Source organism: Polyodon spathula, chromosome 17 (genome assembly GCF_017654505.1).
Source record: "Polyodon spathula isolate WHYD16114869_AA chromosome 17, ASM1765450v1, whole genome shotgun sequence".
In the NCBI taxonomy this organism is placed as follows: domain Eukaryota; kingdom Metazoa; phylum Chordata; class Actinopteri; order Acipenseriformes; family Polyodontidae; genus Polyodon; species Polyodon spathula.
Window position 1 is genome coordinate 6,820,799 of NC_054550.1, and position 124,957 is coordinate 6,945,755.

The window sequence follows — 124,957 nt, forward strand, 5'->3', positions numbered from 1 at the left end:
GGTATATCTGGATCTATTTGCTGAAGGCGAAAGCCTCAACACCATAGCCATTAACAAACATATCTTTTCAACCATCTACTGTGCATGGTCTGTTTTCTTCACCTTTTTGGCAAAAGCTAAAACATTGAATACTTGAATATTGCATTAAATATCTCTGCTCTACCCATTAGCTCTGCTTATCCATCTTGTAACATTCTTACCCTGTAATTCTACTGGATAGCGGTGATTACTATGTCAGAACTACACTACACCATTCACCCTTGATATCTGCCACTGCCTAAAAGTAGATTTTGAAACCAGAGAGGTTACTTCTACAATTGAAGGTGAGTAACCTCATCTAATTTGTCCACTGGCAACATTTCCTTGAAAGAGACACATATGACTTGAGAGGAGGCTGGTTAAGTTTACATTCAGAATGTTAATGGAAGACTTTATTACTTACAAAAAAAAAACAGTGTTCCATGTGGTCCCATGCAGAACTGTAAATCTTGGTCGTATTTCACTTCCTCAGCAGCCAGTATTTTCCACTGTAAACTACTTAAAAAAAAAGCAGAATTGTATTTGTCCAAACATACAACATGTGTAGGCTAAGAAAACTTATTTTCATTTCAAGCACATACAGGTAACATATATTAACTCCAGTAAATCTCATACATATTCCATAAGATTTTTTGTGCACAAACAGATGTTGAGACAGATAAACTGTCTGTTACTGTGTTCTGTAAGTAGACAGCCTTACAATGGTAGTAATTAGGAGTCTAGCATTTCCAATTCATTAGGAATGAGAGTGGGACCCCTGAGACCATTCATCAGCCATTTGTAGAGCTCCTAGACCAAGTGGTTTGTATTCCCTTTGGTCAGGGTAAGACAACAAACCTGACCCAATGCACTAATACAAGATTACTTAATTTAAGCTAAAATCTAGAAGAAACTTGAGACATTTAGCTATATGCATTTTAAACACTTCCATTTATACAGTAGACAATCTTGCAGAAGCTGATTCTAAATCTGGAAAGCTCTTTTTTTTTAAGGTGGTGTAACGATCAATAGCTCTAAAGTCTAATAGCCTTCATTCAGCCACAGAGCAGATACAGCACTTTTGATAACCTCATGCCTATCCAAACCTTGGCCAAAATTGACAACCAAAATCTCCCTTCCACTATTAAAGCAGCATATTCTATGTTACCAGCCACGTGTTTTCAAAACTACGTAACTACAGGGCTAAATCATATAGCTCTACATAAATCTATCCCATTAATATGGCATGACAGGTGGTACTAAAAGGCAGAATGTTTACTTAACATTTAATTAAGAATCACAACACAATAACAAAGTTAATTTGCATGATATTCTTTTTTCATCTTTCCTAACCCTTTTGACTCCTATTATTTTGTCAAAGAAGGAAGGAAATACAAAGGTAAAATCATATACTGTACTGTCATATGAACAATGTAATTTCCCTTCTGTTTTGTTTTTAAATCTTGTTATCTGACTTTGTTTCACTTAGTTCTCAGGGGTGTGTTCTCCTAAAGTGCTGTCATATTCTTTTTAGCAAGTTACAAGCAGATAACAACCTACTGGTTGCTGGCCAAAGACAGGTTCAACAGGTTCCTCTTCACTGTGGACTCCTTGGTGGTTAAAGAGCTCTCTTCCGGACAGTAGCCTCTGATTGTAACTAGGGCAAGATTCTCCCACCACCAGAAATCATCAACCCTTGCCAAGAACCTCCCAGGCTTACCCTAACATGATGGCTCATTACCTCCAACACAATATAGTTTGTATGACAGTGAAACAGCAATCCAATCCTGATCTACTTCACAGAGCTTCAGCGTTTCATTGTAAATCCATTATATTCCTCTGGTTAAGAAATGATAAATGACAAGTAGTCCCAAGATATAAAAGAAAGTATTATCTTCTGAGTAAAAGAGAGGGTTAAATCACATTCTATCAAGAGTGTCCTTGTGGTGATGACATATTCAATGTATTATTTAGCTTAAGTGCATGATTAAGAAAGAACTGAGGGCACTGAGGGGAGCTTTTTCACAAAACAACAGCTGTCCCTCACTGTGCGGTTTGATAGAAGCACAACATCTCCCATTATGTACCTATGCTTTCTGAATCGGACTGAAAATGTATTTAAGTGGGTGGTTTGAAAATGATGTGGGAGATTTTGGGTCATATGTGTCCAAAGTCTTTTTTTATGCTTTTCTGTCTGAGTCGTATAAAGTAAAACCTATGTGACTTTGTTAAAAATTAATCTGCTGTCAATAATTAAGTCCTCATTATTTTAACTCAAATGGAGCCGTGATTTCAAAATGAATGCAGTACTAATGCATGAAGTGAAATCCTCTTTCAGTAATCATGCTCTTAATGGAATAAGTTCAGTTATCTTTTCTTTGTCTACAAAAGAAAAGGTTTGTTTTACATGAAAGATTAAAAGCAGAGAAATGTCTTTACTTTTGAAATTACATTAATGCTTTTGTCTTCTTGACACAGGTTTGAAAGGCAAACAACAAAAAAGCACCTAATTAATTTGATAGCACAAATAATTAATACCTCCTGCTGGGCCTGAATGGATTTTAATTGCATCAATTTTTGTGTATTTGCCACATCCTTGGCATATGAAATATAATAAGGCTACAAACCAACACATTCGGACACCTTTATATAAATAAAACAAAAAAGCATCAAACTCTATCAACATTTGCTCCTTGCTGTATCACATACAGGGACCCAGGTGGCTTAACTTACTGGATGATACTGTGTGAAACCTGTTAGTTGGTTTCAGTTTAAAAATATTATCTATTTTTTCTGTGGTCCTCATAAACAGATACCAACTACATAAAGAAAACAATTCAGTATTCCCATTTTTCAGTTCCTTGGGGTATTTTTGTGATTTCTAGGTTTTTAGTTTTTAGTTTTTTTGTAGTCCGTGTATTTTAGCTTTTGATTGGCAGCCTTCAGATCTTCATTTTTTTTTTAAAGTATTTTATACGAGGTATAGTATATGTATATAGTGTGTGTCTTTCTGATTGTGAAATTGTCACAGTTCCATGCTTTTAGTAATGGCAGTGACAGTGTTCACTTTTGGTAATTGTTAATTGTTAATTTCATATATATATATTATATATATATATATATATATATATATATATATATATTATATATATATATATATTATATACACACACGCACACACACATATATATATATATATATAGATATATATATATATATGGGGGGGGTATTTCTAATACAGGTGTTGTTGTTGTTCTTCACTTTAATACACAAACTAGTCTTGTTGAGAATGTCGGTATCCACACAATAAGCAGCACCATGAAGAAAAAGCAACAGTGGCTCTAGCATGGGGTCTGGTGAAGGTTAGTGAGTGCTCCTCTGAGCTTTACTTTTTTGTACAAGCCCTCAAAAAGTCAAATAAATCATTTCAACCCACTATTTATAAAGATTTTGCCTGAAAAGCATCATAAATCTACTGTGTTTAAATTATGCAGTTTAGCTTCTGGTCTCAAACATTAACGTGGTTTAACAGACATTTTGGAAGGCTTCAAGTAACGCTTAGCCAATAGAAAAGCAGACAAGCAGAAGAAACACAGAGCTTCTAACTTCTAAGCTTCTGTGCTTGTCATTGGAGTTTGCTGCACCATGCCATGTTCTATCCTGTTTTGTTAATAATGTGTTCAATTCAATCAATGTCTTTTCATACATTATTCCCAGCTGAAACTCACAAAGACGTGCAGAATTAAATTAGGCATTTACGGTATTTAAAATAAAACCGAAGGAGGGACTTTGAGAGTTATTGGAAATGGTTTATTTGTAGAACCCACCTCCCATCAAATAATGTACAGTACTTTTTGTACACCTAAATTTAATAAAAACTTTCACATTGTTTTTTTGTTAAATATTAAACATATTTGTAATTAGTTATTTAATCTCATAATGCTAGTTCTAAATCTTTTAAAGTAATTACAGCTGACGGCTTGTTTTAAATCTCTAAAGGCCACGATGGCGACAGTACACAGTAGTGTTCTAAGCTGAAAAGTACCCTCTTTCTATCACTATTTTAAGTAAAGTCGTAGTACCTCTAAAAATGCTGATTCAGCTCATGATGAAATGTGAAAAACATGGTTTAGTAACAATGATCCTCCAACACTAAGTGATGCAAAAAAAGAAAATGTCAAGGAAGGTTTGCAAGAATGTAACTGACAAAACTAAAGATGTTCCTGCTGTCATTTTAATGGCAATTATTATTTAATGTATACTACTTAAAAGCATATGTGATCAGTCACAAAAAATAAATTGTATGTGGTATTTAAAGAATGATATTTATAATATATTGTCTATTAATATTTATAACCCTGGAACTTGAAATAATTCTTGTCCCAGGCTACACTGCTACTGAAAGCTTTGACTTTCAAGAGCTCAATTAAGAACTGAGAAACTTAACTCAAAAGTAGAGACTTCTTAAATGTCAAAAGAGGTTCTGTTCAATGAAGACTTTACCTGTAAGTATTATGAACAAACTGTGCATGGTTTGTGTCCTGTTTAGCAGCTGAAGCAGTGAGAATGTTAGGTTACTTACTGTAACCCTGGTTCCCTGAAAGGGAAGACAATCACCAAAACATTACGTATTGGATACGCCTGCCTGTTGGTAGGTATTTATTTTTATATCAGAGCTGCCAATAGGCTCCTTCCTGGGGTAACATCCTCGGTCCCGCCTACCGTGCTAAAACATTACTTATGGGAAAGTATACCAGAGCCGTCACGAGGGAGAAGGAATGGCAGCATAAGAAGGATGTATCAGAACCGCATAACCCAAGGACAGCTGTGTGAGCATGCAACCTCAAGGACCCCCGTGCCTAATGAAGGCAAGGATGGATCTATCACATTAAGGCAATAAAACCTGGAGAAAGTATGCGGTGCACTAAGAACTGCGTCTGAGAACCCTAAGGCGGACAGACAGCCCCGTTCAGGGGTCACACCCACAGTTTGCCTGGTTCTGGGTGCCAGAGAGTGCCTTGTGCCTGACTGCGCAGCAGGATCTTCCAGGGCTGGCCCTGCAGCAGCTGGCAGAGGTTTGAAAACCAGCATCTCCAGTTAGGTAGCCGATGAAGCTGCGGCCATCAGACCCAATAGTTTTTAACACAACACCAATTATACAGTGAACCGTTGTTGAACAGGGCCAGGCAGTTGCAAATGGCGGAGCTGGGTCCCGATGGAGGAATCACGCTCATTATATATATATATATATATATATATATATATATATATATATATATATATATATATATATATATATATATATATATATATATATATATATTTTAAACTGCAAGGCAGTAAAAGACTAAACACATATAGAAACACACAACAGCAAAGCTGTGAGGGTAAAACAGTAGTTACCATGGCAACACGGGTAACTGTTTTTTTGTTTTTTTTTACCAGCGTGCTGAGTAGGCGGGCTGAAACAAACTGGCGGATTCAATTCAACAGCGGTGCACAGCAGAGCTGGATCCCGATGGAGGAATCGCACTTTTATTTTTTTCTCTTTTTTTTTTAACTGCAAGGCAGTGAAAGAAAACAACACATACACGCACAAAACAGCAAAGCTGTGAGGGTAAATAGAACATGCACCATGGCAATGCAGGTGAACTGAATTTTTAAGCGCACCGAGAGGATGGGCCAAGACAATCCAGCAGAATCAACTCCACAGCAGGCATGGCAGAGGCTTGGTCCAGTGAAGCATCACCTGTCTCTTTTTCTTTTTTTTTTTTTAACGTGCAATAGCAGAAGAAAACACAAGTTAGAAAAGCAGACTACAATCGCAAAGCGATGTAGGCTGCTGAAAAGAAAAAGAGTAAACCCAGCACAGTTTTGCAACATTTATAGATGAGTTCGCAGAAGCAGAGTTTCTGATTCCAGGGGAAATGGCAAGCCAGCTTCCAGCAATGAAATTGCAGGGGGACTCCAGAAAACTCAAGAGAGAGCTGTTTCACACAGGCTCGCTCCCAGCAACTGGACAAGGGTGTCTAGCTGGACTACGTGCAATCACAGGTAGTCCAGGTTGTGCAGAGGGGTCAACACCCAAGTGGACACGCAACAACAACAGTTACAATAAATAATTATTTATTTATATTTCACCCAACTGCCGGCACAGCAGCTGGCGGAATTGCTCAACGGCAGGGGTACAGCCTAACTGCCTAACTGCGTTCTCCACAAGAGTGCTTAGGCTTGAAAAGACACACACAAGCACTCCTTTAAATCAATACTGCACAGGCAGTTGCTCACACACGACAGACAGTAAAGAAAAGGCAAACTGCAATGCAAGCGATGCAGACTGCTGAAGAAAGGTGAATAAGAGGCTTTATTTGAGAGCCACTGATTCCATGTAAGTGGCAAACCAGCTATCAGCACGAATGCAGGGGAACTGTAGGCAACTCAGAAAAGCTCTTAATTTTACGTTCAGTTGCTAAACACAGAGGTCTTACCTTACTGTCTTGAGAAGCAAAAAAAGAAATGGCTTTCATGGGCTGACGGGTTTAACCCCTCGGTAGGCGGGACCGAGGATGTCACCCCAGGAAGGGGCCTATTGGCAGCTTTGACATAAAGAGCTCAGTAAATACCTACCAATAGTGATGCTTTCCACCAAATAACTATTACCTATCCCTTTGTAAGCATTCTGGTGTGGCTGATGGTGGCAAATTGAGCCTGCAATTAATGAGCATTATTTGACTTATTTGAATTCAATGGAATACATTGCTATGTAGAACACATTAAGCATATTGCCAACCAGAAGAACAGTGAGAGTTTGAAACTTGAATTAGGAAAGAGAAATCAGCTTACCCCCTATGTAAGGCTGGCTTATTTTATTGTATTTATTTATTCAAATTGCAGTTTTGTCAAAGCTTAAGGCCTTGTTTTTTTATGATTGAACATCGGATGGATTACATTTTAGTCCCTTCTTTTTCAAGCTAATGTATTTCAAATTAGAAAATCAATGAAAATGTGAATCGAAGCCCGATGGCTAGATTATAAAGGTTAGACTTGACTCCGGTGAAAAGATTTAGCCAAGATTCTGATCAAGATCTAGTCACAATGTAATGGTGTGCTAAATGAGTTCTGGTATAGATTTAAATTTAGTTTAATGTCATATTTCCATTTTCACATAGGGTTTCATTTTATGGAAGACACATTAATAAAAGAACAGGATATATTACCTACTGTCCAGGTGTTCCAAACAGGTGTGAAACATGGTTTTGAAAGATGCAACATTAGTTTATTATAGCTACAAGATGCCCTCTAGGAGGGCAGAGCCCATGAACTGTCAGGCCCCATTAATAATGTAATTGTTTGCTATAAACTTTGTGCACATGAAGCCTGTGTATCACGTTATGAAAAAGATGAGCATTGCTCTGAAAAAAAATGAAATAAAAAATACTGCTTCAATTCTAACCAGCCAACAGGAAGATAGTTTGCTTGAGGCATATTTGTCAGTTTCAAAGGGTGTTTTTATTAATTTTGTATTTTGCATTTTATTAGTGGAAAAAGCTTATTCTGCTGGGACCGCCACAAGCTATAGCCTTCAGAGCCTATAGCAGTGAAGGGAGAGCTGCAAAGCATGCCAAGTAGACTTCTCACACTTAGTGCTACAAATGATCAATGTTCATCTTATTCCTCCTGCACAGCTGTCAATTGCAAACATTCTCTGCTTTTTAAGTAATTCACATTTTAGATGCTAGTTTGCTTTTCAATTTTGTTTACAGTACCATATTGTTGTAAGAAGAGCAAACACAAAGCAAATTACAGAAAATACTTGCAATTTTCATTTACATATAAATTGATTGATTTTAATAGGATTAAAAACAAAAACAAAAAAAATTCTAATTCTATTATTGATTTCTTAAAGGATCAACTCATTTCAGGATACTTTAAAATTACAGCTAGAAGCAACACACACAGAAAAAAAGACAATTTTCTTGTCGACCAACTTGTAATATTCATACTATAATATAACTATCAATGTCATGATCTAAATATCAACATATTAGGTACAAACCATAACAGCCCTCATACAATGCAATACAGTATTGTCACTGTAAAAAAAAAAAAGAAAAAGAAAAAGAAAAAAAACATTTCTACAACAAATTAATTCAACCATAAACATCTACATTTTAGGTCACATATCAGACTCAATAACAGTCAATGAAATACTTTCAAACCTAGATGTTAAAAAAAGGAACAGATACATTGGTATAAAGTGTACTTACACAGCACACAATATCAGTTACCTGTAGACAAAATATATCACCAGTATTATACTGTAGTAACCAGGACCCAAACATGTACTATAAGGACTCCCTTGCCTGTGTTGACACACTGCAATCATCAGTGTCAATTCTAACAGTCTTGTCACAATATATTTGTCATATTTGTGCTTTCAAAATGCAGATAGTATCAAGGAGTTAATGGGGGGAAAAAACAAACCCTTCCTGCGATACTGGGAATTTTTTTATAAATTCCAGTCAGGCAACTTCAAACGCATTGAACATAAATCAGAAAAAAGTATACCCCTAGGCCATAATTTGCAGAAGCTTTACCTGCAGCTGGTTGTGACTAGATTTAAGCCTGAAGACAAAAGCAAACAATCTCCACCTGCGTGTTTTTTTTAGTCACTGTTGTAAAGGCTGCCGGAAGTACTTTGATGCTGTCACCTCTTGTTAGAACTGATGCCCTCTGGTGGTGCTGTGTCGCTCAGAGGTCATTTTAAATGACCGTTCTGCCAGTTGTCAAGAATTAAGCTGTAGTTACTCGTTTTTTCCTACAGGGGTCCCCAAAGGAAAAAAAAAAAAAAAAAAACACAACAACATACTAATCTAATATCACTTCTGCAATGTAATTAATAGTAAATTTGAATATATTAAGTTGAAATTACCAACTGCCTTTTTAGTATTAATGCAAGTATTCCATCCTAGTTTTCTTTCTTCTTTATGGAAATGCTGGTGTTTTATTTTCATTATTACATTGAAGCTTAATTCAGCAACAAGGAGAACAATAAGTTTGATATGGGATCAATAGATTAAATGCAGGAACACCGCTCAGAGATCTACTTCTGGTATATTTGTGTAATTTTAGTTTAAATAAAGCCCAAAGGTTTTAGGGATTAAACTGAAATTATTGAAAACAGAATGTTTTTAATCTTGAGTCATAGATGTGAGCAAATAAGCATGGTTTTAGAATTAGAGGTATATCCTGTACATCAATTATTCTGTTGTTTTTTTTTTTTTTTAGATCAAAAGGTAAAATACAGAGTTGCTTTGAAATTGGAAGTTAATAACATATTACATTACTGTACCTTCAAAATCAATTTTGATTATAAGTGTTTTCATGACATGTCAGTGGCATTATACCATGGATGGAACAGGTACTTTGTTACATTATATAGAAAAAGTTAATTAGATAATTTTCTGTTGGTTCTTATGTTATGCATATATTCAGAAGATATAAGCCCACCACTATGATAATCAGATTTTTGCAACACTATGCTTTTGAAGTCAAATCTGTCAGACCCAGATGTGACATGTATTTGGTTTATTGAAATGCACAGCGAAAGTATGCTTGGTTTATTATGCTTAATTCTGAATAATTATCATATGAAACACTGAATTACATTTAAGTGATGTTTTCAAAGTAAGATATTTAAAGGAGTGTTGTACTGTTTTTTCTTCTTTTAAACTATCCTATCTTTATAAAACAGATGGGTAACCACATGGAGTCATTTAAATGATGGATACAATTTGTACAAATAGGATTCAGAGATGTAGATTGAGCTGAGACAAATTATTGCGCATCACTCACAAGAAAGGCTATTCAATTTCTCTCATCAGTGAGTAAAACATGACTTGCATACTGTTTGAATAAGATAAATAACATAATGACTTTACAGGGTTTAGTTACAGTCTTTACTGTACTTTTAACTAGCATGATTTAGTTAGTTTGACATGAAAAAAAGATTAATTGTGTCTACATAAAGATTGAAAGTATTATAGGGGTTAGTCTAAATTTGCTTAAAAAAACGGTGTGTACACAAAATAAACAAAAAAAAGTCAGCACGCTGAAAATGTCTGATAGGGCAGTCACAACAAATGTTCAAAATGGCTACCTTCCATTTCAGCTGTTGACAGCTTGTGTGGATATAACCCAAGCTGCTTTATGGCATTCACAGCGTTTAGCAATTTCAATTTTATTCTCACGAGAAAAAAAAAATAAATAAAAAATGAATTGGCCCTTTCATTTTGTATATTCATGCCATCTTTTCTGTATTTTTGTATTAAGGGTGGTGAAACTCAGAATAACACCTGGGTTCTTATAATGTAGTACATCACCTTTCATGAAGAAACATCTCAAGGTGTGAAAAAAACAAGTCAAACAGGCAGGTTTGGTATGGGTGGGAGCGTGTCTGTCAGACTTGCGCATATCTGTAAGGCTTCTTAACTTTTTCTCTCCGTCAAGGACAACATTAATTATTTCCATATTCAATTGAGTGTTGTAGTGGCAAGTCTGACACTAAAACCATATCTTTTGAATTACATGTATGTTTTTTTTTTTTATCCTAGGACAGTACAACCAGTAAGTACCCTGGTCATTATGATTCACAGCTCATATTCCAGCCTTATTGTCACCCGCTGATGGACGAGATGTTTATGATTGCATTCATTCTGGGATTCTCTCATGTCTTATTTATTCTAATGTCTGGTTAAGTGTTAATATCTAAGCTATCCTATGGGTACATTATGTGATCTCTGAAGGTAATCTAGGTTAAGGTAACAGTGCCAAGTGATCCTGATCAGATAAAAAAACAAATTCAGGAAGACCATAAACCGTGAACAAAGATCAGGCCTTTCATTTTTGCAAAATTCCATTTATTGTCTATATTGCAATTTGTATAAGTCTAATCGTTCATGAAAATAGTTATATTAAAAGGCTCAGAAGGTTGGTAATTGATTCAGTTGCAACTTAGGCAAACAGTATGGTTGTTGTAATGGAAGCTACTGAAGCACTGTTGAAAAGTTTATTCAAAAGTCTTTACTGTAGATATGTCTCCTTTTGAATGAGAAATCACCTGTAGTGTTCTTATACAGTGATGTCATAACACAACATTGTAGTACATGTAACATTTCTCATTTAAATTAATTAATTTTTTAAAATAAATAGCAAACTGCTGTTGTCAACACCCCCCTGGTCTTTAGACTTAGAATAAAAGAAAACGGGTTGAGAGTTAAAACTAATAATAATAATGAGGTCTCTTTACTAATGTGACACATTTTAATACATTTGGGTCAACATTATGGGGGAGACAAAAACACAGGGTTTGGAAAGAGCAGATATGGAATAATACTGTAACAGCTAACAAGCACAAAGAAATGGCAGAATAAATCAATCTGTAAAGTATTACTATTGGATCAGATTCAGAAGGGGGAGGGGGAAGTTGAAAGTGGCCAAGGGTGTAACAGAAGATTATAATAATGTTGAACCCCGGTCTCAATAAAATAAAATAAAAAAAAATAAAACACAATAATACAAACATGCGTCTAGTGTAGCAGAATCCGCGAGAACAGGGCTAACTGGACAGATTACACCATTAAAAGCAGGAAACTGTTCTCTTAGGAATAGTGTAGAAAAAGGCTGACCCAAGAACTTAATGCGTTGATGCCCGAGCCCTGCTAAACACTAGGAGCTCCCAAGAGGCACCTGCCATGAAACCTACATTACACGTGGTGTCATATACATGTACTGAGTGCAAGAATATACAGTATTATTAACTAGCTATGTACATAGACTAATAAAAATACACCTGGCACCGTGGACACTGTAATTGTTAATTCCAAGCAAAGTGCTGATGCAGGATCTAAAACAATGAATTTCAATTTGTATGTATGCATCTTCAATTTGTTACAGATCACATTTTTTTTCTATTATAAAGCAGTGTGTGTAGATGTCCTTCAATATGAAAACTAAATGTCCTTCCACATGTTCTTTTTTTTTTAGTAGATGTTTGTTCTCAACTTTATGCAAAGCAAACTTTTTTAAAATTATGCCAGAAATTATAATTGAATAGATGACAGAATGTGGAGACATATTCACTGTGCTGCTTGCATTAAAATGGATACAATTTACTGAACCAGTTGTGATTGAGGGTAAGCAACCTCAACAAAATGATATAGATATTATCTTCCCTGACACATCCTGAAGATTAAAACAGGACTACACTATGTGTGTCCAGCACAATGCATGGGCTAGTTTATTTATTTATTATCCATCACATCAGTAGTTCATTGTTTTTAATTTAAAGATGATTTCTTCTTGTATTCCCAAGAAAGGTTTAAAACAACAATCATTAAATTAAAATATTAATACAAAATTAAAATAAAAAGTTCCACTTTGTGTCATTATTTAAAAAAAAAAAAAAAAAAAAAAAAAAGCAGTAAATGCATTCTCCGATAAACACAATATAACTTTTTTTGTCTTTTAGTCTTTTAACAACACTATTTTGCTTGGAAAAGCATCCTCTGAGTTAATCACCATTGAAAGAGTACCACAGCTTGGATTCCATTTGCTGCCTCGTGCATGTTGCACTGTCCCCCCTGAAAACACACAATGCTTTGGACATTCAATGTAAGAACGCAAGGTCAGAATTCATTTTCTTCAAAAGAAAAGGCTCCCTAGTCAACTACAGTACTTAAAGAACTACACAGTACATCTGTGCTTTATACTTACACCCTTCTGTGCCCTCTTAAAGGTGAGCCAATATTAGCTTCAATAGATCCACCCTTGCTGAACTCACTTGTTCAGTTGAGTGGAATCCATTCTTTCACCCAAAGATTTATGATTAAACTGTATTAACTGCCCCTCCCCCCCAAAAAAAAAAACACCATGGAAACAAGGAATTTATATTGTGTCATACTGTAGTTTAAATAACAAATGTTGAAACAGTACTTAGCACAAATAGGGTAAAGACTTATAGGTGCGCCTGAGTTATTCTTAGCTAGTATTGTAATATAAGTTTTCCTTTCACGTATGCATTACTGTAATGAATATAGAATATAACTTATCAATTTGATATATTTTATTGAAACCCCCAAACATCACTAAAGCTAAATCTATGACCATAATAATTTGGTGTGATCTGTCGTATTCTCAATTAGCCAAAGATTACATTTAATTATAATTTTCCTTTATGATCACATGAGCTCCGTTCACTTTCATGCCTTGAACTTCTGCCCCAGTGACTCTGAAAGGTCAAAGAAAATGTAATTCTAGTGTTCTAGGATATAGGCAAGCAAACATCAATAACGTAGTAGGTGTCAGGGCTCTGAACAAACACCATAGTGATAGCAATCCTTTACATAGAAAGGGAAGCAGAGAAAATTGGTTGTATCTCTGGTCTGGTAACCCAGTGTTTCAGATGCTTTCCATGGACACAGCTACTGCACAACACAATGTTAGTAAGTGAAGCACAATTTGTGTTGTCTAAATAGATAAACCGGAATAGTGTAGTACTACACATACTACTTGGTGGAAGAGGAGATGAATTAAAAGAAAGAGCAAAACACTGGTAATATAATGACAATAGCTAAACTAATGGAAACGACAAGTGTCCTTGGAAACAACAGGCCCTTTACATTCAATGTGCTCTGTTATTATTACTTAATTATACAAATTATTTATTTATTATAATTGTATATATATATATATATATTATATATTTACAAAAGGCCCTTATATATATATATTATATATTAATATATATATATAATATCTATATTATAATATATTAAAAAACTGCAAAAGCCTCTCCTTAGCATTGCTGATCAAGTTCAGATATCCTACTTGTTTGGTACCTTCAAGGTGGCAACCCTAATGGTATATGGTAAGTGTTCAATACTGCACTTTCCTAAGGGAGGCTGGGTACTTTTTCAAAGCAGTGGGAGCTTGCTTTGTGATGTTTATCTATTCAGGGCAGTTGCCAAGGTTTTGTTGCAACTTAAAAGGGAACATTCTGGTGGAGGCTGGCTGCCTCTGCAGTAGCTGTGCAGTAGGAGAAGTTTTCTTCTACATCAATAGGATAACAAAAGCACATTGGGGACTTCAGTTAACAGTGCAGTCCCAATGCACTCTGGTTAAAGACAAGATGGGCCGCATCAGCAGTACAAGTTTCTTGTACCTTAATGCATATTTGCTACAGAGCCCGCGTACAATTCAGCTGCATGAAAGAAAAACATGCCTCTGGGGAATACAACAAAGATAACTCATGAATTTTTGGAAGCTAAAAATAGGCACATTTCAAGAAGGATACAATAAAATCCCTACTCATATTAAAATAAACATTTGCCAGAACTATGTATTTTTTTATGATTTTAAAAAGCATCCATTAAGATTTAATATATTACTAACAAGATATAAAAAAATCATATCGCATCAAACAAAACACAGTACAGTTGAACTACTAGTCAAATAAAAGGAGTACTGTATGTGCAGCTTTTTTAATGTTTACTTGGTGTCAGTATATTCTATATAAATGCAGCAAACTCAGGAACAGCACACTAAAGGCTGATCCAGCATTTGCAATGAGGTTGAACCTCTTTCCAAACACTGACTTATCTTTCTCAATATAGAAGGTTGAAGAGAAACAAATTGAATTTTTAGATAGTTTTTACATGTTTTATTTTGCCATTTATTTCCGACCCAATGCTTATTTAAACGCTGGTGTTTTGCTGTTGTAAACTGGGGAATTCTTTACTTAATTCCATTAACTTTCTATCGTATCTCAATCTCTTCTGCCATGAGCATCAATACTGCAGTACTGCTGTCTCTAAGCAGTTCTGCATCAGTGCTTTTAGATGGAACATGACAGTTACATTAATGTCTCCATGTAAATTGCTCCATATACATAGGCAACAAGCAAAATAACATGGAACATTCATTGCCTTGTGACAGCAAAAATTGCAACAGCATTCATTGTACTCTGGTCCAAATGCCCAAGTCAGTTGTAGCATATAGTGGTTTTACTGTATTATAAGCCCACCAAGAAGGACAGAAGTAAAGCTGAAAAGTAAAAACTCTGGTAGAATTCAAGCTATCAGCTGTGTTTCAACAATACATTGGAATGATGTTTTAACTCTCTATATGGAACTATCTTTTTTTACCATATAGGCACTTTCTGCCATTCTCTATTGAGCCTAGATAGATCCTAGGGTTTCATCTGTTTTAAAAACCACCTACTAAAACCCACAAAGGGCTGATAAACATAAATAAATGAATGAATGCCTATTATTAAAGATAATTCTGCAAGATGGCCAATATACAGATTTGACCTACCTTACCAAGTATTGCAGCTGTATTTATTTCACATATAAAGGTATTTCTTAATTCTGATCAGAGGAAAACTCTCTGGGGCCATTATTAGGCAAATCATCAGAGAAAGCATATATGATTGCATTTGCATACTCAAAAGGGCGTATATGCTACATGTGATCAAAAATAAACTTTTTTTTTAATCTCATGTACGTAATTCAAAATAAAGAGATCGACAATTGAACAAATTATGTTAATCTTAATAGCAGACTAAAGGAATGAGATGATTTCCAATCTTAATTGCAACCTATCCCTGAATCAGCTATGTTAATCACTAATAGCCCTAATAGCTCTATTAGGCTTTACTAATATATTCAAATAAAATGTAAAAAATAATTAAAGATATAAATATTGATTTAAAGCACCTAATGATTCAGGAAGCAATCGCATTTTGCTCACCACTTTAAGTAAAAACCAAATTAGCATTTTAACTGAACATTAGTAAATTTTAGTTAAATGTTGCTTCAAAACCTACACAATTTGCACTACAGGAACAGTTCATGCAAATAATAATGAGTAGAAACATTGGAGAAAGAAAAAACGTGAGGCTATGCTCGATGCCCTCTGTGCTACAACTTAGAAGCAGCTATGCATTAAATGTCGTGCATATACCTGAACACCCTCTGTAGTTAGGTACCAATTCATTGAACTTATATTGGGAAAATGATGTAAGAAATACAAATTAATGTATGCAATAAACACAACATATATCATTGATGTCTTATTAAGGTAACGCATGTGGGTAGACAAACATTTTGTTTTGTGCTTGCATCAGTGTAGTCTTGAAATAATACATTATTTTTAATTAAACTGCAATCTTTCTTTAACCACTGAAAACTGCCATCTCCAGTTGGACACAGATAGAACCCCCTGCCCCCCACAAAAAAGAAAAAAAAAGTACACAAACAACTGTACTGGGCTATCAAAAATAGCTCTTATGATCCAAGGAGCAGTAATCAAAAATATGTATAATTTGGATAGCAGCAAAAAAACCACCAAAAAACAAAAAAACAGTATTAGTATTCCAGGAACCATCCCACCCCACGTTCCCTTCGCACAGCTCTGTCAGGCACTGCAGGCCCTGTGACATGCAGTTTAATTATGACGCATGTCTAATTGAAGGAGCCCTGGAAAAGGCGGGAAGTTTCGCCTCCTGTGTCAGGGCCAAGGAACTGTTAATTAATCAGGAAGTACTTCCCCTCCTTTTTTTATTTTGTGTTAATATCAAATTCTCTGCCCTGCCTCAGTGAGCAGATGAGATCTTCAGACAGCTTTCGTCTTTCAGAAAAATGAATAGCGTAGAAAGAACTTTGTCAAATGAGCTGTTGAAGCAGTCAGTGAATATGTCATTGAGTGTGACTGCTCCTAGAATGAATTCCGATTTATCTCTATCTCTCTCCTGACTCGCTCTCGTCATGCTAACTGTCTGCTCTCAGTGCACATGTCAGGCCTGGCAGATCATATCAGATTGCGAGGGCCAGTCAAGCTTATTGTAGTGACTGATGGGCCCAATTGCGATACTTACAAGTAACTTTAATTTGTTAACTCAGGAACTGACTAATTTTTAGCTAATGTACACAATATGTTTGTATTATTATTATTGGCATGAAACCCTATTTCCTTCCTTAAGCATCATCATTCTAATGAAGGCATTGTAGAAGTTGTTCGTCTTCTTTGCAAAATGGATACATTTAACAACATTTTTGTTTTAAGAAAGTCATTTTCTTCCTATACTCCCCCACATTGTCATTATATGGTGTTCCTAATGAGTTAAAAATGTTTAAAACAGTTACAAAGAAACACGGTCAATTTAGAAATGTCAAATCCTAAGTAACATGAAAAGCAAAGTAGGAAAGGTGTTAAAAAGAGAAATACTGTAAAAACTACATATCTCTCAGAAAATCGTTGTTATAAGAGCCTATCCTGCCATTTCAAATAAAATAAAAGTGCATCACCAAAACCAATATTTCTGATACAGACATATTGCTATCTAGTTTAAGGACAGAGGTATTTGGGCAGTGTGCAGTTTAATTGATACAGTATTCCCTTTTCAGAAGTGATTAATACATTCCTAACCCCGTAGAATAGTATTTGAATGCTGTCAAAAAGAATCAGCTCAGTGAGTTCTGCATCACTTACTGCAACACAAAATCAAAAGAAATCAATTTATTAACAAATAAATACAAGGTAGAAAAAGTCTGTCTCATCATGCTTGATGTGGTAAACCTAAACATAACCCTAAAATTGGGATGAATAAAGTATGAATGTTCAAACATGTTGGTCTGGGTACAGCACAGAACTACCAGAAACTGTCTAATAAAAATCAGAAAGTAATGTTTAGAATATTCCCCAAATATGTGTGCTGTTAAATGCTTATTCATTTTATTATTATTATTATTATTATTATTATTATTATTATTATTATTATTAATAATAATAATAACAAATGTTTTTTTCTTCATGCAACACAATACCTTTCATTCACATTCCATTCCGTTTATTATTATATTATTGTTTAAGTGCTGTATTTACAAGCCCATTTTACTGTATATCCAATGGCAAAAGAAACAAAGAATGCATTTGTGAATCACAGCCCTCTTCAGCTAAATGAAGTTTGATGTCAATGTTTTATGTGTGTCACTCCTGCTCAGCATAAGTACTTGAGTGATTTACTTAGAGTGACATGCTGGTGTCACACAGGCTAGTGCATTCAGACATTAGATTAATAACTTTACCTGCATTACCATGCTAATCTATGCAATAAGCTGGCAGCTGAATTTCTGTGCTACTGTCATCCAACATTTGTGAGGGATGGGAACGGATAATAACTCAAAGCCAAAGAGTTTGGCATTCAAGTTTTTTTTTTTTTTTTTTTAAAGATTCTTAATGCTTCTATTGGTGAGCAGAATGCTGCATAACTTAATTTTTTATCCTTAATAATTACTAAATATAATCAGTACAGGTTCATCTGTTAAAACTATAGCATTAGAACGGTAAAACTTCACAAGGATCCCATGTGGCTCACTTAGTAAAGGCAGGTTCATTCATGTGGCCTGTAGATTGCTGATCTTGGCTGTGGTCCCACATGGATAAAGCACTGCTTTGGTCTTGGAGGTCCCACAGGCTTGCTTTGCCTCACTGAGCCATGGTGACCCCTACTGGTCAGACAACAGATGAGGCCAAGCAGAGACCTCCTGACTGGGTCCTCCTGCTGCTTAGGTTTATAGGGTGAAGAGTATACAGAGAGAACAGAGGATTGACATTGATCTATAGTCTTCCTGGGCTAATATTTAGGCTACAGCAGTGATGTGACATTAAAATTGGGGAGATATATAACTAGTTGGGCACTATAAAATGTATTTCAAAAAAGAAAAGAATGGCTAAAAAAAGTTTTCATCTTAAAATAAACCTTACAGCTGTGACCAGTTAATACGGTAGAAACCGCAACAGCATGTTTGAGGCTTTGCTTAGGGAAATCTATTTTTGGGTAGGGCCATAGAGAGTGGCTGTTAAGTATGTCAGACCAGAGGATGTAAGCAAAGCACAAATGCTGGAGAACCAAGGAGACTGCAGGGAGGTTACTGAATGTAAAGGACACAGATTTAAGTTAGCTGCATTAGGAATGCATTGATTACTTATCAAAACCCATGCAACTGGAGATGCCATCGATTTTCAAAATGTTTGAATTGCAGAATCAGAAGCATTTATATTCACATGCAATTTATACATATGACTTGCCTTTTTGTTAACTGTGGGAGGCAACTATTAACATCATTACATACAGTGGTGACATCTTATGTCACAACATGAAGGGAAATCAGAGTTATACAAGAATGGACACTGGAAGACCAGTTAAAGATACAAGTCCCAAAGGGAATTCTGAATGCCATTATGAAATAAGTAGATGAGGCAGTGTAAACATTTTTGGTGCAAGACCAATAGATAAAGGTTACCTCATCTTCATTAGCTCTTATTCTGTGAGGCTGCAGTCAACGATTTAGCATGTACTGTATAATAATATGATTCTCCACAAGCCAATTAGGAACTGGTAGCATAGGAAATTGTAATTCATGCTGAAGCTTTCTAAGCCACTTTAAAAATACAATGGGGGAAACAAACATACTGTACAGTAAATATCGCCGCCTATACTGTAAATATACATTTTCAGTAGAAAACAAGAAAGCATTTAATAGATTCAATGACTTAAAAAGATAAAAGTGAATATGCAATTAACACACCCCATGTAATTGCTTGCAGACATTATTTTTATTTGAAGATGAAATAGCTGAAAGTTCTCATCAAAACTAAGGTCACTACCTACATATTAAATACAATAAAATACAAATACAAAATGATTGGGCTTTATTACATCCTGACTACTAAAAATGTGCCTCAATCAATCTGCTGTAAATGCATTCTTCTGAACAACTAATTTCCTCAGTCATAACAGTAACAATGACATAATGAAATTATCTTGATCAAGTTGATACAGTACTTGAATTTGCTCAACAGCAGAAATTGAACAAGTGCAGAGAAAAAAAAGGAAAGATGACACGCATACAAATGCATTTCATTAAAATTAAAAGAAATAATCTTAAAACAACCACTCTTTGAAGTATGCAGAGCTCTGTATTAGCAACCTCAACCCCAAAGAATGTCATATGGAAAGACAGGTCATTTACATTTATGATAAAATGATCTTGCATTTTTTATTTGTCTTGGAAATTAAAGATTTACTTAATCACTTTGGATCGAAAGGGATTAGCTGATGTAGTCATGTGTTTCTGATTGCATTAAGACTGATGTGGAGGGATGTAATGGATATTTAATAGTCCTCCTGTCCCTGTATATCACATCAAGGGCTTGATATGCACAGATGCTGCAGAGTACTCTAGAGCCCAGAATTGCTTTCATTATTCGGACCATCATGCTTAGTTTAACTTAAAGAGAAAGAAGAAAGGGGTTCCTTTAAGACATTTTTTCCACAGGTGAGAAGTTAAATCAGGACAGCTCTAAAAGAATCAGTCACTTGTGATGAGGATCTTTGTGTCAATGACTCGCACCATCCAAGGCCCCATTCTCCTGACATCTGAAAAATTCAAATTAATGACTGTTAAACACTCTCCTTGGGCCTTTAATCCATGCCTTAGGCTGTACCAGGTTGAAATGTGCTCCTTCAGAATGCTTTTGTTTATTTCCCATAAAAAAGTATATATAATTAGCTGATAATATGCACAAAGCAAATATAGCCAAAATATATCATCTAATTATTAATCTAAAGGGAATCCTGTTTTTATTTTATATAGAGTTACATCTTTCTTTTTGGGTGAAAAAAAGACATAAAACCAGTGCAATTTACCCCTGCACATGGGGAGTACCTATAGTGATAAGATGGCAGTTAGGGGCAATCACATCGAACATCTGTTAAAATTCTGCACAGCCCACCCTACATGCTGCCAGGTTTTTACCAGTCCCCTTTGGGCCCCACTGTTTCATGAATCACAAGTCCAAAAGTGAAGCCCATTGTGACAAAAACTGAACCACAACAGCAAATGTAGCTTTTACATGTCAGGGATATATTCTTCAAAAATGCAAGACAGACCATTTATGCAAACATGTGAGCTGCATATTGTAGGTTAAACCACCAATGCTTGTAACATTTTAAGGTAAATTAACTTCATCCAGTTGCCCTGACATTTTACTGTTGGCTTCTAAACAAATGATTTCAACAACCATTACAGACCCAGTTTCAAATATAGCTTCCAAAAACATGCTGCTTTTTCTGTGTCCAGCATTAACATTTACATCAAAAGGAAATTACTGTTTGAAATCTTTATTCTTTGAAACGTTGAAAGTTATATATTTTTACGAGCAAATAAAAGAATGCACCAATTCTGAGCTGTTCACTCACAGCAGAAAACTAATGTAACCCTAGAGTCATAAATATTTCCGGCTGGAGTTTGGATATTGTCATTTTCACTAGTGTCATAAGTATATCTAGAAGGGTGCAGCTGTCTGGCAGAATAGTAATTTCAATCCCAAACTTGGTATACTCTTTTAACTCTGAGTTATAATTAAACTGCCAAACCCACTAGAGGTGATCTCATATGGTGTGGTTTGGTGTGTATTTACAATGCTGAACAATATACAATGCCACCGCTAAAAATTATAGGGAGTGGGACCATGCACATGTCAGTCAAAGTGTCTTGTAATTTTAAACTTGTTAAAAAAGAATGTCGATGGATCTAATCCTAGTGCTTTACCCAATTCTTAATCCCCTCTGTTTCTATTTTCAGTCTTGTTTCTTTTTTAATATTCAACGGCAAGTGTGGTTTCTCCTCCAACATGCACATGATCCTAATCACAAAAAGTGGTTTTTGGACACGGTAATGCTCTGCAGGAGTATGTAATGCCACATGAGTCACTGCAGCCCCACATAACTGAACAGCACATGGAAACAATGTTACTGCAATAATTCGTTGCCAAAATGTGTTGGGCCTTTTTTTATATACAGAGAGCATAGCCTCCTCTTTTAACTCACTGAAGAATGAACTACACAGTTATACCACTTGGAAATTATATACGCCAACACTGTTTTGGATTAATTCAGACAATTTTATACAAAGCATTGAGGAAAGGTTTCCTGTTTGGCAATACAATGTGACATTTAAGAACTCGTTTTTAGAACTTCAAAACAGCAGACATGCCAGGTGCTGTGTTATCAGTGTGTCTTGTTTGAGCTGAGTGTAGGATAGCCATGTGAAATATGGGTAAAATAAATTCCAATTCAAATTGTTGTAGAGACACACTTTTTTTTTTTTTTTTTTTTTACAGCAGTCCTACGCACTCTTTAGATGGACTCTGCGTTAACTGTGAGAAGGCTGATCCAGTGTCCTTATAGCCTCTTGAACCTTCTTAGCACAAATTCAGGAGCATTAATACAGTACATTTCTTGCACTATGAAGTGAAAAGAGCACAAGACTTTCAGAAAAGGTATTCTCTAAAAGTTTAATGGGCGACAGTCTCACATAGAATGTATTTCATTTTAACATTACACACAGGGGAGACTTTGTTGGAAAAAAAGCAAAGACACAACAGCATTAATGTCAGTTTCTGTCTGCTCTTTAAAAAACAAAACAAAAAAAAACAGCCAAACTTAGAGCGAAGATGACACTGAACAGAGCCGCAGTGACAAAAGGAGACAGAGCTGTGATTTAAATTTAAAAAGAATGGACTTTGTAAAGTAGTTTTATACATTTTGACCAAGTTAATTTTGCTAGCCATTAATCCTTTATTCTTAGATATATAGTTGACCCAGGCTATAATCATCTACTACAAAGGCTATTACCTGTCACTGAAATGTATTTAAAAATGAAAATGCTGTCAGGTGCTATGCTGTTCACATTTTACAAGCAGCAGAACTCATACTGTTGCAACAGAGAACCTAGTCTCTGGGGTTTTAGCAAAATAGATATGAAGTATACATACTTATATTCTATGATGATAAAGATGTCTTCTAGAAGAGGATCAAATTGTTCTATTTTGAAGCAACAACTGGAGTAGTACCTTCACAGTACAGAAAGACAGTTAAGTCTGTAAGTGTACAACATAGATAAACGCAGTATATATATATAATATATATATATATATATATATATATATATATATATATATATATATTATATATATGTGTGTGTGTGTGTGTGTGTGTACAGAATTTTAGATATTTTATTTAACCTCATGTGATCAAATAAACCACAAAATTATATTGCAAACATCTACCAGAAGCCATAATAGTAGTATAGCATTTCATGTTAGATTTTAGATTTCAAATTTTTGTCAGTTTTTCGTTAACTACGAAGCGGTATGTAATTCAAAATGTTAATATAACATTATTCAGCAGGTTTCATTTGACTTTATGAAACAAAATTTGTTAAATCTATAGGATGATGCAAAATGATTGGCCATAGCTGTATGCATGGGCACATCTAAATGTACTTCTTGTGGTTAGTTTTTGCTAATAGGATGCTCAAATCAAGTTAATATATTTTTATGTCATTAATAAAAAATTCACAGAAACATTTACATAGATATGTACAAAGTGCTACTAGAATGAAACTTAACTACTGCTTTGGAACTATATATCTTATGACAGTGTGTTAAAAGTTAGATAGATATGTACAGAATGCCTCAGGGCAAGTTATTTATACAGCGTGAGAAAGAAAAGGATGTAACAACAATAGGTTTCCTGCAAACTAGAAGGCAGCACTACAATAATAGGCACATTTTATTTCAAATGCCTATAATAGTATGGCATTGTGGCTTTCCTTCACACCGCCTAATCTCACTTAATATAACTACCTCAGAAGAGCAGTGTGACATTTACCATGAAACAGAAATAAAACTAAAGGGCCAATATAACTATTTTACTTAAAAGCAATGGTTTTACTGTTGAGTGGTTGTGGCTTGATACCCAAGTAAGGTACCTACAACTATGAATGGTCCCCCTCGCCTTTTCCACAGACAAAAGGTATATTGTGAAAGCCTGAAAATATGTAGCAGGTTTGTCATCATAATGTCTAGATTATTTCAATCCCTTTCCTTGCTGTCTGATGCTGGCATGTGAACTGTTGAAAGAGTATGTACAGCTGTTTCTTAATTTAGCTCATGGCAGACGGACAAAGGCCCCTTGGACCAAAATGTTCTGATGATTTCATATGCACTCTTATTGCACATGTAGCCATTTTTTGGCATGATAAATACCTGATACTTATAAGTAATTAATATGCATCTTGGTTTCTTTTTTTCTGATTAAAAATCCAACTGAATTTAAAATGCTGATCTGTTGAAGCTGAGTTTTACTGAGTACAAGACTTGGAACAAGTAGTGTTCCACTCATACTGTATAGAACAGGAATAATACAAGCAGTGGCAATTTGTCCACCAAATGCTTAAGTCAGACCCTCAACTCATGTGTGACCTAAATTGGAGTCAATCCAGTGGATTAGCCCACTCAGCCACCAAGGACAGTTATGAAACACAAGTCCAATATCAAACTTAACCTTGATGTTTGCTCAGACATTTATGAATAGCAGAAAAATTATATATTTTTTTTATGAGTCAGCCCTCAGAATTATGTTACTGTCCATCATCTATTGGATTTGGTGAAGGTGAATGCTAAAATGTAAGGTTGATATGGTTATTTGTTAGATACAATTCTTAAAACAAATGTTTACTTTATCACACCGTTAACACGTTAATGGGAACATATTTGAGAAATGGAGTCTGTATTTAGATCCACTCATGGTAGACCCAGTAGATTATAATGTCATATAATATTGTATAATATCATATATTTTATGTTTACACAATCATTGGAATAATTACATATCTTTAGAAATCAATTGAAATCAAAATTAAAATCAAACTACACCTTGAAAATAGATCTAAATATCTTAATTCATGAAATTGCATGGCCCAGGGTACTGTCAATCCACATCAGTATAAACTGTTACCCAAGCAATACGATTTTCTCTGTATCAATCAAGACTAGCTTAAGCAAAAACAGTTTGCCTCACACAAACTCAATATGTCCAGTTTTCAACACTGACAACGCTGCTCAGAAAACTTATTAGTCAACAAGAAAATGTAAACACAGCAAAGAAAAGCAAATTTGACTTGGCTCTGGTAAAATCAAATTGAGATCAGAGAGCACATAAATCCAAAAGAAATACCAGTGTTCGAGCTTGACGCACATCTGGCAACTTTCATTTTCTGCGTAACGAAAGAAGACGGCAGTGAGTATAAACATGGCACTCTGTGTCATGGGGCTTTGCTCTGTCAGCCTGCTGCTGTGGAAGCCTACACTCTCTCCTTGCATTACTGTTTCTTGTTAGGAACATTACTTTGAAGGGACAGGGCCTTCCCCAGAGGCTCTGGTCAGACTGTGTAAGTCTGGGAATTGCTACCTAATAATAAAGAGCTACATTTCCTTCAGCCATATGCCTGGGCTTTTCTTTATAGACCCAGTAAGTGGAGTCTTTTTAAAGACGGCTACAATACTGTTCTGAATTCAATTTGTTGTTGTCATTTATGCATTAAGTTCTATTCTGAGTAGTATTAATATATATCTTAAACAACAACATTTTATAAACTCGAGCTGTGCTCTTGCAGTTTATGATATAATATGTATTTACTATATTCTCTCATAATGCACTGCAGCCCATATATTATTCAATTATTTTTATATAGTGTAAATACAGTATGTGTAAATGTATTAGAACACCAAGATTTGCCATTTATATCCTTTATACACCTAACTGCATGAAAATACCTCTGTGTGTGAGATTTTTTTTTTAATTTGTGGTCAGTAATAAGTGATATAGAAACAATAGGCACTCATATATAAAATGACTGACAGTCTCACGTATTTTACCATTTGTGGCTGTGTGATCCTTATCTCTATTTTAAATGAACTGCATGTGTGGCCTATCAAAGTCATCAATTAAATTAGTCAATCACTAATTTGTCTGTTTTGATGATTTTATTTTAGTGGTTTAATTGCATATGCACAATAAATCAAAACAACAGAAGCCATGGGGCTTTCTAATACATTTCTCTCTCTCTCTCTCTCTCTCTCTCTCTCTCTCTCTCTCTCTCTCTCTCTCTCTCTCTCTCTCTCAGGCACACATTCAATAAAACCAAAACAGCAATGACATTTTAACCAAAACCCTTGATTCAGCATTCCTATATTAACAGCAGCACTGTCTCCTCAGAGGAGGCAAGCACCTGTTATAAACTCCTATCTGCTATTAACTACAGTACTAGCGGTAACAGATCACATGATCTAAACACAGGTTTTAATTGGAGGAGCCCAGAGACTTTTTTTTCATTAGAGGAAGCAAGCCTCCTCTTTAGACTGCACTTTTAGATCTTGATCTTTACCAATGCACTGGACTTACCTGACCTAAGCATTACGTAACTGGATCCTTAGCTGATGCATTATCCTTGCACTATTGTACTGCTAATATGTCATTGCAGATATAACTTGTAATTCTAACTTGCATTCTAGCTCGTGTTATATTTGAGTAGTATTATTTGCAACCACTGTAAACTATACTGTATTTAAATATTAACATTGCATTGTAACCCTGTACAGTACTGCCATGTAACACCTGTAAGTCACCTTGGATAAAGGCACATGCTAAATAAAAACATTAATAAGAACACTAATAATATGAAAAGTGTCAATCAGAATACAATAATAAGATTCTAGTGCTGCTGGGGTGTTAAAGGGATCCAAGCCCTCTGCCTTTTTTTCCCCTCCACATTTTGTTCCTCACTGATTTTATATATATATATATATATACACACACACACACACACACACACACACACACACACACACACACACACACACACACACCCTGTTACAAGACTGCTATATATTATTACAAGATTCATGTACTTAACATACTTCATGTAGATTAACATAATACACTGTCAGTATACAAGAACATAATTAGAAGAAGCTGCTGGTATTTGTATTGCAAACAAATTCCTTTAAAAAAATAGTTGGATACCTAAGATATCCAATGTTACAAACGTGCTTATTTGAAATATTAATCTGTGCTTTAGTGCTTTATACAAGCTGTAAAAATCACTGCCAGTGCTCATTGGTTGAAGCCTAGTTGAAACTGTGAATATGCAATGAATATTTAATGAGGGGTGCTGTGCGTGTGATGTAATATCAACAAAGAAAGACATTCACTATTTTGGTAGAGCCCTATTTTAATCATAAAACAAAACTTCAACCTACAATTTCAACAAAACTACAATGTACTGTTAGCACAGCTACACAATGGTCACAATTTGAACATGTAGAAAAATGAGAAAATATGGAAAAAAGTGTGGATGGGCTGAGAGATAGAAAAACTACTTAGCTATCGATAATATTTGTCAAGAGAAGTACATGCAGCTGCACTATACTGTAGCTTCAGGAAACAATTGGAACAAATGAAAAAATATCAGCTACTCCAGCAATTTATTTGAACAGTGGCCAATAGCTTTAAGAATCAAATAATTAGTTTGTTGCAGTGCCTGCTTGTTATGCACACCATTATTTTAAAATACATTTGTAAGCTGTAATTAATCAGCATTGTCATTTAAAAGAAGAAATAAAACCCACCACCATAAGCTTACAAAAAATAAAGTTCTGTTAAAATGGATAATGTATTAAATAAACTTTAAATAACAGTCTCCATTAAACAGTATATGCATTATTGGCATAAAACTGACATTTTGCTGACACAAATTAGAAACAAACCTATGTGACAAAGCAGTTAGGGTAGAACAAATGTGAGATATGGTAAATTGTTTGACATACTTTCATAAAAGCAAGTGAAAGCATATCCATCCTTTAGACTCTGGTAATGGTCTCTCATTGGTAAATTCAATGGAAAAAGCTATTCATATTGTTGCATGATTGAAAAGAAAATTGAATCCTTTTGATGTTATAAATGTGTCTATTACTGCATTTGCACACAAAATGTCTGTGGAAATGATAGTGAAAGCAGTGACTCTCCAAGGAAAATGCTTAGGGATGACACATTGAATTATATTTGGGGCTGAATTTAAATAAACTGTAGGATCGCTAAAATAACTCCTGTATGGTCCTCACACTAGTGTCTAAACTTAAGGCTGTTCAGACTTATTTTATAGGAGGTGAAAAAGGCAATAGAAAATGTTAAAATTTATAAAATAAATATGGAGAGAGAGAGAGAGAGAGAGAGAGAGAGAGAGAGAGAGAGAGAGAGAGAGAGAGAGAGAGAGAGAGAGAGAGAGAGAGAGAGAGAGCGTCACCATCCTCAGTGATACTTTCCAAAACATTAGCAGGGACTTTCCATAAAGAGTTCCAGGATAGTTAGATTTACCTGTTCTGCTCCTCTACATAACAGATATGCCAGGTGAAAACTGAACATCTGTCAGGACTTCTGCAAATATAAAGGGGTCTTTTATTAGGAAGTTAAAGAAATAAGAAGGCACTATGTCAAATACATAATCACTGAGTGATATATTTTTCCAAAACAGCACTACAGGAGGTACATGGTCCACGATCCAAACTATAACATTACCCTCAGTAGACCAAACAATGTATTCAGTTATTGAAGCACAGGGCCCGCTCACCTGACTGCTGCCAATAAAGTCATTTCAGCATGACATTTTTTTTTTTCAGATATTAAAGGCTAGCAAGCACAGACTAAACTTTGTTCAAAGCAAACCCCCATTATATCATCCCTTTTAAAAATCGACCACATTTCTAATGTGTTACTGCTCGGAATATTATATAGGGACAAGAGAAAATTAATTTGCATCCTATTAGCAGGCCTGTACAATAATTCACAGAGGATCCAAGTCATGTCAGGCACAGTTTTGTCACCACACTTCTGCCATGAGTTCATAGGTCTGCAGGTGTTAGTATAGTCTGGTTGTGTAAAATTATTTATTTTTCTTTGCACTCCTGTACAGATTTTATTTGCATTTCCTATTGCAGGCTGGGTTGCTGTATGTTACTGCACTGCTATCAGTTATATGATGTGTTCTAATACAAGCTTCATATTAAAGCATGCTTAGGCTTGTATTACTGACATAATGTGGAGTTTTAGTCATTGGGACAAATGCAGACCTCAAGACAACAGCAGAAAGTCCAGTTCAAGTACACAATGGAAAGAAAGAAAGCCTTGGCATTTCAGAAAGTTTTTCTAATCCTAATCACAGATCAGTAATAAGTTAAGTGTGCAGAAAGCAAAAAGTCACACATACATAGTTGTTTGATTTTCATTTTGAACATTGAACATGAGTTGGGAATAATTCACAGTACAAATATCCTGGTCAGTGTATCCAAGTCGTCTTAAATACAGATGAAACTTGCATAGCTCTGTGGCTTACATAACGTAACCCCATTTATACACACTTCTCTGAATGTTCTAGAAGGATAAAAACCGGTACTACTGAATTGTGCAACCTTGTTTTAGCAAACTTTCTGTTTGTTTTCCAAATTTATGTGCAGTATAAGCAGAATTTCAAACTGTAACTGTTAATGACAGTTGTTACTGTTGACACAACAATCAAAAATAAGAGCTCTAGACAGTAATTCAGTAAATACTGTGGATATGATATAAACCATTGTTAACTTTAACCTAGCAGGGGGCACTATATCATCTATCATTAGCATACATCATTTTCATGCCCTAGAACCAAAAGAAAAATGTAATAATGGTTTAATTCCATTAATACTGTAATATTCCATTATTCTTTTAATATATGGCAATAAGTTTTACATATTACTCTATTCTACTTCTAATTAAAAGTCAGACACACTTAATTCAATTAGTGTAATTATACATCACAACTAAAACATAAACTAACAACACCTAACAAATGTTTATATTATGATATATATATATATATCTATATATATATAAATATATATATATATATATATATATATATATATATATATAATATATATACAGTACATGTAATTCACATCGTTGTCATTACGTGTGTCTGCGACTCTATATATATGTATTCATCAACTCGAATATCTCAAGTTCTTTGGTCTCACATAACTAAATTATTAAAACCAAATTAGGTCACATGTTAGTTTTTAATTATTAATAGTGGTACTCCCTTACATGCTATACAGTAACAAGGTCTAATTGTCTTTTGTGATGTTAACAAGGCGATAATTTCAATATCTTTGGCGCAAGATACCCATAGGATAAAAAAAAAGCAACATTCTTGAAGATTATGAAACTTTTTAATTGTATTTTTAATGTATACAGTCTTTAAATAACTCCTGTGTTAAGCCTTTGTGAATAGGGCAAAGTTGCATATATCCCCGCCTCCAAGATCAATGTATTTCAAGTCAGGTAGAACACAAATGGTAATGAGATGTACTGTTTGTTCATTATGTTGGGCTGATTGACACCAATGGCTTGGCATCTCGTTAAGAGAGAAGATTGTCGATGCTGGAGGTGATCGTGTACATGCAGGTGTAATATCCTGCTGTATACATTATGTGGATAAAATTAAGTGTTTTCTATACTGTGATTCCCCGGATACAATCATACATCAGATTAGTATGAGAGCACAAGCATCACATAGGTCATTACTTCAGAGATACCTTCATTCAATTAACTGTTATTACAGTTGGATTAAAAGCCCCCACACAACATTTAAGTTTACATTAGTTTTATTTGTTTTAACAGGATTAAAAACTAAAATCACAGGGATATTTAATTCATGTAGAGAATCATGGAACAGCAGATTTGAAAACGATTAATAAATTATATTAGTCAATGTAATAATGGTAATCCATCAGTTGTGGTAACAGCTGTGTTGAAATTATATATTGCACATCACTATACTGTACTGTAATTACATATGTTACCTGAACATGCAACTGCATAAGCAAAGATTCTTGTCAGTATCAATAAAGCATTTGCAGAACACATGTTTACTTGCTTCACTCCATGTGCCTTTATATTCTGATTAAAGAAATAATGCAAATGTATGTAATTGTGGAAAAAGCAGCCATGCCATTCATAGCATATCAAACACTTCAATTTTAAGGAAAGATCCACTCTGAATTACACAATGTGCAAATAACTGCATGAGAAGTTCATTAGGGATTAATAAGCAACTAAAAACTGTCTCAGCCAGATTCTCTGGACATTATTGCCCAACTGATAGGTGCCAGGTAAACTTGGAACTTTCTCACATTCAAGAAGTTTAAGACTCAAAAATACACATAGCCTTGACAGTTTATTAACTGACCCTGGCTCACAGGACGCTTAAATTATTCAATCAATTATCTGGCCACAATGCCAGATTTATTAAGTCTAATTACATACAAGCCTAGAAGTGGCCTGGGCCAGGTAACAGCATTCTGGTTTAACGTGAAAAGTTGTCTGTTTGTGTCCTGATGCAGAATACCCATATCATGACCATAGACAACTACAGTAATATAACATTGATGATGTCCAAGTTGGTCAGTTTGTACTGTAGCACCACTGTGTGTTTCATAATCTTGCATTGGTTTGGGAAAAGACTTCAGATGTTAAGAAAAGAATGGACTGGCACCCTCCCACCATTCATGGCACGTAATGTTTCTTTTAATGGTACTTATCAGTACAAACGCCTGTACATAATTAAATTAAGTTAAGGTTTCTGGGTATCAATAAAGAGTTGAAAACAGTACGAACATGTGAAGTCAAAATCAATCACGTTTTTCCTTTTTAAAGAAAAGCAGCCAGTAATAGCATGTGTTTTAAGGAATATCGCCGACTTGATCTGTTCACAACACGTCAGCGTGGTTCACACCAGAAACCAAAAAACAATCGGCACCCTGTCAACCCTGCCACTCCAAGAGTCATGGCAGGTCTTGAACCCTGGGTAATTACTCACCTGGGTCTTCACACTGCTTTCATTTTCATTCTGAATGTTGACATCTTGCGGCACTGCATCTGCACAAAAAAGGTGGCGAAAAATGAACAAGGTCTATCAGGCCTGGTAATTACACATTCATCACCTCGAAGTAACAGCTATTGGACGCCCTCAGCAAAATGATGGTTGTCAGTCTAATATTAACTGTTTCATTAGAAGGCAGTGATCATGTTAAATGAGTCAACGCTTAGGATCAACACCTTCTTGGGAACTGTGGAAACATTAAGAATTCAGTTATGTGCAAAGTGAGATGAGGTGAAAAAAAATGTAAGGTTGGACGCACAAAGAAACTGATGATCAAAATTTGAATCCAATTAATTTATCTGTGCAACAGAATGAAATAAATTTCTCATCTACCGTCTCAGATCACTGGATATAAATCTGCACAGTGAGTGTGTTCTGATTAAGTTAAATTGAGACACAAAATAATAATTATAAGTTGACTCTGGGGAGGAGACGTTTCATTTCTCACACTGGTATTCTTCTGAGAAACAGGTTTTTTTATGATATAAAAAGTGGGTATAAATCATTATTAAAAATAAATTACTTTAAAATAGTGCATGGCATTAATGTTCCCAAGAAGCTGCTTTACAGGGCTCAAACCAAGAGCAAGGGACATGCTAAAACCTGTCCCAGTGCTAAAACCTGTCCCACATTCTCTGTATGAAAGTACAACACGCTCACAGTGACCCATTGCCAAGCAGAAACACAAGGTAGAAGGAGAAGGCATTATTTGGCAGCCACAGTTCAGGTTGGCTCTCTTAATGCCCAATATGCATTTTTGATTTTTTTAATGGTGGCAATAAACATCAGAAAATGTTATTGTAATTTGATATGCTTTTGTAGTCGCTTGTAATATACATAGGCATAATTTGTATACTGTTATTACTACACAATAGGAGAAGTCTTGGAAAAACAATAAGAGTGGATTGTCATATGGTTCAAACAGTTAATAGAGCAGTGTCTTCTGTAATCCCATACACATTTTTTTCTAAATAAATCATGGAACAGCAGGTCAGATATAAGTTCAAGCCCAGTGTATCAATAACACACCCAGTGTATATAATTATATAATACTATATATATATATATATATATCTATATATATATATATAATATATATATATATATATAAAAATCTATAATATATATATTCTATAACAGTAATTATTAAAAAAAAACGATTGAGCAGCCTTTAATGTTTAGCAGAACTGATCCATTAAAACTCATGTAGGATCGTCATTAAAAAATAAAAAAGCATAGAGGTCGATCTAATTATATCTTTTTAGAGAAAAACATGCCTGACCCTGTCCAACCCCTACAATTACACAGTGATTTTCTATAGAGAAAGGGAGTTTAATAAACTGAACTACAGTAACAAGACCAGGTGGTCAATCATTGTTCAGTTTTCAAAGCTCTTAATGAGGACTATGTAATACGGGATTGAGAAATAGTGCATTGTTCTATTTAATTGCAGCATGTCAAAGAAAAGAACATATTTGCATTTTAAACAAGCACTTAAATCTGATTGTAGAACAATTGTTATAAATTTCATTAAATATGTACCATGCGCTACAAACTCTGCAAATCTGTTTTCTCACAATTAATTAGGGCGGTTGTTGGGGGGGGAGGGCCAACCCCCCCCCCAACCAAAAAAAAAAAAAAAAAAAAAAAAAACCTTTTGCTCTTATTCTGTCATGTTTTTCTTGGATGATCTATACTTTGTTGATCTTTTTATGAATCATTAATTGTATTTATTTTGCAGTCTTCTCTAAGGTCTTTAATAGTTAAAACAGTGTACGATTTTCAGAAGTCAGTTTGGAACAAACAGTGTAGCCTCTTGCATAACTAAAAATAAACTTGGTGACTTTATATTGAATTCCATTAATTTACAGAAAAATGTTCCCATAGACTTGTTTTAATCTGAGCAGTAATGTTTCTGGAATATGCCCTGCATTTTTAATGCAGCTCTTCTTTAAAACAGAAACTGTGACAGGGTGTTGGCTTTGATTACGAGCACATTTTATGTATACATGATAGCCTAGGAACTTTTATTTTTATAATTTGCATTAAAAAATGTGAAACATAACATTACCAGTAAAGTTCCAGGTTAATGGCATTTGCAAAACAAAACAAAACAAAAAAACTATAGCCACTCTATCATTCGTTCTGTATTATGCAAGGATGTTATGGCACAAATAAATGTTGAACGGTGACCTGTACTGTCTTCCCATAGTTTACAGCTACATTTCTGTATTCGTAACAAATAATGTAGGCCTAATATAAGAATATCTTAAAGTCACAAAGACAACTTTTTTACAAGAAGCTACTAATAAAAAAGCAACACTATAACTATTAGCTTTTTGTGCACTTACTACACTGCACTTTTTACCCATTTAGTGAGGATTTTACACTATATTTGGCAGGTTCAAGAAATCTTGAAAATGTCAAATACAATATGGTCTATCACAGTGATACAAAGTAGGGTGTTAACATGGTAGGAGTTAGTAAAACACATTTAAATTCTCCACTTCAGCCGTACAAATAGTAATAATAAAGTGTGCTTGATTAAAATAAAATGAGCTTGATTAGCAATAAACTGGATATTAGAACAAATGTCCTATTCCTACCACTATGAAAAAGGTGGATTTCTGGAATTTGGTTTAGAAATGACCACTAGGGGGGTGCAAATGTGAGTTAGTACAACATCTTGGAGAAAAAAGAAAACAAATGGATTATTTAAGTTTTTTAAGAAAAAGTATTCTTTTGCAGAAATCCAGTCGTAAAACACAATAGATAACGAAAGCAGAAACAACAATAGAGAATGATAGAATAATGGAGGATTGTTATAAAAGACGTAATATTAAAATGCAAAAATATCCCTTTAACTCTCTTCGACCTCAAACAAAATATAAAGAAAACTGAGAGAGTAGTGGGTTCAATCCATTGGAATGGTACCCAGTCATGGAAATGGCCTGGTCCAGTTACCAGGCTCTCTACAACAGCTGGGTCCTTTCTGGAGTTGCTTGGTAGTTCAGCCCAACATTTTTTGAAAGAAAACAGAATAACAGCACCTGCTGAACAAAAGAGCCTCTTTCTAAATGAGCACTTGCGTACAATTACCCTGAAGAGGCTGGCCACCATTGTTATACCAACCCATTCTTTCTTTCAATCAAAAGACGGAAAACAAGTTTTGCATGCACCTGCGTCTGCTTATTTGGTGCAAGTAGGGCTGGCCTCCAGCCAATTCTCAAAACCCCAAGTGCCTGCCAAATAAGGTACTTATTGATTTGCAATACAGTATAATAGGCCATCAGTGTAATTACTGAATAGACATTGTTCTGGATGTCTCATATATCTATCTATCTATCTATCTATCTATCTATCTATCTATCTATCTATCTATCTATATATATATATATATATATATATATATATATATATATTCAGTTGCATAACTTCAGGACAATGTAGTTCTGCTACTGTCTTTACCGCCTTTGAAATAACACATGCACACACGCACACAAAACATGCAATCCAGAAAGGGAGGGTTAAGAAAGCAGTCATTTTTAAAACAGTAGTCTTGACATACCTACTGCATTTGTCTACTGAAATTGACAGTCCTACAAGAAGAATAGATCATTCATATTGTACACCTTTATCATTGTGTGGGTTCTCTTAAGGTGGCCATCGGGTCAAAAAAAAAAATGAATGCCAGCCGTCAGCTACTCCTTGAAATTTAGAAAGGTTAGCTGATGTTTTCTGTTTCTCCTACCTTTATCTGATGGATTTTATACTATGCTGAAATAAATTTAAAGTCCCCGTGGGTTAAATATGTGTTTGCTGAGACAGAAACAAACAGAAGTTCCCCCTAGTGTAGCATTTTGTGTTGATAATATAACACTCTTCCAATATAAACTCCTGCTGTTTTAATGTGTAACGCTAGACATTCTCCCAGTTAGTACAAGAGTTAATTAAATCTAGCCCCCAGGCAAACACACAGGAAGATGAAACACATTTGTTGAAATAATTGAAAGACAAAATGAACTGGATGTATAAATACTGTTTTCTATACAATAGGTCTGCTCTGATGATAACAAAGTGGAGTGGAATGATTCATACAGGTAAACAAATAAACCCAAATCAAGCGGCATGTGGCAAAGAAGTCAAGTTAAAACTGGCTAATATTGAATTCTCAACCGAGCCTAAATAGGCATTTAGACTGTATGTTTATGCTAGGACTTTAAAAGCCTATGTGTTATCCTGAAGGTAATGTTAAGCCGAAGTGCATCCTTTTTTTAATGTGTGTTTAACCAATAAAGTATTTTGTTATATGCAAGTTGCTGGGTTTCTTTCTCTTTATTTTTATATTGCTGTGGCAGGATGGAAAGTGGCTGACATCAGACCAGGAAGAAACAGACTCTCGTACTGCAGGATGAAGCGTTGCTCTGTGTATTTAATGTAAAACAAAAGGTTTGAACACAAAACAAAACTCTTTACAAAAACAAAAGAGCATGTTGGCCAAAACAAACAGACAAACAAAAAAGTGAACTAAACATTGTATCGTGCTGAGATAATTCAGCACAAGTAGCAATTGTTTCATCTATCTTTTCATTCATTCTCTCATTCTTACTCCTTGAACACCCAACTCTGATGAGTGGCTGATCCATTCTTTATACAGACATAACCATCTCCAGATTGATAATCAATTAATCTGGACATGGCCACATTATGCACGTGTTTAGCTGGATGGGGCATATTAACCCCATCCATGCTGTATAACAATAATAAACAAATATTCTGTTTTTAAACACTAAACAATACATTGAAATCATAATAATACAACAAAATTACAAAATAAACACAGTGGCGGGGTTCACCCAGATATTATGCTGTATACTGTACACAAAAACTATTGGCAGACCAATATATAACAGTTAATAGTTAAATATAATAAATAACAGTATAAAGCCCTGTCTAGCAAGACCGACAAATAATTCTCCAGAGGGAAACAAATATGTAATAATTTTAACGAGAATGTCTGCACTTTCCAGACCTGTCAGCTCCATCTCATCTGCAGCTTCTGCGGAGACTGACATAGCTAAAGTGCTTGCCTTCGGCACAACGCCCGTACTAGTTCAAAATTTGAATCAAATAAAAAATGCCTAAGCATGATACTGTCCACTCCCATTAATCCAGTAGCCCTGGGGGCTTCACTAATTCACCACCCACACCCAGGTGTGGAAACCCCCCCCCCCCGCTCCTCTGTGTCTTTTTCTTCCAGTAATTTAAAATCTGCTGTAAACTACCCCAAAGCAGTAGACATGATGCTGCAAAAAGAACTAACTAAAGGGTTCATGACCGGCCCATTCTCCGATCCTGCCTTTCCCTTTGTACAGCATTAGCCCTTTAGGGGTCGCAATTCGCAGATATTCCGGTAAGAAAAGACTACCATCAATCTATCAGCTCCACACCCCAGTTCCATATCCAGCATCAACAATTTAATTTCGTCTGATCAATTTTTCTTACATTATGCCAGAATTGACAATGCTAGTCGCTTAATAAAAACGGCAGGCCATGGTGTATGGCTCTCTAAGGCTGATATAGCTGATGCGTTTAAAGTAATGCAGAGTCAGCTGTCCCAGTGGCACCTTTTCAGGGTTCTAATAGAGAAAACTATTTTATTTTGCAGCACACCTCACCTTTGGATGCAGAAGTATATTTAATTCTTTGTCAGAAGCCTTATGCTGGATTCTCTTAAATGAACACAGTCTCCCATCCATGCCTCATTTACTAGATGAATTTCTATTAATAGACTTCAAAGACCAGTCCCCTAGTCGTTCCTTAAGAGCTTTGAAATCTTTATTATTTATTCCTATATTTCTTCGGAAGAGAAAACCTTAGGACCAACTACTAGCCAGGAATTTCTCAGGATCGAATTGGATTCCAAAAAAGCTAGACTCCCTCAAGACAAATTACAGCGCATCACAAGGTTTTTAAAAAATGTCAGCTCTCGGAAGTCTTGCACCAAACATGAATTTGGTCACCTTAATTTTGCCATAAGGATTTTTCCCCAAGGGTGATCATTTATCGGATTCCTTCTGAGATTAGCCCATTCAGTATCTGAGCTACATTACCACATCAATCTGAATACATTTCCCACTTGAGGCCATCAGTGGTCAAGGAAAGTGACCACATTGTATTGTGTCAATTTATCTATGGTGGCAATCATCAACAGAAGGCAGATCCTCTTCCCCTGTCATGAAATTCATTTGGAAACTAACCTTGGTTTTTGTGCGGGATAATTGTAAAATTAAAGCCATTCACGTTCCAGGCTCAGAAAACTCAATAGCTGATTCTTTATCTCATTTTAAATTCCAGGAATTCCACACACTGTTTCCGGAAAGTGACCGTCTACCTACTCCGTGCCCAACTTTCAAAAATCTCACCCTCTCCTAGACAAGGGGCATTTCCCATATTCCATCCTTTCTGACTCAGCTCTCAAACTAATGGCTAACTCCGTTTTCCCCAAATAGTAACGGACCATATCTATATATATATATGTGTGTGTGTGTGTGTGTGTGCATGCGTGATTTGGCAAGATGGCTTTCTATCAATTATGTTATGTAGAAATATTTTGACATGTGTGATTAGCATCACTGCTGTATAGAATTGCATGTACAAACATGAAAATAACAGTGGCATGTATTCTCACAATCCATCCTTGTATTCCTTATTGGATACAACCAATATAGAGTCACATATTTTAAAAGTTAATTCCTGGCTTGGTACTAGTACAGTCCTGTACTCATCACAGACTGACCTTGACATCTTTAAAACTTGCTGTCCTTCAGCAAAAAAAAAAAAAGTTGGGAGCATTTTCATAAAACATTCTGTTCATCAGAGATAATGATCACATTATGTACAATGTGTTCAGTTGTTAACCTTTGCTTTGCATCCCTTTTCTGAGAGATAGCAGTTAATATGTATATCATATATATATATATATATATATATATATATATATATATATATATATATATATATATATATATATATATATATATATATATATATATATTTGGATTTAATCAGTGTCCAGTAATATTTGTAACTTGTCTTTTAAAACAGCAGAGACCATGGTACGTGAAGGTTGAGACATGCAATACCAGTAGGCAGCAGTCCCCAGACAAATTTGTAGTCCTGAGGAGGTGACTATTTCATTCATGTCAGCAAACAGTGGCGCGATCTCCCAGTGAAATAGGCTTTGTGTTCCAAAGTCCCAGCAGAGCAGTCTGGAGAGCTTTCAATCTTACACATAGTTAGAATGGAAAACCTTGCAGAACAAGCAGGGCAGACCAATTCCCAGACTAGGTGCCCATGGCTGCTTGTCGGTTCAAGCAGTGTTTTCTTTGGCCCAGAAGCACGTCAATGAGAGTGGAAGCAATGAACTTGTTAGTGAGACATATAAAAAAACCCAAAACAGTTTTCTTAAACCAGACAGGTAAAACTATGCAAAGACAGGCAGACAAGAGGCTGCTCTATTGAAATCTATAGCTAATACAGAAAGAAAGAACTGTGAGTTTAGACTTTCAGTAAAATAATCTAACTTGCATTCAACATCTTATATTCAAGCAAAAATAAACGTTTACTTCCAGAAAATGCTGAACCAAATACTGATGTTGCAAATGTGCAGCTCTTTATTTTAAAAAATATGTGGAGTATTAAGTATTTCAACTTTGTTAATTAGTTAATTAAATAAAAGCCAACATCACACCATTTGTACAGTTGAGTAGTTCATAGCTAAATGAACTACATATAGAAGCGTTTTCTTTGGTCAGTAAAGAACTGCCAGATGTACTGAAATATGAAATATTTTCAGTTATGTGTCTTCAGTACTGGCTATCCAAAAGTGGAAATCTGAACCATACACATGGTCCTTAATCTATATGTGTATCCCTACTATTACTGTCTTGGCTAGCTTTATGTTTGGCTAAAAATACAAGCATAAAATCAGCTTATAAAATATATGGGTCTACCTGCTAATTATTGAGGTTGTGGGTCTTTGTTTTTTTAGAAAAAATGGACAATTACTTTTCTCCAATGCTTTGAGGGGAATTGGATACAAATGTATTTCTTAAAATACTAGGACTAGATTACAAACATGTCATAACAAAGAATATTTACAGCTAAATATACAATTAGTATCTTTATTAGTCAACCACAGGCTATTGATTACCTGCCAAAAATGGCAAATTCATCCTTTATTTTTTATGTTGTACCATCAAGGAAAGTTGTATTTGTGGAAGTTAATCACCGCAATGTGTGTGAGATATACTGTTGTTCTGCAAGCATCTGCAGTATACTTTGTCCTTCCATTTGCTTTAAAGCGCAACTCCCTGATTGAACAGGCATTGGATGATTTGACAAGCAAGCACTTGATCCCTGTCCAGCTGGAAAGGAATTGTCTTCATCAGCAGCATTCAGCTAAGGATGTCTTTTTAATTTTACTCTTTGTTTGAGTCTCTCCAGATCCTCCCTTCATTTTAAGTACAGAGCTGTGCAGTAGGTATGCCAAGTGGTTTTGAAATATAAATCATAGTCTCTTTTTTCAGATGTTATTGGAAAGAATGTGTAATTTATAACAACATGTTACAGTACAGGATGTTCATGGGTGTCTGCCAACCCTTCCTTTGTAAATTTAATACAATCAAAGTAAGAAAGTGCTAAACTTCACTCAGCAGGTACAACTGGTGTTTTAATACGCAATAGATTTTAAAATTTACATTCCTCACTCAGTTGGAAATGGCTATGCAATTTTTACATAAAAAAAAAAAAAAATCTAACAATACTTGCTACATTTTTTTGTATGTGAAAACATCATAGTGAGAGGTTGCATTTAAAGTAAAGATATGAAAGATATGCAACATGCAGTTCCACACCCAAATGGTACTCTTTAGAGGTTTGTATAGTTATGCAACTGGCTTTAGAAATCACGGCCAATGTCTGAGAACTCTAGATATCTAAAAGCCAAAAAGATCACATGCATGAAACTTTTATTTTGTTATTTTTTTTAGAATTATGACTTCACGGGATCCAGTTTTCAAGTTTATTGACGTATTTAAAATATACTAATTGGACCCATGGGGTATATATGTGGTTTCTCCGATTATTGATTGTTATTTGTTAGATGTGAAGGATTTGCCTCACCTGAAAGGTTCCTTCCGTGTCCCTCATTTGAAATTTGAGGCTCTCATCTACTGTAATTTGTGTTGCTTTTGGTGTGGCTGTTCCACCCTCCTCACAGTATTATGATTGTCCTGTGCATGGCCACACAAAATCGATTTCACAGATCTCTTACAGGGGATTTAGAGGAATGTGCTTATGTGCATGTAAAATCTATGGAACATTACAGTAAATTACCCGTATGTGTTTTGCATTCTAGACAGTTTTAACTCATTATAGAAAGTGTACTGTGATCTAGTAGTTGTAGTTAATAATCAGAGGGTAAACCACGTATTTTAGTCTACTACAGAGGTTCTCAGTACAGTTGGATTTCTTGTTTTTTGTTTTTAAGAAGGGTGAATAGCAATGACAGACCAAAACATCCTGGATAAACGTTAGCCTTAATGTATTTCAAAATCTCTTTTTTCAGTTATATTTTCAAAAATTCAACCCCCAAAAAATGTGTCATTCAAATCTCAAATGTCAATACAGTATATGTGAAGTCTACAACATTTTTCATTTGAGTTACTTGACTTCTCTTCTTATACACCCACACACACACACACACACACACACACACACACACACACACACACACACACATTATAATAATAATATTAGTTTTTTATGAACATGTGTTATAGTTTGATAAACAATAAAACATCACTGATACAAATGAAATGAAACCAGTGTATATCAAATAAACACCAGAAAAGCCCTGGTAATGGTTACTCAATTCATGTTGACTTGACCCCTTTCCCTGTGAAAAGAATAAATAAATAAAATAATCTTCCTACATTTCTGTTGGAGGATTATAACATTCTTGCAAGATTTAAAACAAGATTATAATTAAAAACTGAGAACTGTTCTTGCTTTCCAGATTTAAAGCTATTTAAAGCCATTCCCATGGCTTTCACCTTGCCACACACCTCCCCCTTATGTGCACAGTACACATGCCCGCCATCGGCCACCTCCTCTCTAAAACATATTCCCTTCCCCTCATATTCATCTTTCCTGATGTGGATTGAGGGTGGGTTGGTGATCGGGGCTGCGGTGGAATACTCCTCTCCTCCTCATCCTTGTGCCGGGCTGTGAGGGGCACTCCAGCAGCGGAAATGCTGCTTCCTCCAGACCTGCGGCCAGCAGTGGCAACACTGGCAGTGGAAAGGCTGATAACGGTGTGGCACACTGCAGCCCTGGCAACGCTGGCAGCCGCAATGCTGACAGCAGAAAGGCTGGCTCCTCAGGACCTGTAGCCAGCAGAGACAATGCTGGCAACAGCAATACAGACAGCGGAAATGTTGACTCCTCCGGACACCTTCCCAGGCATTTATAACCTCTGTATAAAAAGGACTTCCAAACTTATGTCCTAAACTTACTTTTACTTAGCTTCCATTTCACCCACAGTGTGTCCACAACACCCTAAACTCACATGGATTATCAAATACCTAGCCAGGCATACATAATAGGTAAAATACAGACAATAGATATCATTTTTGCCAGACTTGTCCAGCTCTGCTTGTCGCGCTGTTGTTCTGTAGAATTGAGCAGCTTTAAGATAAAACATTTTAATTTGGTCATAATTTACAGTAATTAGATTTCTTGTTTAGTTTATATAATTATTAATTAATCTAGTACGGTAAGTAACTGACTGCATGTAGCGTTAGAGGACGAGATTCACAAGATGCAAAACACTGTGTACAATTACAGCTGTTAACATATTAGAGAATAATTCAGTTTGGAAGCAGGCCCATATTTGGGGTAGGGATCTTTTCCATTAAAACACGATTAAATAATCATAAATTGGTGAATATTTACTGTTACATTGCAGTAGATGGAACTCATGACCCAGTTTAGGCTTTCACATCCAATACAGATAAATCCTTTGATAGTTATTTGAACCTAGAAAATATCTGACAGTCACTTTTGGGTATTAAAATATGCCTCCTCAAAGAGGCTCCCGAAAACCCAAAGGATGTGTAAATCTGGTTTAAGGTAAATTAGTCAGAGGAGGTGATTCAGTCTGACTAACATTCTGTGTTATCACATTTTAAAATTGGCCAGAAATACAACTTTTAAGGTAAAGTAATATGTTTGCATTCAACCTACAGTTGAATGCATGTTAATGTGAGTCTCAGATTTGTCCTAGTGCAGGGATGTTCTGGGGGTGTGTCCTATGATAATCTACAATCAAACCCATGCTTGACTCATGCGGAAAAAAGAAAATAAATGACATGCTTTTTTTATTTGGAGCAACATTTTTACTTATTTTAAACCTAAATTCATTTAATATGACATACTTTAAATAATTATCTTTTACATTTGATGGTGTCTATTTTAAAGACTACATTAATACCATGTGCATATTCCCTTTAGGGGAGTTGACACCCTTATTATTGAGATCAGTGATAGTGTAAGGCAGGATTATTAAGATCTGCCACTGCTTAGAACATTCAAAAACACCCAAATTAGTGGTTAAAATAATGGCAGTGTTTATAATGAATTCCAATAGATTAAGAAACTGTACGTATAACAGATATTATGTTGGAAGTCATTGAGTCATCTGATTTATATATTACTCCTTTCTCTCAATTCAATTTTTGTCAAACTACTGAGAAATCAACTACAGTAATAAACAATTGTCTAATGCTGGTATGCTTTTCCCCTTAATTACTTGAAGTGTTTCACTGAAGACATCACAAACATGCTCATAGGTTGCTACACAGATAAATCAATGGAAGAAGTTATCTTGGTCCGGGTGTACGGCAAAAAAACTGAACTCTTTGTAGATCGAGAAAATGAAGTGAGAAGTTTCCAAATTCTGTGGGCCTGAACTCTACTGTACTTTTCAGAATGGCATTTGCTATGAATTTGTAAAGGGCACTGTGCTGGACAAATGGCTGGTGAGACAACCAACCATATACAGGTACAGTATTTGTTTATTTAGTACTGCACTATGTTTCCACCCTTATCTATCTGCAGCAGTAAAGCATGGTATAGATACCTTAAAATGTACAACTGCTTTTCTGTTATACAGATAGTGCATATTCAATACAGAAAACAGACAATGTACTATAGCACTGCCTAATTGCAACGTGCATTTAATAAGTAAACCAATAGTGGCTAATTAATCTTATAATAAAAATATACAGTTACAGCCTCCAACTAGACAACATACAGTACATATCTGCAGTATGTTTTCTTTTAAAATGGTCTGGTTATTTTTACAATTTTTATGGTTGGCGTTGTTACCAGCGGATCTAGTCATTGAACTCCAAAATATGATGGCCTGGTTCAAAGCTGTTTCTATTCTTAGTTGATAAGCTTAATAAATTAAAGAACCCATACTGCTTAATGTGCACAGCCTTTGACTTGATCACAACTCCACCTATATGGCAATTATCCAATCTCACTGACAAATTAAGAAAAGATCAGAGATAGAAAGGGACTGACATTTTCTTTCCCATATGTTTGTTTGTTTACTATGTAGCTTCAGGTCAGCATAAGCTTAATAGGATTTCTGAAGTGAAGTTGGCAACGTGTGCACATATAGTAAGGAGCCATCCAGAGACAGGACAACAGAAAAGACATTTCCTAATAGTTTACAGTACTTTGCTTCCTGACCTTATTTGCTCCTCATCTGCCAGTGTGGTTACATAGGGCAAAACACTGATTTGATTACCTCAGTGGGGCCAAGATACTTATGATAATGAAGTAAACTGTGACCAAAGATCATGGGAATAAAATTTAACTTGATATCTGGGGTTACGAAAGTATTTCATTATCTTTTTCTATTTCTGCATTGTGTGTGGATTTGTAGTATGATACAGAACAGAACTCTGTGAAAGCATTGAGTAAAGAATGTTCTCAAGAAGAGGTGACATTATTCAGACAGGGTCATGGTTGTTTCTGGTCATTATCCTTTAGCCATGCACAGGGATAAATTCACATGCAATTACTCTTAAGGATGTAAAACCAATTACAGACTGTGTAGGGCAACCTGCAAGAGGTCCATTCCAGATTGCTTCCCTGTTGCCTCAGGTGAATGCCTTTGACTAAGACAGTAACCATTATGCAGCATTTTATTTAAACAGAACATACTGTGTCCTTGAAGATTTGCACTTTTGAATTATTAGATATAAAAGCTCTATTAGGCTTACCATGAATATACAAGGCTGCTATAAAGCCTCTTGACCACATTCAGATGTGTTGAGTCCCTGAGGCAACACAACCTATATTTCTAATAATATTTGTATTGTAAGATCTCATCACTGGAATAAAATGATAGTTCTAGTCCCTGGCACTGAAAAGGTTTTGCAATTATTATTTTAGACACCATTATGTGATGATTGTCAACGATTGACTTTCTCTGGTCATTAATCAAATCCTATTAGAACAAAAAGTATTACTTTCTGAGCTTCAGTGTATGAAGTCTGTGAAGACAGAATTGAAATTACAATATAAGTGATACAGCATTTAGAACCTTTATTATCATTTAAACAGACCATGTAACATACTGTCTACAGAGCACGGTATAGCTTTTATTATAGCATCTCAGTGGACAGGAAATGTATACAGCCTGTCATGTTTCAGGCACTAGTTAATAGCTAAAGCTCAAAAGGGAATAAGAATGGATAAATACAATACAACTTGGATGTGTTATATCATCAATAAAACGTTGAACATAATACCACCATTCTCCATTAAAATTAAGCTTAGAAATATATATTTAAACTAAAAAAGACCTGGCAGTGCTTTTATATTTGAGATGAAACAACATTATATTATTTTCAAGCAAAATCTGGAAGTGTCTTCAAGCTCTGAGCATAAAAACAGTGCATCAGGGAGCTTGTCAAGCATTCTCAACACATCCTGACCTACAGCAGCTGATGTTTTTTTTTTGTTTGATTTGTTTTTTTTAGCTATGTAATTTCTCAATTTTTGTTTCAATGCAATGTGTGTGAGTAGGATGCAATGATACGCAAATGTGGCTTAACACAATATAAAACAATGAACAGCTATATCTGTCTACAGTACTCGAAATAAGGTATGTGAGAGGTGTGTTTACACCTGATAAGTACGTCATGGGTGCAGTCCATTTATAAACCAATAAAACATTCAAGAAAAAAAAAAACCTTATGTCCATCTCATTGAAAGGTTGTACACAAATATTTTTTTTATTGTTCCTTGTAGATTAGTTGCAATGGAAAAGGCAAGAATTCATTCTATTAAGCCTGAAAATGGATATCACGTCAAAGCAGTTCTATGGAAGAAGCTCTCCACATACTTGAGTTTAATTAATGCCAGTATGATTGATTCAAGAGTAAGTGAGTGGTAAGTTATTATAAACTAAATCTACACAGCTCAATTTTGAATATGTACTATAATGAAAAGAAGTGTTGAGTTTAAATATTAATTATGCCTTTTACACAAAACGCTAACCAGTGTCATTTATGCTTTGTTTTAACGTTGCACGCTGGGGGATTGGTAGCAACATGTCTTCATGATTGAGGTGGTCTTTGGGGGATTTCATTTGGTTGTGACATACCACTATAACACACACGACAAGTTTCCCAAAGAAGAAATACTATATAGTTCCAGAATCCTTATCAAATCTACTCAGTTACAAAAAAAAAAAAAGCTACTGGAAGGAACAAGCAAACGCTTTTTATTTGATAGCAACGGTAATTAAGTGTTAAAGGACACTGCTGTTATGACAAGTCTGTGACATGGACGGTTTAGCAACAACTTATGTTGTTTGATGATGTAACTGTGAGAAAGTGATATAAGCAGAAAAAATAAAAAGCCCCCAATGACAGAAGTGTAATGGTTGGCTACACAGATTGACACATTATCTCCATGACGTAGTGTCATCTTTTCTGCTACCCTTGTTTAAATTACTCTGTGTTAAGTGGCACACTGCAGGGAATCTATGCCGATGTATATGGGCAGGCAATTTATTTATGACATCATCTAGCCAGCTGGTCTGGGCTGCATTCACATGTACAGTAAACGATTTCATCAAAGATTGTCTCCTGTTTGAAACACATTGTTCATTGGACCAGTAGAAATTTTGTTCTGGACCTCTGTCACAGCAATAATGCAAAGCAATTAGGATACCAATTGGCACTAGCAGAAATGCCAGGACGATCATCAAGTAATTGTAAACTATTTAGTTTTTCTCTTTTGGGGTATTTTTGATTTTGGGGTATTTCTAACTATTATTCTTGATCACTCAAAACAACGATTAGATAGTCATCCATTCCATTAACAATGAGAGGATGAAACTAAGAAAATGGGCAGGAAGGGTAAATAACAAAAATAAATAAATACAGGAGATAGACAATAATGGGGGACTTTTCCCTATCCATGCAGTATGAAAGAAACACCTGCTTAGGAACAATACAAGAATGATGGGCGGAATTGATAGGTCATTACTGGGAGACCTGCCTTGCATGCAATATAAAAACTTCAAGTGGCTAACTAAATCTATTATACAGTAGGTCAAAAATAAGTTCTGGGTAACCATGATCAACCAAATACATACAAAAAGGTTAATTATTAGTTTCTTTAATTTATTTATCACATGCAGACTCTGTTTAGTTCAGGAGTCTTCAATTCTCCTACAGAATTCTACATCACCACATTGCTTTACAGAAAGACAGATTATATATTTGTCTGCTCATTTTTTAACTATACTTGGGTGATATAATGGATTCAATAATATTTAGTTTAGTTACTGAAAGTATCTAGTTTATATAAGAAATGCCAAAGACACTTATTTAACACCAGGCAATAAAAAAAAAATGGTTCAGATGTATCCTCCTGAATTTGCTTGATGTAAAACAAAAAGACCATAAACAGAAATGAATAGTTTAAAAATGAAATCCAGAAGCCAGTGTTTAGGCTCCACACTTGTATGTTTTAGTTTGCTGACCCTCTTCATTAAAAGGTCACGTCAGTCCTGTCAGGCAGGGATTTATGTTTACCAGTCATGCAGCCTGTTTCCGGATTTTGATCTTCAATAGCGGTTTGGGGGGGGGGGGGGGGGGTTGTCTGTACTCAACTGCAATGGCAGGATATTTAATCCGACTGTGTATTCTTTCCATTTACGATACCTACAACCATGGTCATTGTTCCACTCCCCTTAAATAAAGCTTTCTTTGCTGTATTTGTGGTCCACCCTACCTGACTGGTTTAAAAAGCTCCGGTCTGAGCTTAAGGTCCTGCAATAAATAATGAAACTCTATGACCAAAGACAGCGTGTGTGTTACTCAATGGGCCAGATTTTCCAAAATGTCATTGCAAAGGAAAAGCACATCAAATAAACATGCCTAAACAAAAAAGAAAATCATACATTTAATTTCGAGACTTAGGGGGGAGGGGTAGACGAATGAACAGACTGAAAGTCGTTTATTATTTACACTGACGGTTTTGTTCAATGAAAATACATAAAACAGTCAAAACCTCCCAACATTTTATGTCCTGTAGAAGCTAATTTATGCCTAAACTTTTAACATGTTGTATAAAACAAGAATGCTGTACAGTACACCTCCTGGCCTTTCTTGCACATAACAACATTATGTTCCATTGTGCTTCTAGTGCCATACGCTCCTAATGCAGGGTCTACTGTCTTCTATCTCAACTAGAAAGTGCAGTCAAAATGAAGTCTGTTTTCTGATTTTGAAAAGATTGCCATTGACTCTATACAGGATGACAGGTAACACAAATATGATATACAGTAGGCTGCAGGTCTAAAACATGCATCTGGAAACATATTATGCTCTGCAACCAATTTAGTTAGCTGAAGGAACTGTCAAAAAACAATATACAGCGAGTGGGTAGAAGTTAGTTTGCCTTTCCATAAGCTCTACATGTAAAGTAATGGTGCCGTAGCTTATAGCAAAAATCTAATCAAGATAGTCGAGTCCACAAAATGTAATGTATTTCTGTATGTTGAGATTCTGGTAAGTCTGAACTCCTGCACGCAATTCTAGGGTTTCCAGCTACACTTGCAAACAAAGGTTAGTTTTCCCTCTGATGTACTACCTGTTTTTGTCTTTTTTGACAAAACCTGGCATGGATCTTTCACCTGGGGCTTAATGGACAGAGCATCCTGTAAATTAACTCACTCTACTGCATAACCTTTCAATGTATGCAACAGTGGAATGTACCAGCTAGAGTTTGAAAAGTAAAGACTGAATTAATTAATGAAATAGAAGTTCTGCACACTCTGAGGGGACTAGAATTGATTCATTTTTACAGGTTGACATTGAGGTCCAAGAAATCCTTTATAATTTCATAAACATAGTCAGTACAAAATAATAATATTTCTCCTGGTCAGTGTAATAATAATAATAATAATAATAATAATAATAATAATGATAATAATAATAAACTATTAAACATAATTGATACTGTAATATTTGTTGAAAGTTTCTCACATTTTAAAAACAGAATTTTTAGCATTTTGAATAATATATGCTGAAACTTTATGGAAAATCAAAAGCACACTGAATATTATAATGGATTCTCATCTGATTATATAATTCACAAATATGCATAATTTCTTATTTTAAAGAATATTAAATAAAATACTTTATTCTTTAAAATAAGATGCATAAAAGGCACCATTTCAGAAGTGAAGTGCTTGCATATTTTTTGAACAAATACTACAAGCAGCTGCTCAAAGGATATTCTGGGACCAGAACTTAGAAGAAAGCTGGATTCAAGTCAACATACATTTTGAAATCCGATGACATGTTCAAAAAACAGAAAACAAATATGAAAATTAACAGTGGGCATCTTGATGAAATAAAGTGTAATTACAGCTTGCTTTCTGTGCAAGGGTCACAAGTTAAAGGAGTCTTCTAGGCAGTACAAAGTAAAAAAATTCAAAGCTTGCTGAGATGATTGCCTTATCAGTCAAACGTTCACTTTTATTTACTTTAGCTGCGGCTCTGAAATATTAATGCCTGCATCTGAAGTCAAGCCGTACCAGAAGAAAGTATCTGTTTTAGCTCATTAGCTAACAGAGACATAAAACTATTTCATATTTTCTTTGTGTTCTAAAAATCTTCTGCAATTAACTAACAGAGTGCCATCAATTACCTGAAAACCAGACCAGGTAGGTTTTCAAGTCTTGAGCATTATTAAACATTGGGATACAGTGGTAGTTATAGGACTTTTCTCTTTCAAAAGACTACTAATTCTAACCAAAAAAAAACTTCTTTACAAAACTTTAGTATGTATAAATGGCAACGGACTACATAGAACTGTGATCCAGTAGTCCCTGTTATATCTTCATCCAAAACAACATTCAGAAAGATGGTCTATCGGGTAAGATTTTAGGTTGTGGTCCAGGGTGCTTCCCTGCGGTTCTTTGAATTTTAGCCCAAAGGCAGGTGCTTAGTAAGTGTCCCCCTAGCTGTGATGAGTTTGCATTGTATGATCCAGGGAACATAAGGTGGTTAGTGCCTGGTAAAGACCACCCACACAAGAAAGTGAGTCCGAATTCAATAAAAAGTAAAGCACTGATACAGCTGCACTGCTATTAAAATAACATGGCTTTGTGTTATCAGAATGGTTACAGCTGTAAAATTCAGAAAAGCTTAAGATACATACTGTAATTGTATGGGCTCCTATAAGGACTTCTGTATTTTAGATATTATCTTTAATTATGTTTAACATTGTAATATGGTGACTTTAGCCATTACCATTACATCTACCCAATCTGTCATGTTTGCATGAAGGCAGACTGACAGACCCCACTGTCACTGGAAAATCAATGACCAAGGATCAATCCTTTAAAGCCATACCAAACCCTAACTGGACTTCCACACAAATAAGCCTGTTATCTAATGTAATTGTAATGAACTACAGCAGTTGACTGAGTTGAGTAATATATTGCACGAAACAAAATGCATTCATTAAGCTCCTGAGTTGTAAGAGGAGATTCATCACTGGCTTCGATCCTACATTATGTCTAAGATGCAGCCAGTGCAGTTGTCTTTATGGCTTGAGACTCTGTTTCGATCCTCATTCACAATATACATGGTCTCCCTTAAAATTGCTAAAACAGATTTTTACACAGTATATTACCGATAACTGTATGTAATAATGTTAATAACTTGATCTTAGCTGTTCTAAATATTTAGTCCCTCTAGTGACTGGTTAATTCAGATTCCATTGGGCAGAAATCAGTGGTTTAGCTTTTCACCTTGTACAGTAAATGTAAATAGTTTAAATGTAAATGTCTCAATACAAAAAAATGAATAATGGTGAAATAATTCTTTGAACCAACTGTAAGATGTTTCAGTCAGGACAATCTCACGTTAAATAACCACCTTTAATATAATAGAAAATCTTACACAGTTCCAAAAACATTAAACCCTAACTAACAATGGGTGTATAAAAATATAAATAAAAAAGTATTTGGAGCACAGCCTCATCCCTTGAAGCATGCCAGTACCGCCTGCTAAAAAACAACATTAAAATAATAAATCTATGAGACGTGTTCATCCCGGTGAACAAAACTGATTAGGCATAGGAGCATCCTATACTCCCTGTCTCACAGAGGAAGAGGCTGTGAGTTAGGTGGTGGTGGTTGAGGAGGAGGTGTTAATTCCATAACACTGCAAGGGTTTGTGAAATAGATATATATATATATATATACCCCTTAGTTTAATTAGAACTGCTGATAATAGGCTTGTAGATTAACCAATGAACATAGTAGGCATTTATACTGTAGCTGTCCTGCCTGCAACCTCGCAAGCTTTCTAATAACAACTAACTTGTAATGAGTATGTAACAAAGTTAAAAACGAGGTTTCAAGGCTGATCAATATCAGCCTTGGGGTTTATGTACCTTTATAAGGCCACAAGAGGAGTATAGGTACTGTGTAAATACTGCACGTGCTTCTTCTTAAAACATGTTTCTGAAGCATTTTTTCTTGCATCGAAGCTCATAAATATTATCAAAACAGCCTTTGGGCAGCAAGAATGCAGAGTAGCCCTTTATAACAGTCCCTGGGCCCCGATCGCATCAAGACATCAGGAACACAATGGTCAGATTTCTTTTTTTGTTTTTAAATACAAGGTTTTATGTCTAGTAATGAACTGCACACGATATCCTAAAAAAAACAACAACTGCAATTAAAATGTGCAGTAAACATGGGTTTTGGGTGTAGCAAGGAAATTGGAGTCTTTACTGAATAACACTAAAATAACCGCTGTAATTCAAGTTTTCTGTTGAGTGAGATTCTGTAGCAAAGAGTCTTTCCTGCTTTCATTGTACCACTGATTTCACAATGCTTTAACCATTTCAGGATGGAAACCAGTTTTAACATTTACTTATGTGCAATAGTTTAATAGTATGTAAATAATATGAAACTATTTTTTTTTGTTGCTTTTTTTTTGCTTTACTGCAATTAATAAGCATATGTATATATATATATATATATATATATATATATATATATATATATATATATATATATATATATATATATATATGTATTAATTATTAATGTGTTTGTTTGATTTAAAACTATATTTATTTTAACAGGGTACAGTAGTCCCTTCCCGACCGGATATTTTAATTTGGGGCTATGACGTACTCAAAAATTGAGTAAAAACTTTAGTCCCAAAAATTTTGTTCCAATCAAAATCATATCATAACATTTCTACTTTTGGAATGCAGGGTGAGTTGTTTTTTTTTAACTGGAATACAGAGATGTACCGTCTCATTTACAAAGTTGCCCTGGGAAAAAAAAAAAAAGTATTTTATATTTAAAGGCTGCACTTGACTTTTTCTTTGTCAAAATTATTTTCCAGTTCAGAGATGAGAATCTGACTCAACTCAAGATCTGACTACAAAATGCCAGTGGCGCCTCAGATCAAATAGACCATCCTGGGATATTCAGGACACACAGCAGAATCTTTGGTCTTGCTTATTTATCTAGATCAAAGAAATCACCCCACAAATTCAAACATAGTATTGTTTTGATTTTTCACTGGGAAAATGTTTTATTTACACGGGCTGCTATGGATAGATCCTTTGGTGCCTCCTGTAAGGTAACCTGTGGGTTTAGAGAACACAGTACAGTATCACAACTTTGAATTGATGTAACAGTTTATAGTTTTAGATTTCTTTGACAATGCACTGATGCTTTATCAAATTATACCTTGTACATCACTTATAAAATCATACCTTGTACATAACACTATAATAAACTATAATACTAACTAGACCAATGTTTCAACTAGTGCTAGTGCCTTCATCTGTGTAAGACGCCAGCTGTGTTTTTATACTAGTCTCCTATATAAAGCTGGCTCCTTATAATCTTTTACATGAAAATACTCAATGATATAGTTCTACAGGCAAACCAAATGCCTTAAAATCAAATTCATGTACCATAAAAAAAAAAAAAAAGTTTTGACATGAATATGTAAATATGATGCAGCAGTACAGTAAAACCACTCAAATAAAGGACAGTGTTTGATATGCATCACTTTACAGTTTATATTCACATAGAAACCTGGCAGCAGAGCAGTCGAAGGGCTACTTTCTGAAATTGTACTTCATATACCACTCTGAGTTACCGTTTATATTGTATATCTTATATAGTTGCATTAAAAAAGATTGCAGGGGTAAACCAGCATTGTTTTTCTTGTTGTTGGTTGTGTTAGTTTTTTTTTTGTGGCTTTTGCATCAAGACATATCCGTATTTTGTTTTCCCTTGCTACCATGTGTGCTAGATTTCCACCTCTTCAATCATTACGAGTGAATGCAAGTAATATAAATAGTCTTACTGTATTTGATAAAACCTTGTACATCACATTTTTAAACTGCTGTGTGCCACTGGCTGTGCCAGTGCTCCAATATAGATAGTGGCTACCCATGTCATAAAAGACAAAGAATCAATAGGGTTAACAAAGAATCAGCGTTCCTTCCACAGGGTTAATATAACATACTACTGGGTGTTCTGAGTTGGCTGTACAGTCTTCCTTGTGGATACAATCTGAGAGATTCAAGGTTTTTATATGACTAAGGGAGACTCTAGTCTCCAAGTACACTATGTTATGTAGATATAGCTGTTATGTGACACATGCCTTAAAGTCCTGGATTTCCACTGACTGAATCAGTCGTTCTTGGTAAGCTGCACAGTTCATCAATGGGAGTCTTTGTGATGTGTGCTCATCCAAACTGTATTGTGTCCTGCTATTGCAGGATAGCAATATTTGGAATTCCAATTAAAGTGAATTGCAGAGAGATCAAAGTTGTCATATAATATAAACTAATTCATTATCAGTGGTCTATTTGTATGTACTAGTACTTATATTAAATGTTGTAAAGGCTTCTTTGCAACACACTATGTAATTGCATTGTAGTTTTTAAGGGGGTTTTAAGGGTTATCACCTGGCAGGCAATTGTTTTTGTTGTGTGGAATATTTTTATTTTTATTTTCTGAAGTTAATGCAATTTGGTCTAACAGCGTTTATGGAAATATATTAAAAATGACAAGGGATTCAGTTAACCTAAATGTCATTTTCAGTCCAGTACCGGTTGACTGTGTGGTACAGCTGGTATTCTCGTAGTTCTATAATGTTATTGTACATTTAATTCCATGTTTGTGATGGTGTGAAATGTAAAGATTATTTTGCAGTTCTGCAAGGTGGTGCTTGAGTGTACAACTGAGGTCAACACAGAACTTGACATAGCAGAATACATACATGCTAACCTGACAAGCTATTGGCATTAAGAGAAGCATGTGTACTCAACAAAAATATATTGAAAATAAGTACTTAGGTGTGATAACAAAAGATTATCTCTCTTAGATCCTTGTTTTAATATGAAAACCCCCTTCCATTCATTATTAAAGGCTGAAGAATAGTCACAAGGACACACTGCAACTCATACATATGTCTAAATTACAGGAGGCGGGATTGTACTTGCCCAAAGCCAGTTATTTAATTCTTAATCAATACTGCCCATGTACAAGACATTAAATGATGTTTTCCGATTTGCAGTAGCTACAATGGTATACCAGTGGTGCTGCAATAAACTAGATTGTTCAGCAGATGGCACTAGATTGTGGTACTACTTTAGAGCGAAATCTTCAAAATAGGTTTTAGTGATACTGGCTTTGCACTTGATAGTTCTTTATGTAAACTCTTGTTCCATGTTTTTCTTGGAAACAGGCAGCAACAGATTAACCTTTTGCACCTCAATAAAAAGAAAGCTATATTCCATGCTAGACTAATGAAAATAAGCTTTGACCTGACTTGTCTACTAAGAAGCGCAAGAGGTCTTAACTACTTTTTACAGTAACAGTTAGAAACTTCCCCTGTAACTGCGACAACCATGAAAAAAAAAAAAAGATCTCTGGGGGGATTTAGCAAAAGCTTATTTATCTTACTTCTTGTGACACTCCAAAGATCACAAGAACATGGTAAGAACAACAGATACCAACACCAATGTTTCCCTGGCACCATTGGGTCTCTGGATGCTCTTGAACTTCTAACGTTGTCTACGATATTTGTTCGTCCAGGTCCAGTTTAGGCTTAGAAAAAGCATGTTAAAAGGTTGAGGGGGTTCAGTAACCAATTAGGATCGTCTTAAATGTCTCATTGTCCAGCCTGTCTATCAAGACAGTATTAGCTGTAAAGGCTTTTCTCTATTTTCTTTTGTCCGGTTGACATGTGTTACATGTTATAGTTTACAGGTGAATGTGTAAAACCACTGACACACTAAAGTACATATTTACCTAATAAACCAGCTATATGATGGAATAGAACTCCTATAGCTGTTTAATATATTTAAAATACTTGCTTTGCCTTGACCCACTCCAATAAAACCCTGTCATTCTTAGTGATTAGATAGATTTATACCATTTTAATGATGTTACCTTGAAAAGTACTGCAGTCCTTCACTCATGTATAGACAGAAAGATAAACCAATCTATAGGAAAAATAAAACATGACAATTCTGAGAACTGTGTGGGAATGCATATATACAGTGGTAGAAATTAACATTTAAAAAACATGACATTGTATAAAATGTTTTTTGTAAATGTATAGTATCTCACGTCATTCATTTGTGTAAATGCAATCCAGAATATAAGCTTGTTGAGTTTCACAATTATAATAAGCGAATGGGTTAAAAGATTATTCTTTTTCATATCACATAACTGTTCTCTGACTTTTTTTAACATTGTTGGTAAAATAATGAAATAAACATTTTTTTTTTTAAAAGTGATGTAATTAAAACATAAGCTTGTAATAAGAGTGCAGTGTATGGGTACGGCTTCAGGAATAGAAAGGATATTAATTTGCAATTTAAACTGAGACAATTCAGCATTATTAGAAAATCATTGTTGCTTTATTGTAGTTGCAAATCTATGCAAATAAACCATACAAGCCATGAATCGTAAATTAATAAGCAATTGCAGGGTAGGAAATGTCTCTAATTACTCTGTAACAGCTAAAGCTTGCTGGATGCTCCGTTTAAGCTGTTACATGCAATTTTTTTTCTTTTTTTCTCTATCAAACCAACAGCAACAGAAGAAAAAAGCAGGGAAAGCATCCTGACTAATCACTGCTTGTTGCAGGTGTGCGGAGTATCTATCAGAGTAAATATATAAATACATTTAGGATGGGTCGAGGTTATACATTTACACCTGATAAAATGCCTGCTGTTGCTCAATATTTGTTGTACCTGTTGACATGTCCAGGTTCACAATTAAGAACGCACTGGGTGAGTTATAAAGTTACTGGGCCATTGCACTGCTGATGTGGAAAAACATTCATAACGAAATTGATGCAGTTTTCATCCTCATTAAAACATATGTACAAGGATATGCTGAGAAAGACAAAAGGAGAGTGTGCTTTTATAGATCAATCCATCACACAATCAATCCATATTAATTCTTAATGATGGGTCCTATATTGTCAGTGTGGCATTTCACATACTCCCTTATTCCCATATTAGATTTGCATACACACACATATTATACTTGCATACGTTTACTTCTATATTAATAATATTGGTACAATATGTATTAATTGTGTAAAATAAAATTGCATCTTATGCAGTTATGCACTCTCACATAAAGGTTATGGAAAATCTGAACTCCGAATGCATATGGAGCAAATCATCTTTGGTCAGGCATGAAAGATTTGTTTGAAAAGCATATTAACATTTTCCAATACTGGGCAGATACAGAGCAGTGCAAAGGCTACAGAAAATTGTTGGATCTAAAGTGTCTGCATTAGGTGGAGTTTGTAAGCTCCACATGTAGAGTGATGGAAAACACAGATTATTTCAGTCAAAGTACAGCAACAATGTAGCCTGGTGCTTTGTTTCCAGCTTTCAAAGGCGTTTGTTCTTTGATAAGGCCCCGGAAATTGTTAACGACATGCTGGTGGGAACCTATGGAAAAGAATACACTTTCTGTCAATTGTGTTGTTCTTATCCCCAGAGCGGTGTTGGTGGGTGTGGGAATAACGTGCATTCTGTGTGTTCTGTTGCACCGAGATAGCATTCAGAGCCCAGGGCAGAGAACAGTTAGCATTCAGACTAGGGAGCCGCAGGCTATATGCAGTTGTATTGTGCATAAAGATGGACAATGCAACACTATATTTGGTTGAACAACAAAGAACTGCAGCAAGATTTGATAGTAAGGGTTTGGCAGGAAGACTGGCAGTGTGTGTGTGTGTGTGTGTGTGTGTGTGTGTGTGTGTGTGTGTGTGTGTGTGTGTGTGTGTGTGGCTTTGGTGCATTCTGGGAAATGTTTGATTATTAGGTATTTTAGAACAATGCCACACTTACAGTGTGGCCGCTTCAAACTAATGGCAAAAAACAGAGTAGAAACTTAATTGGTCAATATTATGAATGGTCCGCCCCAGCCCCCCCCCCCCTCCCAAAGTTTAATCTTCCAGTTCAAGATTGCTTAGCAAGTTTCATATACTCAACAGCAAAAGGCTCTGTGGCATACTTATTTTCCAAAGATTGAAATCCCAGATGTCGATTAATAATTTGGAGCTGAGCGCCTAAATCTCTGTGTACAGATAGATTCTTTGCAGTCTTGAAGCATGAATATGATTTTGACAATTACCAAATACATTATTATGAATGGGATAGAGTGCAGGAACTATGTTTGGCACAGTGTGTCTATGGTAAGCCTATATCACTACAGCCCTGCTGGCATGTTTAGTTGGATTTTATAAAACAAGACCATTTTATAGTCATGAGTACACTACTGTACTAAAGCTTCTTGAAATAGAACAGTTTTCTCAAGCTAAAACTTTAATCAAAATGTTTTTAAATCACAAAATGCTGGTACTGTGTGGAATGTGTCTAAGCTTTTCAGCACAATTATCACAGAAATTCTGGGGATAAAAATGTATGGAATATAATTGTAAAATGTAAAATTATGATGCAAAATAAACATCATAAACTCAGTGACTTAATATATATTTCTGCATGTATATACACATTTGTATGTACCTTAATTGTTACTATATAATATGCACACTGTATATAATGCAGAACATGTGTCTAATGCGCATCCTGTGTATAAAAGGCATGATGGAGCGGTCGTAGGGTAACATGTACTGTTCCTCTTGTAAAATATGCGCAACACATATTATATAGATTACCATATTATATCGCCTTTACCCAAGTATTCTGCACATAACTCAGCATTTATAGATTCTCTTAAAAATATGCAAAGGGTGCATGGTATATTAAAAACATTACAGGTATATGTATTTAGTAACACATTGATTGGTATGATCCAACTACTGTAATTAGTAATGTGACAGCAGATATCTATATATTAACATACAACTATATACATATATATATAGTTGTATGTTTATATATATATATACACACACACACATACATACATACATATATAGTTGTATGTTAATGTATAGATATATATGATATTTAAAGGCCAGCTACTTGTAAAGTCAGTTAAGTATTGTATTTAGAAATGTTTGAAAAGCATTCTGTTGCAATACTGTGCTTGCTATCAGGCTTTTTATCTTTGATTAAGCAGTTACTATTATTTATTTATTTATTTATTTATTTCTTAGCAGATGCCCTTACCCAGAGGGACTTACAGTTGTATACACATCAAGAATTACAGTACAATTAAGAGCAAGATACAAAATACAGTGACTTCAGTCCTAATAAGAGCAAATACAAAACACAGTACGATTTGATATCAGGGCAGTTCAAGAGCAGATAACAGTGTTGATAGTTACATGAGGGTTACGTACGAGTGCAAATGAAATACAAGATACTACAGATTGGGTTAAGTGCAGGATTAAATGCAGCAAAAAAAGGGAGCAGATAAGTGCTAGTTAAAGTTCATTAAGGCAGAGTGCTATATTGTCCAGAAGGGAAGAGTTGAGTTTTCCAGGTGTTGTCTGAAGAGGTGTGTTTTGAGGAGGCCCCGGAAGGTGGTCAGGGACTGGGAAGTCCTGACATCCGTAGGAAGGTTGTTCCACATTGCGGGGCGAGGGTGGAGAAGGAACGGGATCTGCAGGCAGCTGACATTTATCCATAATTGTAGTTACCATATCAGTTATTAATCCATTATTAATGAAGGCAAACATAAATACGTAAACAGCACGTATTACCATGTACAGTATTATATGAAAATAACACTACTGGATGCAAAAAAACTGAATATATTGTAGACACCAGATGTATTGTATGGAGTGTTTATGAAATGGTTGCATTTTGTTACTTTCACTGGTAACTAAAGCGAGCATTCACGTTTTAATTAGTTAAAGAAAATGAGAGCTGTACAGCTGGTTTAAAAGACACTGACATTCAACTGACTATTTACCTTATTTTAGGCATAAAGCTAAACCATTATTAGGGCCAATCTGGTTCTGTGGAAACAGCCATTCATGTGTTCATGGTAAATTATTTTTGTATGAAATATGCAGAGTGATTACTAGAAGAGTAGTTTTATTTTGCAAAAAAAAAAAAACTTGGATGCATAATCATAATATGCAAGTAACATTTCTATATTAATGCAGTGTGCTTTGATGTAGAAAATATTAGATCTATAGTACATTTGCTAGACCTGGCTTCATTCATGGTAAAATGTGTGGTGCTAAACAGCACTGTACAAGCTAAGAACTAGACTGCTTTAACACAATGCATGGTAGAAGTGGTTTTAAATGTTCACTTGTCGAATATTTACCTACCAAAGGGAACTGCGATTTGGAATTTTTTGTTTCAACAAAGAGGTTTCCTTTCTTTTTAATCTCGAGTAAGATGCAGCCACGAGACACGAGGCATTAGTATGTAGTGCAGAAAATGTTTATCATCTTGTACTGCATTTTCAATGAAAGTTATTTCCTTTGGGAGAAGCAAAAAGCTGAAATTAATAATTACTGTAGAACACAAAATTATAAGCACAATCCTTGTAATAAATTTTTCAATAATATTGGATGATTAATTTAACATTGTGCCCTATTTTCTGATATAAAATCAAAGAACTAAGTTTAATGTCAAGCAGATATGATTTCTTTTTTTTTCGCATGGGAGTAAAAATCAATAGTACACACTTCACAATTTTAAGAAATGCATGTTTTCATAGCAATGATTGGCAAGGGCAATAGATATTATATAGTTTACCCAAAAATAAGTGACTGTTAATTTTGTATTTACGGTTGTTCACAGTTCACCGTATATGTATACATATATAGTCTTTCACCGTTGACGGTTGTATTTGAAACCATCTTGAACAGGTAAAGATCAAGTCAAGGTCAAGTTACCTTATTTTGTGCCCAGCAAAGGCAATGTGCTGCGTTTGGTCATGTGAAGCATTTCATCGTTTTGTCAAAATTATCTTTTTAGTTATCATAAATCAACAGACTACTTTTGTGCTGCTGTGCCTTTAAGTTAATTTTTACTGTTCTGGAAACAGAAATGCTACCAAAAAGTAACATTAAGAAATGTCTTGTTTGAAACCTAGACTGATTTGAAAGAGATTTCCATTTAATTACATCAGCAGCAGAACAAAATGAAACCTATTTGAGTCAGGACAGGTAGGACTTGCAGACTGGCAGAAAGCAATAAGCCAATAAGAGACCCTGTCAATGCCAGCCCCCTTTCTTTACTACATGCTGTTGATTTTAGTTTAATGTTATGTATCTGGTTTTTGGATTTGATTAAAATAAGCACACAACCTGTGTGCTTTCCCTTTCTCATCCCTGCTTCACATCTACTGTGGTTAAAATAATGCAACCTGTAATGGAGTCTTGCTGTACCAACAAGCATCAATCCCTTTAACTGTGAAGCAAATATCACGCTCTGAGAAGTCAATTAGGAAAGGAAACGTTTCCCTGATGAGCCATTGTCATATTACAGAGAAATCTGGAATTCCTCCTGAGGACTTGTTTTTTTGCTTTTATTTGTTGATGCCAAGTAGTGGTTGGCAGTCAAGTAAGAGATTATCTCTGTAGTTCAAAACTCTGCCACTCCACCTCACTCTCTCCCTCCTTCTTCTCTCACTAATCACTTGAACCAGAAATGTGCTTCCTCTCGTGCGCTATCCTGGCAACATGCCAGGGCTTTAATTTGCCCTTCTGAGTTTCTTTTCATCATCGATCCCAAAACGATTGCTTTTGCACCTGGAAATCACATAACTGTGATTTTAGTTTTCAAAAGGGAACACTAGTTTTACGGTTGTCAAATGGTGACAATATTTAACCGTGTTACTCGTTTGACATAGATTTATAAATGTTAGACTTGCTAGATGTCTAGTAATCTAAGAGTAAGCCTCCTGTTTATTTTTATGCATACTTACACTTCAATCAGTAGTAATCCCAAGAGGAATATGTAACATGACTCCAACTCTCCTCCTTATTAATTTTAGACCAAACACGCAAATAAAACTAATAGAATAAAATAGTGCTCCTGGAAGGTTTGCCACAATTAACTGCTGTCAATCATAATTGAACTTCCAAATCTTAGTGGATAGAAACACTAAAGAATTGTTGTAAAACAGAGGGTACAGTAACCCTTTTTGTTATTTGTTTATTTATCTATGAAAAAATGCTTATTAAAAACCAAGCACAGGCATCACTAACAGATACCGTTTAATTTGTTTTTATCAAGTAAAGTAAGGCTTCTTGTTTGTGTGGATCTTGTAAACAGGAAACCTATCTAGTCCATTTTATTGTGCTCTAAATAGACACTCTTAAATTATGTGGACATCTGTGTATAACACTTGTCGAACTGTTTGTTCCACAACGTAAATAGGTATTACAGTGTTTAAATTGCTGTCTTATGTTTTTTTTTTATTTATTTTTTTAGTTGAAAGGCATACAAATTAATTAGGATAGCAGGGGCCAGAAACAGTGCTTACACGGCATTTCATCTGTTTTTATTGTGTCTTCTAAGTCAACACCAGTTCTTGGATTTGTGGGTCTAGCAAAAAAATAATAAATACATTGTAAAAATAGACTGAGGCAATTTAACTCTTTCAAAACAAACACTCTAAATACATATGTCATACATAGATGCTATTTACATGTGGTTCTTGAATAAAAATTGGCCAAGTGTAATTAATCCTCAGTTTAGATACACACGAGATGGCTATGTCAAAGATGTTTTTGTTCATCCCAGGTTAATAAATAAATACTGTACCTACATAAATATCAGAGGGCATAACACCCAGTGAATCAAATATTCTCTTAGAACAACTAGAATGCCATTGTTTGTTTCTAAATAAAAAAAAGAACAAAAAGATTACCAGTTAGTAAATGTACAGTACATGTCCATGTGATAATGTTTTACATTGTACATTCCAACTGAGCCTCTATTGTATACAATGCATAGAACACTACACTTAATTATTTTGTCTTTCACTGCAATGTTAGCAAATAAGAACGTGTATCTGCCCCAAGTCTTGTGTAATATAGCAGATATGAAGAGTTTAACTCCTGCATTTATAATAAGTAGGGCTGTCAAGCGATTAAAAAAAAAATAATGACGATTAATTTCACCATTAAAAATTGTAATCTTAGTTAATCTTGGTTTTAATCACATATTTATTTGATACAATTACTGCATCCATCTCAATCGTTTGTTGTATTATTATTATTATTATTATTATTATTATTATTTATTATTATTGTTATTATTATTATTATTATTTTAAAGTTATTCTTTTTACCTACAAGGCCTTACATGGTCTCGGACCCTCTTGTCTTCAAGATCTGCTGACCTAATATGTCTCTGGTCATTCCCTGAGATATGTAAACGCTAATCTTCGGACAGTCCCTAAAATTTGTTTAAACTCTGTCAGAGCCAGGGCATTTAGTAATAATGCCCCTCGTCTTTGGAACTCGCTCCAGATTCATATCAGGAATGCTAGCACAACTGGATCTTTTTAAATCCTGTTTGAAAGTGTATTTGTTTGGGTCTATTTATTTGTAGCTGGATTATTATTATTATCATCCAACAAACAACCCAGCATAAAAAAATATATATATTTACACAGAATTATACAGAAAAATGTCAGCATTTGCTGTTAAATTGTTTGAACCAACTGTTAAATCACAATGGATTCAGTTTATTACTCACCTTAATGCATTTCAAATTATAATCTATATTTTCTTATCATTTTTTTTTTATATATATATATATATATATATATATATATATATATATATATATATATATATATATATATATTTTAGAAAAATGATAGTAGTCATTGCTCTCTGTTTCATTTTCTTGTGCTGGTTTGCTGGCATATTATAGAACACTTTCTTTGACAAATTCATAAGTATTTTATATCAATCTGTAGATATGAGCCATTCAGTGTTTAATGTACATTTAAACTATGTTAAAAAAACTATGTTAAAAACTGTATATATAAACACATATACATGTGTACATTATTATACATGACTATATTATTTCTTTTGGTGACACAGTATCTGTCAGGTTGAGATGAATTGATAAGTGTTCGGGTCCTGGTAATGTATAGATTGTCAGCATTAATATACCAAAAACTTTTTTATTCACTTATATATATATAGGTAGTCGAATTTTACTAATGACAAGAATATTCTGTATAAAACAGGCGATGCTACATTTAATATGATTCTTTTGTTACATTGCATAACACTACCTCATAATAAGCCAATGTATTAATACAAAAATCAGGACAACATCAGGAAATAATAAACATTTTTATATACAACTTTCTGTAGTATATTTATATTATCACATAGCGACAAGTTAGTGTGAGAAGATTGGTTTGATTATCTGCAATGCCGACGTTCTACTGTCTGAATATAATAAATACATTGTTTTGCATCTTAAACGGACAATTATTCAGCTTGGTAGCAGGAAGAAATGGAATCTAGAACATAAAGAAACAAAATGATACCAAAGATTAAGCCAATTTCTAAATTAAGCCAAAAAAAAAAAAAAAGAAAAAAATAAAACCTGCTTAAACAGACAAAGAATCTTTAAGTGCTGGATAGGCAGGGCATGTCCAGATGGAGATGTGTACATTTTAATAGTAAAAAGAAAGCCCTGCACTGCAGTATGCGGAGAGAACTACTCAGCCCTGCAGCTCCCCTGCTGGAGAGGAGATGGGATTGCTAGAAGAGCTCTATAAAACTCAACATGCAATTCAGCCAAAAGCTGTTAATGCTGCAGAGTTCCTCTACCTCCTACTGAAAAACGGGATACAAAAAAATACTCATTTTGTTTATTTTCCACATGTGTTGGATGCCATGGTCTGATCTGTTATTTGCAGTTACGGCACTTGTGGTGCACTACTGTTAAAACCTCTGTGCCTGCGAAACGTAATGGGCATGAATGGTTCCACATTAAAAAATCAGTATAGTGGGATGTCTGTGTGGATTATAGTAATGTTTTAAAAGGTTGTTTGTGCCGAGGAAAATAAAAATAAAATCCCCACTGGGACTGCTGCCTCAGAATAGAGAAACAGTATGAAAAATATTTATTGCATTTTGCCCTAGGATCTAAAATGTTTGGCATCATTGCAAAACAACACTGACTGGCTGGCTCAGATTCAAAAGTACTGTACAGTAGGTTACTATTACTGACCAGCGTAATGTAAAGCAAATTGCAGCTATTTTCTAAAGTGCTACTGTTAGACTGTATCCGACCTTAACTGTCCTTGCAAGCTCTGTTTGGGTAGAGAAGCCAAAACTATTTATGCAAAAAACACACAGGGCTTGATTTAATTTATGTGAATTATTTTATCATTTCTCACACTATTTATGCAATGGAAAATTACAGTGCATGGAGCATATACTGCGTTCACAAATGCATTGATATCAGTAGAGACCATTATGGATGCATACATTTGGTATTAAAAATAAATAAATAAATAAAATAGATCTGGGTAAAAGCATAGCCTAAGCCAGTAAAATACTGTATCAATTGGATGAACTTTTGAGCAAGTACACACTTGCCTAAAACAGATGGCTACCAATACATTTCAGGGTAATTGACTTCACCCTAGACCTTATTATGGTATTATTGGAAGACAGTCACTGGTTATACATGTTGCACAGTGATTCTTGATAGCTATTGTTGCTAACATACTGTTTCCTGCACTTCTACATAAATAACTAAGGCTTCCAAGAAAAAGAAAAAAATATACTGCTCTTGTTTTTCCTTAGAATAATTTTTATTCATATATATATATATATATATCTATATCATATATATTATATATATATATATATATATATATATATATTTAAAAATGAAAATTTTTACTTTAGTGTAATTTTATTGCCTTGTCTTTAGAATTTATGGCCGACGTAGCGACATATATATATATATATATCTATATATATTATATTCATATATATATATATATATATATATATATATATATATATATATATATATATATATATAGACACACACACACACATGTCCTGAATACCTTTATTTGTACACGAGCTGGAACTGCTTATAATTCTGCACTCTCAGAAAAGCTGGGATTCAAATTAATGATGTTTGTATAGGAGTCTCCTGGCTGCAGCAGCTGATTCATTACTGGATACAAGCTGTCTAGCAAACTTGTCTTATTTGTTTTAGTTCTACAGTTTCCTCTTTATCAATATATTGTTTTCCAGTGTTTTTATTAAAGGTTAAACAGATGTTTTGCATACTAATACATTTTTTTTTAAACTAAAAACCATACAGGATTTTTTTTTTTTTTAATCCCAAGTCTGCAGTGTAAATAAAAAGTGAAAAAAAAAAAAAATAAAAAAAAACAGCTTTACCCTTTTTTGGTTTTGTAGTAATTGGCCAAGTGTTTTCCACAAAGTGCAATGCACTGCCAACAGTTTACCACATATTTACTGTTTACTGCTAGCTGTTGCATATATGTGGTTTTAACATACACTCTCGTCCTCCAGTTAAATCATCTATGGTCCCTTGGCTTTCCCCTCCAGACATACGCAGAACTAGTACCGATGTAGCTTACATTAAGCAAAGAAAAGGCATTTATATGAACATTTAAGACATTTATATTTCTGTGTGTCTAGCTGTGTCTCCGTTTAATATTTGTTCCTCCTGTTCCAGGTTTCAGACAGAAGTTCCCAGCTTCGACATCATTGCAAGCGAAATTGAAGCGCTCAGAAAGCAACTTTCTCAAATCAAATCCTCAGCAGTCCTGTGTCATAATGATCTTGTGTGTAAAAACATAATCTACAACAAAGCTAAAGGTTGGCGTGGAGTCATATTGAATCTAGAACAGAAAATAACCCATTTCTTGTGTTTTCTTTTTTTATGTAAGTGAATTTTATTCTGAATAATTTAGTTTAAGAGGTAGCCAGAGTGTACCATTAATGTACATTATGGGATAGAGAATATAACTAGATTCATTATAAAGATGTTTTATTGGATAGGATGGAAGTTGTTTCCATAGTCCTAGAGGCAACTGATGACTTGGGTAAGTACAGTTTATAAAGAATGACAGTGGTGCTGGAAAATTCTGAAACAGAAAAATGGAAACAGGGCCTTCATTTTATATTTTTGCAGATGACAAAAATGATGGGTAATAAGTATTATTATCAGTGATTTGAAGTAATTGTAAAGAATAAAATTATATTCTCTAACTACAACTTGACAAAACCTATTCCAGATATAAACCAGTTATCTCCAAAAAATGACTGACGTATATTATATATATATATATATATATAATATATATATATATATATATATATATATATATATATACTTTACTTTTTTTTTTTTTTTTATAGTTGTACCTTTACTTTCAGCTGATTGGATGATTTTCATTTTAGAAAGTTAGGTAACTACAAATGGTATTATTTTAATTGTATTTGATATATGTCTTTTTTTTTTTTTTTTAATCATGTAGCTTGTGTAATACTGTACTGTAATTCCTAAAGAACAGACATTGTATCTATTTCTCAAAGAAAAAAGCTGCTGTGTAAAATACTGAAACTAATCATTTAAATTACTTTAAAAAGACTATATATATATTGCCTGCTTGGACTTCAGAAATGGAAATGTTACTTTTGATCTTGCAGAGTTTCAAGGTTGCTAGTGAACGCCAATGCTGCCTTCTTATTTAAGTATATTGAGGATTCTACAGTACAAACTCGAACTGAATTACCTGGTTTAAAAAATAAATAAATATACATATCTAAATTAAATGGACATAAAAGTTAATGCACTGAAGGAACCAAGTAAAGTGATTATATAAGTGATTAAGTGATTAATAAGTGATTTCCTTCTTGCTGGTACACAAATATAATTTAAATAACAGGGATTTAGAAAAGACATAAAAATGTGTGTAGGATGTAAATTGTAAATTTAAAATAAATAAATAAATAAATAAAAAGGCTTTGACTGTATACCACATCAATTTGCATTAGCAATGACTGGAATGTAGATTATCCAATTACAGTTCCGTTAACAAAACATCTGTGTAAATTATAAAGAAGGGCAGTAAACCTTCATTCACATTCTGCATTTCCTATTCATGAGATCAAAAATGAGTTTTGCTCCACTAGGATGCCTGGCATTACACACAGTAATAAGGTTCAGTTGCCATGTGTGGAGGACTTTGAACCCATTTTAGGTCCAAGATCACAGGCAGGCTTTGTATTGTGCTGAAGATCAGCTGAACTTTATCATCATATAACAATGATCATCCAGAACAAAGGAAGGGTGGTAAAAGTAAAGATAAAAGGCATGACACATTTACCAAAGAAGCCTCTATAACCTTTTCCAGGCATCATCTGTTTAAATAAACTATAAACCACTGTCACCACTCGTATCTTAAATATTCTACATTCGTCCTCTTTGCTCCACCTCTTCAGTTTTTACCCATTCAGCTACTGTATATACATTGAACCTGTTGCTGAATCATACATTGGGAACAATAGGATGGGTTTTCCACTTTCCTTTGTAAGTTGTTCATTTTTTGAACTTATTAAATTAACAAGTCATGTCTTATCATTCCAGCACAGTAGACACTATGTCCCAATAGTCTTCATATTTTGTAATTTGCAAATAAAGACAAATTAGAGTGCTTTAGAAAAAGCAATGGTTCAGCATCTCTAGTGCCTGATTCGTTCTCAGATTTGTCTTCCCCAGAGACCCTATGTTCAATATACAGTAGTAGAACCGTAAAGCTCTGTAGGGCTGTACAACCTTAAATATGTGGATGTGGTAGCTAACTGGATAAAACGTTTTAGTTTTTTAACAAATAAAATATAGGTTCAAGTTTGTTTTTATAATACAAATATTCTGTAGGTTTGTATTTGTATTTTATCCATGTTGTTCTTGATGTCAATGTCATATATATTTTACACCAGAAGGTTTTATGAAGCATTAACTTCTAACCCAGTGCTCTTGCATCTCAAGTCCTCTGATGTGATGACAGGCTGAAAGGCCGTGTGCCTGGGACATATGGCATATGTCTTAATCTGACTGTGACATTTCATTTCCCATGGTGAACGTTACTTTTACTTTTAAACACTTTTCTAATTAGTTCAGGTTAGGTTATCGGATCTAGGGCATGTCACAAGACACATTATGCACTCATTGATATGACCATTTCTTGGGCATATGGAGCTGATCATGAAAAGTATTAGACTTTGCCTTATAAGAAAACTGACCTCCATTTGAACGCAGGGGACTCTTTTTAATGTTTGGCATCCAATATATGACATCTTCACCATTGTTAACAAGGTATGGATGTGATTGACAAAGTGTTTCACCATTATTGCAGATATTTCGGTATGTCTTTCAAGCTATTCTAGTTCTCTTGCCATTTTACTTCAGCGTTTCTGTCACAAATATGGTATTCTATCAGAAATCAAGCCAAAAGAAATATCACATCACATCACTCGCATTGCAGCATTGGAAAATGTAAAGTACTCATTATCACTTACTGTACTTTAACATGTATTGATATTGTGTTAATTGACTTAACACAAATGCTTTAAAAAATATTGTAGAGATTATCAGAAGCTGAATATAAAAATATGCTTTAAAACTTATCATCTCTAGGGGAATTAAATTACTGCAATAATTTAGCTACAGCACCAAATGTATGAATTAAGAAATAATTGCAGTACAAATGTGATCTGATTTACATATACTGTAACTCTCTGCTCCTAGGTGTGAGTGATGTAAAGTACAACCTTTACCCAAGTCAAGAGCTGCAGAGAGACTGGCTGGCTACTACTGAGAAACCTACAAGCAGTGCAATAGCATGGAATCTACCGTGACTGACCTAGAAGTGAATAAAGTCTATGTGCAAGTGTGCAAATATGCTTTGGTGAGTTAAGAAGCTGATAAAACATTTCAAGTATCCAAAATAAACTGAAACTAGATACACATTTAAATGTGACCAGCATTTATTTAAACAGTGTCCCAAACCAACAAATGCTTTGGTAGTGTTAATCGTTGATAACTCAGGTCCTACATTGTCTTTTAGAGTCTACCTTAGAATGACCTATTGGGTGTGCAAGACAGTTAGGGATCTTGAATGTAAATGTCGAAAAAAATTATTTAAATACCTGTACTTTTTGTAGTCATGCAAAATTCTTGTTGGTATCTGTGAGCATATATTCTGTGTCAGTTGAAATTGTGAATGCATGATGAGATCATTATGTAAACAAGGGATAAATTAATATATTGTCAGGGCGTCCACAGAGACGTGTCAAAAAGTGATGACTATAGATGATTTTGTGAGAACTGACAGTAAAGAAAGAAAAAAAAAAAAGAAAATCATGACACTATCATACATATTAATGACTGACATTAAACCCAAACAGAGAATTAGCCCTGGGTGACAATTCTACAAACTGCAAACTCTTAAAACAAAACTTTAGATGTTAGTCTAAGTGAACATCTGGCTTATCATTTAAGCAGATATTGGGATCAAATTAGGTAGAAATGAATTGGATGATATATGACAGGATGCAGATGTTCCTGCAGCAGTGTGATAATTTCATTGCAGAACTATATAATGAATTCCATACATTATAGATGTTAAAAATAAAAAAAATAAATAAATAAATAAAAAAAAAACGCTTAATTTAACGCTTAAATGAGGCAGAACGTTTTATCATAGTGAGGGTTTTGAATAATCTGGTTCTTTGTTGGTTTGTATTTGTTGGATTCCTATTATGACTTCCACCTTTTTAGATCTTCATCCACATTTTTCTAAGTTTTGTAGGCACAACACATGTAAAAGGGCTCTAAATATGAACTCATCCTCAGTTATGACTCAATATGTCGTGCCTTTAATAATGAATTCTGCTGATAGTGATGTTGGTGATTTGTATTAGATTATTTCAGTGGAAGTTAAAAAGATAAAAAGGTTATTCAAGGAAAAGTGGTAATTTCTATTAATGCTGTATTATATATTATATATATATATATATATATATATATATATATATATATATATATATATATAATATATATATATATATATATAGCCAAACGGCCTAATTTATAATTTATATGTAAATAAATGCATGTGGGTATGTAGAAATGGCTAGGTTGTATGAAGAAAAGAAAGTCATAAACACCAGTGAACAGTTTCACCCGGTCGAGTGGACAAATCAAATCGAAATGTTACATCACATCAGCAACTTCAAAAAGGCTTAGATGCATATTCATTTTAAAAGTATGATCACACAACATGGAATGTCTGAGCCGTACTTCAATCCCAGCAAAACTGTAACACTGTCATTTTTTTAATTTTATTTGAATGCAGTTGAAACCTAACTACTATGTAGTTATCAATGCCACACTGTGTTCGGTTTTATTTATTTTGTTACCAAAATGAGCTGTGAGACAATGACTGTAATTGTATTACACTGACTAATAAATCTCAGGTGTGCAATTAGGAAAGGTGAAGTCTGCGCAGTGTTCAACAGACCCTCTGGCACAGGTGGCACTGTGCCATTTAGTCAGCAGAGAACAAGAGGCTGTCAGGCTATTCATTGGTGACAACAGGTTGCTGCTAACTAGACTTAACTGAGCAGTAATAAGGCTTTATGGGAAGCTGTGCTGAAAGATGTGATCGCACCTCTTAATGTGACTCTGTGGCTGTGTTAGTTACAGCTAAATTACATTATTATGACTTCATTGTTGAATCCCAATTCTCTTAATTATAGCCTAGAGATCTCTTATTTGATTTTGTCGTGCCGAGTGCTTTTCTTCTAAATCATGTAATCTCTTAGAGCTTGTTAATGTCAGGTTTACGCACAGGCAGGGTGTTGGTATCGTGCCAAGCAGAGTCACATTTTCAAATTTACACCACAGTAAATGTTACAGAGGTCCGTTCCTCACTAATTATTTTACAACAGACATTAAGGAGAAAGCAATATATGGGGGGGGGGGTTGCTAATCTTGAGTCAGATGTTGATCATGTAAAGAAAACTAAAATATTTATGGCGACTTTGGTTTAACCTTTAAAATCTGCTTCTGCCCCAAGGAACTAAAAAGTACTTATTTCATACAATCTCTTGTCACACACCCACTGAGACTTTGCCTTTCATTACAAATCCTTGAAACAACACTTTCACAACTTCACACCACATTTTAGAAATTCAATTCACACTATTGTACCTTTAGGCATAATATTTAATCAGTATATAGATTCCTGTTTATTAACATAACCAGCAATATGTTTCCAGTCTAAATACATGAATGGGATTATATTGAAACAGTCTGTTTTTCTCCTTTATAATTGATTTGTTATTGTAAGATTTGCTTAGAGTCTGGCACACTTCCACTGCAGGAGAATATGTTTTTCAGAGCTTCTATTCTCAATATAAATCACTCCCCTTGCTCAGCCTCGTGAAGGGACTTGGAAAGTTTACCCTCTTAATAAAGAACAGGTGCAGGTTTATGTTGTTTTATGACTTTTCCAGCAGAAATTAAAGTGCTGACAGGGCAACAATGAACTCTGATGTTAAATGGATTCAGTGTTTTTTCCGGGGGTCAACTTACTTTTTCTTCAGTTTCAATTTGACTTATAGCAGGTTGTGAAGGTAAATACTGTACTTCCAGCAGACAGTTTATAAAGATAGAGGGGGTGCCTCTTTTCCTTTTCAGATACCAACATCCTCACTCTAAATAAACTCTTAAGGAAAATCCAACATAAGGTGGTTTTTAATAGGTTCATAGGTAATACTTTACAGTATGAGACTGGTTAACCCAAGATTCAAATATGTCTGAGGTGTTGTATGTGTTACCAGTTCAACCACCAGTGGGGTTCTAAAATCTGCTGCACAGGATGTGAAACTATAGTGTTGTGGCCGTTGTGATACACTGACTTCACCTTAGTCAAACTGTGGTTATCACACCTGTAATATTATTCTAGAATAATTGTTTACCTTGCCCTGTCACTCTACAGTATTTAACACTCCAGGTAGCCCTTTCTCCTGGGTAAGAAAGACAAAAGAAAAGAAGATATTTGCACTCCTCCCCTGTCTATCACTCTCCAATCTGAGTGTCGGTGACTGCGAGACAGCTAAAATTCAATCCAGCACAATTTGAATGTCAACTGAGAAGAGCAATCAATCCAGCGCTTCTCAGGAAATGCATGGTAGCAGCCTTAACCTGCTAATTAAAATGTACTCATCTTTATCTGCCCACCTCAGCAATACCTTAAACAAAGCTAAGCCTCTGCAAATTGCAAAAGGTAATAGATTCCAAGACTGTTTTTTTTTTGCAAATTGGCTTTAATTTATTTTTGAGAAAACTCAGATCTGCTCTTTAACCCTTAGCTGTCTATTTATTCAGCACTTGTCAGGCGAATCAGGTCCAATTTATTTTCACATGTGCTATATATATATATATATATATATATATATATATATATATATATATATATATATATATATATATATATATGTGTGTGTGTGTGGACAACACTGGTCTACTTTTAACAAACCCTGAAAGCATTTTACAATGATGTATTATCCTGTTTATACTGCAACAACTTGAAATGAAAAAAAAAAAAAAACCAAAAAAAAAAACATTTTGTGAACATGGAGTATATAACATACTGTGGCACCTCTCAGGAAGTTTACACAAGATTAAACAAATTCAGTTTTTCCAAGTTTCACCTCCCTCAAACATGGCCAGTGCTCCAGTAAACATGGTTACAAACTACTTTGGTAATGTGTATTATTTGAAATAATTTTAAAAAAGTGCAGATCTGTGGAGATTTGTTGGGATTACGAAATTCAAGATTTTTATTGCTAATTAATTTCTTGCCTCTAGTACTGGTTTTGAAACCCAAGTGGCCCACATTGTGTGGGTCAGACCTGCAGATTGGCATTAAAACCTATAGACCCATGACAGAAAATGTAAATAAAATTTATGTCAGGATCAATTTAAGGTCAATCATGGCAGGTTCCCTGCCTCAGTATGTAGCACAAGACTTGAGTCTCAGTAAGCAAATGCATGTAGAAAGTGATCTAAACTGTTTGAGTAATGTCAAAAACTCAAGTTTGTCAACAGATGATTGTAAGTGCACTCCATTCATTGATAAGTTCTTAATTCAAGTTGCAAATTACCAAAGAACAGTGTCTTGAGTTCTAATGTAGTCCAGAGTGCCCCCTATTGAGCAACAGGCATCACTACAAGTCCTTGTTAGTGTCCTATCCATGTACTGTACAATGCAGCATGTCAGATACACCTCTTCCAAGGTGGTATAATTTGGTATCACAAACACAGGAGCACAGCAGTAGCGTTGCCCCAGTTACCAGCCGAGGTCAAAAATTGTTTATATTTTCTTTTACATTAAAGTGCAAATTGCACTTTAGCTTAAACCCTTAATAAATCTGCCCATTACTATGTAACCCCAAGGAGATAATTTCCAAGTTGGATTTCTCCCATTTTATGAACTGCCAGCCAGCCTTCCCAATAGCAAATTTATATAAACCCCCCATGCTGAGGATAGGTGGATAATTTCATTGGTAACTGTTCTCACATTAAACGTCTAATTCTATTTAACAGCATACTATATGACACCGGTGTCTGTATGACACACAGATTTTTACTTGAAATATCTTATAGAAAATATGATCACATTAACCCGTTGCACAATTTTTCAACAACAATGTTTTTCACATATTTAGTTTTTTTTTTTTTTTTTGTTAACTACTGAATAATAATCAACATTTCAAACAGAGTTCTGTTCAGGTTAAGCAGTAAAGCAACCCTCATCTCTAAGACCGCTCATTCTTTCTGGGCTGGCATTTTTAACAGGAAGCTGACATGGTATTATGTGACACCACGGAATGTACTGAAGCTGCAGGCTGGCACAGATGCACCGAACAGCAGGACAATGCCTTTTTTGTGTGTTTTCCCTAAACGTTACCTTTTTTTTTAATACAGGTGCTGCCTTAGCTTAGACATGTTTTCACAATTTTATTAGTAAAATAATGAAATTATTGTAGACTTCCTCTTCAAGAACCATTAAGTTAATTCTTGAGAATTGCATAACACTATAATGAATTTGCAGATGGAGGATTCCAAGAACAACATTGGAGGCTAGTTTATCTTATACATAAAGAGCAGAAAGTATAGTTATTGAAGGTTTCTGAACACAGTGCAGTATGTGGCTCTGGCACTCTCCAGCTTCTGGCTCTGTCACAGTTGTAATTGAAATGTTCATGAGTACCCAGTTACAAGCTTCCTCCTATCCTACTATACAGCAGCTTCCCCATTTCTTCCTTGCAGCCACCTCCTACTGACTGAAGTGAAGTCTCTTCAGCAATCCTTGAATGCCAATCCTATTGCCTGTATGCTGTTGTTAGGGATGCCACTCAAAGCTAACCACTCCTTGTGGGAGGGCTTAATTGACAGATTCCTTCCAATTCTGCTACAATTTCCATGAATGGCACCTAGTATTTCAGTTATGACATAACCGTAACTTTGTAATTTTGTTTAGGCATAGCATGCAATTAATGTTATTAAACTTTCCCACTGAGGAAGGTTTTTTGTCGCCACTAATATTTCAGGGAGCAACTTCATATTTTTAGCGTTACGGAAACTCTTCAGGCAAAATCCATATATGGCATTCCTCTTTGATTATGCCCCCAGGGGATGCTTTGTTTTTGTCACCAAACACAAGTAAATATCCAAACCATATTATTCAGTGTATAGAAAGCATGAGTGTAGTGTCACAGTTTGACAACTTTCTTGCTTGTTTTTAACAAACATACCAATGCAGTATTTCAGTGGTTTAAAACTGGTAATTGAATTGTTGAATGGTTTTATAATTAACTGTAGCAGTAGTATTCATGACATATAAAATTGATGGAAAACTGTGGAAATAATATGTAGGAAATCATTTCTTTCAGGGTTTGCCATAAAACTGAAGTCATGGCTTTCTTTAGTGTTTTGGGGATGGCTTTGTAAATATGGATGCCATCTGCTTCAGAAATTCAGATTTTTGGCTTCATATTTGGGTTGCTTACAAATTGTAGCTCTGCTAAGATTTCTCCATTAGGTATCACTTATATTTATCTCACAAACATAATCATCAGAAAACAGAGACACAAATTAGAAATGAATTTCTTAGCGACATAATTGGATATTTATTCTACAAAATAAAAACGGTCACGTTCCATAAAAAATGTAGTCTTCATTTTGAAAATGTATTTCAATACATTTCAGGCTAACATGCCTTTTTTTGCCCATTCTTCAGGTTTCTTGAAAAGTCGTTTTACTGATTAAAACGCTGCTGGTTGTACACACGTGACATCATTGTGGAGTGTGGCGAAGTGGAATATTTCAGATGAAAAGTTCTTAACTTTTAATTTCTACAAAAAGATCTAACAGCTAATTTTTGTGAGACAGAAACGATGGATTCTGCTATATGCAATATTGGCATGATTCATAATAATGGATGGCGCTACAGCTTTTATGTTATTGCATCCTCTAAGCATGAGCTCACTAACTACTAAACACTGCATTTGTTTCTATTAATATTTTATTTGGGGATTGCAAATTCACACTTTTGGTGCCATAGTCAAATATAGAAGCATAGCCAAAGTGGTTATGGCTGTATAAGAAGTATTCTAAAGACATAGAGGTAAGTAGAAACACATATATAGACAGCAGTGCACTCATAAACTCTTGAGCAACATAAATCTGTTTTATTTCTCTTTGTGAAGATTTTTTTTACTGGTATATCTATATATTTTTTTGTATACTGTATATACTTTTGAGGGGGGGGACATTAAGTTTTGATGTAAAATGATTTGGAAACCCTTGCAAGAGAAGCTATGGTTACCCATCAAGTTTTCATGTGGTTTGAAGAACAATTTTCATTCCTTGAAAGCCTATGTCATGTTGGTCCATTCCAAATTTGCTTTTATTACCCAGTCCACAATGAATTGAATGGTCTAAGAGATTTTAGAGTGGTGTGGCAGTGTCTTTAAATGACAAATAAGTGATGATAAAGTGTTTTCTTTTGAAAGAACCCAGGTGCAGCCAAAACCCAGGAACAGTCTCTGAAAAGGAAGCCAGTAATATTTTGCAGATTTATACTGCGGCGAGACTTCTGAGACACAAGCAAATAAGTTTAATTTGTCTAAATCTCATTTAGGAGATGCTCTTTAAAATCGGTGTCCAACTCATCTCCCTTCTTTGAACGTCTTGGATAATCCCTTGTGTATGCATCTCAGGTCATTTTTTGTGTTACAGTTTCAGGAGGTGTTTCAACCACAACAGGCAACTGAGCTGGGCTGAGATTCAAGCTCTTAAACCTCTAGTGTAGAAGGCTGCCACCGACTCCCCACACACATTCCGTGCTGTGTTTTTAATAATAGTTGTTTTTAATATAGATATATATATATATATATATATATATATATATATATATATATATATATATATATATATAAAAGTCAAATACGTTTGCCAGAGAAGGTTAATTTGTGAAGAGCAAGTATTGATTTGTTTTGTAATTTGTGCGTTTGCTCCAGGAACAAAATTAGATCAAATAAATCAAATTAAAATCTGGCCAAATGAGTTAAAAGACTTGATGACAACATTCTAGCCACCACCCAACCCCAACACAAGAAAACATTCATCATGAATTACACTTCACAGCATCCTGGCGATAAAGGTCCCAGATGTATTTTTGGTGACTATCGCAACAAATTAATACCTGATTCTTTTTGGTCAAAGACAATTGTTTCAGATGAGCTAAGGGACCTCTTGCTTACAGCACATTGCTTTACTGTGACAAAGCCTACTTGCAAGTTCAACAAACTGCATATTAAAAGTGATGCGAGATTGTTATTGGTTTAGCTCAAGAAATGTATGTGCATTAAAGAGTTGGTTGGCACAGTTTATGGTTTCAAAGCTGCAGAAATTACACCAACATTATGAAATATCAAGCTGATATCTGAACTAAGATCCACCAAGTGGTTTGTTTGTTAAGCTGTTGCAGATGAAAGGAGTAGACACAGGTCTGCCTTAATATGTTATGAAGTAATTTACAGTTAACGGAAACCCAGGGATCATAATGGTATTGCATATTATGGCTATACCCGTTGCAGACTGGTAAAGAAGTTCTCCTTAATTAGAAACACAGGTTTTCAAGTTCATCAGTATTTTATTTGGTCGAGTGTATTTAGCCTTTTCTTGCCAGCTCAAGGCTACAGTGCAGGGTTTGTGCTTGAACAAAACCCTCACTGTAGTACATCATGGGTCAGGCTAAATAAAATGTTGAAAATGAGTTCCAAATTGTGTATCACACTTTAACCGAGAAGAGTTTTATATTTCACTGATTCACATACGAGTGCATGCCCCAGCACATATTGTTCCTGATGGTAGATTTAGGAGTCATTATTCGATTTTATGATCTAGTCAAAGTTATTTACAATATGACTTTAAAGTAATGGGAATCATGTAAAAATGATAAAAAGCCACATTAGTGCAGTGTTTCCCAATGGAAAGGTGGGAGTCAGAGAAGCACTATTGTTGAGGTCCTTGAACATTCCTATTCTGATGACCTAATGTCTGGAAAAGAAAGTTTAGTGGTTATGAAATTCATTTCATTATTTGGAGAGGTTCAGTTGTGTTAAGAGTAATCCAATTAAACAGAAAAGCAGAAACCAAATAGCAATAATTTGTTTACACAGATCCCATGCTGACAATATTTTAATTACATTTTCAGTTTCAACTCAGGTGTAAGGATGTTATATGAATTTTCTAAAGCTTGTTGTAAGCCTCAATAAAAATGGTATTTAGAACAAAGATGAATGCCTTATATAAAACCTGTTACTGAACTTCCCATCTAGTAAATTATATAAAGTACTCTATCCTCCAATGCAGACGCACATTGACCCTACTAAACAATGAAGATATCTTTCCATAGCTTTTTTGCAACTGGGCAATGACGTTGTTTTTAGATCTCAATGTAAGCATTTTTGTTTTGTCACTGAAATAAGAAATAATGCATGGCATTGACATTCTATTGGCATTGTTAAATTGTGTTTATTACACAATTTTCAAAGTTTTTTCAACTAATACAATTTATCAAGTCAAAATGTTTGTACACCATGAACTGTCTAACATGCACCAAGTGTTGCTGATAAGATGGTCAGTATAGTATTTGCGGTACATTGTTATTCCACTTTTCATTGTGAAGAATCATATTTCTCGTAAGTTGAATTTCTACTGGTAGAATGTCAAAATGTTTACGTGTTATGTCTGGTTTGTTTAATTTCGTCATCTATTGTTGTATTCCAAGACTTTTAAATGTACAGTACGTAGGAATACTACAACTGTTCTCCTACGAAGGAAATAGAGACAGGACTAATTTCATTGAGATACAATATAGTAGGCCAGCTGCTTGACAGATTTAGTAGGAAGCATAACTCATGACACAGTAAGCATCAACTCGCCTCAAATTGACTGCAATTATCCTAGAAAGGGAAAGTATTTACCTTTAGAAGTTCACTATAAGATATTTCCATTAAGTAGTAGTTGTTGTTTCTATTAATCACTATTATGCCAATAAATGCATTGTTTTTGTGGAATTTCCATCAAGGAAACTACGTCCATTGTTCAAGCCTCATGATGTACAGTACATTAGTTCTAAAAATGTAGGAATACATTTAAGCAAATGTTTATCATGTGTAATGTATATTTTATCTATGTGTTATAATGTCACATACACTGATAACCCAACTTCTACATTTGTAACTGGTATAAAACTGTTTAAATGCCTACAGTAAATACCTATGTATTGATTGTATGTACTGTATGTCAAAGTGTAAGCCTCAAAAGGTTCTTATTGCCTAGTTTCTATTAGGCAGAATTTCAATCCCACTGTGAAAGACCTGATATATACAAGACTGTAAAAGTGTGCAATTGAGATGATAGAGCAGGAATATCTTATTTTTGTCAAGATATACAATACAGCTGTAGTAAAAGATTGTACGGGTTTGCTTGTGAAATACATTCAAGCAGAAAGCTTCTGGAGGCTTCGGTCAAAAGTTACAAGTCTGCTTCCAACAGTCCGATAGTGGTTCTAAATCAGAGGTTATAAAAAGTTGGAAAGATCTCACAAATAATTAATATTTATATTACCTAGATCAGAATAAAATGCTATGTATAATTTCAATTTATGAGTGATAGTGCAGGTTTAAACATAGATGCTAGGCAGCATTATAATAGCCTACAGTTGAATGGTCAATATAAATCAAGGACCACTGATACAAGCGCACATCTTATTAAATGCATACAGACTGTTACTAAGGCAGAATGGTATGGAACATCCCTCTGAGGAGTTTCAGTAACTGATATTGGGCACCTAGCCTATAAAATATCTGTGGAGCTACCACTGCAGCAAATTGCACATGATGCTGCCCAATTAACGAAGTACACTAGCTAAATACACTTTCATCAAACTTAATATCCAAACTATTGGCGGTCTAATTTGAAACGGTAATGGAACACTTTAAATACATTGTACATTGCAAAATACTTGTTGCAGTCTTTGTAAGCTTTAAAAATAAAACTAAAAAAATTAAATGAAGGTATTTAGTGGTGTCTCCTAAAAGTCAGACAGCTTCCAGAGTCAGAAAGGAAGCTGTTGCTTCCATAGTAATAAAAAAACTTTAGCTGCTCCAGCATTGTTCAGTCAGCCAAAGGACTCGGCTACTGCAGGTTGAAGCCAAGTCATGTCCCAGTTATTTGTACAAGATCTGTAAAAGTAGATATTGAAAACAACTAATACAGTTACAAGTCTCATATTTTGTATGTATCCATTTCTTTTTGCAGTAATATCTAAATATATCCAATACTTCTGTGATCTCTTTATTATTAGATAGATGGCGGTCATTATGTGTTTCGATGAAGGAATACTGCAGTTACCTAAGAGCTTATTCTCCCTTAGTACGCTTGTGCGTTTTTATCACAGTGATTTGAGCATGCTGAACCTTCACAACATGGCTGTATTTTGAACCCTCATTCCACATGCAAACAAATGCTCAACTTTACAGCAGATAGAAATGAAGAAAAGGGGTGAATCAGCCCAGCCTCCATCAGCTGATTCTTTTGGTTTTAGCTTCAGGAAAGCGTTGGAACACATGCACGATATCAGTAGCATCTCGTCATAGTATTCTTTTTAAACAGTGCCCAAGGTTTAACAAAATTTAAAATTAAAATAGATATTTCTTTAAAGATTTTTTTCATCCAATTAATATTTTTTTAGAAGTTCTGATTTACAATGTCTTGTCTTTTAATGCTTAAAAAGACACACAGTACTGTGCCTATTTTTTTGTGTTGATCTTGCGATACATTTTTTTTCATATTAGCTAACTTGGTGTTTCATATCCAGTTTACGCCAAAGTACACTGTAACTTAATTCAAGTCATACTGCCATTCATGAGTATTTAGAATTAAAATGAACCCCCACAGCCTTGGCTTAGTTTTTAAAGAGTTTTAAATTATTTTTATGTTTTGCCCTTTAAAAAAAAAAAAAATTGTTTGGCACTGATGCTGCGCAGTTCTGCTGGAAGTCCAAACACCAGCATGAAATAGGATAAAGAAAAACCAGCTTTGCAAACTGGAGCACATTAAAACAAGTCTACCGAGGCACCCGACAGCTTCAGAGATCCAAGAAGCTTAAAGGGTTGAAATAAGAGCCACATAAACGATGGCAAAATGCAAAAGTAATCGTAAACATTATCTTTAATATGTTTAAATATTGTATCGCTCCACATTTCCATTGATGCGAAACTTAATGTAGCAAAAAAAAATCACACAGGCAATAGTAATTAATTGTGTCCTAATAGAGAATTTCTGTTGCATCAAGTAATCAATTTGGCTAGCAAAACTGGAGCTACCTCATTTGCAAAGAAAGCTCTTGTAGTGTAAATTGGCACTTGTGTTGTGACCGATTTTCCTAATGACTCCTCTTTCTTTGTACAGGTTTCACACTTTTCCTGTGGCTTCTGGGCTCTTCTCCAGGCCAGATACTCCACGATTGACTTTGATTTCCTGAGGTAAATAATCTGTCGCTCCTGGATAAGTGAACGAGAACTTAAATCAGGCCTCACTTTGGCTCATTGTTACTGATATTGTACACGCTAATGCAAAGTGAAGTAGCACTTCTAAATCCTGTCAAGTTTTGTTTTGTGTGTTTCCAAAACCCACAGATGGGATTCATTTCCACTCCACTCAAGAATGTAAACGATACAACAATATTAAGGGGCATTAAACAACTTGATGACATTTTGGTCACAAAATAATGAAGAATGGCATATAAGCTAACAAAAAGGGGAAATCATTCTAAAGAAAAATGTCAAGAAATGGTTATTGTGCTGATTTTGTTAGCCAGTTAAGTTATACCTAAAGCTCTAGGCAACTTTTATCAGCGCAGCACTCCATCGAAACCAGTTCAGACAGCTTTTTCTTCAAGCATAAGGGTTGTATGTTGTCTCATGTAAAACTGTGTCTGCGTTCCGTCCCAGCCATTACTCTTCCTCTCTTTTTCTGTGCTAACAGGCTAATGAAACTGCACTCCACCACTAGCAGTTTCCAGTCTTAGCGGTTACATTAATTGTTCATGACAATGGTAACGTTCATTCTGTGTGGTTTCCTGCACACATCTGGATCGTTTACAGAGCCCTTTTCCCTGATAGGAAATGCAATCTGAGATGTGTGAAAACAGTGTGTATATTGTAGTTTAATTGGCCCTCATTGTTGCTCATCCCCAACCCAGCGCGTGTGCTGTAGGGTGTCTGTTCCACAACAGGAAAGAATAAAACCAGGCTCAAATCATAGGCAATTCATCAAATATGGTTGTTGGAGTTCTGTCTTTCAAGCCCTGTTTCCCTGCCATATGATCTATATAAACTAAATTACTGCTGGCTCTGTTACAGGACTGGAGGCGCCTAGGGCAAGCATATAATGAAAGCCAAATGTGAGTGACAATAGAGGGATCGCAGAGAAGAATGTAAAACTTTTTTTTTCCTACAGTAGATATTTCATTTGATTTATAAAAAAAAAGGAAAATAAAACACAAAAAGTATAATATTATCTATTAGGCAAAACAATCATTATTTTACAGTTCCAGACTTGTGTGACAAGCCCATTATTTTAACAGAATTATATGGGAAGACTATCAGATATCTTAAGCCATTTTAAATATTTCTGAATTAAAATGTGGGGAATATGCACATGCCAGCTATATTCATGTTTGAGAATTATGACTGCTTATTTTGTTTTCCTGTAATTAAACACACAAGATAAATATATACATAAGTGTAAACCATGCACAGGTTAAATGTAATGCGTACATGTGCACAAACATTCAACTATGACTGGCCTTTTCAAAACTCTTTAATGCTCACCCTTATTCAATTAAATTTCTTTACATTTAGGAAGCATTGTTTGACCTAATTAAATGTTTATTTTGTTTTGTTTTGTTTTTGCCTAAAGCCCTATATGCAGGACTATTTTTTTTTTGTCCTGCAGCATAAAAGTATGTATACTTTTTTGGAGCCCAAAAAATCTACAGTAATAATCAAATACTGAAATAAAATGCTTAGTTTCGAGCACTGGATTCATTTGTATAATACACATGTCAACTAGAATATGACATTATAGTAACATAAGCTTAATTTGTAATCTGAAATGTTGCCGTCAGTCCCCCAGGAAGCATTATCTGACATTGAGAGCTGTTTAGAAGTTATACTAAAATAGTTTTGTACATTTGTATAGGAAAATAACTTCATTGTTTCCCTTGGTATTTTAAGCCTTTTTAAATAGCATTGAATTTGTTCATGAGCCCTGGTAATAGATCTGATATAAACTGATACTGGCTCTTTAACTGCTTTGCAATTTATTTAATTTTTTTTTTACTGTTTGAAGGTTTGGAATAAGTTGAGTAAAAGATTACCAGAACCACAGTTCAATTAGGAACATGAAATTTGGTCAATGAGGTCATACAATCCAGCATACGGTTATTCTCAATTTAACAGAAACAAACGAGCATTGTTAAAATGCAGCCTTTTGTCAACTCTGATCTAATGCATGACACATTTAATTTCATCAGTTTTTTTTCCAGCTAAACTACAATTTGGAAATCAAGTTTCAAGATTCTGGGCTTTTCTAGTAGAAGCATTTTCAGAAGTCACGTTTAAAGTGTACTTACATATGCAGGGAATTTTCATAATAATAATAATAATAATAATAATAATAATAATAATAATAATAATAATAATAATAATAATAATACATTTAAAAAAGAAAAAAAGACAGTGATAAACGTTATTAAAATACAGCTGTAATTCTTAGCCCATCTGCAATAAGATACATTCATTTAAATTGCAAGGTTAGTTGTTTGTCTGATGTACCTGTGTCTAACCCCATCAGGGTTGCCGCCCTTCAAACAGAAGCAGCCACTCAGGACTGGTCTGGGCGTGTTTTTGGGTGAGTGGTGGCTCACAGTGCTGTTGACTTTATTGTTATTGCAACTTTTGTATATATCTTACAAATATATCTGCTGTGTTTTTGTATAACCAGTGTAACCAGTCAGTGTGTTCTAATCCTATCCAACTGTGTTGCAAAATAAAACTGCAACAAGTGACTGCCTCTGTCTGCTCCAAAAGGTGCTGTGGTATCTGTATCCATCTCACTGTACATACGATACTGCTACCTTGAGCTAAACAACTTCATGGCAAGGACATATGAAAGTCTTCACTGTAGAATCGTCTTTCCTTGTATACTACATATAAGCACGTGCGCTTTCCATACATCTGTCACTATCTCCAAAATGAAAATACATAAGAACATACGAACATAAGAACATTTACAAATGAGAGGAGGCCATTCGGCCCATCTTGCTTGTTTGGTTGTTTGTAGCTTATTGATCCCAGAATCTCATCAAGCAGCTTCTTGAAGGATACCAGGGTGTCAGCTTGAACAACATTACTGGGAGTTGGTTCAACTTCCACAATTCTCTGTGTAAAAAAGTGCCTCCTATTTTCTGTTCTGAATGCTCCTTTATCTAATCTCCATTTGTGACCCCTGGTTCTTATTTCTTTTTTCAGGTCAAAAAAGTCCCTTGAGTCGACATTGTCCATACCTTTTAGAATTTTGAATGCTTGAATCAGATCACTGCGTAGTCTTCTTTGTTCAAGACTGAACAGATTCAGTTCTTTTAACCTGTCTGCATATGACATGCCTTTTAAACCCAGAAAAATTCTGGTCACTCTTCTTTGCACTCTTTCTAGAGCAGCAATATTCTTTTTGTAGCAAGGTGATCAGAACTGAACACAATATTGTAAAGTTTGAACATTACTTCCCTTGATTTAAATTGAACACTTTTTACTATATATCTGAGCATCGTGCTGGTCTTTTTTATTGCTTCCCCACATTATCTGGATGAAGACATTTCTGAGTCAACATAAACTCCTAGGTTAGGAGTTATTATTTATCCTCCTAGATTCCTTCTTCAATTTCAGTATCTCCCATACAGTATTTATAATGCACATTTTTATTGTCTGTGTGTAGTACTTCACACTATTCTGTATTAAATGTAATTTGCCATGTGTCTGCCCAGTTCTGACTGCTGTCTAGATCATTTTGAATGACCTTTGCTGCTGCAACAGTGTTTGCCACTCCTCCTATTTTTGTGTCGTCTGTAAATTTAACAAGTTGGTTTACTATACCAGAATCTAAGTCATTAATGTAGATTATAAATAGCAGAGGACCTAGTACTGATCCCTGTGGTACTCCACTGGTTACCTCGCTCCATTTTGAGGTTTCTCCTCTAATCAGTACTTTCTGTTTTATGCATGTTAACCACTCCCTAATCCATATGCATGTGTTTACTTGAATCCCTACTTCATTCAGTTTGAGAATTAATCTTTTATGCGGGACTTTGTCAAAAGCTTTCTGGAAATCTAAATAACCCATGTCATATGCTTTGCAATTATCCATTGTCAATGTTGCATCCTCAAAAAAATCAAGCAGGTTAGTTAAACAAGATCTCCCTTTCCTAAAACCATACTGGCTGTCTCCCAGGATACTGTTACCATATAGGTAATTTATTATAGTTTCCATAAGTTGACATATAAGTTTACATATACACTGCTGTGCAAAAGTCTTAGACACATTCAGGAGTTACAATATATGTCAGTGTTATGAACAATTTACTCAAAACCTCCGCTAGTGTTTTTCACTATTATAACAACTTTGACTGTTATTAATATAGCTTAGTTTGGGTGAAAAGCAAACAAGCTTGTCATTTAGCAATCATGAATTCACATTGATCAGAATCTTCAAAAACTTGTGATCACAACAACTCAAAGTAAACTCCACATGAGCAGCTAATATGAAGTGTTGTAGTAGCTAATCCATCACATTTACCCAGGGGTACTCAAAAAATAAAATAAAGTAAAAAGCTTTTTTTGTTGTTGTTTTTTTTTTTATGTATATGTGACATGACATTTTGTAACGAGTTAGTTGATTCTTTAGTAGAATACCCCCCCCCCCAAAAAAAAAAAGTAAACCATCTAAGACGTTTTGCACAGAAAAACCCCTTGTATTTTCCCTGATGAAAACCTTTAGTTCAGCAGTACATCTATTCTTAATAAAACCATCTTACATTCAGTCTGTGTCAACAGATTTGTTTAAATCTGTTTTGTTACATCAACACACCCAACAAACAATTAATTATTGCTCATATATAATAGATCAATACTTTATAGAGCAACATACTGTAGTCAGTAAAATGTATTAACACATAATTCTTTTCCTATCTCATGAATTTTATTGATGATCCTCAATGTCTCTCATAAGGAAAGTACATCTACTTTTGCCGTTGGAGTACTGTGCACACATATAATTAAAAAAGATTAAATTAGGACAAAGCCAATTCAATGAGTGACCGAACCTTAAAACATGAGAAATAAATTAATTCTTGTATTACACATTCATCATCTGTATTGGATTATGGCTGTAATTCGGATCATTAATGTTTTTGCGTTAATGCCTGGAAACAGTTGGAACAGTCTGATTTGATCAATGGAATGCCACAGCTGATGACCAAACAATCTTTATTGTCTTGACTGTACAAGACTAACATCATCTTTCTAAACATAAATTTCAGTAAATGTAATTTTTTTTGGTTCCAGTGAATTTAAACTACAATTAATAACTGAAAAATTTGCTTTTAATAATAGTATTACTTATAGTTAATTGTTTATTTATAAAATATATATATATATATATATCTATCTTATTATATAAATATATCATATCTATTATCTATATATATATACGTAATTAAAGCATATTTATTTATGTCATTAAATAGATTTAAATATGTAATGCAGTTTATTTCTTAAGCAGTTTTACAAGTTAATTTAGAACTATTGTACACAAAACATTTTTTTCTACCAAGTCACTTAATTAGTTTTAGATTAAAATCAGGCTCCTGAAGAGAAGACAGCTAATGAGATATAAGAATGACTTAAAAGTGGACACTGCAGATACAGTACTTGTTCAGCTATATATTACATCCCCACCAGATATGCACATCATTTCAAAACCATTTTCTAAAACAACCATTTCAGCTAGAACCTGCGGGTGGATTCAACCAGAACATAGTGCACTGGTTTGTGTTAGTGTCATTCAATTAATTTCCCTGATATGTAGTAGCATGCAAATTTATTAGAACACCCCATTGCTTCTGTAGTTTTGGTTTGTTGTGCATATGAAATCAAACCACTGTTACTGAAAATCTCGGAAAAAAATGTCAATAAGCAAATTAGTAATCGTCTAATTTATGATGATTTTTGATAGGCCACACATTCAATTAATAAAAAAGAAAGAACGAAACACATAGCTACACATTGGCAAATGCATGAGATGTTTTAAAAGTTGTTTAAGGTGTCTAATTAAAGTGTTTTTTTTTTTTTTTTTTTGTGCCTATTGATGACTGACAGAAAATTGAAATGGTCACACTCAGAGGTGTTCATACAGGTAGGTATATATAGGATAGCAATGACAAATCTTGAGGGAGTTTTCCAATAAATTAGCAGACTACTCTAGGTGGTTTAATCATAGACATGCCACTGCGTAAACAGACATCCCAAAAAGCTTCAACAAGTTATAATGTAATACATTTCTTTCTTTTAAAACAGATATGCAATATGTCACACTGAGAATTAGAGTGGGCGCTGACACATTGATACCACCCTCATTCGGAGGTAAAATAAAGGATTTTCCTCAAATGTGCACGTTGTATTTATGGAAACCATTTGCACTTTCTAAAGGATCAGTGTAGCTTTCCCTCTTGGCTACTTGTGCATTAAAAACATCTACATTTAAATCAAGTAGAATAAGATTGTGATTGAGTAATTGAAAAGGGCATCTCACTTCACAACAATGTCATACATATACAGAGAACTATATTTCTTGAAAAATAAACTCTAAAACAATGTAATCAATGAATCTATACACACCATAAAATAAAAATGTAAAGCATCTCAGATATATGCCGCTGGAGTTTCTAAACAGAAGGCTAGATAAGTTTAAGAAGGTTCAGTGAACTGACAATGAGATCAGAAGCCTCTTGACCTCTCAGTAATTGGATCAATACCAGTCAAGGTCAGCTGTGATAGAAAGTCATTTTAGTCTGGTGGCTGTAGCCCAATTCCTATTGAACCAATGTCCACATCACTTTTAACGTACTTGGACATTGCAATGTGGTTATCATGGATTGCAGTGTGGTCACTCTGTGCATTCATTATTACTCTTTTAGATTATTTCTGTCAAAAACTCTAACAAACTAGTAAATATATTTTAGGTGTAGAAAAAACTAGTTCATTGTATCAATAGCTCTTTCCTTGTAGGTTATACGCCTTTTGCAATTAATAGGACATGTTTTGAAGACTTTTTACTTGATCAAGAGAATTGCAGGTTTGTACCAAGTATGAAGGCAATATAGCAAGTGTTAGCTTCCAGAAATCAAGAAGTGTTTGAGATAATAGCAGTTGAAGTATTTTTTATTAAGAAAAGTATACAAGCTCAGAGGGAAGCTTAATTTTAGGAACTCGTGCACAAGTGCTTTATATATAAATAAATAAATGCAGGACTTGAGTGAATGTGTGTGTGTGTGTGTGTGTGTGTGTGTGTGTGTGTGTGTGTGTGTGTGTGTATACATCTCTCTGACTGGACAGTTCAATACAACTCCTTATTATCATTGGTTGTTACTGTGTTATTAATACGCAAGTGTCAATGGAGTTTCTCATGTTTTTGTTCAGATGTTATACTTGCATTTAAAGTTGTGGTCAGAACAAAAATGTACATGAGAAACCCCATTGACACTTGCGTAGTACCATCGGCAAGAACAGAGGGAAGGTCTGCCTGGCACTCAGAACATGAATGAAAGAACAGAAGGAGTGATTTGGCTGCCTGAGAAGCAGTGGACAGACCGCGGTTTGACTAGTCAAAGTCTGAACAAATTATTTTGATTTTTACCTCAAACTTTGTCCAAAGTCAGCGGGCAATTATATATATATATATATATATATATATATATATATATATATATATATATATAATCCTTATATACATATATATTATATATGACAAATCTTATCTTCTCTTTCATTAATGACATTTTACCTAATCCTTCCTTAATCATTCACTTCCTTTTCTTTTTCAGTGTTACAGTGTTTTTTTTTTTTTTTTAAATAGCTGGATTGCAATGGTGTGAATTATTAGTGTTTTAACATAATCACTTCCTTTTTTGTATCCCAAAGTAATTGCTTGCATGTGGTATTATTAAAACAACTTTTTAATAATGGTGAGTAAAAGAATAATGGTTTTTTATTCTGAAATGCAGTGCTATCATAACATGCCAAATTTTTGTTAATGAGACACTTCTAAAGTCAAAGTCGAAGCTATAGTTCAGCAGCACAAAATATTCAAAGATATGGCTGGCTGAATTTAAAAGCCTCGTCTAAGTCATTTAATTTCTATCTGTCGTGACAGTTCAAGAGACTTAGGAGTCCCTGACCTGATCAATGGCTCCTTCATATTACAGGAGGATAAAAGATATAACTGTGTTAATAGATGAAATTAAGCCATGTTTTTAATACATGCCAACAATAAACCAAACATGACAGGACATGTATTTGGTAGAAAGTGTTTTCTTATTTAATTATTTTATTTATTTGTATTGTATTTTAATATAGCTGCTATCATGCTCAATAACCTTATTTGGTCTTGCACCCCACCACCTCAAAAATACATTGCTGTATCCTGAGTACCCACAAGAAAAGAAGAGCATACATGTATATTTTAGACATTTTGAGAAGGATAAAAATAATCTTTGCTAAATCAAACCTTCCCAGGAGGTTTTCAGCAGTGTAACTTTCTTTTTTAATGTCTGAATTAAGATAAAACTTGCAGGTCCAAAAGACAAGCATTTCCTCAAGTGCCTTCATTAGTGTACTTAAACCAAAGGTCTGAATTGATTTTTTTTCCCCAGAAATGTGTATATGTGTTTAAAACTTTTAATAAGAATTTACCAAAGCCAAATTCTATGTGCTTGTTGCCTCGCTGGTGTGGTTTGTCATAAATGAAGCCTGCAGACTAGGGAGAAGGGTTAAGCATCAACAGTATAAACATGACTGATTAGTTCAACTCTGTAAATGACCCGGCATGCCCTACTCAAGAGGTGAAACCCAAGAAGAAAAAAAGAAAAATTGTGTTCATTAATCCTGCGGTTCAAGGATGATGATTGTGTTGATGATTGTGTTATTGTAAACGGTTTAAAAATCAGGCAGTTGAGAAAGTGTAAAGTAAATATATTATTCACTGGTTTGATGGAGCATAAGGATCCAATCGATAAAACAGTAGTTTGATGATGTAGGCATCATATAATCTCAATGCTTGAGCGACACACCGCACACTGTGAAAGTCCAATGTAGTTTTAAACCAATGTAAAAAAAAAAAAAAAGTCTAAAATGTCCAATTGATAATTATTTAAGTTAAGTTCTTAAAGGTTTACCATATTGACATTTTTTAAATATTACTACCAATTATTTCAGACCATTGTCAGTTGTCTTTTAACAACAAATAGATGACATACATTGTTTTATTTGTGGACATGAAAAGCATATTTATCCTACGGTAGATCATTCTTAGCATTAGATCAGCCTGACCGCAGGTATGTGTGTGTGTGTGTGTGTGTGTGAGGTATTTATATATACCATGTTAAAACAGAGGTACTGCCTACAGAACATAAACTTCTGTCACAGACTTAAGCAGCGTCAGTGAAATACATAAGCAATAAGACAAGATGGTGTTGTTTGTGCTGGAATAACCGCACACCCAGGGGTGTAGTAAGGCCTGAGGCTGTAGGAAGTGCGATTACTCTAGCACAACCAACACCCTGGAGTTTCTTATTGTGCTTATAAAATGGGTTACTAGTTTTTAGAAATAAAGATATAGACACATTTTTATTTATAAATGAATATAGGTTTATTTTTTCCTAGATATATTACTATGCGAGGAAAAATAGTTCCAATAAATGTAATAGTTCCAGTGAATTTAATAGATAAACAAATTATTTTACAAAAATAAATTAAATAAATTCAAATAAATTAAATAAATTATCAGAATAATTTCAGTAAGGGAACACACAGTTTTTTAAATTAAATGCCTGGTTACACATTTGGACAGATTGTGCACAAGGTGGCATTGTTTGGTGAGTAGGGGAGTTTGTTTCTGCCTTTTGTTTATGAGTTGACGACGGAACTCCAGAGAAATTAAGGTTTATTATAGATCGTCCCACTGTGGGAGAACTAAAAAATGATTCAGGCCAGCTCACAGGCTTGTGTAGCTGCTAACAGACTATTGTGTGCCAGCTGATGTTCTCACTTCAGCAAAGAAACTTCTTAAAACTGTGTTTATTTCAGGCTTGGATGCAGTTTTTCAGACCATATGTTTTTTGTTTTTTGTTTGTGCTGATTAATCATTAAAAACTGACACAGCCTAAGCGGTGACTTTTAAAATTATTACTGTCGGTTCCATTACCGAACTGTTGAAATCTAAATCCTCCAGGAATCTATGGACATTGGAGTCACCAAAAAAGTTAAAATGTACATGGAGGAAGTCTGACCTGGTATTATTATTATGTTTTTATTGGGGGGTTAAAAACGGCGGACAATTCCAAATTATTTTTTTAAACACTCTTAAATGCTCGGCGCAATAATATCTGTTTTGTAAAAAGTTTTAGTTGCTGGGATTTTTTCCCGTTGGTTGTACTGTAATAATTCAGTGGCTTGGAATGCCTATTAGCCAATCAGGACACAGATATCTCCTAAGTATAGACTTAGGGAAACCTACCTCTTAAATGGGACGTATTTGGTTACGCTGAGGACTAAGATGGAAATAAAGCCTGCATATGAAGGTTTTAAGTGTAAATGTCTCTCTTTTTTTCTTAGGTATGCAGTGTCGCGTTTCAGCTTCTACTTTAAAAAGAAGAATGAAATCCTAACATTGCAATTCCCATAAAGATATCCACAATTAATTTGTTCCTAATGTCTGACTGGAAAATGGATTTGAACAACAACACAACTGATTTAATTGCTGCTGAAAAAAAAAATAAAAATCTATGTTACGCATTTTACAAAGTCTTTGAAATGTATCCTTTTAGCGAAACAGAAAATACGTTGGGTTAATAGACTACTATGCGACACTGGTTTTAAAAAGATGGTATAACAAATGAAATGATTACATAAATCTTACCCATTTTGCATTCCATTCTCTATGTATGTTTCATAAGTTCTACTTTGAAGGTTATAACAAATGATATTTGGTACTCAACTAGGTTAAAGAAAGCTATCTGTTTAGGTACACTGCTACTGTTTCACTTCACCTCATTTCCCCTTTCTTTAGGGTCAGTTATTAGGTGAAGTAGCTGTTTTTTTTAAAGATAGAAAAGAAGGAATTGAATGCTTGGTGAAACTCAAATCACCCAGTAAAACAACCAAGGAAGTGAAACACTGCATGACACATTATCCTGTAAGAAGACTTTGAATTTGCAGGACAACTTCACTTTACAGGTGAAAGTTTTTTACCATGCATTAGCAGATGTAATATCTACCTATAATAAATTGAATTACATGACAATTACTGTGTTTGGTACAAAACTGGATGACAATGGAGGGAATGTTCAATTGTTCAACCTAATAAGATACATTTATTAATGGTAAGTTGTATGTCTTATTATATCTATTCCCAAGATTTTATGTGTTGTAAATAAAATAAATAAACAAACATCATAATAATTTTGTATTTTTTTTTATGTAAATCATATCACTTTTAATAACCTGAATGCAAAGTTGAATTTGACATATGTTTTTGCTTAATGGCTTGGCTAAATGTTTAGAATGTTTGTAGCCACAATTTAAAAAAAAAAAAAAAAAAACTTATTTGGCAAATTCAACAGCTTTTAAAGCCAACATCCTGTAATTGTTTCCTTATTTTGGCCTGGCAGCTCAAAGCCACAATAATAAAGAGCTATCATAAAAAGTTAAGAGGGTTATTTTCAAATGAGCACAGAATTAAAGTCAATGGAAAAATCTATTGAGTTTAGCTTTGTATTCATTTTAAAATAACCCGCAATTAAGTTTTTCATGAACAGAAGGTAAATCCATTACTTGATTTCTTCCAAGTTTTTTTTTTTTTTTTTGGGGGGGGGGGGGGGGGGGGGGTGGTTAGCTACATTGTTTTTTTTAGGATACTTTTCAGCACGCAATATCAAAAAAAGACTGATTATGAGGGTTTCAGTGATGTGGTGAGGCAGACAGGCAAAATTATTGGGGTGCCTATTATAGATAATCATAGTTCATCCTCCTACTTGAAGTTACTGTACATGAAGCGAAGTGACAATACTTTACGGTATTCTGTCACTAGAAGACAATTTAACAAAAATAATAATGTCAAGTAGCTTTGTGAACAGTGTTCACGTTGAAGTATATTGAAGGATAGATAGATAGATAGATAGACAGACAGACAAAATGCTGTACATTTTTACTATATATTTGTTTTCATATGTTGAATCCAGGTGTTTAGCTATCAACTAATGTGTTTCAGATAAACACCCCCTGGACAACTTTAAAAACTGTAGGGTTGTAAACGAATCTCTTATTTCTTTTTTTTTAATGTTTGCTAATCATTTCTGTCTTGGCTGCATAAATATCCTCAAAGTTATTATGTTTCCCTGTTTGTTGAGTGTTCAGAGGCCATAACTTGTCTAATAACAGTATTATGATCTCTTAATGAATAAAATGCAATGCTATCCTCATGTACTGCCATACAAACATGTAGAATATTTAAACAATGTAATGCTTTTATGTCCAGGTTATTATGATTGGATTTAAAGGGTGTAAATATGCATTGGTGGTACAAACTGCAGACAGACTAGCTCTATGGAAGAGGATGGTACATTTGATACCTAGCGTTTCCTGGGTACCTGAGTTTCTATCATGTTATTTGTGCTAAATGGGACCACAACAGAATTCAAGTGAGCCGCCATATCATCCTCTAGATCAAGATCTACTATTAGCTGATAAGTTTCATTGCAGCCGTGACAGGATAATGTAGCACACATGCCAGTTCAGGGGGCATTACTGCTAGTATGAAGCTTTTTCTTATTGTTTATGAAAATATTTTGTTACATGCTGTTTGTACCCAGGATACAAGGTGTTTACAGTTGTAGTTTGTATTCATGTTCAAGTTTTTAAGCTTAGGAGTATCTACTGGTGGAATATTTCTTTCTGCCTTTTGTGTTGTATTTGGACACCAGCTCGGTAGAAGAGGTTTGTGCACATGCAGTACTAAGCTTTTTGGGTGGAGCATTTCAGAACAATGCAGCTATCCCTTAAGGATCCAAATGTTGCCAAGTGGATGTGTGTCTTAGATTCCTTCCACCAAAGCCTGGTCATTTTTCATTATGTGCAGAAACAAGAATGCCTTCTGGGTCTCTGAATAGCTCACCTGGTAAAAGCACTACCGCACGGCGTGCAGGATGAGTCATACAACCAGAGATCACAAGATCGAATCCTGGATGTGTAAGGCAGATGGTTTTCGCTGGGGACTCAGGCTGGGGCATTGGCATTGTAGGGCATTGGCTTTGACGCTGCCAGGGTTGAGGAGGTGGGATCTGGCTCAGACTTTCTCCTTGTCACTCTAGCAACAACCACAGGTCAGGTGCCGAATGAGCTTGGGGGCAGAGATTTGCTGGGCTGGTCTTTGTCCTCCAGAGGCCGGTAGCCTGTGGACATCCGATCTCAAATTCCTAGGTATAAAAAGACATCGATTGGCTCGTGGGATCGAAGGAGGCCTTCTGAGCCTTGGGTCCCTGAGCTGCGTGGGGAATCGACGCGGTGAAGGAGAAAAATAATAATTGGGCATTCAAAATTGGGAGAAAATTAAAAATACTTGGAGAGTCTAAATTTTAGAATATTTTTTAAAATCAAGGAGGCTTTGTGAAGAGACCTTTAAACCTAAGGTTGCTAGGAGGTTTTAATTTAAATGTTTCCCGTTATTATTCCACGGTACTTGTGTGGATTGACTTGGGGTTGTGTTCCATTCAGACCGTAGGAATCCTGGTGTGTTTACCTCCTCTGAGGACAAACGCAAGCAACTGTCTTTGAGCACCAAAACTTACCCAAAGTGATTCTGTGTGAATTAATTATGAATCTGTGTGACAAGGTTTTAAGAAGACCATTCTGTATGAGTGAATGTTTTGATGAACGGATGTAAAGACGACACTGCTTAATGCTGCACGGGTTATTTTTAAATAGTGCAACTGCACTTACATGGACTATCTACACAGGGCTTCTGTGTAAGACCTCATGTTAAACCAACACGGATTTGTATAAAAATATTATGTGTCATTTAAACTGCTTATTGGTTTGGAACAAAGTAAATGAGACCTATTCCTAAGGGACTGTGTGTTTTAAAAAAGTAACAAAGTCACAGCAGTAAATAATGACCCGACACGATCTGTTTTAGTGTTATATTTTAGTCAGGAATATTTTTAAGTTCACCAGGTCACTGCAGCAATAGTTGGGCTATGGTTACATCCCTTCAAGTGCAGGTGTTTCCAAAAATCCCTATCAAAGGAAATAAAAGTAAGATATTTACCTGGAGATATTTACCTGGATTTCTGAAAGGAACAAAACTACAGTTACTATATAGACACCTGGGGATTACAAAAGTACTGGTGATTGTGCTACTTACCTTGAAGGAACCTGCGGGAGATCGCAGAAAGGTGACCACAGTGGACGGGTAGCAGAAAGGAAAGGCCTGGACTGGATTAAAACAATTTCTGTTTTGAATTGTGTTGTGTTTTACTTGCACTGAGGCTAGCTCTTGCAAGGTGAGCACAGGACCTGCAAGAAGTTTAGACAGGGCCCAAGTGGGCAGGTTTTCTTTTATTTATGTTGTTTTCTTAAACTTTCCATATTGCTGGGTGCTATGGCTCAAAATATAATAAAAGTGCCCACTTAAACTGCATTTTCTGTCTAAAGAGTCATCTCTCATACTGACTGTTCGGTATCCCCTACCAACAATTACACAGATCTTTCACATTATCTATATTACACACACACATACATTACCTTATCAACAGAAATTAAAAGGGCAATATAGCTCAAGTGAGTAAGAATCACTATGTAGAAAATGGCTTAAAAAAAAGAAAAAATATAGTAACTCAAACCATATAAACAACAACAAAAGTGGGATTTAGTACAAGCTGGAAAAAAAAGGGCTTTGGAAAAATTGCATTATTTCTTAATGAGAAACTTGAAAGCTTTTAAGTCAAAAGCGTAATTTAAAACAGATTATACTGTTTGTTTTACTAGTCTAACTTCCAGAAACAAAAAATCTAATAACTTTTTTCAAAATTATGTGTTACTGTTTGTTTGTTTTATTAGTGTTTTTTTTTTTTTTTTTTTTTAATTAATCTATATTTAATAATATTAATAACAGCTGGTTACATGTATTGGAATACATGATAGATTTTAATTATTATGATAGGCAGTCATTTTACACTACATGATGCAATTTACATCTGCAAATAGTTGCCTTTGTTTTTGATTTACAGAAGTCTTGTGTCTAGTCTGAAAAACCCCCAAACTGTACAGTTTCCAACTTTTCTTTTTCCTTAAGTGCATGTAACTGCAAAGCCAATAGATTTTAAAGGGTTTATTTGCATTTAACCAATGATGTGTCTGTGTCTTCCTCTAAAATTCAATTATATTTAATAAATATTAAATAAATGCATTCTATATTTCATGAATGTGAAACTGACTCTACTGTTATTCAGGTTTCTGTTGGATGTAAGGGTATTCGAACAAAGTTACCTGAACATGGCTGTATGCCTCTAGAACAGTGGTCCTCGAGATCTAATCCATCCCAGCTTTTTACCCAAGCAGGTTTGAATGTAGTTAATTGAAGCTGCTAGGAGGCAATTAACTAATTTAGGACATGGTTGGAATAAAGACCAGGACTGGAATAAATCTCGAGGACCAGAGTTTTGTACCTCTGCTCTAGAACACCACATCTTCACTGGACACTTTTTACACGTATATGGAACTACATCTTGTAGAGACACCATAAAAATGTTCATTGTATGCAATTCTATATATATTTGGTCTGCTACAGAAACCCAAACCTACTGAAATGGTTTAAAAAGAAAAGCTACAGTTTTTACATTAAATGACACGTTTAGAAAAAAAAAAAAAGATTATATCCTATTTTTTGCAATTTGTTGTGTGACAACTAGGAATTGACCAATCAGAGAACACCTTCAATGTAGTGGTCCAGCTAGGTGAAGCAATATCCAAAATAACAGAGGAAAAAATAATACTTGCCGTGGAAAAAATAAAACTGACAAAGATCATCGCAATTGTAAAGATACAGATTTGAAAGGTAACATATGGGAGTCCATTTCGAAGGCACTGGATAAGCATGGTGTGTATGATTCATTGCCATATATGTTGAAATACCATCAGAGAAGACACTCATAATTACCACATCATGTTGATGAATATGTACCAGTCTTGATCATAGTTTTGTCAATAGCAATTCTTTATAGGGTTATAGATCTGGTAGTTTTTCTTTTTGCATTGCCTCTGTGTCGCTTCTGGTGTGTATTGTCATGCCACTGCAAATGTATTTTGTCGGCCGATGAAAAATCGCATTGCGTCTGATGTGTGATGGCCTTAAATCATTGCTTGAACATTTTTCAAGCTTGTCTTATATTCCAGATCTGATTCAGCGACAAAGTATATGACTTTTCTTTAATTTTAAACAAATGCATTTAATTTAAAACATTTTAAAAGTATTGCATTGGACACAAATTATTTATTGAATACTGGTAATATCCAGATATTATTTGTGGTTACTACCATGAAAATGACATTCAGGTAATACATATGAATACAACAGGTAAATAGTTCCACCCTTTTTATGCGTGTAACAGTTTTAATAGTGGGGAACTACAGTATATCTTTACAAATACTTTTATGAACTTCACATAAGAAACTTGCTTTTGATATCATAGTCGTAATTCTGTTCACAAAAAGCCTTTGGTGTTTCCTGTGATATGATAAAAACAGTGTACCTCCTTTTGGTTGTAACAAAGGCTTTTAGTAAAACAGAAATCTCTTGTAGTTTAAGGGGCATGTTAATAATATTACCATCCCAAACTTTAATGTATTAATGAATGGATGTGTGCCAGTGTTACAATCATCAAGCTGCGCATTTCCTTTGAAGCTTCATCGAGCAGAAAGCTTTTTACAAAATGTTTGAAGTGTCTGCTTGTGTAATAATGATTTATAATTCTCTTGAACTAAAGCAAACTTTGCTGGTAAAAATCATTTTTGAAATAAAAATAAATTGTGCCTGGAGGGTCAGATTCTGTTTCAAAAGCAGATCACCCAGGAGCAGCAAATGATTTAATAAGCCACCAGTTCCAGGATGTGGAGATAGAGAGAACTGAATTCAGAATTTCAAAGTGTGGCTAATTAACATCAATTTATTAGTATGTCAATCTTTTTAACTGTTTTAAAACAAAAAGTGAAATACTGCCTTTATATCCTTTAGTTACGAAACAAGTCGTGGTGCAAATGTGACACATATCACCAATGGCATCCTGTTCTTCTTAACTCTCTTTAACACACAAAGCCTTTTTGACTTACATGTTCAATTTAAAGAAAAGCAGAAGATATAAAGTAAATATATATTGTAAAAGACAATTTAAATAATACTGTATCAGTAAGCTGTGATTACCATAATCTGTCTGTTAACTGGCAAGCATGTCTGATCAATTTCATAACGATCATGTGGGAAAACGCACAGGAATAAGTAGAGTACAGGTGCAGTAAAGAGTAGGTTTGATAAGAGGATGCGGGTGACTCAATTTCCCTATTTAAACAAACACGGCTGTTAATATAAATGAAGATTCAAGAACTGAACAGATCTCTGAAGTACAATGATAATTACTTTCCTATTTGCTTATCTAATCATCTCTAATGTTAATTAAGCTATTCGTACCAATCACGGTCATCATACTGATAGCTGAAGAGAAGAGAAAGAGAAAAATGAGCTAAAAAGTGAGAAAAAAATTAAGAAAGAGTGCTCCAAAAAGCCATAGTTTGGGTGTGGTATTTTAATTTGAAGAGTTTTATTTGTAAAGTTTTGTTCAAACCTTTTGTTCCTGTGTTTTGTTTGTTTTATTATTTGTGATTTATTAAAAGTGAATAAAAAAGCATGTTAACTGCAGTTCTGGGTTTCTTATTTCAAAGGACGCAGACCTGGCTAACCCGGGACGCTACACCACACTTTTTTCTGCTTGCTAATAATGAATGCTGTAGTTTGAGTTATCCTCAGCTCAAGGATTTTAAAGGAACTAGGAAAACTAGTATTACATATTCTAATGAAAAAGTAATGAAAATATATAACAAGAAGGAAATAACTACTGTACACACGTTTCTCCCCCCCCCCACATAGAAAAATAGAACCTGCCTCAGTTGCAATTACATTTTTAATAAATTACAGGAATAGATGAACAAAAAATCTCAAACTAAAAACAAGTAAAAACAACAAAGTATGCAGCTAGGTAAGGCATTAATTTGGAAATGTTGTGTAACTAAAATACATTGGGTTTTTGGTGAGGATAGCATGAATTCTGTATATCCTGCAGCATTGTACTGTTCAAGATAATCCATCCTTGACCATCTTTTATTCTTAAACAGAATACAACTTTACAGGTAAGAACATAATGGTACATACCACTTGGGTTAACAATACTAGAGATGAAAGACTTGCACACAACACCATGATCCTTTACGTTTATAACAGAAACCCTGCACCCAGATGACACATTTATAATCTATGGGAATCTTCGATCAAATTACTATAGCGCTGTTCTAAAAAAACAATTATAATTAGCTATACCTATCTTGGCACAAGAACCCCTATATGAAGCTTGCTCCCATTTGAAATATATGTGCCTTACTAATACTGTGTACAGTATAATGACATTTCGTTTTCCTGAATTTATAATGCATTTCTTTAAATAAATAAACTGAATCTGCGGTCCTTTATTTAAAGCTAAAATCTTTTAGCTGAATGACTTCATGTTCGTTATCGTTTTTGAATTGTAAAGTAATTTTCTATTATTATTATAACTCTGTTTTTTCTCTTATATTTACATCTCACTGAGCCGGAGACTGCTGCTCCTCGGAGAACACTCCTGATAACCAAAGGAATCCCAGTACAATTTACATGAACATATTCCTGAGCAAACAGGACCGCAGTAACAAAGTGGTTGCATCCAGAAGGGAGTGTGCTCACCCCCTAGGGAAGGATGACATCCCAATGCACTTGTCTGCATCATGTTAAATTCATGGTTCTGGCATGTGCAGCACCTAATACGTCCATTCTCTGAAGTAGACATCTTACAGAGTTCTGACCCTGGAAATACTTTTGATTTAATAGCAAGAATTACAAATCCATACAGTACCTTGCTACCAACACATGAGTTTTACAGACATGAGAAACTCTCGCCAACATGGAAATCCTTTTAAATTTAACGCCAATTTAGGTAGATCTTAGCTTCCTGAAAAAAAATTGGCATTCATGTTGTTAACCCAAAATGTTTCATTAATGTAACTGTAAAAGATAAATGATATACAAGTACGTATGTTAGAAATATCAGCACGGGAGGCCCCACATGTGATACAGATTCATCCTTTGTGATGGAAATACAAATGCACAAACCAGCTGTTATGTACTGTCATATTTACTGGCTCAGCTGTCAAGGTTGAGCACTTCAGGCAGGACATGACTGACAAGAGGCTCCTCAGACTGTTGGAATACGGTTGGTATGTGCAAATGCCTGACGTGCCAGACGAGTGGATAAGCTCTGTAGCAGCTCCCAGGCCCCCACTCCACCAGCTGGTATACATGTATAAAATGTATGAAGCACAGTTCATAACTTGCTTACAATGTAGTTTATTATAGGCTTATTTGTAAGTGATTGGGATTTAAAAAAAATTTGAAAAAGAAGATAAAAGTTATCAAACACTACTTGACTTTTTTTCTCTTTCATTTTATGTGGTTGTAAAATGCCTAAACATATTTGCAGAACATTGAAAACAGCTAATTTTACCATGACACGGCAGCACTACTGTTCTATTTAGGTTGGCAACGAAAAGTTTAAAAGGATTACATGCACTACCTACAAGAACAAACAGCGAAAGGCAGCAATGCATTACTTTTCTCTGTTTTTTTTCTTCTTCTTTCAGACTGGTAGCAAAATGTGGCAATGGATTACATTTCATGTGAAATAAATATATTTTTTTACTTTTAGTTACATTTTCAAAAAAAAAAGGACTATGGCAAATGAATAACATGCAAATCAGAAAGTGCTTCAGCAATACAGCTTATCTGTCACATGAACACACTTTCATATCATCATGCTTGAAAATGGCATAGGAAAGGGAACGGGTAGGTTTGATCAGTATATCTTCTAATTGTGAGCTGCTACCTGACAAAACTGAAAAAAAAAAGATCTTTATAAAATGTACTGTGGTTGAGATGTACCTATCTGTAATTGTGACTGCAGCTACTGTATATCTAGTTAATGTTTTCAAAGTAATAAAAGTTACTATACGTTAGCAAGTAACTTACCCAAGACTGGGAAACTGTTAAGGCTGGAAGACTGTTCTACCAAAATAAGATGGCATTCAGTTCTTCAGGGTATGAAAACACCACCTCAACATATTAACACAACCTAAGGCTTTAGAACTTGTTTCGGAGTTAAAGTCAGCAGGCGCTACAGTGTCAGACACTTTAATATTAAAAGAGAGAAAACTCGAAGAAGTGAAACTAATCCAGTTACCGAACACTGTGTAAAAATGAACTTGGCAAAGATCTTTGTGGGAACGTGCATATATATTTTATATATATATATATCTATATAATATATATATATATATAGTATATATATATATATATATATATATCATATATTTATTTAAGCTAACTCATATGTGCATCTGATTTGTTTTATTTAAAAATCAAGACAATATTAATTTGCTGTCAGTAGTGCTCAGAGGAAGGGTCACTGTCATGCAACATCATATAAAATGAGGTGTATGTGTGTGGCACTGAAAAAATTAAAAATATATATTTGGTTTAAAGCTTTGATATTTAAAGTGCAATTAGTTTATTTCAAGTGTACAGGTTAAATATTCTTAACCTTAATTATATTTACCCTGTCCAGCGGTACCCAACCTGTACATATTTGTATCAGAGACTACTATGCTAATCCAACATTGATTATAATACAACTTACAAAAATGTATTAATACTCAAACATAAACTACATTGGAGGGAAACTGCATTTATACCAACAGTTTGGAACACCTTGAACCTGTTTATCCAATTAATTACCCATGTACCAGATAAGCAGCCTTTAACATAGAGACTGTATATGGTCTGTAACAACAGTGCTGTCATATATTATCAGGTTTTTTTAGCCCAAAGTTCAAGGCAAACATTGAAACAATCACTTTCTTAACTGCAGACTATTATGATCGAAACAGTATGTTGTCCCAAGATGCATTGAGATCTATTAATCATGTTGGAACACCTTTCAGCTCATAATGAAAATCGGGGTTATTTTCATAGGCTGAAAGCTACTGTTGACTGGGATTGAGAAAGTAAGTGAGTAGTATTTAATAAACCATGAATTATCCATATCGATCACTTTCCTGTTACTTGTATCCTTTTTTTCTGCCAGTTATGCATTCTTTCTTAAGCTTAGATGGACTATTTAGTTAGACATTATTCACATGGTCTCACCAGCCTGCATTACTTTAGATTTCCAACCGCTCATAAAATGTAAAGACTGTTTGTCCAATAAGGCCATTTATAGCTGAGATTCTACTGTAAGCCGTTGATAGAGAAACTGATTTATTGCATTCCATTGTGCTTTTACATCAGCTTTTTTTGGATATACAGATAGAACGGCTCCAGGAAGGCTTGGCCTGAGGCAGAGAATAATGTCACTTTCAAAACGTTGTTCCATTGTTAAAATTCTGCTTATAAATGTCTTCGAAAGCTGACAAAAAAAAAAAAAAAAAAAAAAAAAACCTGCAAAAACCGCAAATAATATTAATTGGATTCCTAGTCATCATTTACAACTGTGTTTTGGCAAATGAAAAGTTTTCTTCCCAACACAACTCCAAGCTGAGCCCTTTGAGCTTTTCAAAATCTCATCTGAGTTCATTTCAGCTTGGTTTAAACACTACTTACTATACAAATAAAAAAGGTAATGTTTAGTTGTTGTTGCCTTTTTATTGAGTTATATTCAATTAATCGAAAATAGCAGTGGATCAAAATACAACTACTGTTATTTCAGATAAATACAATAAAGCCATTTGTGTACTAACATAATAAAAATCTAACAGTACAAGGACAGGAAGTCTCTTTTCTAGCGTAATTCTGTCTATAAAAATATGTAAAAAGGCAGCGCCTAAAAACATGGCAATACCTTGATCTACCACTGTTTAGGAGACTCCAATATGTAGAACCAATAAGCTAACAAAGATAATTATAACTAAGCACAAGTTTAAAGCCATAATTTAACCTTGAATTGTTTTGGTAGGAACATTACAAGCTGAAGAGTTCATAAAGGATTAAATCGGACAGAGATAACACACAAACAATAACACTGATTCACAGAACCTACAGTTGTCCACCCTATAGGCTACACATCCCAAATTTAGAGAGTGGGGTTGTGCACACCAAAACACAATTCATTTTCCCCATTCAAATCCAGTCAAGTAATTTTATTACAGGATAAAACACTCTGAGCACAGGCCAGATTCCCTACAATTCCTTTGCTGATGCACTCAGAGCTAAAATCAGTCTCCAGTACGCCTAGATGTGTTTCACTTAATGTCCCTCCCTAGCTCTCTCCACCAACCCACAGGAGTCAGACTACTGGGGCCCTTCTTGTCATGTTATAAAGTTTTTATAAATGTCTTAGTTACAGGTTTGTACAACACTATAGTCTGTTACTATAATACTTGTCTAATATGGTTTATAATGTTAAGTAATGTTCTGGTATCAGAGAGGCAAAAGAGTTCCCAATAGGACAATGTGCCAGTGCCTGAGCTAGAACAGAGCTACACCAAGGTCATTATTGCTGGGTGTTCCGAAAGGATTAAAAAGTGACTTTACACAGTGCTGAAACAATTTACAGGGTGTACAATCGTATAATGGTTTGTGGAGTTACCAGTTCCTTAAAAGGTTGAATTTGTATTTAAAACAGCATATGCATGATTTAAACAGAACACATGTTAACTGAATGTTCACTGGGGTGTGTCTTTTGGTACAATTCCACAGTCACAAGCATGTGTCCAAAAAACTAATTGCATATGAAGTTCACTCCTATTGGCAGCGTATATCAATAAAACAAAGACAAAAGTTACTGATCCAGGAAACCAACTGTGATTGTGTCTTAAACACTCAAAATACTAATTGCAGGTAGAATAAACAGATTTACTGGTTCTAGTTATTACTGTATTAGTTATCAACAGTTACACACTATAACTTTTTATGAAATGCACTGTAATGCTTGGCTTGATTCATGCCAAAGCTTCCCGATTCCAGTCTTGCTGAAGCACCCCCAGATTATCACCGATCCTCCACCACATTTCACAGTGGGTGCGAGACACTGTGGCTTGTAGGCCTCTCCAGGTCTCCGTCTAACCATTAGACGACCAGGTGTTGGGCAAAGCTGAAGATTTGACTCATCTGGGGGTGCTTCAACAAGGCTGGAATCGGGCAGATTTGTCTTTGTGAAGGGCGCATGAATCAAGCCAAGTACAAGGTTGTCCTGGAAGAAAACTTGCTTCCTTCTGCTCTGATAATGTTCCCCAACTCTGAGGATTGGTTTTTCCAGCAGGACAATGCTCCATGCCACACAGCCAGGTCAATCAAGGTGTGGATGGAGGACCACCAGATCAAGACCCTGTCATGGCCAGCCCAATCTTCAGACCTGAACCCCATTGAATACCTCTGGAATGTGATCAAACAAAGCCGAGCTGCTTGAATTTGTGCACCAGGAGTGGCATAAAGTCACCCAACATCAATGTGAAAGACTGGTGGAGAGCATGCCAAGATGCATGAAAGCTGTGCTTGAAAATCAGGGTTATTCCACCAAATATTGATTTCTGAACTCTTCCTAAGTTAAAACATTGGTATTGTGTTGTCTAAAAATGAATCTGAACTTATTTTCTTTGCATTATTCAAGGTCTGACAACACAACATATTTTTTGTTATTTTGACCAGTTGTCATTTTCTACAAATAAATGCTCTAAATGACTTTTTTTTTTTTTGGAATTTGGGAGAAATGTTGTCAGTAGTTTATAGAATAAAACAAAAATGTTCATTTTACCCAAACACATACCTATAACTAGTAATTTACCTATAAACTGATAATTTTGCAGTGGTCTCTTAATTTTTTCCAGAGCTGTATATATATATATATATATATATATATATATATATATATATATATATATATATATATATATCTCAATCGGATAATGCCGAATTCTTAAGGTTTTAGAGTAACCCAATAACAAACTATATTTAACATGTCTTCTAGATGGACCGATAATGTGAATGTACTCAACATATTTAACTTACTGGGAAAGTGTTTACTAGAGAAGACTTGAAGAAAAAGAACAAAATCTAAACCAGGAAACAACCAAGCCATTTTCCCTGATATTACTAGTTACGTTTCCTATAGGATTCTGAAACCAAACCACAAATGGAATAATTTGCTAAGAATTTTTATTATGAATCCACAGCTCTTTAAATAATAAGAATGCAGTGCTGTCTTTGTTCCAGCTTCTACCAATATGGGTTTTATTTGTTCAGAATATTAAATTGTTCAGTAAAAAAAAAAGGAAAAAATAAATAAACTTTTCTCCGGGCGCTGTCAAGTACGTATATTATATATAAGTAAGTATAATAATAGAGCAACATTTTAGAGACTTAAGTATACACAGTAAAAACAACTATATGATTATAATTTATTGCAAAGATTTGTATTTTTTTTTTTTTCAAAATGGGACAAAGTTGCCCCAGTGGGCTTAATTATACCCAGTTTATTATACATGCACGTAGGAATTGAATATCCAGACAAGACCTACTACATGCAAGAGATATGGTTATTTCAACTACGACAGGTATGGCAACAAGCAATGGAGGGCCCCTACAGACTGTCCAGAAATGTTAGCAATGATTCCATCTGATCTGGATCAAAGTAATTAAATACAGAACCTGCTGAACTGCAACTTCTGATAACCATACAATTGTATGTGACTGGATCGTTCTACTAGCCTCTAAGGCCACATGTGTGACTCACGTCTCCAAGAACGGGTGGAGGTTGAGTGATGTCTTTGAAACAGAAACACAACCTTCGCTCAGCAAGGGCTCCTCAGAGAGAGCAGGGTGAGTGTGAGTGAAGTCTCTGAATACGGGTGTAACAGGGAGAGATCTGTACTGACTCTGCTGGCGTGTTCACAGGCTGCAGGAAGAGGGCGGCAGTCGCCCAACAACCGCCTGTGAGTCATGGCAGTGACACGGGGAGGTGGGAAAGTGGGTGTGTGGACTTTCCCCCTCTCTGAATGGCTGAGAGGCGGGTCTTGGGTGATTGTTGGTCCTATAAAATAACGCTCTGCTGTTTCCTCAGGTCTGCCCACTTAGACGCACCAAGAGTGCGGAAGCTTTGATTCAGGACCGGGAATCAGCCGGGAGAAAAGAAAGATTCACAGCGAGAAAGAGAGAGCGGGGAACCCTTGGGCAGACCCCGGCGTATTGTAAAAGAGCAGGCTAGATAGCCGACAGAATAGGACGGTGATCCGGGTCGTGCGGGTAGCGGCGACCGGGATAACGCTGCCGAGTGCAGCACCTTTTATTTGTAGTTTTATTACTGTTTTATTTTCCCTTGTTCTTTTCGCCTTCTGTTTTCATTATTATTTCTTTGAGCACCTGCGAGTGCATTTGCTGTTTGTGTACCAGCTGTGGTATTTCCGTGGTGCTGTCTATCATCGTTGATAGGCAGCCCACGGTCAACAGTGCCCTCTGCCGGAGAAAAATAAGAACCGGTCTAAAATAAAACTGGGCACCTGTGTGGTGTTTCCAAGTACACCTGTCTGTCTCCTGGTCAGTGAATTACCCACACCCCTTCCACACGTGGAAAAGAAAAAGGTCCAGACCCGCCCATATGCTGATTGAGGACCAGCACAGCCAATCACTTGCTGCCCTTCCCTCAACCAAGCATAGCAGGCAGTAAGTCTCAATCGAGCACCCGTCTGTAAACAATAATACAATCAAACTAATCAAGTCCCAAAACGTCACAAAATAAATCCATTCCCACATATAAACCACACCAACACTAATTTACCACTGTGCAGGACAATCGCACTGCCACAACGGGCCTGAATTTATCAGTCAGCACCTACCAATCAAGGACCTCATTCTGCATCTAGTTGCAGACATTCCCCCAGTGATGCTCCGTGCCTCACTTTGACATGTTGTATCAAGAAAGGGTGGTTTGTGGGGTGTTCACATCTGCCATAGTCCTGCACGGTGCCCCCACATGGTTGATCCAGACATATCATGTGAATGAGGTGATTCTGAATAAATCCCTTAATAAATGAAGAAACCCTCAAGGTCCATACTGTGGTTGTGTGCCAGGATCCCTGAAATCGATGTGTTTGGCAGGTTAAGAGGTTTGCCTGTTGTGCCTACAGATCTTCCACAGGTGCACTGGATGCACTGCTCCTCACTAATCTATTTTAAGCCATCTGTTTAAGTAGCAGTATATCTTAAGTCCTTTACCTGAATTACATCTATTGCTTAATATTCTTAACCTTTCTCATAGTATACACCATTACCATAAAGTATGTACAGTCTTATTTATTTATTTACTAGCAAGTATAGCATAGGATACTGACAGATTAAGACTGTTTTTCCACACCGAAGACAGACACATAGCATCATGCTAACATTCAATTATGACTACTGTAAATGTGAAACTGAACAGATGCAGCTAAGTAATGATTTACTGACACACTATATGTTACATGTGTCTCCACCTATATACTGTATGCCTTGCATTGAACAAGTGATTAGAGTCACACCACAATGAATATGAGATTAGTACCTACATTTTTTGACATGCCTTAGGAACATAATACTAACATTATTTGTTTGCTGGGGCTGCTCAAAGGCCTGGACTTAAGTGTAAGAACACATTTGGCAGGAGCAGCAAAGTCTTTTGTGAAGTATAATGGGAAAATCAGATAAATAGACGTTCATGAAGACAGCACCCTCTGACTGATTCATTAGATTCTGGCCCTGCGTTTGAGTTGTGACAGTCTAGAATTCCAGCACAGTAAAATATTGTTCCACCGTGCCTCACTCCAATGTTAAGTCATAAGCTCTATACAATAACAACAGTGCAGCAGTCTTTCTTTACCAACTGAACATTAGTTATTATCTGCAGCACAAACACCTACCCCTTTTTACTAACATTGTGTCAGTTAACCTAAACAGACCACTTAAAGCTACCTCATAATTTGAAGATCTTACTGGATCTTTTCCTTTCCAGCTGGCAATGGCAGAAAGTATTTTCTAACAAAAAAAAAAATTAAAAAATGACAACAGCACAAGTATGATTCCAAGCACACATATACACGACACGTTTCTCAGGCCCTTCTAGTGGCAATGGGCGCTTGGCGAATTACAATAAGATGTATTGTGCTGTGGTGTATGTCTAGTTTTCCATTTACTGGTGGGAGCTTCAGCTGGATGGAGCTAACATAGGCGCCTATTATACACACCACAGTTACAATGTGGTTTTTGTGCACGCTCTTCGGGGAAGGAACTTATTGCATATGCTGGCAAGAAAAGGAAAATGGTTGATGAAAAGAACAAAAGGCTTTCCAAAACGTTTCAGGGTTCCCGTTCCAGAAAGCTTTTGTGTGGTAAACAGAAGTTTGAAGTAAAAATAAACTGCCTGTCAACTTTGGGCTGTTTTCATCTATTTTAAATCGTCTGATGACTGACCTTTTACAGTAGGGTTGATCACTGTTCGTTTAGGTATTATATCATAAATTCTATATATATATATATATATATATATCTATATATAATTATATCTATATCATTATCATCGTCCCATATATGTCCAAAAAATATTATTTTTATAATAAAAACTACAACGCCAAATACCACTATTTTATAAATATTAAGGTAGACTGTCTCTAAGGAATATCTACCAAACACTCATTATTTTATGGGTGATCCATATCTTTAAAAAAATACAAAAATAATGTAAATTAAATGTACAGTTATTGTTAAGCACACAACATGAAGTTCATCAGTTCATGTCATGAAACCTCAGAATTGGCATGTATTCATCATAATTAGCAGCGTTAGTTCTATAGTTGTTTCTACTTCAGTAAGCATGACCTAGAGAGAAGTCCTTCTCAGTCAGGTTCAAGGCAAACTGGCAGAGCAGCAGGGAATTGTTTGGCACCACATCTACCCATGCTAAGCTTTACTCCATTTCTGTCAGTTCTAAAGTAGCAGGTATCCACACATTGCTCCAACCAAACAGAAAATGCACTGACCTTTTTGTTCTTTCTGACTTGGTTTATATTACGTTTGCAAAAACTAATTTAAGCCTGTTGCAGTATGATGTCACAGTCAAAAAGTACAGCAATCAAATGAAAATATGTGGTTTTGATCAATAACATTTCAACAACGATTGTCATGTCATTATCAGACAAACTGAACCCTTATTGCAATTACAAGCAGGGAATCACTATCAGACTGTTCACTGCCAAGGATGACAGTGCTTTTCATTGTCATTTCAATTCTGCAGACATGTATGGTCCAAGTGTGCATTATCAGAGTCAAGCTTAACTAGCTGGCTCATAAGATCTGCAAACTAATTACTATCACATAACTTTTGGGAAGCAATTTGTGTTTAAAAATTGTATGTATAAGATACATATAAACACAAATATGCACAAAGACAAATATTTCATCTGATATCTTCATAATGCATAAAACCACATTTTTTGATTAGAATGGTCACAGACACATTGAGACTGAATGATGTCCAAAAGACTGAACTTACTGTAACGCTGAAATGTCTAATAATAATTTATGAAGCTATTATGTAGACCATTTTCTCCTTCCCCCTCCTCACCCAAACACATCCCCCTTTCCTGCCCCTCTCCCATTCTCAACTTCCACACCTCTACCTGCCTCAGACCTTTGCTCCTTACTCCTGGACTCCAGGCCAATTACTTGTGCCCTGGATCCCCTTCCTTCTCGTTTCTTACAATCCATTGCCCTCAGCTCTTCTTCCTTTTATCACCACACCATTCTACTCTCTGGCTTTTCTCCCTCAGCCTTCAAAACTGCTTGCATCACCCCCATTCTTAAGAAACCGTCTCTTGATGCTTCCTCTGCCCAGAACAATCACCCTGTCTCTCTCCTCCTCTTAATCTCTAAAATTCTTGAGCAAGCTGTCCACCGCCAGCTGGCATCCTTTCTCACAGAATACTCTCTGCTTGACCCTCTTCAATAAGGGATCCGTCCTGCACATTCCACAGAAACCGTCCTCCTCTGTGTAACTGACTCTCTCCACATGCGTAGCAAACCCCTAATCAATTCTCGATCCATGTTTTCCAACACTTAGTCTTCAGCCTTCATTAGTTGAACACCCATTTTTCAAGCAGTTTCAATCTTGAGTTTGCATGCATTTTTCTTTCCTTTATATTAGCTATTGCGTTTGCTTGCTTCTTTGTACATAGTGCTATTTATTTATAATGTATTGTATAAACATTTTACATTCTAAAGATTTTATTTAACGGTATTTGTAATCATAATTTTGGAACCTTATGACTAGACGAATCAATTTATCGGAAAGCAAGGTCAATTTTTCAATTTTTTTATTATGTTTATTTTAAGATTTTCAATATTTATGTTAAAAGTTAATGATTACTATAATAAACCTTTATTATTATGATCTAAAAAAACAAAATCAACACGCTTTTCTAACAACTAAATAGCCAGAAAATGCTATGACCAAAAATATTTACAATTTTTTTGAAGGATTAACCGTTTTCAAGAAAATCGTGATTGAAATTTCATAGCTGTGTACATAATACCTGTATTGCCCACTACATATAATTGGATTATTTAAACTTCTTTTGTGTACAGAATTTCAAATCTATTGCTAGCAATACCTACTAGAATTAAAGAGAGACAGCTTTCCTTAATAATAAACTGTGGCGTGAGTATTAATTGAGATCATTTCAGTTTTCAGTACATGACGATAAAGTATGATGCAGTATGGGACAGATTTAGTAGTTTAGGGGGCGTGGAGCTGGGGGCTTCCAATTTCCTGTTAATTAGTACCTAATTTTTATTTAAGCCCTGATCACTTTCACCTTCGTTGTCTAGTGTTTCATTTTTGTAGCAAACGCTCAGACGTCGTAATTTCATGCTTCACCACTAATCTAAACTTCTTTGCCTTTCACTGCAGGTCACTTCTCTGTGCAGCGCTCCCAAGATATTATCAATTATTTTCCTAACTGCTCCGGTGATTCTTCTCATCTTTCAGTTTTTCTATTCGGCTGCAGGAGCTCCAGCGTTAGACTTTCCTGCTCCATCCAGCTTCCAGCCCAGCAACAGCGCCATCCAAACCGCAGCTTCATTACTCAACTTGTCCCTGTCTTTATTAGAAAGACTGGCCCTCTGCTAAAACTTTCAAAGCTGCTTCAACAAGACATCGACATGCTCATCGTCAGTGATTGTCTAGCCATAGCTCCTCTATTTAAATCCACCACAAAGCTCTGTCAGCTGAATCTTTCTTTACTCCTCGCTTGCAATCAAGCACCCCTCCCCTGCTTCCAGAGCCAGCACAATTTACTGTTCCTTCAGAAGATCCTACGCTGGATTTCAACTACACTCAACGTTTTAAAGACCTACCAGCCTATTTCATACTCCATTTCAGCCTGTGGCGACTCGTGCTTTCAACTGGTCACAACATGCTCCAAAGACTCTGCTGTACTGCAACTTTTCCACCAGCACCTCTTAGACCATGGTTACCACGGCAATGTCCTCATTTAATGACTGTTGGGAGTGGTAAGTTGCCATGGTGACCAGCCAGCTTCATCAGGCCCTGCGAGCTCCGTGCCTCAGTATTGCAATCTTCTGGCTTCCTGTTGTTGCGCTTCACAACCTGTGAGGACTTGTACAACTCGCGAATTGTGACATCTATATACTGCGTTAAAGTATTCATATAAATGACTAACTGTCCTAAAACATGTATCGAATATATTCAAATCTAAAAGAATACGCAATTGTTGTTCTACATATACAAGGATTTTAATCACAATAACCAAATATTTTCTACTCTGTTTCACTCAAGCCAATGGTTTAATTCCAATCATAACCTCTAGATGGCAGTATAACACCAAGTTCTATTTAGTCTTTAAGCTGGTTTGATATTACTGCGAAGCTCGCACACTCTAGCTTTTCTATCCATTCCTGCAGTTCGTTGTCACTCCAAGGGATTCTCAGGAGTTCCCCTCTTGTCTCAACCTTTTGCCTACCTATATCAATTGACATTCTTCAATTTCAACTCTTCCCCTCTTCAAGGACCTGGTCATGAAACAACTCTCTCAGCTGCTTTTTGATAGGCTCAGAATCTACCATCATAATAACGTCCAGCTTCCCTGCATCAGACATCCATTCCTGAGACTTATTCCTGTTTCCAGATTCGTGTTTCCTCATCTGGCGCCGCTCCTCCAATCTGAAAAGCTTCATCAAGTCACCTTATTCAGCTTTCAAAGTCATCATTTCATCAATGCGAGCCACCAGTCAGACACAGAACCATGTCCTATGATTATCAACATTTCTGTCAATGTCCTCCTACCCCCAATAGATAATACTCTCATAAACTCCTCCCGACCAAAACAATAGGTTTTTCAGACGCCTCGGAGCAACACATTCTTCATCCTCTCGGGTTCTGCAGCGGTCTCAGATCTCTGCCCAAAAGCAGCCCCATCTTTGGCTCCATCTAAATCTGCCTTGACACTCAAAGACCAATATCCACTGCATTTAGCAGATCCCTACTCTCTGCAGCAGACCACCACACTCTACCGATGGTAGTCCTCCATTCACTATTGCAGATCTCTGCTCTCTACAACTGGGCTTCTGCACACTACTGACAGCACTCCATTGTTTTCTTCCTCAGACCTCTGCTCTGTTCAGCAGATCCCGCTCTCTACTATTAATCGCTCCTCACTACAGCAGTTCTCCGCTCCCTCTTCAGATCTGCTCACTACTGCAGTATGCAAAAGTTGCTTTAGTTTATTCTTTAAATCTGCAACTGCACTTCTCCCGAGCCTCCAATGTTCCAAGCTTTCCTCCAATATGCAGATCGTGGCAGCATTCCCACAATCAAGGCAAAGCCAATCCCCATCTAATCAAAATACGGAGCACTTCCTCAGCAATCTATTCATTTGCCCGCTCATCCTCTCAAATGTTACAGCACTAATACATGGTAAGAGACGTGGTACGAGACTGGAAATCCGTCTTGATTATGAGTTAAGGAGTTCCAATAGGGGAATAACTGGAGTTGCGAAACCTGAAACTTGTCACGGGTTTTCAACCCAGATCTGCACCACCGCCTTAAAATTGTTAGTATGCCCAGAGTGGGGGCTTCCTGTCTGCCGGGGCCACCAGAGGTTTTCCCCTAATCAGCCTCAAGGGATTTTTTCCTCTCTTCTGAGCAACAGGTATACACATAGTCACATCCTAATAAATTACTAACCATCCTCCTGTTTGTCCTTATGGTCTTTTGTTTATCTTTTTTTTTTGTTTGTCTTTTGTTTGTCTCACGGTGTGGGAGATTTCGTGAGGAGTCGGTGGTCCATCCTTTGGGGGGGGCAAGTGAGTCTCACTTCTCCAACATCAGGGCTAGGCAAACGCCTCCCTTACCTTCAGGGGTTTCTCACCATGTGAGTCAGAGTGGACCCCCGGCCACACTCTGTCCTTTCACAGCTCCTGTGCTTATCTTACCTCACTCGAGGCTCAGTTCTATACTCTGCCTTAATTTGGGACATGGCTACTACATGCTCGAGTCCCATACTAACCTCTATGCCTTGTCCTTATTTCAGGTCCCAGGCAACGTGAAGTCTCGACCAATTGGGGGTCTACCAAGCGCCTACCGGGACCGACTTCCTCCGGAGGGCCGGCTCCCCGAGTCATAACCCCCCTATGTGTTTTCGGTTGTTGGGTCCTCTGCCCCTGGGATGTGTCGGCATTGTCGCCCTCAGTCAGTGACCATCTTTCTATCCTGTTTCGGTTGCTGGGTCCTCTGCCCCTGGGTTGTGTCAGTATCGTCGCCCACAGTCAGTGACCATCTTTCTATCCTGTTTCAGTTGTTGGGTCCTCTGCTCTTGGATTGTGTCGGCATAGTCGCCCTCAGTCAGTGACCATCTTTCTGTCCTGTTTCCATGTCCGGCTCTGCCGGTAGGGCCTCGCCCGCTCCTCTATCCTAAGTCCGGTCTTTTCTAGCAGGCACTCTGTCCTACTAACTACTCCTTTCTGCTTCTTCTGCCCTATCCTTACACCCCCAGCTCACGCCCCATGAAATATATATGATACTTCTCTTAAGCAGGGACTGAGAAGCTTGTCAGGATAGATGGAAGAATGATTGATGCAAAGTACAGGTGAATCCTTGAGGAAAACCTGTTCGAGTCAGCCAAGACTCTGAAACTGGGGAGGAAAGCACAAAGCCAAAGCTACGAATCCAATCGAAACTTTATGGCGAGACTTGAAGATTGCAGCCCATTGACGATCCCCAACAAACTTATCAGAACTGGAGCAATTTTCCCGTGACGAATGGGCAAAACTTTTACCATCCTACTGTGAAAAGCTAGTAAAGACCTATCCAAAAAGGTGCTTCTACCAAGTACTGACTTAAGGGGCTGAATATTTATGCAACCAGTAAATTTCATTTTGAACATTTTCTTTGTAAGTTTTGCTGACATTTAAGCTCCTCCTCATATAACAGTGTTCAGTTCAACCACTACAGCTTTGAATAAAAAAATTATTTGTAATTCAACAAAATATGACATTACTGGTAGAGGGTGAATACTTCTGTAAATATATACATTAAGATAATAGGCTGTGAACTGTCTCAGATTTAAAGGTTAATCATTTTTCAAGATTGTTTATTTGTACACAGCAGGCCTACATTGGTCAATAAGCATGTTGAAGAAAGCAGGATGCAAAATGCTAGGAAAAAAAGTGTTTGTTTGAAGAAATGAGTGTAGTGGATTTATGTTTGATTAATTTACCTTGAGTTGAATAAATTTGTTTTTACACAGGTAAATAAATAAATGTGTTTGATGACTTCATAATTTTTTTTGCAACATGTACTACATACTAAGGTTCCTAATAACCCTAATCTAGCCCTGCCTGCCCCCTCCTACCTCCAATCTCTTGTGTCTCCCTAAACCCCCTCTCCGCTCCTCCTCTACTGGCCGAGTGCTCATGCCTTCCTTCCACTCTTCATCCTTCCATGCCCACTCCATCTCTTCCCTAGCCCCTCTGTGGCAGAACCAGCTACCAGAGAACATCAGAACTGCTCACTCATTGCCTCTCTCACTGACCTCCGCTGCCTCCTCAAGACCCATCTGCTTAGATTACACTTGTAGGTCTCTTGATCTGCCCCTCCTACTATGCACGGAACTTGCCTAACCAAAGCACCACATTACTGGACCCTCAGCTAATGCACCATATTTGCACTATTGCACAACTAATATTTCATTGAAGATATAACTTGTTGTAATCCTTACCTGCTGCATCCTAGCTCATATTGTATTTTAGTAGTATTATTTATACTTACTGTCAATTACTTATTTAAATATTAATCTTGCATTTACTATAGTGCCCTGTACCACCTGTAAGTCACCTTGGACAAAGGCAACTGCCAAATAAATAAATAAATAAATAAATTATTATTATTATAATAATAATAATAATAATAATAATAATAATAATAATAATAATAATAATAATAATAATAATAATGTATAATGTATAAAGTAATTGTTTAAAGTAAACCACAGCAATTGTATTGCTAACCCTGAAATGTGCAACCCCAATAGGAAGCACATAAAAGCAGAATGCTTATTTCATGTCACCTACAAGGTAAGTGATGAATCAATGTGGTATTGGAATGACTGAAACCTGCCTGTAGTTTAACTCTCATCATTAAAATTGTTGTGGTTATCTATATACCCTACCCATCATCCAACAATGTACAGTCCCTTATGGAACAAACATATATTTTTAATATATGGTAGAAAAGTACGATCCTTATACTTTCCATATATAGAAATTAGTCCCTTTTTTATATATTTAAAATATACGAGATATATTTAAAATATATTGTAGTCTGTAATCCATATATTTATTTTACATGGATTACAGACTAAAATATATTATATAATAAATAAATAATAAAAATAAATATCCAGGGCAGGCGTTAGCACCAGACCAACCCGGGACCCCGATGCCAGAGGGGGACCCACACACATATGCAGAAATAAAATTGGAAATACTGTATGAGTAAATGTACTATTTCTGTGCTATCCTATTCCAGCAGCCTTTAGGGCTAGAAACGTTTTGTTTTCACTCAGCTAAACTAAACTGTATGAGTGCAGTGCAGTGAAACTTCTCCCCCCTTTGTTTCCCTTTTCCGTTGTCAAGCATTTAGTCGAGTCTCACTATCATAAAGTTTAATATTATCAAAATGTCTATTATTATCATAACGTCTGAACGCCTATTATAATTATATGATTTTAAACCATCAGAAATGAAACCTGGAATCTCCAAACTCAAATCTGAATGTCATAAGGGAAGGAAAAGACTACTATAAAATAAAAGAAAAGCAACAGCAGTAACTACACTGTCAAATTTTCTATGTGTAAATTTAAAAAAAAAATATTTCTGTAAAGTGTGTGTTCTGTTTTCTGTTAACTAGTAAGCTACAGTAAAAAATGCAGCAGCATGATTTATTGTGTGTTACCAGCAGGCTGAAGTAAAAAGAAAGTGCGTGACAGGTATTCATTTGATTTGTGTATAGGCCTACTGTAAAGACTTATTAATTTTTTATTTTTTTTAAAGTCATGTCTCCAGACATGTCCGGTTTAGTGAGGGACTACCGATTATGAAAACCCTTTTGATAAAATTTTTTTTTTTTATCTGGGGGTGAAAGTGGGGGGCACTAGAGGTCAATTGCTGTAAATGATCCAGTTTTTTTTTTTCACGCTGGGAGGGGGGAGGGGGTGGGGGATTTGTGGCGGTTAGGCTCCGGGAAATATTCCATGTGAATTAAAGCCCTGCTTATACTTATATGTTACTAAAAATCATCAAGGTAGTCATCACTCTTCTATTAACCACTGCAACAATCAGCATCTGTTTTCTGTTTTAAGTTGGGTTAAAACCTATTTACGAACTTCCATGACCAATCCTCGTCTGAGTGTTCTGGTTGTAACGGCAACTGAAAATCATTGGTAAAAAACAATTTAAAAAATCATTTTGATGTTCTGGTTGATATCTTTGCAAAAATGACGCCTAGACGATATCCGTTGCTTCACTAGCTTTATTCACGCAATGCCAGAGGTTATTATTTTTTTTTAGAGTTTGGTGCAGTTTCATTATTTTGGAGAGGGGCCTCAAATAAATTCTTTGCCACCCCCAAGCTTTTTGTGAAGTGATGCCTTTGTGTACCTGTATTGCTGATGCTAGTATTGAATGCGTTTTGTTTTATTTTAGGGAGAGTGTAGACGGTACCAAAACAGTAAAGATATTTATAGTTGGTTAAAGATTTAAACAGTATATATCTCACTTACCTTAACTTTCATTTTTCCCATTTCTAAAGCAGAACAAATGAACATCCCCTGAGGGCAAGCAAATCAAGACAATGCTCCACACCATCTTTGTGCAGAAATAATTAAAGGTTAGCTGTCCTATGTTTTCAGAAAACCCAAACTTTGAGTCCATTGACTGTTGGCTGTTTATAAATTCTTGAAGCAGAGTTAAATTTGTTGATTTATACAAATGCTGCCAACATATATGGAGAGGCAACTTTTGGGCATTCAATTACAGCATTTTGTATGCATAATCTAGATTTAGTCCATTCCAGTGTGATAATTCCTATTATCTTGCAATATACCTATTAAATAGGCTATTCTACTGTCTGATGATACACCACCACTCCATATATCGTGGGTGTCGAGGTCCAATATAAATCTGATATATATTGAGGGATATATATATATATATATATATATATATATATAGTATATTCCTATATGTAGAAAAACAAATAGGCTAATAACAAATATTGTACAACCACTCCCTCATTTTATCGGGGGGGGGGGGGGGGGGGGGGGGGGGGGGGTCAGGGTTCCAGTATAAAAATCCTCTACACAACCTGCTTTTTCTCATTTTTCGTATAAAAAGCAGCACACCGTTTTGATTCATACAGGGAAGGGTAATTGCTTCTCATTAACTTGAGTCTCCAATTCATTTCATGAGTCTTCCTCTCCTTTCTCAAATACACAAACCCGCTGCATTGAAATAATCCATTCCCAACATAAAGGCTTGTTGCTATGAAGCTGACGTCACTGCCCTGTGACTTTTGCTAGTGCATTGCTGCCACACGTGAACACCTCGTTGACTAAAATAAAAAACCGCTTCAGCAAGTAGATATTTAATTTGTTTTGAGTTATTGTGCAATACGTGTGTATATGATAACAGTACAATATTAATGTTTTGTTTTTAATGGTTTTTTATATTGTTGTTTGCAATATGCAGTACGAAATAAAACAAACAGTAATTCTAAGTGCCTATGTATATTGCAGCTAAGGCATACGCACTTAGACAGTAAAAATGGGGAGCCAACTCTAGGGCCGCGATATATCTGAATCCGCAGTATAGCGAGGGGTGATATAACAAGGGGTGGATGTAGTTGTAAACATTTAGTTTTATGTAAGAGAGCTCCCGCTGTACATAACTTTGCCCAAATGTAATGAATATTGATTTTTTTTTCTAAGGGTTATCAGCAAAAAATAAACAATCATTAGCATTGGCCTTCTTTTGGAATATTTTCTCCTAAGTATTTTCCATTTGTTGTTATTTGGGAATTCAGGACAGTAATATGGCCAATCCATGTTGCCTCCAGGTCCATTTATCTGCATAATGCATCCATGTCATACTGTTTGGAATTAAAACAGTTACAGCGATGTTCAAACATTTATTTGCATCTACTGGTGGTTCAATGGCCGACAAACTGAGAGACCCACCATCTTGTGTTAGACACTCTTTCTGCGTGCAGTAATGGAACAGAAACAACCAAAAAACAGAAATATCTTAAAACAAAAATTCTCTTTAATTTGTAAGTGTCAACAGCAGTACAAAAGATGGAGTGATGGTGAAACTTTTTTTTTTTTAGGAAAAGGAGGACACTCAAGGTAAATGAGCTTAAAACAGGCAGTCACTCCCTAGGAGGGATCCCAAACCCCTGTCATGTTACAACGACTGATTAAATATATATCTAAAGATTGTGTTGCATTACAATATGCCAAAAATGCTTTGTGCAAAACAAAAAAAACAACAAAAAAAAATAAAAAGTTTTGTACACATAACTAAGGTGCCTATACACACCAGGATGTGTCTCTTGGCTGGTATATTACCATTGTTTAAATATTAATGAATTAATTACTACCAAGACAGAGGAGGTGAGACTCCTTAATGTACCACTATAAGATTATTTAACCTTTAGTTTACCTCACGTCAAAACTGCACATGAAAACCAATGAAAGGCTGGTTTAAATCATGAAGCCAAGCAAAAAAAAAAAAAAAAAAAGATGTTTTTTCTTTTTTTTTTTTTTTTTTTTTTGTTTTTTACAATAATATCCTTAGCAAATAGTTGTCTTTTGTACTGTATAAAGAAGATTGTGTGAAGACAAATGTGATGGCAACCTTAAGTTCAATTAAAAACTTTACACTGGACTGTACAAGATATTTTGATAAACTATTTACATTTTCAGATTTAACATTTTTTCAAAGCAGCAACAGACACTATTATTATTTCTATAAACGCCCATACAATACCTGTCCCTAGTCAAGGTACCTGCACTGAACGTTCTATGCAGAGAACTTGCAAGTAAGAGTTTGTTAGCGCGTGTCAACAGCAGCCCTAGCGAATCAAGAGCCACACCCACCAAGTTGCTATAGAAACAAAAAAAAAAAAAAAAAAGCAAAGTACCATAACAACAGTCTTGGTTGTCCCCAACAGCAAACTTTACACTTTACAGAACAGCAGCTAGCATGTCAGTCCAGCATGTCAGTGAATTGTGCTGATTAAATTAACATAAAGAACAGTCTCACAATGTACATCACAAACAAATTCCAATGTCAGAAAAAAAGTTACAGTAATATACGTTATGTAATACCTGCTTTTAAGCTTGTCTTTTAGTTAATAAACTTGCTTTTACATGGCAAAGACAATAACGAGTTAAGAGAAAAAAAGAAAAAAAAAAAAAAAAGAAAAGCGTTCTAAATTTGTCACAAGCTAGACAAGCTAACTTATATAAAGAATCCTTTTAAAAAAGCGAAACACAAGGACAAAGGGAAGACAAACAATGCACACTAGTGGCTCTGTAATGTGCAGCATTCAAACTATTCAATATTTGCACGTTTCCCATACTCTAAGAGCACCAGGGCCCTCACTTGTGTTTCTCAACAAAATATCCATAAACAACCCATTCACCAGTTTTGTTTCCTTTGCTTACAATAACATGATTTAAAAATGCCACATTTTATACACAAGTTGGATATTTGTGTCCCTTTTTCCCCCTTTGTGGTTCCCCACCTGATTTGGCACACACATTTATATCATTGGGTTATATATTTATTGTTTAAAATGCTGCATTTATGTAAAGTCTTTTTTTCATTAAAAAGGAATAGTAAACATAGAGGTCTATTTTTAATGATCCAAACAGTGGAGGATCTTAATACTGGTGCTCTAAAAATGTTAGACCTGATTTTTCACATACCTCAATTGACCATATATTGATGTTATGTAGTAATTTTCAAAGGGGGGGGGGGGGGGGGGGGGGGGGGGGGGGGGGGGGGGGTATTAAATTGCCGATTGGGGGAACAAACACCAGCAGGATTACTTTGAATTGTGTTTCGATATGCCATTGTCTAGAGAAATAGACCCCATAAACTGAATTTAAAAAAAAAATACTATAACTGCATGTTCCTATAAACAATTTTAAACACTGGCCAGACCAATGGCTATCATCTTCATACTTCCTGTATGATTTTCTTTTAATATAATATTTTGTACCTTGTACAAGTCATTTTCATTACATCTTGTAAGTTTTTATATATGGTAGGTGTCTTTCTTGGGGAAACCCACACTACGATACAGTATTACCATTGTTTCCATACTAATTAAAACATGCTAGGAGACTCCTAACTCCACGCCAGTATTCCTGGCAAAATAACTACAATGTTATATTGTTATGTTATACATTAACATTAATAATAATAATATTAGATGTATTACATGATAAGCTAAAACCTAAATGTACTGAATTTGTAAAACACACCGAATGAATACACAGCATTTAAAAAAAATAAAAAATAAAAAATCATTATAATAATGTGTTCTAGTTTGAACCTCACAACTGTTTTCCAAAGACCTTGTTTTTCTATACAGGCCTATTTCATGATTTGATCAAGAAGAATATGTTTTTGTAACCCTATACATACCTCAGTAATGCAGGTGTTAGAAAGACATATATGATATTATATGGGTTGGTTGGATCCCTGAATGAATAACTCATTGAAATGCAAACAAGTGAGGTGCCTTGCTGTCTCAGCTACAGGCCCAATACTGCTCTCATTCATCACGGGAGTAAATTCAGCATCTACATGAGGTACAGTGCCTTGTCAGCATTTTGTTTTAATGTGGACCAACATACACTGATATAAACATAAAAACAGTAAAATACATAACTTATACTTCACTAAGTATTTATGAACAAAAATAGAATTCTATTTTCCTATGTTATATTTACAATTTAAAAAAAAAAAAGAAAATGAGATGGTGAATTTAATAAACTTTGTTTTGAGCTCCAACTGGGGTTCAAATTATTTCATCTTCTTTTTTTTACTATTAATCTGATTGTCCTTTTATTATTTTGCACCGACACTTTTTTTTAGAGCCAATGTTGGCTAATAAATACGATAGAATGTCTATATGCACGACATAGCTTCAAATACAATATACATTTATAATACAAATGTATATGACCTATAAAAAGGGCTTTTGGAATCTGTTGAGTCTCAGGTAGCTAATCTCTACGTGAGCATGTGGCTGAGTCACAGAACTTTAACACTTAAGCAGAGCTGGAGCTTAAACAAAGTGTTCATACATACAACGTATTTTGCATAAATAAACAAAATAACTAGACAGAAAAATTACTCAAATCTGGCAACTGTGAGACAAGCCCACGCAAGTCGAAACTGATGACTTTTGTTCACGTCGTTTTTTTCGTACAACAGCTTCACATTAGTCAGAAGTGATAAAAAATACCATTTATATCCAGTGCTTACAACACTTACGAAACAACGTCTATGTGAGTTTATTTTTGTACTACAAGCGCAATCAAGTTTCAGTCCCAAGAACAGTCCTTTGTTTTCCACCAGCCTGCAGAATATTATTTTGGCATGGTCATGTAGAAAGAAAAAAACAAGTCAAATAAAAAAATAAAACCTAAACCCAAAATGTTTGCCTGTGTGTAAAACGAAATAGTTAAAATACTCTTACACAGCTTCCAACATGGCGTTCTACGCGTACAATAAAAAAAATAAAGAAGGGGAGTTTGTGAGAACTGTTAAAAAAATTAAGACCTTAATAAATACTTTATATGCAAGAAACAGGGAAACTGAAATCTAAAGTCAAATCTATGTGTAATAATAATAATAATAATAATAATAATAATAATAATAATAATAAATAATAATAATAATCCCAATGCAGTTTTTTTTTTAAAGCATTTGTATCAGTACCTTCTAAATTGCTTTAAGAAACAGAGTGATCAGCAGCCACATCCATGTACATACACTGTGTTAAAAAGCTTTAAAATAAATACCTAAAAGAAATAAGGAAATAAATAACTTTGAAAATACTTTTATTGGCCAACTCTGACTTTGTAACTAATGCAATAAATTGGTTCAAGGGCATACCAAAAATAACAACTCATAAATGAATAATGCTGTTTTTGAGAGGCTACCTACTCGTCAGTCTTTTTAATAATCCCCACAGCTTGACACACTTGTTCCATCTGGTCTACAGCATCTTGTGGACCTTTGCACAGAGGTTTCATGAGAGCTCTTGGACTCCATGATGAAGCGCACAATCAATGATGCTTCACATTCCCTATTGATCTCCTCTCATGGGTACTCAATACAATTTGGAAACAGATGGCACCCTCTTGGGGGAAGTTCTGCCATGGGTAGGATGGGATGAATGGCCTTAAGGGTCAAAGTACATGGGCAGAATGAGATGATGCACTCTGAAATCACAGTGTTACAGGTATGGGTCTGGTGATATAATGTCTTTCACGTAAGATTTCACAAAAGCCATGATTGTACCTTTTACATTTCTGCTTTACACACAATTGAATTAAATAATTAAACCAAGTTTTGAACATCCATATAGTGGTACGGTGTATAGTTATTATTATTTGTGACATGCCCCTTGAATAATTTTTTCAATCTTGATTACCTTCCAATGTCTTGAATACATTAAAGTTTAAATCTGACATCTCATTTTAACATGCCTTGTACAGCATAGTACAGTATCCCACCAGTTCTGTACATACAACCTGACGTTTTAAGACTTATTTGTGATATTTACTTGGTCTAAACTTACTCTAAATAGGATTTAAGACTTTGTTTTATTAAATTATTTTTCA

General features: G+C 35.2%; 1 pseudogene; it reads left to right on the forward strand.

Moving 5' to 3' along the window:
• Nucleotides 1-42,277: 42,277 nt before the first annotated feature.
• LOC121330103 lies at nt 42,278-115,159 on the forward strand (annotated as a pseudogene).
• The last annotated feature ends 9,798 nt before the right edge of the window (nt 115,160-124,957 follow it).